The sequence below is a fragment of the Candoia aspera genome, chromosome 1, assembly GCF_035149785.1.
Source record: "Candoia aspera isolate rCanAsp1 chromosome 1, rCanAsp1.hap2, whole genome shotgun sequence".
In the NCBI taxonomy this organism is placed as follows: domain Eukaryota; kingdom Metazoa; phylum Chordata; class Lepidosauria; order Squamata; family Boidae; genus Candoia; species Candoia aspera.
The window spans coordinates 37,061,525-37,205,703 of record NC_086153.1 but is presented as its reverse complement, the minus strand read 5'-3'; the positions used below and the strand labels follow the sequence as shown (position 1 = coordinate 37,205,703).

The 144,179-nt window shown below is 37.8% G+C and overlaps 3 protein-coding genes across 9 annotated transcripts; 2 read left to right on the top strand and 1 right to left on the bottom strand.

Moving 5' to 3' along the window:
- The first annotated feature begins 34,749 nt into the window (after positions 1-34,749).
- On the top strand, positions 34,750-48,368 carry THUMPD2 (THUMP domain containing 2). Of its 2 annotated transcripts, none has more exons than XM_063302055.1 (10): positions 34,750-34,958; positions 36,873-37,005; positions 37,836-38,245; positions 39,386-39,463; positions 40,754-40,806; positions 41,840-41,927; positions 42,902-42,973; positions 44,056-44,170; positions 45,661-45,778; positions 47,785-48,368. In XM_063302055.1, exons 1-10 carry the CDS (start codon positions 34,824-34,826, stop codon positions 48,116-48,118), a joined length of 1,536 nt encoding a protein of 511 aa, XP_063158125.1. In that variant the 5' UTR covers positions 34,750-34,823; the 3' UTR covers positions 48,119-48,368. The 2 variants fall into 2 exon arrangements, with proteins under 2 accessions (XP_063158125.1, XP_063158131.1); XM_063302061.1 differs by having other exon boundaries at positions 34,843-34,958; positions 36,877-37,005.
- A 5,186-nt stretch (positions 48,369-53,554) lies between these two features.
- Positions 53,555-75,588, bottom strand: TMEM178A (transmembrane protein 178A). Its single transcript, XM_063302047.1, has 4 exons — positions 74,816-75,588; positions 57,494-57,610; positions 56,741-56,878; positions 53,555-54,706 (listed from the first exon to the last, which is right to left on the bottom strand). The coding sequence occupies exons 1-4, from the start codon at positions 75,234-75,236 to the stop codon at positions 54,465-54,467; spliced, it is 918 nt and encodes a 305-aa protein (XP_063158117.1). The 5' UTR covers positions 75,237-75,588; the 3' UTR covers positions 53,555-54,464.
- Positions 75,589-79,784: 4,196 nt separating this feature from the next.
- Positions 79,785-143,974, top strand: MAP4K3 (mitogen-activated protein kinase kinase kinase kinase 3). 6 transcript variants are annotated; one of them, XM_063302006.1, is made up of 34 exons: positions 79,785-80,112; positions 92,231-92,288; positions 94,644-94,734; positions 96,771-96,835; positions 98,839-98,894; positions 99,664-99,711; positions 101,621-101,663; positions 102,579-102,651; positions 103,709-103,840; positions 105,303-105,365; positions 105,451-105,532; positions 106,253-106,363; positions 108,598-108,670; positions 109,673-109,731; positions 113,524-113,586; positions 120,287-120,345; positions 121,346-121,384; positions 121,622-121,678; positions 124,171-124,213; positions 124,774-124,936; positions 125,601-125,710; positions 127,090-127,131; positions 129,025-129,109; positions 131,122-131,201; positions 132,533-132,593; positions 132,688-132,805; positions 134,630-134,688; positions 135,615-135,718; positions 136,849-137,020; positions 138,315-138,383; positions 138,471-138,563; positions 140,188-140,258; positions 141,321-141,376; positions 141,867-143,974. In XM_063302006.1, the coding sequence occupies exons 1-34, from the start codon at positions 80,005-80,007 to the stop codon at positions 141,952-141,954; spliced, it is 2,694 nt and encodes an 897-aa protein (XP_063158076.1). In that variant the 5' UTR covers positions 79,785-80,004; the 3' UTR covers positions 141,955-143,974. The 6 variants fall into 6 exon arrangements, with proteins under 6 accessions (XP_063158076.1, XP_063158092.1, XP_063158084.1 ...); XM_063302022.1 differs by lacking the exon at positions 113,524-113,586; XM_063302014.1 differs by lacking the exon at positions 121,346-121,384.
- The last annotated feature ends 205 nt before the right edge of the window (positions 143,975-144,179 follow it).

Genomic DNA, 144,179 nt, shown 5'->3' with positions numbered 1-144,179 from the left:
GTCCATCTGGTGAAGTCCATGTATAAAGCCGTCTCTTAGGTTGTTGGAAGAGAGTGTTTGTTATGCAGAGTGAGTTGTCTTGGCAAAATTCTATCAGCCTATGTCCTGCTTCATTTTGTTCTCCCAGGCCATGCTTACCTGTAATTCCAGGTGTCATTTGACTGCCCACCTTAGCATTCCAGTCTCCCGTGATGAAAATAACATCTCTTTAGGCGTGTTGTCCAGTAGGTGCTGCAGATCCTCATAGAACTGCTCTACTTCAGCTTCTTCAGCATCTGTGGTTGGGGCGTATATTTGGATCACTGTGATGTTAGATGGCTTGCCCTGAATTCGAATTGAGATCATTCTGTCATTTTTTGGATTGTATCCAAGCACTGCTTTAGCCACTTTACTATTAATTATGAAGGCTACTCCATTTCTTCTGTGGTCCTCTTGTCCACAGTAGTAGATCTGGTGGTCATTTGATGTGAAGTGGCCCATTCTAGTCCATTTCAGTTCACTGATGCCCAAAATGTCTATCTTTAATCTTGACATCTCACCAATAACCACATCCAATTTGCCCTGGCTCATAGATCTTACATTCCAGGTTCCAATGGTGTGTTGATCCTTAGAACATCGGATTCGCCATTCACCACCAGCAGCGTCGGCTGCTAGCCGTCCTTTCGGCTTTGAGCTAGCTGCATCATCACGTCTGGGGCTAGTTGAACTCATCCTCTGTTCCTCCCCAGTAGCATTTTGACCATCTTCCAACCTGGGGGTCTCATCTTCCAATGGTATTCTGACATATCTCTGGTTGTACTGATCCATTTAGTTTTCACGGCAAGAATACTGGGGTGGGTTGCCATTACCTTCCCCAGGGATCGCATTTAGTCTGACCTCTCTGTCATGACCTTCCCATCTTGGGTGGCCCTTCACGGTTTAGCTCATGGCATCATTGAGGTGCTCAAGCTCCAGCACCATGACAAGGTAATGATCCTTTGCTGAAGTCACAAAATGTACAGCTAACTTAATACTTAATCTTAGCATCTCTAAAATTCATGGACACTTCATAAAAAATCAAACTGTACAGTATTGGAGCTGTTTTTCCCCAGAGTCAAGAAAGCAACACTGCAGAATAATTATCTGATACTTACATACAGTATCTGAAACCATTGTCTAGAGAAGTGATTCTCCCTTGGAGAATGAATTGCTGTTCCACTGGAACGTGGAATAATGCTCTCCTGCCTTTTAGCTAAGCAAGGCATTATCTTTGTGTGTTTAATGTGGTATGGTGTATGTGTGTGGGCCAAGACAAAATGTTTGTTTCAGGTAACATAAAAAGTTCTAGATTTTCCTATTTGCTTGTTCAACCTTGATAAGTTCCCTTTCTGCTGAAGATTTAAAGTGTTTTGCTAAGGTAGCCACAGTTACATAACGTAGCACAAAAAAATTTGTGTCAGTTTAAAACAGACATGTTGATGTTTTTAACAGACACTGCCCTTTCACATTTTGCTTCTCCAAAGTATAATCACTGCAGATCTAATATAAACCTCATGCCATTTAAGAAGAAAGGAAAGATCTCCATTACAAGTGCTCCATTAATCCAATGCAGAAAAATATATAAGGCATATCGACACAATACCATAAATGTAAACTAATCTAACAGTCTTTTTTTCTTTGGGGGTATAGATATACAATACACACACAATTGGGTAAAAACCATTGGCTAATTAGAGAGGCCATCTGAGACAGATTAAATATTATTCCAATGTCAAAGGGAACTTTGGTTAAAAGGAATTAATATTGAAGCCGAGAGCCTTCCACATTACAGAAATGTTCCACCAGAGTTTGTTACAGAAATCACAAAACATGGAATACTTTTCTCTATCACCCCCAAGGGTAGGACAACATCAAATGGGTTTAACAGATAGAGAGTCTTTGGCTCACGTTAGGAGAACACTCAATGGTAAAAGAAATTCAATAATGGAAGTAATGCTCCAGTACTACAAAGGTGCTTAAGTAAATACTTGATGATTATGTGCCATCAAGTCTTTTTCAATTCCTAGTGTCCACATAGATAGATTCTCTCCATGATGAACTATTCCCTAATTTGTTCTTTCAAGTCTCCCAACAGTGCACTCATTGCCATGGTAACTGAGTCCATCCACCTTGCTGCTGGTCATCCTCTTCTCTTCTACCTTTCCCAGCATTAGCACCTTCTCCAGAGAACTGGGTCTTCATATAGCAGACACTAGATAGCCACCTATTATAGTATCCTCAGATTAAAATGAGAAGGGGGAAAGTAGGAAGGGATATGTTTAGGGGACTTGTCCCAGAAGTAGGTCAGATCAGCAGTATTGTGTGCATGCCACATTTAAAAGATATTTTTCATCTACCCAGTCCCAATTCAGCCTCTGACATACTTGGGATCCCCAGATTCTTGGGATCAATGGACACATTTGACCTTCTGAGAACAGGTTCTGGACACTCTAAGGAAATGGCTGCCATTGTAGGCTTTCTGATTCACAAAATGATTGCCAGAGTGGGTATATATATATATTGTGTACTCACAACAGATTTGTAAAACATTAAGAAAATTGATGAAGTTGTTCTTTTTTTAAACTAATTTTCTGAAATCTACAAAGCTACAAAGAACAAAAGATATAAACTCTATTTTACCCATTGGAATAAATACCAACATATTTTGGACTGTTGTTCAGGACTCTGAGTATAGTCTTCACTCTCAAAATATATCTATATTAATTGCAAGTCAAATCTCTCCAAAAGAGGCATACTGATAGGCTCTTAGATTGGGTCTTCTTCTATAAGGAAAGATAGGCAAGATTCAATAAATGTGCCCTCAGTCACTTGTCTTCTTACCTGTCTACTTTGTAAAGGCAGTTATTCTGGATAGTGGATCAGTTGTTCTGCAACCACCTTTGAGTAGACATCCCTTTTTCCATTTCTGAGCAATTTCTCAGCTTGTGGCTTAAAATATGAAGAAAGAAAGAACTACTCTTGATACCTACCCTATATTCCCTGGACACTCACTGCAAACCTTGTTTTTGTGGGGGCAGGTACTCACATCTGTAAACAAAGCACTTAGCTATACTCTCTCATCATTTAACAATAATTCTCAGGATGTGCAGAGGTTGATATGTGATCCGAAGGGATTCTTGAAAAATAAAGATAATTATGGAAGGTGGTGCTTTGCTAAACTCTTTCTAATTTTCTTTAAAGCCAAAATAAATATTAAGAGTTTTTGAAAGCAGGGAGTAAGGGAACTGTCTATACTACCTTGATCTCAGTACTTGATATGCTTCATTTATTTTGCAAAAATAATCCTAATCTGTATATTTTGCATAACTCATTCTGTTTTCTATAATTATAGCATAGCTGTCCCAACTGCTAGAAATATTATTCAGCTACTCCAGTGGTTTCGGCTTGCATTGCCCAGATACTTATCTTCACATCCAGAAGGAGTAAAAACATGTTGTATTTAAAAGAGGAGAGAAGAGGGATTCGGGAAATTAATTTCAGCAGCTGGTGCCATTTGTGGTCTTTCCTCTGAACTGAAAGCCTTCCATGATGTAAGGATGAACTATTGCTGAAATACAGGGCTTGTAAAATACCAGCTAGAAGTGCCACTGATTTAATGAGACATGTTGAAAGTGGTTTCTGGAAGCTGATAAATAGGAGTGCTTGCAAGAACAGCCAAAAATGAACAATTAAGAATACCAGTCTGTCACTGCTGTCACCTACTGCACTAACAGTCTAAAGTCTTCTGGTAAAAATGTTGATACTAATTTTACAACTATTGGCCTGGAGCCAAACATACTTTGTGCAAGTGCAAATGTATTTTGGATTGTGTAAATGCCTCTTTTCTACAAATTCCCTTGCTACTGCAGTCCCTCCCCCAGTACAATCCAAACTATTCCAGGCGGGATCTCTGGCCTTAGAACAGTTGGGTAGGGCACCAAAGGCAGCAGCACTGGAAAAAGGGACTTGTGCCACAGAGCAATTTAATAAGCCCATAAGGTACATCAGCACAAAAAAATGCACATGAGTGGATCAGGGCATTATGCACTTCATATTTTGCAAGGAAAAAAAATTAGGGTTGAAAAAGCCTAAGGTACCATATTCAGGACAGCTTTCCACAATACTGTTCTCCAGGTTAGGATCTATTGAGGTTCAGATCATGTGATACATCCATCCTTTGTACAAAATGGTTAAGACACAGTTTAATGTTTTCATTAATTAGAACCCAGAACCATATACAAGAAATACAAAGTTAAAAGTTATCAAATACAAGAATTATGGTTACAATTTTTCTAAGCCAAGTTCATCAGTAACAAAGCATGTGTTCTGAATCCTCATGAACATCTAAACCAAATCTTTTCTCAAAAATCGTATTTCCCAGTAACTCCCAAAAGAGGTCCTCCCAGAGGCTTCCCAAATTCCTTTCTCTAGGATGGACACCACCATTTATATTGTGCAGTTCAATTTTCAGGCTTTCTGTGCCTTAACCTCTCTTCTGGTTGTTAGCTATTAAACTGCATTAACATCTACTGACTCTTACTGAGACTACGCAGGTGTGAATGGCATCCAGTTTTCAGTAAATTCCCTGTAGTGGGATAATACCTAGCATAGGTTCTTTACTTTCTTGAGCTATAGGATTGATTTTTATCATATATTGCTTGATGTTCTTGATATCAGCCTGAGTCCAGGGGTAGGTTAGAACAAATGACCATTTTACACTTTTTTTTTTTTTGCTAACAAGCAGCTTTCTTACTGTGTCTTGGATTTCTGCAAAAGCCTTGCAAAGGTGCGTTAGCCAGCATGGTAAGCAAGGCTGCAAGCTTTCCTATACTGCTGATCTATCTAGCATATTTAGTTGAGTTATAACCTGATAGGGAGAAAGAAATGGATAGGTAGGTTTCTTATATATGCATAAGTATTAGCATTATTGGTAATTCTTCTCTCTTGTGAAGGTAAGAACTTTAGTGTCTTAGGCCTTCTATATAAACAAATTTGTATTGGTACCACTTTGTGTTATCTTGTGGGCATTATTTTGCACGTTATTGTCTTCCATCTTTCCCGTTTTCTTTTATGTGTAATTCTTGCAGATAGAAAGATTTCTAGTTAGTGGAATTCTTTCCCTGCTGCTTTCCCATGGTATTCTTATTTCTTTTGGGATTTCATTAGGTACATGTCTTGGCTATAAATGCTTCCTATAAACAAATTAGACTGTTTCAATTAGGCTGGAAGAAAAAGAACAGGAAAAAATGCCTGCCTGTGTTATTGTTACTTCTATTTTTAAATACTGAGGTGGCGCCTTCTGCAGTATAGATGCCTCTTCACATTCACATTTTCCGTACCTCTGATAATATCATAAAGTCTTGCCATGAACATAAGCCTGTTTCTTTCCTTAAAATCAACCTGACTACAAACTCCCCAAAGCTTTGGCTTCTGCACCTACAGTTTCTTCTGTATCATGCCATACTTCCTTAAAGATTACCTTAGTATACTGAGGGCACATTACGTCTCCTGAGCAGAAGCGTCAACTCCCATGCTGGCTAGGGAATTCTGGGAGTTGATGTCCACATATCTTAAAGTTGCTAAGGTTGAAAAACACTGCACTAAGGTCTTAGGAAGAAATGATCCCCAGCTCCATCCCTTTCTGTCCATATAAGAAACCAGGTACTGGTCACAAGGTCTTCTCTCTCTGAGTATCCAGTTTTTGCTATTGCAATTTCAGTAATTCCAGATTAGAGGGCAATGGCCAAACAACAGCAAAAATTATGGCAATCTGCCAGTTTTTGATTCAGTGCAGGGATTTATATATAAGCTTTCAAAATGACTGAATATGTCATATGCACATCAGTGTAAACTCAGTGCACAGCAAGTTTTAAAAAGTTAGTTTGTTCCAGTTTGAGTGTATGTGCTGTTGAAGCAAGCCCTAAAAAACTTAGTTTGGAGGGACACTGGCTTTGCCAATCCATAAACCCAGACCCCTCACCCTCGACAGAGATCGAAGGGGAGCATATTGCTCTGATTTTGTCTGTGTGTGTGTGTGTGTTGGCAAGGCAGTGCAGATCATGAGGGACTGGAGGTTTTTTTAGGATAAGATGGGAGTGATTTGCTTCCTGGTCTCATTTTCTGCCCTTAAACACACACACACAGAAAAAAACACCAACAATTTATGGAAAAATGGGTGCACCCCCTCTTGGGACATCTCTACCAGCCCCCCAGCTGACTGGGAGAAACCTTTGCAAGTTACAGTCCCTTTCTAGGCTGCCCTCCACTTCACAGAAGTATGGCAGGACTTCCAAAGTAAATAAATGAAAAGCAGTTGTAATCTAGATTCCTTTGAACCAGTTAAAAGAGTACGGGGTAATTTTTTAAGCTCTTATCCTAGGTATTACTTTGTTTTAATGGAGGCCCATAACTAGAAGGATGAGTAGTTTGTCAAATTCCCATGAAATCTGGCATTGCCAAGTGAGGAAAATGCTAGGAATTCCAATGCCATTCCCTTCCTCGCTTTACTTAGGAATGCCAATAGAACTAATGCTGCTATTACTCAGCTTTGCAATTTGTAATTACAAAGATAATTTAGTTCAATGTTCCAGGTGAATGGAGAACTCTGACTATTTAAAAAAATGGAGTAAATGTAGACAAATAGCCCCTAAATTTTCTTTTTATGCATTACGATCTTATTAAGAAAAAATGAGGGCATAGGGGAATAACATCCTTTTAGGGGAGAAAAAAGGGTTGAACACAGTGATGCTGATACAACAATATCCCATTCGGAATGCAAATTCTGCTGAAGATGGAGAGTGCTGGAGATTTTCTTTAAGATATTGAAAAATATCATAGTTTAATACTTTAGGTGAGAGCCTAAAATTAATTATCAGTGGGGATGAGCACATTAGTCTAAATGCCAGCTAGTAACCAGAACCCTTCATGCCGAAACTGTGAGTCTCTGAATATTACAATAGATGAAGGCTTTCAATTTGATCAACTCCCCCTAAATGAAGATTAATGACTGCCAGCTTCCCTGTCCTTAAGGCAAAGAAATGTGCTTAGGCCTAATGAAATCAAGCAAAGTACTTATTTTTGGCTCACTTTAAACTTATTGATTTCAACAGGATGTAAACCTAAGTAACTTTATTAGTTTAGGTCATGATCTCTCTGTCTCTGCAGCAACAGTCTAGGCCTTTAAGAAGAAATAAGATTCCCCAGACTACATATACAGATCTAGTTCCCTCCACTGAAATTAACAGAGGAGGTTCAGCATGAAGAGGAACGTGGTATGCCTATAGGCATTTTATTCCATTGGGAAATGGCTGGGCTGGAAATGCTGCATTTGACCAGTTTCTTTGCACCATGCAAAATCTTTTCTCTCACATTCAGAGGGTACATAGATGCCTTGTACCAATGTCACGCCCAGGGTCTGTGGCGTGATCTTGGGGTAAATCTTTACAAGAGCATGGCATGTTGAGCTTTTGCTCTTATTCCCAACCTTTCATGAGAATTTACACACATTATATCAAAATAAGATTTAAGTGCAAACATAGAGAGGTGGCTCGGATCCATCTTCACAACAGGTGTTTTCAGGAGCAGAGTCAATCAGACCAATCAATAGGCAGTATCATCTTGATGATCTCTTTCTTTCTAGAGCTAGATGGAAGGATGCTCACAACTGGTCAAGTTCTTTATTTGTTCCTGGGTTCTTCTTAAGTCACCATATTTGTTGGTCTGGGTGTAAATGGAAAATACTTTTTAAAAGCTATTTTTGCTACATTCCAAGCTTATAAAACTTCCACATGTCATTTCTTAATAGACTGGCCACTTGAGAAACAACTTCACAAAGATAAGATTACATGGTGCTGGTTGATTTGAAGCACAGTGTGGTGTTTGTGTTTTTCTACTGTGGCATGGCAGATTCCATTCCCTTTCAACAGCTGATAAGATAGGATTTGTCTCAGTATGTTCTCTCAAAAAGCTGACTCCAAGTTCTACACTCAAGCACTCTCTTCACTAGGACAAAAGTTTACAGAATATTATGCATGCTTTTGGGTTCTCCGTATTGCCTCATCAAAGCAAGAATGAGGAGAAAACAGAGAAGAGGTTCGCATATATAGCATTTTATATATAGGATTTCTGAGGCAGGGGCTGATTTGGGGGGTCTTTTTTGTAAATTCCTAATGTACATACTAGCTCCAAAGTTTGGAGATACTGCACTGACGAATGCTAACTATGCTTTGCTTTTTAAGTTGCCGCTTGTTAACAATCAGAAATGAACACCTGCTATGTCTTCAGTACCCAAAGAAGACAAGGCAAAACTGATAAAACCTTTTGGAAAACTCCTACAAATGGGCCTGGATTGTTTTTAACCTAGTTAACCTTACACTAGAATAACAAACCTTAAACCCTGTGGGACTGTTCTTCCCACTCCCATCATAACTCAAATATAGGAAAGCATAACAATGTCAACAACTTTAAATTTGGAGACCAGAGATTAAGGTGAACCTTGAAAAAGAAAAGGTTGTCAACAGTTAGAATATCTACTTGCTTCTAATGTGTCTGTGTAAAAAAAAAAAGGAACCATTACTAAAAGAAAGAAAGAACATCCTGTTTCACTGTCTCATGGATTTCTCATTGCTCAAAGAAAGAGGAAGCATGTCTCTACCTTCCTAATAGGTTTCTAAGGGAGAATAAAATCAGAAGAACATTATGGCAGATGAAGGATAGAAAATAGATGACTTTCCCAAACTGTTCCCCTTCAGATATGTTGGACCACTACTCCCAGCAGCCACAGTCATCATGGCTGATGGAACTCATGGTCTAACACATTTGGAAGACTCTAGGTTGGAAAAGGCTGCTTTATAGAGCTTAAGGAAGTGAAGAAATTTTAAGAACATCTAATCACAAATTGATAGGAATCACCCTGTGGTACATCCTTTCTAGATTGTACCACCTTGAAGTACTGATAATAGATCACAAGACTGAAGGTCATCTAGGTTATTTAAAACTACAAAAACCCTGCCTAGTGTAAGGATAACTAGGTTAAAAACAATCCAGGCCCATTTGTAGTTTTCCAAAAGGTTTATCAGTTTTACTTTTGTATAGAGGAGCACTGAAATAAGTGAATGTGCATAGTAAATGTAACAGGTCAGGACAGCTGAACCCCACTATATTTCTAATCGTACAACTCTAATTTCACTTACTGTCATGAAATGCAAAAGTGAGCAGCTTTTTAGAGGGAAAATTCTCCTGCCTTGTATGAGTGCAATGACTATAGAATACCATTCCTTTGTTAAATTACATGTCACTATTTAAAGCCTACTAAGTATAATTATATTTAAAGAGCCTTTATTAGATCTGCACACATGTTTAGGTTTATTTTTATTTTTTAGCTAAACTTAGGTCTGATTTGCTGACATGTATTAGTCTATTTAACACTGCTACATAATGAAGTGCCTTGGTAATCCTAAGCAGTCCTGTCAGTACCCTCCCTCAGTCCTTGTCCATTGATTCTTTATATCATTTCACTCATTCAGAGATCACAGGATTCTCCAATGTATTTGCCTTGTATTTAATTGTGAATTCCTGAATTGGATTCATAGAATTGAAATGAACTATTTAGGCCAATCAAATCTAACACTCAGTGCAGGAAACCAAATTAAAATATCCATAATAGATGGTTGTCTAAACTCTCCTTCAACATATCCAATAAAGGGGAGCCCACTGCCTCTTTAAGTGGTTTCCTTGTTGAACTATTCACACTACAAGGAAGTTTTCCTTGACATTCAAGCTGAATCTATCATTCTCTGCCCTTCCCTTTGGATTGACAGAGAACAGGTCTTGACACACCTTCAGTGTGACATTTCTATCATTTCCCCCTTCAGTCTTCTCGAAGTTAAACACAGCAAGCACCTTCAGTCTCTCTTCATAGGAGTTTTGTTTCTGGCCACCTCATTGCCCTGCCTAGTTTTCCAAGTCTTCCTTAAAGTGTTTCTCACAGAACTGGACACAATATTTGAGGTAAGTTTTCACCAGCACAGAATAAAGTATTAAATTATTTCCCATGATTTGGAAACTATCTTCAGTTGATACAGCCTCAAATTACATTTGCCTGTTTTGCAGCTGCCAGAGACTACTCAGAGTCAACAACTATTCCGAGGTTTTTTCATAAATACTATTACCAAAGCAGGTATCCATATCATACTGTTGCTTTTGATTTTTTTTATTCTGCATAGATAAGAGAAGATTGTATTAGTTAACCCACCAAGATGATTTTGAATTTTATTTCTGCATTCTAGGGAATTGTGTTACCAGCAGATTTGATAAGTATTCCCACCTCTTCATCCAAATTATTAATAAAAATATAGTGAGTCCAGGACTGAAACTTGTGGAAGCCCATTCAATATTTTTCTCCAGTTCAATTAATAATCACTGATGAGCAATTTCTGAGTACAATTTTAGACTCATCTATGTTTGAATTCAACTGTCAAGCCATCCAGCCTATATGTAACTAACTTGCTGATCAGAACATCATGAGGTACTTTGTCAAATGCTTTACAGATAATCCTCATTTAATGATCACAATTGGGACGCCAACTCAGTTGTTAAGCGAAGCAGTTGCTAAGTAAAACCACAACTGTGCCGATGATCTTACTTCAGCATTCCTTTGCTTTATAGACCTGCGAAGGTTGTAAATGCAAGGATTGGTCATAAAGTTACTTTTTCATCACCATTGTAACTGTGAATGATTGCTAAATGAGGCAGTTGCTAAACAAGGACTACTTGTACTAAAATCAAGATATATTGCATCTAGAGCATTTCCACCATCTTTTAAAGAAGTTATCCAGTAAAAAAAAAGATAAAATTCATCCAGCAAGTTTGCTAATTACTGCATCAAAGGTGCTTACAGATTATTTTAGCAGGTGGCAGTCCCTGGTTGACCACTAGGGAATTCCAGGGCTATAGATCAGACTGGAAAGTTAAAAAACATATTGGAAGAAGCTAATGGAAAATCACTGCATGGATGTGAAATTGAGCTTGACTGGAATAGTGCTTTACCTTTACTGATCAATTATCTTATGATCCACTCTAAAATCTTCCTAGGCAGGCTGACCGATTTGTAGTTCATGGGATCATTCTGTTTCACTTCCTGAAAGTAGGGACAATATTTACTCTCTTCCAATCATGTTATACTTGAGATCTTCAGGACTGCTCAAAGATAATGGACAGATGAGACTCAGTGTAGCTCATGGTTAATATGTTAGACTAGGACTAGAAAAACTGAGGTTCAATGCCATCATCAGTTATGGAAGTTCACTGGTGACTTTGGACCACTCTCTCTAACCTATATCATACACCCCCTTGAGCTCCTGGAGATATGATGGGATATAAATCTAACAAGCAAGCGTCCATCAGCTAGTTCTTTAAAACCTTTGGTATCCTAGGATGCAACATCTGGCCTGGAGATTTAACTTATTCAAAGTAAATAGTATTCCCATATCATTTTGCTATCAATCGCAAGCTTCATTCTACTCCTCGCAAATGGCTGATGAAAAACATTGCTTTTTGCTGACTAAAGCTGAGCCAAACTAAGGCTCTTTTTCTTTTGTTACCTGATTGCATATTGCTGTCTTCACTGAGCAGTTGATCTCCTGATTCTGTTCTCTTTCTCTGAACATCTTTAAAGAAGCCCTTTTCCTTGTTCTGAGCATCCTTCACCAACCACAGCTTGCCTGTAAATAGTAGAGGAAAGTCAAGCAAGTATTTACTGAATTCTTTAGGACAACCGTTATCTCTAGTTTCTTTATTGTTTTGTCAATTGCCGTTCTGATTTTCCAAATGATTGCACAGATGCACACACAGTTCTTAATAACAAAAAGCCTGTTCACAATTCAAGAATGAAAAACAAATTTAAGTATTTATTTCAATAGGATGAACATATAGTTAGCTCTAATCAATTGATATAAGATTGACTCATTTCCTATGCAGGCTGAAGATGCAAATGATTAATCAGACTTTAATCTGGTCCTCTATTAACATTGATGGAGAAGTTTTCAACTATTTATTATATCTCTTCCTTTAGTCCTTTTAAAAGGGGATTCTTAAAGGTAAATAAAGAAATATTTGCATTAATTAATATAGCAAACCACAAAATATATTGAATGTATACTTCATGAAACATTTGTGCTGATACTAAATAAACATCCAAAGCAGCCTTCCTCAGTCTGATGTCTGGATGTGTTGTGACAGAATCCCTTGCCAGACTGTTGTTGTCCTGTAGATCTAAAGGCACCAACTGGAAAAGGCACATCTAAAATCACGGATGGACAAGCATAATGTTTCAGCCCATGCACACAGTCCTCAAAAAGCACTTCAGCATAAATACCACACTGAAAAATAACAATTGAGAATTTTCCCAAGGACAGATGAACTAGCATAAAATGTGCCAGTTACTAGGAACATAACAATATGACCATTAGAAAACTTTTTAATTGGTTAATAAACATTAACTTACTATAGCAAGTTTTGCGAGAATCTGACTATTAAACCCAGGATTAGAATCAATTAAAGTACAACTAGTTTAATTCTGTGTGGCGGAGAAAGACAATTTGATTTGTTCTGTAAAGCGTGTTTTTTAAATTTGAAGGGTAAAACAGAGCTGCCTCTGAAGGCTGATGCTATCAAAGCAAAAGTAGTAAGTTCAGAGGAAGACAGCAACAGCAAGTACCTCCCCAGAGCTTATCCAAAAATGGCTCTGTTTCCATTCCCAAACCACAAATACTAGCAAACAAGTAAGGTTAATTATAAGGTAACCAGGAAAGATTAATGAAGGTTTCTTCTACAACAAACCAATATCAAAATGGCAAGTCAAAGACAAATAGAGACAGACATCCTCAAAGTACTTACAGAATGTGTTGGGTACTTCAGTGTATTTCAGATCTCCTCCTTTTCAATTTCACTCACTTTGCACATAGAGAAGTGGGACAATTCTTCAGAGGTGGAGAACACTTCTCAGGCACTTTGAGAATCACCATCCCAGTTGTCCTTGAGAATACCTAAACAACTAATGGAAGAAATAATAATTTTTTAAAAGAATTAAAGAAAAAAACTATCTTGCTCAATTTCTACTTTCCTATCCCAGCTAAAATGAAGTTTTCTTTCTGATCTTTTTCAACAGTATCTCTAAGACAGAGGATAATTCTGACCCATCTTTTGTTCCAGAAAATGTTATTTATAGATGTGTCTGTCAACCTGACGCATTCAGGGGACTGCAGGGTAGAGGGGGAATTGCGATATTTCTTGTTTTGCTTCTAGAAGAAATTCCATCTGTAGAAGAGAAATGTCATTTAATTTCACTGCATAAGATTTATATCCCTCTTAACACACACACACAAACACACAAATCTCAGGCTGCTTTTGCGGTACAAATGCAATATAAAAGTTAAAGTACAGCATTAATCATTAAAAATGAGCCCGAACTGTACAGTATATAGAAATAGAATCAACCAATTTCAGGAGTAAAAGTATTTTAAAAGTTTTGGCAATGGAAGAACAGCACATTATACATGGGTATAACTTGGAAGAGGCAGTTCAAACACTGTAGAAAAGCCTCTTAGCTTGCAACCTTTAGTTCTGGAAAAAAAAAACTTCAACAAAGGAGTTTACAGGATACAACACTGTTGTACCAATCAACAACTTAGACACAATGCTAGCAATTGCTATAAACCAGCATAAGAACAAAAAAGAGGTTTGCTGGATCAACCCACAGGCTCAACAAATCTAGCATCTTGTTCTCCACAATAATTAACCAGATATTTCTGGGAATCCCATATATAAGAAATGATCACAGTAGCAATTTTGTTCCACTTTTTAAGTATCTAGGAACCAAACCAGATGTTTCACTTAGTTGCTAAATTCATGGTGTGATTTTCGTTACTAAATGGAAGATGCTGACCACAGAATATGTATGAAACCTATCTGCCTCTTCCATGTTACTCCTCATCCCCTGCTCTGTGAAGACTTTTTCCAAATGGCCAGCCTCAATCAAAAGTTTTTTTTAAAAAAATACCTTCATTTTCAACTGCCTTCTACTATCAGCTGAGGCTGCTTGTTGCAAGTGCTGGTCTACTTTTCTTATGACAGATGGAAGAGTGAGGTATTGTCCCATTCAGACTAAAAGCAATCAGCAGGAAGCTGGAAGCATGATGGACATCAGTAATGTTCTCGCTGATCCACCTGCTGGAACTGTTCTTCCACTGTACTTCATGTAGCAAATATCTTCCACAAGCCTATATGCAAGCCCAAATTTACTTTCCTAATAATCCTAATTATAAAGCATTTGAGATACGTCTCTTGTCTCAAGAACTGGGGCTCCATCAGGAAGCTACCTTGAGCATCCCTACAATAAGAAATTCATAGGTGCATTGGGTACCTAATTCAGAATATCACACATCTCAGAAGGTGTCTAATAACTAAGTAGTCATCTGTAAAAGCAATCCCATTTCTGTACAAAAATGCTCTTATTTGTTTCTTCTACATCTTTCCATTCCATCTTAAAAGCATATTTAAAACATCTCTTATAACATGTTAGCACAATTAGTTAAAAAAAATGTTGAGTGGCTAATAAAAATTAAAGCAATCAGATTTCATATACTTCTTTAACATATCAACCAACCCATCACCCATTCGCTAATATTTTTACGTTTCCATATATGTATGAGAGAGAGAGAGCTCTTATGCACAGTTCCTATGTTCTGTTTCACTGTTCCTGTAATCTTATAAGTAGCTGGTACAAACAAGGGGCATTCAATTCATGTATTTCCTCAATTAAAAGAAAAGATGCAGCCACAGAAAAGCAAGACCAGGCAAGTATCTGAGGATTTATGGAAATCTCAAATGCTGAAGAGTGTATTTTCACATCTGTTTGCTTTTAAATGTGTTCGTATGGCTTGCCATAAGGCAAAATAGGGCAAGGGGAGGAGAAGGCAGACTCTTTTTTATAGAAAAAGCCTGTATATTTTATGATTGCCTTTCTTTTCACTTCCAGTTATTCAACTTTGCCAATGTCTTTGGTGATCGTTATCCTAAATTCAGTGGCACAATGCAACTATACTATCAAGAAAGCCATATTATTTGTTGGTAAAGATTATTCAGATGAGTGGGAAATTTCCCGTATATCAATTATAAATATTTGCTGATTAAAAGGTCACATATTTCATGTACTGGTAAATAACAGTGTCATGCTGTATATTCTGTACAATCATGTATAAAGTTCTCCATGTTTGATGTAATCAGTGGTGTATGCTGAATAGAAAATAATGGGAGGCAAATTTGCTGTGAACAATACACACACACCCAAATTATAGATTTGTACTTTGCTTCTTGGAAAGGACAATTATTTCGGAAGTAAAACATTTCCTGGGAAATTACTGTTAACTACACAACAATTTGTCAGTTTTATCACAATGGAGCTGGGCCAAGTTGATGAATTTCTTACAGGAGAGAGTTGTCTTTCCTGGTGGCCACAAATGGTGTATAACAGCTGTATATTCTAGTAGTGATGCATACAGGGGATTGGGTGACAAAAGGATCTGGTGAAACCATTGACCAAAGGCAATTCCCTTGGCAAAGACAGCAGTTGCAAACTGGAACCAGAAAACCAAAATTGCTTTCAGCTCTTCCTTATCCCTGACAAAAATTGTTACGCCTATCACCTTGGAACCACCATAATCTTGGAAACTTGAGAGTCAATGAAAAAGGCTGCTACCGTAGACTCAAAATAGAATTTATAGCCAACTGCAATAAGCCATTGTAAATACCTTGCTCATGCTGCCTATTTCAGTGGTAATCCCAGACTACGGGCACATTCACACTTCCATTCCTGAACAGCAGTGATTAACTCAAGCGATAACTCTTCAGTTGTAAAGCTACTTTTATGCCGTCCACACTGCCAACTCAGCAGGTGGTAAATTGCAGCTCCCTACTGTGTGCATTCGCACTTACTGGGTTTAAGTATTTTTATGCTGAAACTGCTACTCAAGTGTAAGTGTGAAGCAGGAATGTCTGCAGGGAAGGTCAAAAAAGTCAAAATGGCAGCCACCACCATGCAAAGTCACACTCCTTTTTACATACAAATCACATAAAAAGAATGGGCTTTGATTGAGTGGCCGCAGCTATCATCTTCACTTTTTTGACCCCCTTGCAGATGCCCATTGTATGAATGCATCCACAGAGGCAGGCGCATTCGAAATGAGTTATAATGGTAAAAAGAATTCTTATGATCTTCGCAAGTGATCCCACTGTTTAAGACAAATTGATTACTATGTATGTAGTGTTAATCTGCAAATTACAAAAACACTGAGCAAATTCTGTTCTCAGAAGAAAATGTGTTAACTCATGTATTTTTATATTTGTAGTGTGTGCCTATAATACACAAGTAAATAACTATCCATGTAGCTGACTCAGAAGAATATATTGTTCATAATCAATGTGAAGCAGGGAACCATTAGTTGTAATGTTAACAGTTCTGATGATTTATTGAAAATAGTCTGCCAAAGATCATTATCTGAGGATTTCTAATGTGCATGTTCTCTCTTTTGCTATGAATGGCATTGTGGAAGAATGGCAGCTCTCCTATCAGTTGCTACCTTGTTGGAAATTCATTCTTTTGTACTTTGAAGAATGAAGATCATTCATATACATTCAAGTAGAGGGAAGGTCAAAGGTCAGGCATTTAGTTTTATGGCAGAAGGTGGCTTTCTAGTGGCTAACAATAATTTATGAATACATTGTAAGTTTTATCAGCATCACAGATAGTAGGGATGGAAGAAACCTCAACAGTAATGTTTAGTGGGTAGATGTCTTGCCCTGCACCAATGAAGCAGGAACAAATAAACTAATGTTGCACAATTGCACACTCTAGCCCTGAAGCAGCAAATGTAAAGCATGAGAATAAAATCCATCCAATTCAGCAATCCAGTTTTCATATGCCAATAATCCTGATTAAGAGACCAACAAGCACAATGGCACATTACTCACCCAATGCTATGTGGAATTAAGCCTAGCTCTGCTTTTCCCCATTGGGTACATAAAAACAGTCCAGAGATCCTTTCCTGCCAAGTGGAGTAGATATAAGTGGAGATCTGTAAGTGCTACTACACTCTTACACCAAGGGACTGGGGGATTTGGCTGTAATCCAAATCAGGACTTTTCATTTACATTTTTGCTGCAGCAGCTCCCAGGGCTGAAGAGGCTAGCAGTTGCTCAGTTTAAGAAGTGGCATGCCCTTCTCTTTAACTATTAAAACACTTGAAGCAGAAGCATCAAAGAAATGTCTAGCAATGTGCAAGGTTCTTGACCATGCTAACATGATTCCTTCTCACTGTGGCCAGTTTATTTTTCAGTTTAAAGTTAGCCTACAAGGCTCTCTACCAACATCTTAAATGGTCAAGGAGACAACATTTTTATAGAGACCAGTTGTGATTTTGATCATATAGACACTTGCATATTTAACATATATATTTATGTAACAGTATGGTTTATATTAAATGGTTTTCAATGTAGACTTCAATTTTATTTTGAGTGCCTTCAAGTCAATCTTGATTCCTGGCGATTTCATGGACAGGTCCATCCCAAGGACTGGGAGAGTGTGACTGGTCCAAAGCTTTCAAGCTTGAGGGAGGACTAGAAGCTAGGTCTCCCTGTTCTTGGTGCAGCGCCTTAAACCATTACACCCCACCAACTCTCTAGATTTCAATTGATTATTTAAATAATAATTAAATATATACATTTCTGTTCAATTAAACTACTCATTTAAAAAAATGCTGGAACTATACAAAGCTGATAAAAAAAATATTTTTGTGGTATTACCTCCATATTATTAATTACATCCATTGTAAAGCTAATTGTTGTGGTCCTATATTAACGTCAAGAACTGGGTTTCTCTATTGGAACTAGCAACCAATAATGAAGTACTGTACAGTATTGGAGGAGCTAGCAAACTCTACACAAAAGGATTGACAATTCCCAAAATGCTGTCTAGGAAGCCACGACAGTCATCCTATTTTTCAGTTAGTTCAAGTTTCTGATGCAAATGCATTCAAATCTGGTTAAACTACAAGAGAATGAAACTTCTTTGTATTGGATCAGCCAGAGAAAACACTGATCTATGCATTCTTGACATTTGAACATAGTACATGGAGAAATTTACTTTAAATAATTAGTTAATTCCTTAAATCAGAACAGGAGAATCTCCAGCCCACCCCCATTTAGCCAACCAGGATCCAAGCAGAGCTCTTTTCCTCCAGAAACCTACCCTAATAAGGAATGGTCAACTTTTTTCAGATGGGGTACAACTGATTTTTTATTTTTGGTCTCTGAAGGCTGCACGGGGCAAGTCCAGTGACATGATGACATTACTGGAGGGGCAGGGCTGAAAACTTAAGCCCACCCTTTTATTTGTTTTGGGGGGATAGGAGGGGGTTTAATAGTTCAAAATAGGTACATGAAACTGTGCACAGGTTTTAAAACACCTTTTTGACCCTTTTTCTAGCATCCCATCCCAAAACTTACACACCAGATCTATTTGTGCTGGAAAATTTTAGTAGTGTAATCTGGGGATTCACTGGGAGCCAAAGTCTAGGTGCTGAATAGCTGCTTGTGTCCTAGGGTTGTCCGCCATTGTCCTAGTACATAGGTGAGCAACTTACAGCCTTTCACCTGATTTTAAAAAGTTGTCTGAAAAGCATCAGTTTAGATTTCTAGCAAGAGAAATATATTCCGGCCTGGGTGGGAAGAAAGAGAATGAGAGTGAAAATAGAAAGCAAGAAGAGAGAGAACAAGGAGAAAATAAGATGAAAGGGCAAACGTGGGGAGATTATCCTACCTACTTTTAACTTTGACCATCCTCCCTACTGGCTTCACCTCTGGCAGTTTACCCACAACAGAATGTGACCTTTACCTGAAAAAAAAATTCTCTACTACTGGTTAAAGAGAAGATAAGCTAGAGCAGAATTTCTCAACCTTAGCAACTTTAAGAAGTATGGACTTGCTGTCTGGCTGGGGAATTCTGGGAGTTGAAATCCATGCATCTTCAAGTTGCCAAGGTTGAGAAACTACTCTCAAAGAGTCTTTATGCCCCCGCTTCAGGGGTAATTGTTTGGACTGGGAACCTCTAAAGTTGGGGCTTTTCTTTATGGCAGCCATGAAGTTCCCCAGCACCACCATTTTCCCTCTGCAGATCCGCAGTTTCTCTCATGCTAAACTGGAATCCTCTTCACCACTGGGGAGATGATGAAGATAAGCTAATGCTCAAGGACAGTAAACTGAGTAGCACTACATGCTAGAAGGATGAGTGAGCAAAGATATGCACGTAGTAGTTTATTACAGTTACAAAGTAGGAAAAATAGCCTGAATTTAAACTACACCTTAATGGTTTTACAAAGTCAGGGGAACATAGAGAATTTGTTCACAGTATTAATTTCATTTTCTCATCCATTGTGGGGTTTTTTTTTTAATTTCTTTCCTTGAGTAAAGTAAACTCTGATGTAATCTGTTCAAAATGGGAATGTGCAACATTTTGGGCTCAGGTATTTTATTTCTGAGCAGAGCCATAATTTCTTATTTAATATATAATAAAAAGAACTTTATAAGAATTCATTGCTAGTAAAGGTGTTAGAGTACCTAATCCACCAAAGCATTATACTGTGTGCTTTGTTTTAAACTGGATTAAGGAACTACTAAATACTATAATGTATAAAGTGTATTTTCTAAGTTTTAATGTTTGTGTTTTGTGACTAAAAATGCCCAAGCTGGTTAGTCTTAAAAAAAAAAGTAAATCTATCATAATACTGTATATGTCAAGAAGCTGGACATTAAATGAACATGACGTTTGCATAGCATTGTTGTTATATCCTGTGATTTTAAAATGGTTAGCAATTTTTGTAGCCATGGGAACTACATGAAGATGAATTCCTAGTACTATGTACGATCATCTCTATGTGTCCACTAGAACCCAACTGCAGTGTGACAGATCAGTGAAAAAAAATGAAAGTTGGCTTAAAGAAAAAGGAAAAAAATGGGTTTATGATCACTGTGCATTTTGTTAACAAGTGAATTCAAATAATTTTATTTTTACCAAAACTGATAATCTTTATTCCAGTGTACATGCAATTGCCGATTTAAACAGAAACAAATCATATGTGTATTATTTAGATGGTTTATATCATCTTTGTCTAATACATTATAATGAAACATGTTGCAAGGTGTGTTATACCAATGTGCAAAAATAAATGACTTTTTCCTGCATGCTTGCCTGAAGTATGTTGTGATTTGAATTGCCTTTTGCAAAACAAACAGACCAACAAAAAGGTTGTATGTTACTCCATAACCCAGAAATGCTTGGACATTGTTTCATCACATTACATGTGTATCTGATGCTGTGTTATGTCAAGATTCAGACTAGTTGTCTGTCATTTTGTGTATGTTGTCAGAGACCTTTTATCTTGGTAAGCTGTATTATGTAAACTTCTCATTGCTTGAAACAGTCAGAGCTGTATAATTCAGTGTCTCCAACTTGTTTCCTAACCTGAACACCTTTCATAACACTAAAATATAGATATCTGTAAATTCTTTATTCATTCTGTCTCCTCTTATATGTTTCAAAAGCAGACATTTATATCACGAAGAAAGGGACAAACCTCCATTGCATTCAATGGATTTCTAAAACATTGTTGTGTCCTCACAAGATGTGTCAGCCTGACCTCCATTCACAAAGTGTGCACAGAATTACAAAAATGTTTGGCTTGCTACTATAATTCAACAGACTTTTGTGCAGTATCACTATTTCATTCCCAGCCTCTCTCGTTTCTCACCCTAAGCTTATTAAGAAACTAAACAATAGTTATCAAAGAATAATATAAAATCATCGATTCTGGCATCATTCATCAGGAAAGCTTGCCAATATTTCTAGACTATAGCTCCATCTATTTTAGTTCCAGCCAGAAAAGGCAAAAACATGGTCTTCAGAGCTTCACCTGGGAATAATATGTCTGTCAGTCTGGTAAGCGCAGGCTTCCATGTGGCCCCTCTATCTTTCGCCCTCGGTTTTAAAATCATAACTACAGTGCATGAAAACGTGTTAGTGCTACCAACTCAAATTCAGATTCTGCCCTCTTAATTAAATATATTTATGGTCCAGGTTGGACCAAGACATTTTTCCAACTGTCACACAACAGCAGTGGCATACCCTGTCCTCCCCTTGTCAAGCTGCTGCATTATACCTGTGACAAGGCAAGTTATTTTGGCCCCTCAGCAAAGAATTCAACCAGGATCTGTTAAAGAAGTAACACAAGAACACATTAACCTAGCAATCTATTGGTGAGTTTGAAGCCAAAGGCCTTGATAGCTGCTAGCTTAGTATGGAGGAAATGAAGATGGAGAAACATTTGTGTCTCTCACCATCCCTTTCACTCTCTCTCTCCCCTCCACTGAAAATAATGGGAAGAACATTATTTAGATCATCCATATCCCTAGTCTAAATGTTCCAAGACCACAGAAATCAGCCAAGGACTTAGGCTTCTTCAGATTTTGAGCTCTTCTCAAGATCTGAAGGACCCCCTACTAACCCCTTGCAAGCCCACCTTAGATAGTTTCTGAAGTCAGAATTTCCTAAGGACAGGAGGTACCAGCCACAGAGGCTGGCAGGGAAGTGGAAGAGAAGGATTCAAAGTAGACTTGTCCTTGCCCTGATTCTGACCTCAGAGTTGGAAATTGGCAAAATATGTACAGCCTCTGGCTCTTTATCTTTAAACAAAACTTAGACTGAACAGCTCTTGGATTAGAGAAAACCTTCAAGCAACTCTAGACTCTGTCTAGAAATATAAAGGCATGAGGGAAAAAAAGAACTAGAAGAAGAGGAGGAAATCTTCCCCCCACACACACACCTTTCCCACAGCCTTTTTGGGGATTTTTTCTGAAAATAAAGGCTGGAAAAATATTTCCTAATATTTTCTTTTTAAATGATTTATAAATATTATTATCCAACACTTGACCTCAATGCAAGATATAACATAAGCAGTGGCCTGCTGGATTGGACCCCTGGCCCATCTAGTCCAGCAATCTGTTCTCCCAAGATATCCATATGGGCAAACAAATGCAGGGGGCAATCTGCAATCATTTGTGCACTCATATGCTTCTGCAATCTGGTCAAACCTCTGCTCATAGATGGGGCTGGTTCATAAATAGTTACATTCCTCTGTTTTTGGGTACATGAGAAAAAGGGAGCATGAACTACTGTATGTTTATAGTCAGTAAACTTTCGGCTGCCTTGGCAATCATGGCTACAATTTCTCTATCATCGGGGTAAAGATAAAAAGGTGATGGGGCCACCACTGGATCAAATCAGTTGTGGCCCTTGATACACAATCATTTGGAAGGGCTCCATAGCGAGGGCTGACCCTTAGGTCAATATTGTGAGGAGGGGCATTTCAGCTGCAGACAGTCGAGTGTTCTCACAGATTCACTGTCCTATTATATGAAGTGGGGGTTATTAACTTCAGTCCCATGCTTCAATACACATACGATAAATGTTTCAGCAGCACAATAATCCCCATACCATAGAAGTTAAAATATATGACTTTATCTCTTTTCCCCTATTAGTTTAGTGACTGCCACTCCATTGGCTCTGTGGGATAAAAACGGTGACATTTTGTTGTAACCATGGAAACTGCTACACTGAAAAGCAATTCCTTAGGAAACCGTATGTATAGTTAACTGAAATGTAACCCCTCTTCATAGATGCATTCTGGATGCAGGAAATTCTCATTAAAAAGGCTTGTGCTTAAGGATTTCAGTGAGGCAATTTTAGAGGCCCTTTCGAATCAAAACTTTATTATGCTCTTAGACCAGAATAACTTATGTATCTTCAAATAAAATTAGTAAAATCATTCAGGATTACTACAGATCAAAAGCCTCATTGATCTATCACTCACCAGCGCTATATGGCTTCCGATTATATTGCTGGCAAATCCCACCCGTGCAAGCATACATACTCATACATTCACTGAAAGCATTCATCCTCTCTGTCACATACATACATGTACACACACAGCACTCTCTACATATTTACAGTATTTTCCCAACATGCTTCCCAAATCAAGTAAAGTCTTAGCAGCTCATGTGCGCCACATGTGAAGCTTGACAAACCTGAGCTAATTTTTTTGGTCATAACTGCTTGTGCCCACTTGGTTAGTTTATGGTACAGCGTGTTATGTGAATCTAGAAAATGAATTAATTCAGTGACCAGCGAAAGAAAGTAAGCCCTCATGTGTAATATGGTGAGCTGAGTCAATAGTGCCATAAGCTCACCATGTGAACACAATAACCCTATCCACAGTGGTGGACAGGAGCAGCCCTGTAATTGCTACTGTCCTCGGGTCAGCTGTCTTCTGCAAACACCATAGGCACTCAAAGATATAGCATTTCTGAAGCTGGCTGAATTAATCCTTCAAGAAAAATAATTCAGGATGGAGGATAACCAAACAAACCCCAAGGAGTTTTGTTACAGAAGTCACTGGCAGAATCCTGACAGCCACAGAGCAAGGACAAGAAGAATCACAGAGCACATCCCAGGGTTAAGAAACTGCTTGGGGGTGCCAGGCTTCTGTACTAGTGGACTTACACATCTTTCCTCTGTGCAGATAGTGATCCCTCATGCTCTCATTCTGCCAGAGAAATGGGGTGAGACTTGGAGAAGCCTCCAGACTCCTGTTACTGTGTTAAACCTGTTTAGATTTGAGTCTTTTTCATGGAAGCCACCTTATCAAGGCTTGACTAAAAATGTGAATAGAAACAAATATATCAATAAATCCATTTTAAACCGTCAGTATACATGCAGCCTCTCCGTCTTTTTTTTTTTTTTGGTAGCTCTAGAAGGCCCAATGTAGAAAATGCTGCTGAAAATTGGCAGCAAAACACCAACATTCATTGGGAGTGGGGACATGCATGGAGATAAGAAGCAGTGTTAACTATGCTGATCCTCCAACAGTATCTACTGCCTTGGATCAGCTTTAAGAATTGGATTGAGACTAGCAAAAGCGTAGTTATACAGTCAAAGGTCTAATTCCAAAAATACTTACTCATGACTAAAAATACGGAAGAGTTAACTTGGGCAGGAGATGCAAGTCAAACTAATCCAAGTCCTAGCCAAGGTTTCAGGGACAGGCAAAGACAGGCAAAGGTGAGGCTGTAGACAGCAGAGTCAGCACAACAGGAAGGTCTTGTAGGCAATCAGCATTCAAGGGACATGGATAATCAGTTGCACAAGTGCATAAAAGCAATAGGTACTCCCAATCTTATTTGGTCGGTGTGGATTTGCTGTCTGGTTGGGGAATTCTGGGAGTTGAAGTCGAAACACCTTAAGGTTGCTGAGGTTGAGAAACACTGCTCTAATGTACAATCTATGGAACAGTAACAGAAAAAAAAACTTAGGCTATAAATTACAATTAAAGGAAAATATTCATGTCTTCTTCTGTGCAGTGACAGGACTTTTTTACTAGCTTAAGTTGGAACAGCTAAAATAATAAAAGGCCAAGTAATAATTGTGTGAAAATAATTACACTTTTAAATGCCAGGTTGGTTTGTAATAAACCTGCTCTCATCCACAGCCTGATTATGGATGAAGCAGCTAACCTGGAGTGTATAACTGAAATATGCCCACCCAGGTTAGACACCAACCAAGATTCAGCCAGGGGGGGCAGGGGGTGCTACTGTCATCTGCATGTCGTTGCAGGCTCTTAGAGGCTCTGTCCCACAGATAACCCGGATATGAGACTCTTTAGTTGAAGCTATGTCTTGGGGGAACATATGGGATTGTTGCTGGTGTACCACCCGCCCTGCTGCAAAATGATAGTCCTGCCCTGCTGGATTCTGTTGCCAGGCTGGATTTGGAGACCTCAAAGTTGCTTTCCTTGGGGACTTCAGTTTACTGCCAGACGATATTGAGTCTGGGGCATCTTGTGAGTCCATGGCCTCCCTAGAAACTATGGACCTGTCTCAAGTTATTGAAGGCCTGATGCATACACCAGCAACAATTACACTTTAGATCTGGTTTTTACCTTGGGGAAGTTGAGACATGATCTGATTTTGCAGAACTTTACTATCAGTCCATTACCATCAGATCACTCTCTGATTGCTTTTTGGTTTCCTGGGACCACCCTCCAGTGCAGGGGGTAAGACCTGTTAGATTGGCCCACCCTTTTTTCTATTTTGTATTTTTGTTATTTTTCCCAGAGTCATTGGGAATCAGTGTTGGATATGTTTACAAATCAGCATGCCTCATTTGCATAAAGATGGGTTGATCCCATAATGCAATTCTCTATGTGCAAGGAAGCTGTTTGTTGTCGCTCCCACTTCCTCTTTCTCTCTTCCTCCTTCTTCCACTGACCAAGGAGGCAGCACGCATGCTGCTCTCTCTCCCTCCATTATGGACACATGCTTGGGCCTTGAAGAAGGCTTTTTCCCATTTTCTCCATGCAGCTCTTAGCAGCTATGAGGGCTAAGAGTGAGGGAACAGAAGAAACAAAGAATCTTCATTTTTCCACTGAAGATGGATGTAAATGAACCAACAATAAAATCAGTAAGACTTTTTTTACTTTTAAACCTACTTTGTCTAAGCGTGTGATTCTTTATGCTTGGGAGGGCTGAGTGTGTAAGATCAATAACCTGTATTTCTCTTATAAGCTATATAAGATAATATTCTTTTTCTGTGCACAGCTTCTCTGCTCTGTTAAGCTCTGCTCCATTCAGTGGTCCTAGCTGTCCACTAATGGCTTCAATCAGGAGGTTTCTTAACTGGATGGATGGATGCATGGATGTAGATAGAGAGCTCAACTTAGCCTACCCAACTTTACCATGAGGAAGCCATGTTCTGAGAGCCCACAACATTATCTCAAAAGTCAAATCTGCCATCAGCCAACAAAGTAGAAGTTCACCCTCCCGTTACAGCAAATTGATTCCTATCTGTTGCTGTGATGGACTACAGTAACATAGCTAGTTCTCAGGAAGGAGGGAGCACATTCCAAGGAGGGAAATGAGATAAAAGAAAACACAGCCCAGAGCTGGAATATGGGAAGACTAAGAGGTTCAGATTAGCCACACCCTAGAGCCTCCCAGGTTATTTCCCTTTAAACCTAAAGGGAAGCTTTAGTCTGGCAAGATTCTATACAGTGTGAGCAAATAAAGAACTGAAATTTGGCTGAATTGATTCCTTGTCATTCTTGGGCTAGGCCTGACAGTTGCTTCACTATGCTCAATGCAAATTCTTTGGCAGGAACCCTCTGAATCTCTGGAAGTTCCTCAGGTGATTTCCAGTCCTGATAGGTTGCATTGGAGAATACATGAGTTGGGGGATCCATAAAGGGGGGTCAAAAATATCAGGATGGTGGCCGCAACCATGTAGCTTTGAATTTAATGTTTTACATTTTTTGTTGTTTGGTCCAAAGGCAAACATGGTAACAGATGTATTGAGTCATATCTTATATTTTCTTATTTAAAAGATTACAAGACATTCCAGTTAAAGAAACCGTGTGAGCCTTTTTAACAAGACTCTGGGTTGGCTCTAAAAGTTAGGAGTCCTGTTGATGTGCAAGTATTAGCTACATATAATGGGCCCAGAGACCAAGCAGGGATACATTCAAATTCCTCTACAAAGATGAAAGCAAAGCTCTATCTTTGGTCTCTTCATCCCCATGGGCTGCATGCATCTGGGATGAGCATCATACTCATATCCCCATGATGCCCTCAATCTAAAGATGGGGAGGTCTTCAGCACCTGGGCCTTCCAACTCATCTGTACTTACTGCAGCATCTCCTTTGGGCCTGTAAGGCAGCCAGTTTCAAACTGATGGCTCCTCAGCTCTCTTCCTTCCTTCCTGAAGGCAAAGTACTTGTGGTCATTCCTCTACTAAGCCTGGTGGACTAGGGTGGAGGCACTTTGCCCCCAAAGAACACTTCCCTTTTTTTCCTCACTAAAAAACAAGTGCAGCAAAACAGCAACACAACTGGAGCTCTTCTTGGCCAGCAGAAAGGAGCACCAGTCAGTTTTTTAATAGCAGCAACAAGGGCATTAGTTGGGCAGCTATTTGCTGGGCAGGGTTGGGGAATAGCAAAAATGCTGGCTAGGTGAAAGCATTCTTTATATTTCCCATGCAGTGCTGTTTAAAGTGCATGGGCATACTTCATGTGATGTGCCTTTAAATGCTACTGCTTTCCTAATTTCTTGGCCAGCCTGCCCTGATGGGAAGTAATATTCTATATTTTTCCTTTGATTATATTCACATTTATTTGCAGGGGTGGGAATAAAATGCCATTTCTGGGTGAGTGATTTATTTAAAATAAATGCATGTACAATATATTTTCCTTTTTTTAGCAAAATTTGTCTAAGCTCTGGCCAAGTGTTTCTGATCTCCCATCACTGTGCCTTCTCAGAAGAAAACGCAGGAAAGCTTATATTGCTGAACCCCTTTGTTTGGAAATCAGATCAGGCAGCAGACTCAAATGGAGACAAGCAACATTTCATAGCTCAGAGAAAATAATGACATATGGCATAAACATTTTCCTTAACTATATTATTTATTGATGTTGTATTGACTCCAATCATTCTATTATATTATAGTGAGCTGTGAGAGAAGATGTTTAACAGCACTCAGCAGATTCCATGTATTCTGAAATCCCAGGATTTTGTTTAAACAAGAAAAAGAGGGAACAGAAATTGGCAGCAACCATTTGTAAGGAAACCCACCTTACCTGACAAGTATAGAGGCACTTAATGTACTACCCCAATCTTTCAAATGCTGCTTGAAAAAATGCAAGGAAAGAGAACCAATGTTCATCCAAAGCAAGTGAAAAACTTGTGATTTCAATTTTTTTCCCCTATCCAATTTTTTTTTCTTTCATACTTGCCAATGGTACTAGCTCCATTCCTTGTATTTGCAGAAAATATACATTCAGATATATAAAATAATGTCTAGTTTCATCAAAGAGTAGAGTAACCAAAAATCACCTACTAGATCTCATAATATGTAATAGTGTTTACCTGGTAATTTACTCTGGTTCATAAGATGGCAGATTCAAATTTCATCACTCTCTACTTTTATAATTAGGCAGGAAGTAAATTCCAAAACTCAAGAAGATCCATGAGTCTATGTACTTCTGTCTGGACATGAAGTGTTAAATTTTTTTACAAATCTCATCCCATCTGATAAATTTTGTAAATTTGTGTCAAAAGAATCCTTATAGCCAATGATGCTAGATTATTCTCTACAGGAGCCAAGATTCCGATAAAGAACTATTGAGCATTTTTGCTGATTATCAAACTATCAGCAAAAGCATGAACATGGAGATCCAACACTACCCTCTAGTGGTTATACAACTACAAAATTATTTATTAGTTTTTCATTTTCAAATCTCAATTCTTAGTCCCCTAGTTCATATGTCAACACAATCACATTGTCTCCCATCTTGGAAAGGCTTCCTCATTCATTTCAAAAGGGTAGCCAATAATTGCCTTCATTCCTTGGCTTGTATAGATAGGTCTGAGTAAAATAGGACACAAATATAAACAAACTCATAACCATGGGCACACACAGACTGAAGTCAATGCAAAGCAAATAGTCCTTTCTTTTTATTTTATTTATGTGGAAGATCAATAATTCTTCTTTTAGAAACAAAGAAAGCAGCATGCCACATAACTTTAAAACAATGGAATATAAAATCATAACAATCAAACACCCCATATTCACAGATACATCCAGTATAAGACTAATTCATGTATAATGCAATATAAATAGTAAAGCTCTTACTGCCTGCAGGAAGGACTCTAATGAGGAAATCTAGGAATGTTTGTAAAAATAAATATCACAAGCTGGGGCAGGGGGATGCTGTACTGAGAAGACCAATAACCTGATACCTACACACATATAGTACATACCCATCATACTATTCCATTTTGAAGTAAGCAACTATGTTGTGCAACATACGGAAAAGAAGCATGAAACAGGAATCCAAAGGAATTAAGACATAAGGCAAGAAAAAGAAGGAATTCCTGCTAAATGTAGCTTACACCAAGTCATTCACTACAGTATATCCCACTAGATAAAAATATCTTTTTATCCTTGCAAACCATGTTTGCTTCTACCACCTCCACAGATTCACAAATTTCCTTTTGTTCCTTAAATTTCTTACCTTTTTGAGGTTCTCAGCAATATCTAACCACAATTTTCTTAGTCTTTCCTCTCAGTTGTGACACAATCTGCATTCATTTTCTCCATATGACAAAACCATTTCAAAATACTTCTTTCAAATTGAGCATTCAGTTTTGTATTCAACCCAGATTCATTCAACATCCATTCATTCTTGACTCTATCTCTATCTCTTCTTGACCCACACTTAGGTAAGTATCCTATTTCTACTGCATTCAATATACTTTTATCTTTTTCTTCCTGATATAACCAACTGTCACTTCTATATAACAAAGTGGGCAGAAGCATGATCTTATACACAGGCATTTTTTCATCTTTCAAATGAGCATTCATTTTTCACAATAGACCACACACTAGCCATTATCTACCAATATTTGCATATTTAAAATTTTGCCATCTATTTCCCCATCTTTAGTATACATTCTAGCAAAAAACACAAATCCATCTACTTGGTCTAGCTTACAGTATTGCTATTTATATACAATTAGTAATTGTTTCTTCATTTTTCTTGCCAAAAACAATTACCTTGGTCTCTGATACATTAATTTTCCAGTCAATATCTTCCTGTTGCATTATACAATCTAACATTCATTGCAAGCTATTTCTGTTTCCACACAATTAAATGGCATTGTCTGCACACAAAAGTAAATGCTCATTCACGTTCCCCACCAATACATATCAATTACACTACAAGGAATCCTTCTCCATGTACCTACAAATATATAAATAGAACAAGGAGATATCACACATCTTTGTCTTATTCCCTACTTCATGTTGAACCATAGAACTGTGAAGTTAGAAGGCACCACAAGGAACATCTAGTCCAACCCACTGCAACGTGCAGGAAAGCCAGTGAAACTATCCTTGAGAGATGGATGTCCAGAGTCTTCTTAAAACTTCCAGAGGTGGTGAACCCATAACCACCATAAGTAGACTGTTCTACTGTTAAACTGATTTTACCACCAGGAGGTTTTTCCTTATATTTAGATGAAAGCAAGGTAGCTGCAACTTAGATCCATTATTTCTGATCCCAGTTTCTCTGGTCATGGGATTTCCATCTCTCCTATGGCACCTTTTTATATGATTTCATGACTCTCAGTTTTTTCTCCAAGCTGAACATACCAAATACCTTCAGCCTTTCCTCAAGTCCCTGTGTCATTGTCAGTCTTGTGAGGTAATCCAGACAGGAAGCACACCCAACTGAACTGATTCTACTTTATTGTAAAGTTACATTAGGGTTCAGTCAGATTCTGCTTCCTTCCCTTCTCAACAGTGAGAACAGGGAGAGATATACAGTTTATTTAAATAAAGTAGACCCATTCCAAAACTTAACAAATCTAATCACACCAAACTTATTGCGGTAGTATTAAGTAATTATTTATTTACTACTCAGATTTCAAAGTTGTATCATATTCCAACTCTAAGCAGAATACATTCCATTGCTGTAACTAGGATTAAACAATGCATAAAAATCACCAATACCACTAATGCCAGTTCTAATCATCAAATATCCTAACTCACTGTGAAAAGATTATTCCAATAGAAACACAACTTGCTGAAGGGCCATGTCCACTTCACTCCCCAAAGGCTTCCTGGAATAACCAGGTTTTGATGCCCTTTCTGAAATCCAAAAGGACCACACCCACTCTAATTCCTGGGGAAAATTGTTTGGGGGAGGGAGGCGACAAAAATCTACGAATTGCCCTATAAAGGTCTGTTCATTTGCACTCACTTCCATGAAAACCTCTATAGCAGTGTTTCTCAACCTGAGCAACTTTAAGATGTGTGGACTTTAACTCTACACAAGAGTTAAAGTCCATACATCTTAAAGTTGCTCCGGTTGAGAAACATGGCTCTATAGGATGGCAGATTTAAAGAGATAAAAGCAGAGCAAATTGGTAAAGCCCTGGTCTGGAAAGCACCCACCGTTGAGCTACTTTACTTCTTCCATCAATCATCATAGTAATGTTCATCAAAGAAAATTATTGGCAAAACTTCGAGATTGCCACATCTTAATGGCTCCTTGAGAGAAAAGATAATCTGTGCAGTTTTTATATCAACACAGCTAAGTTTCTTCATCCAGTCCACCACCCAAAACCAAAGTCAATAGAAATTGATTTGTATCAGTGATGTAATTAAAATGGTCCCTTACTAGTTGCAATCCTCATCCCCACACTTATATAGAACTTATATAGTTGGGTAATGAAACATTTGCAAGCAAGCAACCACGCTCAGAGAGCAACAAAAACTCCATATTCCATTTTGTCTAACCACGTCCATTAAAAATGTTTTCTGTAGTCACAGGAAGATGGACGTAACCGGGGTGTTTGAGGTTGTGAAGTCAAGGTCCACTGTTAGTGACCACCTAGAGGAACTTTCTCTAAGATGATCTGTTTCAGCTTGGATTTCTAGGTCTCTCAGTGGTGTATTTACACCTGTTGTGTGAGTGGAAACCTCCTTCTCCCAGTTTCTGGAGGCTCAGGAGCAAGCCCCGCATGTATTGTTAAATAAAGGAGTGAAGTTTCTTTTTATTTACTGTTCCACTTTTTCTTTCAAATTCAGAAGGTAGGAGCAGCCAGGGGTGTCTTGCATTGCCTATTTAAACCTTACCTACAGCACCACACAGATACATGGACCTCTCATTGTTGGTCTTTGACATTAATTTAATTAAAAGTTAAAAGGGAAGTTGGCATATCACAAAGCCAAGCCTATAGTTTATCATCATCTTTATTTATGAGAATGCTCTGGGCCTAACATAGGCACTTTTTAAAAAAAATAAACATAGGATTGTGGACTTGTTGCAGCCCAATGTGTTGCTTGGACTTTTACTCATCTGCCCAGGAAACAGAAAAAGGTAAGCTGGGAAGAGTATCCAAAATGGTTAAAAGGAACACAGGGAGCAACCTGACAAGTTTGCCTTCCAGGAAGTGAGGGCTTCCATAGATCCTAATGGAAGACATTATGTGAACAGACACGAGTCCCCCAATGACACCAGTCAGCCCCAAACAGCTCTCCAACTAGCAGGGTGACCTGGAGAAGGTGGTAGAGGGAAAGCAAGGGCTGGCAGATGATGTTATTAGGTCACTAAATCTCAGGAGGGGCCAGGACAACTGATGGGGATGTGAGGGGGGAATGAAGGGTATGAAGGACATTAAGGCAGGAAGTGACATTTCAGGGCAAGGCAGACAGAAAATTGGGTGCCTGTGGTCTCTCCTGCCCTACCTGCTTGTTCCAGGGGCCTCACTACCCATTTGTTCTAGTTCTGACATGTTGCTGCTGCCTATTATCAACAGCACCCCCTTATGACCAAGCCCTGGAACCTCTGTCCCTCCTCCAGCTCCACCTACATTTTCCAGCAAAAATACAAACACCCCCCTCTAGTGCAACTAAAATAAAACATAGGAACACAAACACACCCAAACCCAAAAACTTCCACAACCAAGAAAAAACATTTCCTTTCTCAGACTTAACATCACCCTCCCGTCCGCACCCCCCCCCCCCAATTTTCCCAATTGCTTCTGTCAAGTCTATCTTCTGGTGACTGGAAAACACAAATTTCCTCGGAGATCTTCTACAGGTCAAGCGACAACGTTTCACAACATGGTGGACCGCGGTCAAGGAAATGCGCATCCCATTTCTAAGCAGAAAAGCTTACAAAATATAGAGAGTTGTACCATTGCAAAGCTTCCAAAAGTGAAAATATCGCTGTGCTACCTTATCCTAGACCTAGTGTTCATTCGCGGTGCATCATGGGATACGCAAATGACCATTCGTGACGCAAAATTTGCCACTTCCTGCAGCTCATTTACCCGGAACTAAATTGTACCTCTTGTGGCGAACTTTCTAAAACAAAACTCACTGTTACCGGCGCTATTTTGGTCTTTGCAAAAAGGATTTTCTCCGCAGACAAAACAATTATTACTCTTGTTAATGTAGATGCCTGTTCGGTGCAGATTTTCATAGAAATAAGGTTCACCTCATGGATATGATTTAAGTAAACTGCGCACAAAGAGATTAGCAATAGTTCAAATGTCAGGTGGATCCTGATAGCCCCCTTTCCCATCAACAAATTCAATTAAAAGGCATAAGCTTTGGCGAGATTCAGCTCACTCAGATGTATATATGAGGTGGCTCAACTATTGTAGGATGTAAGTTGGGATGAGATGGGGAGGGAAAGGAGAGGAAGACAAGCTGGTTATGCAGATGTAGAGTTCATATGAAACAGATGTGTTAAAAAGCCACTGTGTTTGCATTGTAAGCACTGCAGGGTTCAAGGTTAATGTGCTATTCATTTGGAAATCTTGCACAATTATTTGGGAGTCATTGCAAGTACATGCAAAACATGCAAGAGACTGATAAGTATCAGATTTAAATGCTCATATTTTGTTTTAAAGTGACTAAAGATCAGGTAAAAAGGAAGCTAATGATGAAATCTGCTCTGACCAATCATAAGCCTAAGAACTTAAGTCTTTCCAGCTGACCAACTGCACTCTGTGTTATCCAACACTGTATAGGATGCTGCAGGGACATACATAGTCTGTGATTCACTGCATATAGAAAATGCTTCCTTGCAAGTGTTAAATTCTGAACATTTCTAAAGAGCAAGCTAAAGATAGTATTTTTCATGGTACAAGCTTACTGCTTAATTTGTTGAAGTAAAATGCAGTAAGGCACAAAGGGCATAAGTCTCAAAGCATCACCTTCATTGAGGTATGTTTTGTGTTTATGTTGTCTTAGAAGCCGGGCATTCTTTATCGGGGCAAGTGTCCATTCTTATTTTCAGCATCCAATAGCAGGCAACCTGCAGCTTCAGTACATTTAATTAATGTGTTTTGCTGGGTTAATGGTATTTAACTTTAGGACGATGCTATTTGGGTTTATTGAGCAAAAGGAAAACAAAGCTTTCTTAGCTCCAAAATAGTTAAATTCAACTATATGTCTTGCTGCTTTCAGCAGGTTTATTTTGGGAATAGGCTGAAAAGGATTGTAGTCGTTATTAACCCGGAAGAACACTTCCTGTAAAGCAGTTTTGTTTCCTCATCCTGAAATGGTGGGCATACATTTCCATTTCCTTGGGATGCATTTGATACAACATAGGTCGCAAAATCTTATCAGATCTTATCAGGAGGTGGGATGATTTTTCCAAAATGTTCCCCTTACATGTTAAGCTAAAAAGACCAGCCTAAGCTCACACTTCATCTCCCTCCTCCCCCGAATTTCTAGACTTGCCACGGGAATGGCCGCAGTTCGCCTTCAAGGTGGGGCTGCCACGCTATTGGAGTGAGTAGGGCTTACTGATTATAAAAAAGGTTTAGGTTTCGCACGGTAAAAGCGGGGAGATAGCAAAGCTAAACCTCTCAGGATACCCAAATGCAGTTTGCAGCCCTCCACTGGAGAGCGAAGATGGCCCAGCGCCAAAAGGACAAGGCGATCTGGGAAGTAGCGCTTCCGCCTGCAGGCGGCAAACTTCACAGTTGCGTCCCCTCCGCAGCCTGCGAGGAAAGCGGAGGAAGTGTCGCCGTAGCGGGGCTCCGTCGCTGGCTGTTCCCGCGACACGGCCGCAATGGCTGACGGAGGGAAGCGGGAGAGGCCGAATGAGGCTTGCCGCTGCAGCCGCGCCCGATATTTTTGCACGGCGGGACGCGGGATGGAGCCCTTTCTAGTTCAAGAGGTGCAGGCTCGGTTGGGCGCCACTCAGGTGAGCGGCTTCTCACTTCTTCGGTCGCGCCGGGCTCGTTCGATAAAATAACGGTAGTGAGAGCTCAGTTTCCTCGCCGCAACAACTAGATGGGGAGAACCGCCTTTATTACTTAAAAGGGCGATAGCGATCTCAGATTGAGGGGGAAGATTGGACCAGTTGCTCGTCATTATGGTCGCTATTTCGGAAGACCCGTTCCCCCATTTTGCCGTGTCCATGTTTATTCAAAAGTCCCACCGCGCAGTTTTGGTCTCGCAGTGTAATTCTTTATTCGCTTCACTCGACGCAACTACATTTGAACTCATCTACACTTCCCGTAGACTTGCATTACATCTTACTACGGCTCACTCCAGTCTGACCTTAGAAGTCCCATTCTTCATTGCACGTGACATTCACTTTGTGTTTACAATAACTTTGAGTCAGTGGTCCACATGATCAAAATCTGGGTGCTAAAATATGAGTTATTGAGCTTTTAATTAAATGGCAGGTGTCAGAAGGGAACTTAGATAATCCTTTGTATAGGCAGCCTGGAATACCTGGGTGTATTGTAGCTATTTAAAGGGCAAGTGGAATAAATGACAGCAAAACAAAGTGTTCTCTGTGCTGGTAAATTGGAACTTCTTGAATATTTCAGTGGGAGCCATTGCTGCTTGCAGGGATGAGGATTCTTCTCTTGCCCATGTAACAGTGTACATCTATGTGATTATTATAAATGCTGAACTTTTTTTGCCTGCACCCAAGAGATCATATCATCTTCATAGTGTAAAATCATCACTGCTTCTTGGTTTGTTGTCTTAGTCTTAAATGGAGATTAGAATAATCAGTGTTTTCTTATAAAATAGGAAAAACCATCTTTTAATTTCCCATGTTATGGGGCATACACAGGATGCTTGAAAAATAAGGACCCAATCTGTAGTGAGTGGTCATATAAAAACATGTTTTTGGGAAATCCAGTGATTTGCTGTGAGCCTGACTATATTTATTTGTTTGTTTCTTTAATTTCTATCCCGCCTTTATTATTTTTATAAATAACCAAGGCGGCAGACATACCTAATACTCTTTCTTCCTCCTATTTTCCCCACAACAACAACCCTGGGAGGTGAGTTGGGCTGAGAGAGAGTGACTGGCCCAAGGTCACCCAGCCGGCTTTCATGCCTAAGGCGGGACTAGAACTCACAGCCTCCTTACTCATTTTGTGAATGTGCAGTTCTGTGCATTTATATTCAGAACTAAGCTCCATTGTGTAATATTAGTTTTACTCGATAGAGAATCTTATACAGAATTTCAAAAAGTGCAGGGATTTCTTCTTCTTGAACATTCCATGATGTGAACCCTCATCTCATAGCAGGGCTGTTGCTTTGTTTTGTGCCAGCACACAATGTCAGAGAATTCAGCATGGTCATTACAAGTAACACCCATCATCACAGAGAAATGAATGTGCAACCTAATTAAATTCCATATTAAAATACAATTTACCTTTCCAAAATTGAAGCTTCTCAAGGCAAGGAACAACACTTTAAGAAAAGATACTTATAACATTGGTGATACAAGTATAACAATGCTACTCTTAATAAAATCAATAGTTGCTGCCAAATATTTAAAAAAGAATTATTAATTTATGTCAAGTAGATCTCTGTGCATTATCCTTTACTTAAATTTTAAATAGACAACATCAGACACTCCCATGTTATATTGTCCCTACCACTACTAAAGGGACATTGATCACCAGCTGCCTGTGGAAAGCATTCCAGAAGACAAATGGAATCAGGCAAAGACAAACACCAGTTTGCCTTTTTTCAAAGTACCCATTTCATTTTATACGCAATGTCAGCTGCTTGTATTAATTCATTAATAAGGATGATATAATTTTTAAAAAATCAACTCATTTATTATTGGTGTACATTCTCTTTCAAGGTAGAATACGTATCCGGAAAAGTTTTCTTCAGTACCCATGTTAAGTTGAGTATGTTGAAGAAACTAAAGTCAGCTGAAAGATTATTTTTGCTGCTGAAGAAATGTCCTCCGCTTTCCTTTTGTGGGAATAAAGGTAACAGTCTACTGTTATGTTCCTCCCTTTGTTAAAAGAATGCAGTTGGCTGCTTTGTTACCAAATTGCTTTTCAGGTATGAAGCTTGCTTATTGCTTTGCAGGCAAAATAACCATGTCTAGGCTTCATTTACCAAGTAGATGGTTATGAAATTCAAATCTTGCTTGGGATTCCTTGGGAGGAAGATATAGTACTATTTTGGATTTGTGAGCTCCAGTACAAAATCCACATCTTGGTACTGTAGATATTTTCTGAGGATTTTGAAAGCAGTTATCTGAAGTTTTGAAAAGAACAGAATGAAGACATTCTGTTTTCTTCTGAACAGATTAACACCAATTTCTTTCAACTTAAGCACCCACTAGTATTTTGGAATTGATAATTCTAATTCAGTGCGGACTTACTCCCATTTAATTTGCTCTGGATTATAGTTTGTTCGTTTATTAAATTTAGCCACCGCCCATCTCCCCCAAGGGGGGACTCTGGGCGGTTTACAACAAAGATAAAAATATTAAAATACTCTATACTATACTATAGTTTAAATTTGCTTGAAAGTTTTGTTACACAGGAGTTTTTTTATTTTAATTAGGAAGCAGACAGGCATCCCTGTGCTTTTTTCAGTTTTAGGTTAAGCTCTAGACATGCTGGTGAATTTACCAAGTCTGCACAGGAAGAAGTTGGCTTTTACATAACTAGAGGATTGAATATATGGAAATGTAGTATGGAAGTTGAAAGAAAATCTTTCGGTTTTTAGATGTTAAGTGATATGATAAAAAGTATGGACTCATGATTTAATATTAATGTTAGTAAAATAAATTGTGCTTTTATTTCAGGAAGAATAATCCAGGATGTTCAAAAACTTGTAAATGAGAATCCCAGGTGTTGGCTGGATACAGTTGCTCTCTGGAGAAGTCTTTATGGTCAGGAGGAAGAGCAACTCAGCTTATGTCAAGAATACCCAGATTCCAAAAAACAGAAGTTGGAAGAGGAAAAAAATATTGAAAATGAAAACCAAAAGACTCAAATAATATTAGAGACAGTCACTATTAACAATCAAGTAGAAGGCCAGCAAAAATGTGATACACCAAATGTTTGTAAAGACATTTTCTTGCCTCAGGGCAGACTTTTTCTAGAAAAGTCTCCTGAAATTATCCAAGACAACACTATTGCTTGCAACGCTTATTTTAGTTTCAGAGTATCATGTCGTTGTAGTGGAGTACTTGCAAAATTATTTACTGCACAGGTACGTAAAAAACTACTCATTTGAAAAATCAGGAGCTACTAAGTGAAAACTGAAGTGTAATATCTATGTAATATGTTGTATGTGTAATAGGTTGATGATAAAAACATATTTTATTTTGTAATGCAACCAAATTGTATGTAACTGCTTTAGTTGTAGTGCATACGTATATATGTAGTCCTCACTTGCTGACCACAATTGGGACTGGCAATGTCACCAAGCAACATGGTCATAGATTAAAACATATGGGACCACACCAACTTATGACATCAGTTCTGGCTGCAGTTGTTAAATGAATAACAGCTGTTAAGTGTGACATCACATCACCACGACTTCTGATTTCCTGCTAGTTTCCTCATTGACTTTACTTGTCGGAAGCCAGCTGTGAAACACGCAAATGACAAACATGACCACAGGATGCTGCAACTATTGTAAACGCACGCCAGTTACCAAGCACCTGAATCATGATCATGTGACCATGGGGACACTGCAGCGGATATAAATTTGAGGACCAGTCATAAATATCCTTGATAGTTGTACTTTCTGTCCAGATTATTCTGTAACTGTCAGAGAAGGAGATTTAATTTCTTCTTTACTGTATTCATAATTATATTTAGTGAATGGCAGCAACATTAGTGGAAAAAATAGCACTGCTTGAAGATGCCTGGAAGGGATTTGGACATTTTGTGTTCTGAATATCCTTAAAAGGAAAGCAGTTTTTACTGACTTCTATGCCATGTTTTGGAATTCCTCTTAATTTCCAAAAGGAGATGGAGGACAAATTAAATAGATACCCAAGTTAAATTTCAGTACTGTCATTTTGAAAGCTTACGTTTTCTTACCAACAATATATATATTGTAAAACAGAACTCTCTTGCTGGATGTAGCAGAGATCAGCAAAGAGCAGTTCTGTTCTTAGAACTTCTTAAAAAAACTGTTTCAAAACAGTATAGACTTTGAAATAAACTTAATTGAACTTGGATGGCTTCAGTAAACATGCATAAGGTGGGGTTGTAAAATATGTTTTGTGGCTTCTGTAATATTCAGCATAACTATTTTCTCTGCTTTTTCAAGTATAAGGATTCACATAGTATGCCACCTACCCAAATAATTCTCACAGCTGATTTGTGATTGCTTTTTCAGGAGTTGGGAAAAATAATTGGAATAGCTCTTATGAAGAATTTTGGATGGAAAGCAGATCTCAGAAATCCTGATTTAGAGGTAATGATCCAACTTAAATTGAATTGTTAGAAGCTTTGGGCTTTGCCTTCTTCAGATATCAAATAGTCCCTGAAATATACTGGAAGAGATTTTTATGTGGATTCTTGCTAATAAAAATAAAATGAAATCTTGTGTTACAGTTGTAGAATTGAGCTTCCTCATACTTCGAGTCTACAGGTTCTTGTGAAAACAACCAATATCCTATCTGTAGAGTTCCAGGTGGCTTAAGAGTCTGGGGTATTGTTTTGTTTCATTTTGAACAACATAAACATCATCTAGTTCAAGTGATTGAGAAGATATGCTGCCCTGTGTTCATAGAAGATGGCCATCCAGCTTTTTTTTTATTTATTTGTCTATCCAATTTTTATCACCGTCCATCTCCCCCCACAAGGAATTTCTTTAAAATTTACATTTTTCTGACGAAAAGAAAAGAAAGGATTATTCAATATTTCTTTAAAGCCGTATAAGGAAGAGGCAAGACAAAAATCAGAAGGGGGAGGAGTCCTAAACATAAAAACAGGTAAGGGAGTAGAGAAAATACATCATTGAGAAAAAGCATAAGGTGTGGACACTTCAGCAAATTTTAATATTAAACAGGAAAATTGGAGAAAGAGCAACAAAAATAAGAGTGCAAATCTATGAAGATGTTAGAAGAAATTTAAACTTACTAGATAGGAAAACCTTTGAAGGTAATCATGAGTGAAATCTGAAAAAAATTACATAAATCTAAAAATAGAGATAAAAGAGACAAAGTAAAACTAAATAGAACATTGTAGTAAGGGATAAAAGTAGAATTTGGAAAGTGGCAAACCTTAGAGATAAAATCTGGACAAAGCTTTTACGTTTCCTATTGGATCTACAATCTAATTCACTGAACTTACTTTCACTCTCCTGAATGAATATTCTGGTGGAGGGTGTGCTGCAAGGGCAGCAAGATGTAGCTTGTAGTTATCACTAGTAGAAAGTTTCTGTCGCTTACCACTCTTCAGACAAAATGGGCATCCAGTATTGAGTTGGGGTTTTGTACATTCTTTTCCTTAGATCTCTGTACCACTTGTGTTTGCACTGATGGAAAAGCAGAAGTTGTGATGTCAAATTTGTATTATGACTTGTACAGTATCCCTGTACTTAAGACATACATATTCGGTATAGATATAATACCTATATTCATTTAAGGATGAGATTGCTTTCTAGAATAAATAAATACATCCTTGCAAAGGTCACTGAGGTATCCTAGTACTTTTTCCAGTTGCAAGTGATTCTTTATTGTAAATTTTCATTCCTTTTCAGATCTTTGTGCATCTAAATGATGATTATTCTGTGATTGGGATCCCTCTTTTCAGGTAGATGGCATTATAACTCATTACTCCCCACTTCTCTATAAATATAGACTGTTCTAATAGAAAACATGCTCCTCCTAAAAATGGACTGGAATTACTTGTTCCTTATATTGTCGACTGAGGCCTTGCAATAAATTGATGAGAAATATTTAATTGCAATAATTAAAATGTTTAAAAATGGTAAAACTGTGGCATTCTATGTCACATAAAAGTATGAATAACTTGGAACATGACACTTGAACATTTGTACATTTATAGCTCCCTAAGGTATATGTTTTATTCATTGACATTTAAACATATAGATACCATATGTATAGTATGGTAGAGGTGTGGAGAATTGTGAACATGTGAACATAGTAATATAAAAGCAGTTGTTGTGAATGCTTGCTATTTTTATTTAGTATTATCAAAATGATAATTTTAAAATTATTTAGCATATCAAAATGAGGTCCTTGTGGGCTTTAATGAGAAAATTATGGCCAAATTCAATTTACTTTCCTCAAGTTGAATTTTTTTATTGAAATAGAATAAAAAAGCCCAGCTTCAGAGTGTCTTGGAAGGCTTGTATGTGACCAGTGGCTATTGTTTACCTGTCTGTTTTTTCCATTTGTTTATAAGGGTTTTCCCCCATGTGTATGTATAGTAACTATCTTGGTCAATCAAATTCTAACTATTTGGAATCTGAGGCAATTCCTACATATTTCTAGAGTTCAGGCTGTGAGTAAAATTGCTTGTGGAGCCAAAATAGAGGCAAAAGCAGTCTTGGGAGAATGTCAGAATTTGCAGAAATAATTTTAAAAAGAAGCCCCCCTCTAAAGGACTGTCCAAAACACTCCAAATAAAGATTGAGTGTGCTCATTATCCACATAGTGCTAAGGAAATTAGAGACATAGAATGTGGTATGCTGGGAGAGGGTGTGAAGGAAAGGAAACAAGCCCGAAGAGAAGCATGTCATTACTGACACATCTTGTTAGAATTCTATGCATGTATTGAATGCTGTTATTTTAATTTAACTAATTATGTTTATTATTTGCAGACTTCCCTTGGCAAGTCGAGTGTATATTAAAACTGCTGGGTTGCGATCTACTATTGCTTGGGCTATGACATCGCTCGCCGAAATCAAGGTAATGAGCAAAATAGCTGTTTTGGTTACTAAGCAACTATATGGGAAGTTTACATGAGCATTTGAAGCATTTAAAATAGGTGAGAGCTACATAGTTTGCAATAATATGTAAGGCTATAATCCTTATAACAATTTTCTTCAATTCAGTGGGATTTAATTTCTCCATATTTATTTATTTATTTATTTTTCAAATTTGTGCTACCGCCCATCTCCCCCCAGACAGGGACTCTGAGCAGTATGTAAAAAATGCATTAGCAGTTCAGATCAAATTAAGTTGTCTTAAAAGAGCCATTGCCTCTTGGTTTTAATCTCCATGGTGTATACAGGGATAATCATTACTATGGAGTTGCTGTAAGGATTATTGAGATGTATGAAAAGGAAGATAAATGTTCAGATGTGCTATATAGATGGAGAGAAGTATTAACTATCAAATATATTGTCAAATTCCTAACTTTATAAAATAAAACTTTTGCTTGCTTTATTTATAGTATATACTGTAGACTGTCATGTTCACTGTTTCCATGTGCACTGTACATCGTAACATTTCACATGCCATGGTGCTGACGCGCGTTTCTGTTTGGGAGGGAGCTGCTGCGAAACCTTGTGCCAAGCTCTGTATCTATGTTCATTTCAATGGAATGTGTTTGGGTTCTGTGCTCTGCTCAAGGACTTTTCCCGCGGACCATCAGAAGCCGTTAGGAGCACCTGGGATTGTGAGCTTGGGAAGATTCTACGGGGGGAGGGATCTCATTTGTACCGAGGGTTTTTAGTTTGCATTTGGCAAGCTTGTTTCATTCTCAGCTTTCTTTGTGATCCTGCATACTATTATTTAATAAATCAGATATCTTTGAATTCCTGCTCATGAGTCTGATGGTGTTCTAGAATAGGCAATCATTACATAGACTCTTTCAAACCAAGGAACAATTACCTGTGACTTACAGATGGTGTTAAGTTGGTTTCTCCCTCTCTTTTCAGGCTGGGGCATTTGTATTGGATCCTATGTGTGGTCTAGGTACAATCCTTTTGGAAGCTGCAACTGAATGGCCTGTAAGTTCTGTTCTATTGAAATACCATGTTTTGTCACATTGCATTGCAAGTCTTAGTGGCCATGTATCTGTTCAAAATTGTCTTCACAATTAAAAGCAATCTCTTAAATGGTTCTTAGAAATGTTATGGGATTTAGCTTAACATTCACTCAGGTACAAAATACCCCAGTAGTTCGTATTTATATAACTAATTGTGTTATAGAAAAACAAATATTCTATCAGCTATTGCTCTGTGTTCATAAATCTCCTAAAGAGATTCCAGGTTATCTTAATCATTAGCTTACCAGTTACCAGCAGACAAATTTAGAGTTTTTTTGAAGTAGAGTATCAAACTTTCTTGGAACTTACATCTCCTGAGGTCTTAGATATATGAGATTTATCTTTATTCTTTGAGGCAAAGAGTGTTTTCTGTTTTTTGTTCAAACACAAGCTTATTACAAATTTAAACAGTCTGAAAGGACATCAAAAGATTATAGTGATAAGTTAACAGATTTCTGCATGTGGGTTACAAAAATTGCTTACTAGATATATCTGGGACAGAAAGGATAAGCTTTTCTTTCAGGATAATTGGAATAGTTTATATTTAAGTTCCCTTTTATATTTTTACCAATCTAAATATCTAAAAATCCACAGATAGACATGGATAGATAACTTGAGTTAACATTATTTTCTTTCCCAAGTGTAAAATATTTGTGTCAAACTTTTTTATCAGTATATAATCATTTTGAGCTAGATTAATATGGGTAAAATCATTCTCCCAGATTCTGAGATCTTTCTCAGAAATACAGTGAATTAATGACTTTGACACCTTCCAATTTATGGTCCTTCCTATCCTGGTTTTATTGATATTATACCACCAAATGACAAGCAAACAAATGTAAGAAGCTTTCTGTCAAGTTTGTTATCACTCATTTGCTAAGAGCCTTTCTTTCATGCAGCCTGTGTGACAAAATTCTCTCTCCTTGGAGATTATGTGAATTTGATTCATAGTATTTTCTCCCAACTCACTTTTTCTGTCACTGACTGGCTATTTTAATAATATCTAAAATTTGTCCCTAATGTAAATGTTTGTTTCCTCTACAGAATGTGTATTATTTCGGGTCTGATATAAGTGATTCACAGTTACAAGGGGCTTACTCAAATATTAGAGGTGCAAGCCTGATAGATAAAATTGAGTTATTTAAATCTTCTGTGACAGGTAAATATCATACCTTGTGTAAATCAAAAGACATTTGATACATTTATTGCTTTGTTTTTTATTGGCTTGCAAACGTTTTCTTTATAGAACTAATTTAAGTAATAAACTCTCTTTTTCCCAGAATGGTTCTGTGCAGTTTACAGACTTGATTTAATATAAGTCTTTGGAATTAAGGTTGGAGACTGGTATTAGTGTTCTTTCAGATAATTAAAGAGGGTTTGAAATGGATAAATGGTGATCAAGATATGAGCACATCCTGTTTTTGCCTTGTTAACAACATCTCTTTGACTAGAGGCAACACTGGAATAGTATACAGTGCATGGGAGGTGAAGTGTTGCCCAAATTCACTTTATGAATTGTTATGTGTCTTCATTTTGCCCAGCTGTTATTAATGCTAATTGTGAAGATGTTAATTTGAAAAGAAGATAGTTTGGTTCCAGGAATGTTTCCTCTTACTCTGTTCTTGGAATTCTTGACAGTACTGATTGTTCTTCCCGTGAGATACTTCCAGCAGCAAAATGGGGAAATACTATATTTGTAGATTCCCACTGTAGCCCTATAGAAAGTTGGGGGACCCTGTGAGGCTGTATGCAAGGAGGAACTGGCAAAAATTGAGTCCCATGCAGGATACTGTTCCTGCCCCATCTATAAGTGGGAGTTGCCCTTCAATTAATAGAAGTCCAATTAGAATCCAGGACAATATTCCTTAATGTAAAATCCCTTCTTAATAAAACTCCATGTGTGGGCCAGCAAACTTAACTTTGGGGCTTTTGAAGGACCCATTGAAAGGAAATAGAATTGTGTAAATTTTCCATGTTTTCTTTTTACATTAAAAATACTAATGGTACCCAGACTAGGTACAGATTTTTAGGGGGTAATATAATTTTAATAATTATCAATCTGCTTTTCTGGATATGGATTTTCCTGAACTTGGTCTCAGTCGGTACCTTCAAGAAAATATTATATGAAGATACTTTATTTATATAGTTCCTTTAACTTCTATATTCATCAGCCTGCGCAATATATACAGTAAGCCGGATCATGAGCTAAAGGCTAAGTTCTCTGGTGCAGCCCACTTGGCCCTTGATCAAACCCTGCTGATGTGGTCTTGGAAGGAAGCATCTGGAATGGGCTACAATACATGGCCAAATTGGGCCTCATATGAACCAGGGATTCCTATTTTGCTGTTATTACTGTATTTTACTTAAAGCTTATCTATACCTCCCTTCACCAACCTTGTTTCTTCTAGCGTAATATCTTTTGTCTAGATTCGTTGTTTTACATTCCTGCCATATTATTGCAATTCTCCTAATAGCTGACAGTACATATTTGTAGTATTTTGGAATGGGCTGTTTCTTCCTGATTGGAATATTTTAGTTCCTTCTGAATTCAGAGGAGAGTAATGAATAAGAATGTAATTCCCAGGGGGATCTGTTAAGTTACAATTCTGTCTTAATTCAAGTGTTTTTAAGAGTGCTTTATTTCTTTAGGATTGCCTTTCCCCTCAGAAAGCATTGATGTCATTTTGACAGACATTCCATTTGGGAAGAAGTTCAAAATAACAGAAGACATGAAGTTCCTTCCCAGAGTTTTTCAAGAACTTGAAAGGTACATGAGTCAAATTACCTGGAATTCAAGAATTAATATTAGAGGGAGATCTGATTAATGATATTCAGGCAAATACGAATCATATAGTATGCTGAAGACCAGATAAAAACAATTTTACTTTATTGTAATTATATTAACTATGTCCTAATAAAAATAATAGTTTCAAATAGGGATGGAAAAATATGTTGCTGGTGGTTGCTAAAAAGCTCAGAAGGGCTAGATCTGATCAAATAGTATACAGTACTCCAGGGATGCTGGCAATGAATGCAAGGTCATAGGATACGTACTGAGAAATATATCCTAGAGCGAAAAAAGTGTTCCTGACAAAGCTAATTCAGCTGAGATGGGGAAAAGATGTTTTAAAAATATGTTTGTTACTTTCCCCAGGAGCTTGGACTACAGTCTTGAGCTCCCTGAGAACAGGACACTGTCATGATTATACATTCCTAAGAGTATTGCTGTGTTTAGAACAGATTCCAGATGGGTGATTCTTTCATTGTAAACTGTACCTGGGATTGCAATTGAATTTCTGCACTACAAAAAATACTGTATTTTATCTAAATGAATATCCTAATTTATTCCCTTCACACAAGTTCATATAGCTGTTATCAACAGGGCACTCTGAATGTTAGCAACATATTCACTGTAAACTTCTATGCCATTTTGTTGTTCTCAAAATCAAAAACTATTATTAAAGCACTTTGGATAGAATTTATAATTTTAAAAATGTATGTATTGATCAGGCTTATAAGCTACTTCAATTCTAACAAACTAAGCAGCACAAAATTCGTATCTGTAATGAGGATTAAACAGTCCATAAGAAGAGTACTTAACCATCAATCCTATTGGGGAATACGTTGGATTTATTTCTCTCGGTCTACAGTAGTCCTCACTTAATGACCCTAATTCAGACCGGCAACTCCACCACTAAGCAAAGTGGCCGCTAAGTAGGAAATCACATGACCTGGACTGCTTTCCAGCTGGAAAGAGACAAGACTACTCAGTTTCACACCTTTGGCTTTTGTTTGCCTCCTAACCACTCCCCTTGCCCTTTGGAACGCTTAAGTGCCTGCTTACTGTCTTGTACGTATTGAGAGCAATATCATTCCGTCAGCCCAGGGCTGGGAGCCACGGGCACGCTGCACCAACAGTTTACAGTGCTTTCTTGAAATCTCTTCCTCTCCAATCTCTCCGCTGTGCAAGGGGAGGGGGAAGGGTCAGGCAAAAGAGAGATTACTCGCTACAGAAATAGCTTGCTTTTTCTTCTCCCACCTTCCGCAGAACAAAGAGATTGGAGAGGAAGAGATTTCAAGAGAGTACTGTAAACTGTTTAGGTAATGCACCCACAGCTCCCAGCCCTGGGCTGCCGGTGCGATTGCATTGTTTTCAGTGTGTAGAACAGCAAACAGCTTCCTCTCCAATTCCTTCCTCTCCAATCTCTGCTCTGGGGGTGGGGGGGAGGCACAGGTCAGGCACAGGGTAATGTGTACTGACTGTTATGGTGATCACATGACTAAGGGATGCTGCAAAGGTGGTAAATGGTCATAAATTGGCCATAAAGTTGTTTTTTCAGCACTGTTGTAACTTCAGACAGTTGCTGAATAAGTGGTCAGTAAGCAAGGACTACTTGTAATGCAAATATCAACTTTTGCAATGCCAGATCCATCAAAAATTAGGGGGTTCTTGTATTGGGGTTGCAGTCGGCAGTCAAAGAGACCCTTGGTTACTGACATTTATATCAGCTGGATAATAATACAGTAATTAAGCATAATGAAATGCTGGCCTACATGGAAAAAAGCTGGAATTTTTATGAATAGTATGAATATTAAAAACCCATTTACCAAGGAGTTCACTGAGAGGCTTTCTCTTATCATATAGAAAAGTAGAGATGAAAGTAGAGACAGATTGCAAACTGCTAGTTACGCTGAAAGTTTCTTATAAGAATGATAAATATTATTGAAATTAAGCAAGATTATCTTAGTTAACTACTCTTTGTTGTTTTTCAGGGTGCTTTGTTTTGGAGGGACTGTTATACTATTACTTAATCAAGAACTGTATAAATGTATTTCTAACAGTAGTGCCCATGGTCCTCAGACTGAGAAGCACGTCTTTGCAGAATCTTCTACTGATTGCAGACAAAGTAATTTAATATCAGTTGAGCCAGATACCAAAAAAGAAAGTATTAGCTTTGGGACTGTTTCCCCCTCAACTCAAGATGCAAGGAAAGAACACCTCAGTTATGAAAAGACAGATCTTGGCTCTCTGGTGTTCATAGAATCCTTTGAAGTTAGCCTTGGCAAGACAAATGCATTCATATGCAAGTACAAGAAGGTAACTTGAAGGATCTGGAAGAAGGTAACATCAGGCAAGTATTTAAAAAACACTTAACATCTTGTGTTTCAAATCAGATGGACTCGGGGTAACTGAGCATTGATGAACTTGACAATCAGAATTTCATAGCTGCCATAGCACAAGATCCTAAAGAATTATATTAGGATCTGTAGCTGAAAACATTGGGCTAAATTTAGATTCTTGAGGTGAAAGAGGCATATGGTTACCCAGCCCTGATGGAAATAGAGATTAATGGTGGGATAGCACTGCAGTTGATACCAGTCTTGCATCACTTCCTGGCACTTAAATGTCACCATTTTGCAAGGTTAGGCAAGGATCATGTTTGGTGTGTTGTACACCAAGAGTCATTTTGATGGCAATGGAACAGAAACGCAGTCAGTCAATGTTATTGTACTATATTCTGCTTTCATGGGAATCATTGTGCAGGATAAAACTGGCCTTAGGGAAGATATTCTACAACTTCTGAAACAATTTTCCTGGATGCCAGTCTATTGCTGAGTGTTATTTGAGCATTGGTGATTGCTTTCCATAGTCTTAAGTAGCTTGTGTTATGGATCTGGGAGTGATAAAGACTCCCAACAAACAGAACTTTTTATATAAATTATTAGTAGACTGCACTATAAGCAGATTCTTGCCTGAAAATCGTAATGAATTCCACTTCAGCAATCTGAGCTTTGCAGTGTTTTTAGTATTCTTCCTTGAACTGTGTTGGAAGTCTCAGAAAATACAAAACTTCGAAAAACCACCTGAACCTAAAAGGATTAATTTTGCAACCATGCAGTTTTGCACACTGAAAACATTGGGGAGATAGATCATTTTTTAAACAAATCCACTATTTATCTACCAATAAAAGGTACATTTATTTGTATTGGGGAAGGAAGATAGAAGCAAAAAGAAAAAAAAATGTTTATTTGTTTGTTTGTTTATCAAGCTTCGCCACCACCCATCTCCCCCTGAGAGAGGGACTCTGGGCGGTTTACAATAAAGCTAAAAAATTAAAATATAATAAAACCTAAATACATAAAAATATATATACAAAATATAAACATAGAATAGAATCCAGATGGCAGATAAAAGTTCTAATTCAATTCATGTATATATGAGGACCACTTTAAGGCGCCAGCTATCCCCAAGAATACTCCCCTTCCCGCCCCAAGTGAGATGGCAGAGCCAGGTCTTTAACTTTTTCTGGAAGGTCAGGAGAGAGGGGGCTTGCCTCACTTCTGGGGGAAGAATGTTCCAAAGGGCAGAAGCCACTGCAGAGAAGGCCCACTTCCTGGACCCTGCCAAATGGCATTCTCTTATTGACGGGGTCCATAACGTGCTCTCTCTGCGTGACCGGGTGGGACAAGTCAATGTGATGGGGATGAGACGGTCCCTCAGGTAACCTGGACCTATGCCATGTGGGGCTTTAAAGGTCATAACCAACACCTTGAATTGGACCCGGAAGCAAACTGGTACCCAGTGCAGCTCTTGCAGCAAAGGTGTTACATGTGCCGATCTTGGGGCACCTAAATTTGCACAGTATCTTAGCTGTTCCTAGCACTGCACTCTTCTGGACAGAGAGCTCTGATGTTGTTCCTGGGATCTGTTGGAGCCACTCTCCCAGCTTGGGAGTCACAGCCCCAAGTGCCCCTACCACCACTGGGACCACCTTGGCCTTCACTTCCCACATCTTCTCTAGTTCCTCCCTCAGGCCCTGGTACTTCTTCAGCTTCTCATACTCCTTCCTGATGTTGCTGTCACTTGGCACCACTACATCTATCACCACCGCTGTCTTCTGGTCCTTGTTTACTACCACAATGTCTGGTTGATTGGCCAGTACCTGCCTGCCTGTCTGGATCTGGAAGTCCCACAGGATCTTAGCTCTGTCATTCTCCACAATCTTCTGTGGAATCTCCCATCTGGACTTGGGAGGGTCTAGCCCATACATTGTACAGATGTTCCTGTACTTGGTTGTGCTGTTCAGTGTATTCTATTCCTGCCTGAATCTTACACCCTGCCACTATGTTTTAGATTGTCTCTGAGGCCTCTCTGCACAGTCTGCACCTTGGGTCCTGCCTAGTGTGGTAGACCCCTGCTTCTGTAGATCTGGGGCTTAGTGCCTGTTCTTGTGCTGCTATGATCAGTCTTTCAGTCCAGCCACTGGTAGGATTTCCCAATGTCAGCCACCTCAGCTGTTGATGGTACATCCTGTGCAGAGTCTCGTCTTGCCATGGCGCTTCCTCTACTTGATCTTCCTTCCATGTCTGCTGCTGCCTCAGGCATTCTCTCAACAGCTCATCTTTAGGTGCCATCTTACTGATGTACTCCTGGATGCTCTGGGCAGTGGCTTTGACACTCAGCAGATCCCACCCGCCCTCCTCCTGGCTGGTGTACAGTCTCTGGATGTTGGACTTGGGGTGGAAGCCTCCGTACATTGTGAGGAGCTTCCGGGTCTTCACATCAGCAGCCTCCATGTCATCCTTTGGCCAGCTCACTATACCGGCAGGGTATCTGATGACTGGCAAGGCATACATGTTGATGGCGTGGATCTTGTTCTTCCCATTGAGCTGGCTCTTTAGGACCTGGCTTATCCTTTGGTGGTACTTGGATGTTGCTGTCTTCCTTGCCTCCTCATCACGGTTGCCGTGTGTGTGTGTGGGATACTAAGGTACTTGTAGGTGGTCTGTATGTCTGCTATGTGGCCTGCTGGTAATTCCACCCCATCAGTCTTAACTACCTTTCCTCTCTTTACTACCATCCAGCCACACTTCTCCAGTCTGAATGACATCCCAGTGTCCTCACTGTAGATCTGTGTCAGGTGGATCATTGAGTCAATTTCATGTTCACTCTTAGCATACAGCTTGATGTCATCCATGTAGAGGTGGCGGCTGATGGTAGTGCCGCCCTTGTATCCATATCCAGTCCTTGTGATTATCTGGCTGAGGGGGTTCAAGCCCATGCAGAACAGCAGCAGGGACAGTGCATCACCTTGGTATATGCCACACTTGGTGGCCACTTGTGCGAGCTGCCTTGAGTTGACTTCCAGTATTGTCTTCCACAGTCCCCTTGAGTTCTTGAGGAAGGTCCTGAGTGTCCTGTTAACTTTGTATAGTGCCAAGCATTCACAGGTCCATGTATGTGGCGTTGAGTCATAGGCTTTCCTGTAGTCAATCCAGGCTGTGCTCAGATTAGTCTGTTTAGACCTTGAGTCTCAGGCGACTCTTCTATCTATGAGCAACTGGTGTTTGGAGCCTCTGGTGTTCCCAATGCCCTTCTGAGCTGTGCTCATGTACTGGCCCATATGGTCCTGCAGCTTGGCGGCTATGATGCCTGATAGGACTTTCCATTTTGTGGGGAGGCAGATTACTGGCCGACGGTTGGGTGGTGTTGTTCCCTTGTTGGGGTCTTTCATGATCAGCACTGTCCTACCCTGTGTTAGCCAGTCTGGGTGGGAGCTTCTGCTAGCAGCTGATTCATCTGTGTTGCTAGGCATTCATGCACTGCTGTTAGTTTCTTTAGCCAGTAGGTGGGGATCATGTCTGGGCCAGGTGCTGTCCAGCTCTTCATGTTCTTAACCCACTATTGGATGTCTGCTGCTGTGATGGTGACTGGTTCCTGTTCTGGGAGATTTCTGTGATCTGCTCTCAGGTCCTGCAGCCACTTTGCACTGGTGTTATGTGTCTACTCTTTCTCCCATATGTTCTTCCAGTATTGTTCAGTTTCTGCTGAGATTAGTGAAAAATAGTCTCTTTGTGGAGACTAATCCAACAGTAATGACACCATCCGTTTCTTGTATCAGTGGCCTAACCAGAAAATTTCTGAGTCATCCTTAATGATCTTGCGTATAGAGACAATGAATTCCAAGTGAATATATTTTATGTAAAAGCTTAATTTCTAAGTGCATATTCAAAAATTAAAACACAAGGTCTGTGTTAATACATTCTCTCCAGCTGAGGCCCAACTTAACAGATGCAGCTGCTCTTGCTGGCACTATTGAACTATAGGAATTTTTCATTACAGGAAAGCAAGTACCTGCAAATGACCTATAAAAATGAGTAAATAAATAAAGAAATGAACATTTAAAATGTTTAATTTTTTATTTAAAACAGATATTTACTTTTTAAAAATATTACTAGTAAAATGACAAATACATTTTCCTTGGACTAAAAAAACAACACAAAATTTTATATAAAGGCTCTGTCAGAATCATATTCACATTTGCCTTCTAAACATAGCCATTTCAATTTTTCAATCACAAAGGATTTTGAGAAATGAATCCATTTAAAGAATACGTATTTATTGATGATGGTTCACTCCTCTGAATTGGTGGATCAAAAATAACCTAAGGAGCCTCTCAGCTGTTTTAGCAAGGAATAAGCTGTGTTATCCTTCCAATACTGCATTTTAATATACTTAAGTAGAGTACAGTAACCAATTGTACTATGTAAGCTGGCTTCAGATGTTTTAAAATCAGGGACCATTTTAAAACTAAATATATTTGCATTTCCTAATTTAGGGTGTGTGTGTGTGTTTTAAGAATGGTAATTAACATAAAAGATTGATTCAGCATAGATTCCCTTCACCTGTAAATTATAAGAATGCAATGGGGTTACTCCAGTTGTTTCTGGCACATAGTCATTGTCATGAGTACTGATGGCAAGCAGGAGGGGGCCTCTATCCAGGGGGGAAAACGCATGCGTAGTACTGAGGAATTAAGCAGCCATTCAAAGAGACAGAGGTCAGACCCGCCTTAACTTTTGGGGTTTATCTGTCTGGGTTTTCCCACGCTTCTTCAGTTTGTTAGGATTCTGTCTTATGTAGCAGTGATAAACACTAGAGACCTATTCCTTGTCTCAGCGTGATTCCTGACTGTTAGGACAGTCATAGTGGCAATCTTAGCTTTATTTGCAGGAAGCATATTAATTCTGTTATGTCAGTTATGAAGCAAAGTTTTTTGCTGGTAGTGAATATTTATTATTCTATTATATTTTTAGGCTGTAACTCAGGTTGACACGTTTTTATCATTATTTTATTGTAAACCGCCCAGAGTCCCCTGTTGGGGGAGATGGGTGGTGATATAAATTTAAATAAATACATACATACATACATACATAAAAAGCCTGTCTTTTTGAGGATGGCCAGTACCATTGACAATTACAAAGATAAATAGCTGGCATGCCCATAGGCTGAGCCTTATGGTGCTAGAAATTACTGAGAATAAATTTGATATGTAAAGACACTTTTTTTTTTTGGAGTGGCCCCATGGAATTGCTGCAAAGGTAGGCAAGAGCTGATGTAGGGCTTCTCTGCGTGGTCTACTTCATATAGACAGTTTTGCCCTTAAAAAGTCCAGGAATGCATACAGAAAGGTTGAAACAGGTATAACCAAAGACATAACAGTTGTAATTTGAGGCTATATTGTTCATAAGGAGAGCCATATCCAAGTCACTTGTTCAGAATTTTATTAACAGAGGAAGATATTATGCCATTAAATTATTTTTAGACAAAGAAACTGAGTTGTACAACAGACATTGTTGCCAATAATGCAAATGCCATAATCCATTTTATACATTTATATCTTTTTTATAGATGGCATTGGGTTGTATATGAAATATGAAGATGTTTCAGGGAAATACCTTACAAGCAGGAATCTTCCTATCTAAAGTGGCCCACTGCCTTCTGGAAGGCACTCCACTCCAGCTCCTGTTTCTATTTCTTTGAAAAACAAATGATTCATTCATTTCTAACACAGGAATTCTTTGAAGTCTCTCCCATACCACCATTTTGATAACTACTTAAGATAATTAAAAGAGAAGACTAAGTTTCACCTAACAAGACAAAAAACAAAAAGGATATAAAGTATAATTAAGACTAATAAGGAAATATTCTTAACTGGATAGAATGGCAGTAGTGCTTTTGTTGTTGTTTTTTAACCTTGCATACCAACTTCTAAAAAAGAGCCATTTTATTTATTCAATTTATTCCAATTTATATGGCCACCCATTTCAACTTTGTGACTCTGGACAGCAAACAGCAATTAAAACATTAACACAGTTTTCTTGTTCATGTAGAAATAGTTCCATCTCATTTGTGACATATGCATATATATTGTGCTAAATTACCATCAGTTCCACAACAGTTTTGCTGTCTGAACTTGATATATCAGCCACCATGGAAGCATAGATGTCCTTTGTGCTTCCTGGCTGGTAAGACACAATGTTTGGTATTTAAAGGATTGGGGTTTTATCTGTGCTTGGATTCTGAATTAAGCTCCCTTATATATCTCCTTCTAGATTACTCTTCCTATTGCCTTAAAAACAAAAAACAAAAAAAATTCCCCTATAAATAGTCATACAGAAGAGTCTCTGGTAGATTTTAGATGGCTAACCTTTGTCCTGCTAATAAATGGATAAGTGGTACAAAGGCATCCTGCTGCAACAATAAGTCCTAAACTGCACCATGCACAGAATATAGACCAGCTGTATCCATGTTCAACATCATCAGGCAGACCATAGATGAATTTGGGAAGGCGGTTTAGGTCATAGGATATACTTGATGCATATGTACAGAGAGAAATAGTGCAAAAGATGCCTACAAAGGAAACATATCACAGAGTTACAAGATTTATACAAGTAGGAATTTCCCAAAATAAATGAACTGGATACACATAAACTTTTAATTTTGTGTTAAGAATTTACACTTACAAAAATGGCATTGATACATTGTCATACAACTCATCTATCATCAGATTTAAAATAGGAAACACAACAATTCACATTTAAATTATTATTGTAGAACAAATATGTCTTATTCTAATAATAATTTACTATTTTAAAGTAGTCATGATCCAAATTTTTATTTCTGAGTTTCACAAAAGACATTCAGAGCAAACAGGCAGAGTTCAACTTCTCAATGACTTCAGAAGTTTCAATCCCAAAATCTGGGATTCAATCCTAAGGTCCTCCCTAGTTTCCAAAGGGAACTGGCACGTCTTAAGTGCCCAATTTTCTATCAATATTATCATATATTAATTTAAAAGATCTTTTTGTTGCCATCACCTTGGCTAGATAGGTATTGGGGTTGGAATTCCTTAGGGTTTTTTTTCCAATAAAAATTATTTATTTGGATATTTCTGTATTCTAGTGTTTCCTCCCCCAATTTAATTCCTCCTTAGTTCATAGGTTTGAGACCCAAACCAGATGCATCCTGTTTTTCAAAACTGGTACCTCAGATGCCAGTGAGCCATGCCCCATCACTAGCACTCAGAGGCCAGATGCAGGCTCTGTAACTGCTGACTCTGCTGCTGAGAATCTGGACCTGGAACTAGAGGCAATGGTTCCCAGCCCCTGAGAATGCAAGAGGCAACTGGTGAAAGGTCATGGACTAGCACGGCAAAGGAATCAATAACCTGTTAAGGAAGGTTTATGAAAAGAGCTGAAATTCTGCAGGATTGGATCCAGCAATATCCAGGCTGCATAGGCTCAATTGCCTGTTTCATTTATTTATATTTACAATATTTATAGCCTGCCCCAATCCTAATAGACTCTGGGCGAAGTAAAAATTCATAAAAAGATGTATAAATAATAAAAATTAACAATAAAAGCCTAGTATATTAAAGACACCAGGAGCATAGAGGACATGGATTTAAGGCTGCAGAAGGCCGATGCCTTGCCGGAACAACTTACTGATAGTTTGTCTTGCTATTAAGTATCTCTCACCTGCTCTTGTGTCTCTGGACTATCTCTTGGTTTCTGGACCATCATCTTATACTTGATGTTGGATTTCTTGCTACAACTCTGTATACTGTGACTATCTGGCCCTTGCAACATTGACGAAAGACTGCAGACTGATTTAGACTTTTTTTTAACTCAGTAGGATAGTAAATGAACTGATTTACAACTGTTCAGCTTAACTCTGTGCCAGAGTGTTTTAAAAAAAGGGAACTGTTTACCTTTTGTATTGCTTAACCTCAGAAAAATACAGCTTTGATGGTATATACATACAGAACATTTTGATTCTTCAGAAAGATCTGTAGAAATTACTTGCCTGAGGATTTGCTGTGTGTTGGGGGGGCAAGGATCTGTGGGTACTCAAATTCTGCATGTCCCAATATAATATAATTTATATCTACAGCTATTGTATATCCCATTTCTAAGTGGTTGAGACATACAGTAGTTCAAGTTCAGGCTTTCTTGATGATAGTTAAAGCACCACTTAGGCCTCAGTACACCCATATTTATTGACATTTCTAGCCTAGTAAAAGCTGGCTTTGGCTTAGGTTTTGCTAAGCGTAGAATGTAGGAATTTTTGATTATTGTCTTCTGGTACTACTGGTCCCCTGAAACTCATGTCAACTCTGAACCATTTAACAGGCGTATGTGACCTGGTAATCTCAAATCAGTTTTTATAGATTTAAGTGCAGTGTAAAATATCAGAAGTAAATAACTCAGATTGTCTTTCTCCCAACCCATGCAGAATTGTGAAAAGAAGGCATTTGCCCCACAAATTTCAAAGAGACAACAGCAAAATAAATGAATAAGTCCCCCAAATTACTCTTCCCATTTCTAGCAGTAAAAATAGAGTAACTGTACATTTAAAAATTAACAGGCCATAAAGAAAGTGTACCTGACATGAGGAAAAGAAGACCAGCAACATGTTGTGTGAGGCTTTTCTCCCAAAAGAAACCAACTGCAATTACAATGCACCCGCAGAGAAGAACAGCTGCTGCCATCCCAAGAAAACCTGCTGTAATTCTTCTTAGATCTATTCTCATAAGTGAAGGGGGTGATAAATTAATATTATCTGCGCACATTAAATTTACATTAAACCTATTCTCATGTGTGCACGTTCCTAGAAATAAACCATATTAAACCAATTGTGACTTTCTTATGATAAAGAATCATGGAGCTATTATTTCTTGCCCATTTTAATAAGAAAAAAATGATAGGCACATCTTCTGATTAGCTTTTCTTGTCTTAAAGAAGGTTTTAAAAAGCCTTACCCTAAAAAATTATCGCTGGCCACTTCTGCAACCATTTCTACCCCATTTCCTGCCCCTCAGTTACTGAAAAAAATAGTACTATTAAATAGGCAGTCTTTTGCCATCAAAAGGTTATTCCACCCTACTCTAGACGGAAAGTTTGCTGCACCTATGGTTGTTAAGAGGTTATTTAACAAACTGACAGGATGGTGGATTATACAAGATACTCTGACATTCCCAAAGCTGGTGTGCAATATTTTTTGTTCAGCTTACTGGAAGTTTTAACTGGTAGCATCATATGATTAATATTTATGTTCATATTTGTAACCTGCCCTATATCAATGGATCACATCATATTAGGAAGACCACACGCTCAACCTAAATGCACAAGTACTTACGTAACAAGTGCCATTCATCCTGCTGGATGATCTTAGTTAAATTGATAGGGATGTTCCATAAGCGTCGTATTGGTGTAGCAAAGTGATACTTGATTGCTGTACATCTCTGAGCAATACCTTTAGAAAATACAGAAATATTTAATGAATTATTTTGAACAGAATCTGGGGGATGGCTCTTTAGCATACAGAAATCGAGTAAATGAGGTAGTTCCAAAAGAGTCCTTTATTGTGCAGTTGAAATGTTTATAACATAATTACCTTGCCTTGTTCAAAGAACTGGGGTGAAGGGGTGGGGACTGCCATCATCTTTCTAATTGTAGTCCTCCTGCATTTTCCCACCACTGACTCTGATGCCTCCCTTGGGTTTTATCTTTGCTTTTCTTTTTTTGTTAATTTTTGGTTTTGTTATTGTTTTGAATTTAGCTATTTATTATATTTTTGTTTGATGTTGTACACTGCCTAGAGTTCTTTGAGATTGGACAGGTTATAAATACTAAGCAGATAAAGCCAGTACTGAGACCCACAAGACAAATCACAACTTTACGATTGCATTCATAAAACGTATGTAACTGGTTTAATAGGGGATACTACAGTATAAGCACCATAACTCAGCCAGCATTGAGGTTGGAAGGTGTTAGCTACTAACTACTAGCCTGTAGTTTCCTGCTAACCTAGCTTCCCCTGATATAAACACGCCTATTGTAGGAATGTCATCTCTCTCCATTTTATTTTTTAACCCTCCCCCCACCCCACTAAAGATGGGGAGGTGTAAAAGGGGGCAGAAATGACTGGCCTGGAGTATTCATAACAGCCCTTACAGGTTTGGTTTTTTACTTCTTCCTCAAACAGATTTTTAAAAATCCAGGAGGATCCCACCTTTGCAGTAGCTGAGAGACAAAGATGGGATCTTGAATCACCAGCTCCCAGCACACAGGGATGTATCCCCTGGGGTAGCAGCTAACTGGGTCCAGTGTATTGTCCAAACACGGTCCCTTAGTACCTTGAAGCAAAACCCATACTAGCAAGCAGGAGATAGAGCATGAAGCAGTCAGTTATGTGTTTCAATCTAGATATCAGCTGTAAGTCAAAGGGATGTAATTCTCTACTGTTTAGGATCACTGTTATAACTCCTGTATAACAGCTTTTCTTCTTACCTGCTTCTGGCCTATTGTCAAAGGACCATTGCAACATTGGTTGCATATTTAATGGATGAGAGGTTTCATAGATAGGTTTATAGTATGCTAATTTCCAGAACTTTTCTTACGCTGCTATCCTCAAATCCTTGATTTTGGAAATGTCATATTTACATACTATATTTGACCCTCAAAGGGATCTGCAAACTGGTTTACAATCCAAAACACGTAAAAACTGAGAGCACAGAATATCTTTTAAAAAGTACTTCAGGAAAAAGATTAAAAAATAGACGAAGTATCATTTAAAAAGCACTAAAAAGCTTGCCACAATAAAAATATCCACTTATCTAACACTGATTAGAAAAAAGAGCTCCACTTAAGAAGTACTGCCATTAAAAAAAAAAAAAAACTCTTGTTTCATGGTTAACCATGTTTCCTTTTTGGCAAAGAACAGGAGGAGGACAACTAAAGATTACTATAGCTGATAGGTAGGTTCCTGTGAAAGAATCCTTCAAATATCCTGGTCTAAAGTCATTTAATGCTTTATAAATAATATTTGTTTTATAACAGTAATAATTTGATAGGCATATTGAATTAGTACTATTATATTAATTGCCAAATACAGCAGCAAAAGTTGGTCAATAGTGCTTCAAATGCATATCTTGTTTATCAGATAGATGAGCTTACTCTGGAAATAGGTTGACTTACACCAAATGTTCGTTAGTTATCCTTTTCTGTCAAGAATCATTGCTACAGTATGCAAAACTATCTGAAATTTTATGAGATGCACAGAATAATCACAATTAGGATGAGACTGAGAAATCCCAGCTTCTATGGCAGTGGAGTAGGGTATTTTCTTTTGTTCTTTGGTTTGGCTGACTACAAATATTAAGTGGTCTCCCTAGAGAAACAAGCAGTGAAATGTTACACAATGATTCTGCCAATTATGACCATGAAAGCACTTAAATATCCATTTTTACATTTTTGCTGCTTACAAGAAAGCATATCCCCAATGGAGTGACAAACCTCACTGTTTCTGATTGAGCAGTACAATTAAAACAATTTATAGTCCAATTTTCAAGACAATCTAGAGCAAATATATGCAATTAAAACATCTCTTGGCTCTACAATTTAGGCCTGATGCATTAACTGAGTCTGAAATTCCTAAACCATTAATACAATTAGGAAATGGTTTTGAAGTTCCTAAACATACAGGTAATTTTTATTTACAATTTAAGAAATGTATTGAGATAGATACGGAAAATATTCTCTCTTAACAAATTAATAGGTTAGGGCAGTGTTTCTCGACCTTGGCCATTTTAAGACGTGTGGACTTCAACTCCCAGAATTCCCTAGCCACCCATGCTGGCTGAGGAATTCTGGGAGTTGAAGTCCACACATCTTAAAGTGGCCAAGGTTAAGAAACACTGGATTAGTGTCCTAACAGCCAGGAACCACGCTGAGACAAGGAACAGGTCTCTAGTGTTTTATTGCTGCTACATAACAGGAAAATCCTAACAAACTGAAGAAGCGTGGGAAAAACCCAGACATATAAACCCCAAAGGTTAAGGCAGGCCCGATCTGTGTCTCTTGGAATGGCTACCTAATTCCTCAGTGCTACGCATGCGCTTTACAGTCTGGATGGGAGCCCCCTGCTCACCATCCTTACTCATGACAGTTAGGGTCTTAATGTTATATTAATATTGTATGATTTTAAAATGAGATTAGGTCAACCAAAGATTATTTTTCAAATATATTGGACATTTCAGAGAACAATTAGGAAGGGTTGGGCTTCACCTTCTGCATGCTGGAAGTCCAATATGGAAGAAGGGACTATTACTTGTATGTTCTGGGCCTAATGTACATTGACACCATTTTAGTCTAATATTCATCAGGTTGTAAATGGAAGAGAAATTTCATGGATCAAAGACATGAGTGTGATGCTGAATTATATTCTGAAATTTGGGGACTTACCAAGCTACAAAGGACTTCGGATTAATTATGCATGGGCAGGAGCTAAATATATTACAATACTTCAGTGGCAAAACTCTATAATTATCTTGCTTTAAATCTACATTTACACAATTTGCACATGAATGGACTCTTCCAGCACTGAAAAATTTGATCACATAATTTTGTGTGGCCGTGTTGTGTACAAATTTTGTGTGGCCGTGTACAAAGACTCGAATACCATTGTATATTCAGCTGTGTTAATATATAGTAATGTGATTTTTTTAAACTTTCCTTTTTTGTCCTTTGGGGAGATTCCTATATTTTAATTATTTTCTGGTTTACTTTTCTGCATTTTTTGTATTATCATTTATTATTCTTGATTATTGTTCTTTTTTTCTTTTAGATTTAAAAGCCATAAAATTTAAGATTTAAGACAATCAAGAGAATGTTTGTGCCTACTTTCATCATATTGAAACATTAAGATTAACAATGTTTTCTTTGCCTAGCCTCTCTGATATGCCATTTATTTATTTATATTTCAGATAAGTCACCGCCCATATTATCTTAAGAAATACCTGCTTATATGATTTTCTTAGTTTTTAAAAACAGTAATAAAATTAAGTGACACATACATTTTAGAAACCTATCTACATGCTGATGTTGATTCAGAAGAATTAAAGTATGGAGTAAGAAATATAAGATGCAAGCTTTTCACTAAAAGGACCACAGAAACAATGATTTTGAAATGTGATTTGGCCTGTTTGTTCCTCAGGCAGTTTTTTCCCTCCAGCAACCTTGGATTAAACTATCCTTTAATGGGAATTACTGGAAGTCAGTCTGCATTGGGTAGTAATGGGAATCTTAGTTAGAACTAGTTTTATGGAAAAGCCAATTTGCAGAAGGAACAAAAGGAAAATGAGGCATCAGACTTCAGTCCCAAAATTCAAACAGACTGACAGCAATTCTTACTACAATGGCTTTTGCATACCCCTTTTAACATTAGGTTAATGACTAAGAAAAACAGTTTAATTTGGAGTGATAGACTCTGATGCAGAGTTAGTTGCAGAGATCCTAGATTTCAATCCTTATGAGGCAGGGAAACATATTAGTCTTAGGAAAATCTGCTCTGTAGTGCTCTTTGAAGGCACTATCTTTTTTTTTTATTTTAAAAAATCATAAATGCTTGCTTAATTACATCATTAACCATCTTGTCTTTTCCTCATTCCCTTATGATTCAGCAGTCAAGTCTTCTACCTTAGACCTTTAGTTCAGCCTTCTCCAACGGATGCCCTCCAAAGTGACGTGACTCCAAATTTTTCAACAGTGTACTTGTTAGTTGTGCTGACTGAGAATTATAGCAGCTTTGGTCCAGTGTCCAGCATATCTGGGAGCCATAAGGTTCATTCCTCAAACTTTACACTCCTTCAGGGACCTTATTTTCATAGAAATAGTTGAACTTACAAGGTCATTTCCCAGAGCATTCAGTTGGATGCTATTTATTTCTGGGAGAATGAGGAACAGAAAGCATTATTAATGGAAACCTATGCCTTTTTCTATAACAGGGATTATGATGATACAGGGATTGAAACTGCCATCCTGTTAGATTGATATTACCTGGGAAAGGATTAACATACGTTAGTAAGACTTTATAAAGTATGTTAATCCCTTGCCAGTTAATATCACTCTAACAGGATAGCTGTTTCAATCCCATACCATCATAATTCCCTTTTCAAAGGGAATTTCCAAATAGCCAATGTTTTCATGGAATATGGAATATTAATCTGATAGCATTTAACATGAATACATGAAAAGTTGCAAAAAAAGATAAGCAGAAATTTAAACTACTTGGTGAGTCTTGAATTAGTGTGTGCAGTCAAGCCAAAAAATGAGCAGAATTTTGGGTCAATATCTCTTTCCTTCCTCATTTACCACCCATAAAAGTTAATATCCAACCAAACATAGTAAACTTGTCTACATGTTATTTGGGAGATCGTAATGGCTTTCAGAAGCTCTGTCCTGCAGACACCCAGATGTGGGAAACCTTTGGTTGAAAGTTGGATGCTAGGAAGCAGGTGGGTTTGTTGCTGTTATACTGGCCTCTCTGCTGTGTAGCAACATCTCTGCCTGAGCTGCTAGACTTAACCATTGGGTTAGCAGTTGAGCCCCTGAGGCAATGGTTCTTGGGAATTTCAATTTGCCCCAGTATGGCGTAGAACCTGGAGGTGACTCACTAGTTCATGCCCATTATGGCAACCATAGACCTGAGCCAAGTGATTGAGGGCCAAACACATACTGGGTGTGTGTGTGTGTGTGTGTGTGTGTCACATGTTAGGTCTGTTTTTTGACTTGGGGCAACTGTGATGTGATACCATTTGCTATGGTCAGATAACTCTCACTGCTTTTCACTTTGCCACTGTTTCCCAACTTCTCCCACCCACAGGAAGGTAGAATCGATTAGATTGGACTACCCCAGATGACTACTGGACCCTGCTGGGTTTCAGAGGGAACTTGGGGGTTTTCCTGAAGAATGGATAGGCAGTTCAATTGAGACCCTATTGCAGCTTGAAATGGGCATGTGATTAGCACCTTGGATCAGACTGCTCCCATGTGGCCTCTCTCCAGGCATGGATTCTGTGGTACTCCTTGGTTTTCTGAGTTGCTCCAGAAGATCTATCTATCTATCTATCTATCTATCTATCTATCTATCTATCTATCTATCTCATTTGTCCCCACCCATCTCCTCCCGTCAGGGGACTCCCGATGGAGCACCAAAAGAGACAGGTAGGGTGAATCTAACCAAGCACAAGTAAGAACCCACATTACGGATTGCATCATGGCACTAAGAGCAGCAAAATATAGTTATTTTTCCTTATCACATCTGTGCATAGCCATCGAGCAACCCTGTTTTAGATGACTAGTCCTTGCTGGAGTGGAACCAGTCACAAGATATACCTGCAGGGCTGCTGTGAGGAACATTTTAACTATCTGGCAGATAAAGTCATTTGGATTCACTAAGAGTTGGACTCCAACTAAGCAAATGCTGTTGAGGTGACTGAGGCAAGATCTTGTGTGATTAGCTGGGATAAATTTGAACCTATCACTCCTGAGGAAGTGGATGGGGTCCTTGGGGCTGTGAACCCACCACCTCTTTATTAGATCCATACCCCTTCTGACATGAAGACCGCCTAGGAGGTGTCGTGGATGAGTTAACCTCCTTGAAGGGAGGGAGGTATACCGCCTCCACAAGAAGTTATCACCAGACCCAAAGTCCTGGACAATTTTTCTAGGGAAGGGTGATCAGAGGGCCCTGGAAGAAATGGATTATCTGGACTTTTTCAGCCAGGTTTCAGCCTGGAGCACAGTACAGAGACAGCGCTGATCGTGCTTATGGATGACCTGTGGCAGAGTTGAGATGGTGGTGCTGCAGTGAGAATATTGTATGCACAAAGATGGAAAGATTTGGTAATGGTAAAGTAGCTCCCGCCCTTTAGAACATCCTTCCCCCAGAGGTCAGACAGGCCCCCTCGCTCCTGGACTTCCGAAAAAGACTAAAGACCTGGTTTTGTCAGCAGGCTTGGAATGGGAGGGGGAATAGTTATACCTGGGGATGGCTAGCGCCCTAAGTGTCTGTGAGGGACCTGTTACTTTCACTGACTGATTAAAATCTCTTGCCACTTCGATTTTATTATATTCTTATTTTATTGTGTTGCTGTATTGAAATGGTTATAAATTTTAACTGCATTTTATTGTAAACCGCCCAGAGTCCCCCATGAGGTAGAGATGGGTGGTGAATAAATTTATAAATAAATAAAAAATATAAATAAATACCTACAATGGAGGACTGGTTGGTGAAGATGATAGATTGTCAAAACCATAGATCATAAGTTCATATTTTTTCTGTTTTATGCAAAAGTCCATAAGGAGTTTCCAGTCAGCAATATACGTAGATACTGTCTTTCTCTAACCAGACAGTTCAATTTGGCCATCTCAGCAAGTTCTATCATCTTCACCAACCATTCCTCCTTGTAGGTATTGCCAAAACTTTCCATCTTTGTGCATACAAAATCTTGCTGCAGTTCTCATATAAGAAAACAAAGTTCCATGACTTTTTTTTCCAACTGCTCATCCACCAGCTCCAAAAGGAAAAGTTCTGGTTTCAGTTATTTGTTAATCTTTAGAATCCTCTAAATCAGTGTATGCATTTGAACCCAAAATCTTCTAGCTTTTTTGCATGTCCACCAAGCATTAACCATTTGTGTTTGCCTATTATTTCTCATCTATAAAATGCTTCTTGTGCTGACAGCCACAAAGCTGTTTTCAGGCACAACCTGGATTTGTAACTATTCCATATTCTCAATATGCATGTCTAACATAATGATTTTTAAAATTCACATTAACCTTGACTTTATTGTACCACAAATATCCATGCCACCCAAATCTCAGGTCATGTCCTTCTAACTTTAAAAGTCTTCTATTTCTCAGCAATACCCACTGTTTCATCCAAACCAAACAGCAAGCTGAAAAATACAATTTCAAGTCAGGTAAACCCAATCCTCCTCTTTCCTTTGCATCTTGTAACACCTTATATTTAACTTGTAGTTTGTTTGGCAAGGTTTTTCCCTTGCCAAACAAACTTAGATATATCCTTTTACCACTTTTTAAATGGGGCATCAGTTGTCAAAACCAGTATTGTCTGAAACAAAACCATTATTCTAGGCAAAACATATCACAGAAATTCTCCCCAACAATGACAATTGTAATTTCTCCTATCTTAATATATCTTTTTTAACTTCATTTCATGTCTTAACATAATTATTTTGAAATAACATACAATTCATATTTGTCATGATGATACCCAGATGTTTTACTTTTTTCTCACTTAAAACCTGTTTTCTTCGTCAATTCTGTTTGATCCGTATTTTTGTTAACATCATCTTCTGATTATTAATCTTAAAACCTGCTAGTGTACCAAATTCTTTTCATTTTTCCATTAATGCTTCTTTTCCTTTTAGTGAATCCTCCAAAACCAACACTAAGTCATCATCAACAATCTATAACCTTAATTTAGTCATGCTTAGTAGTTCAGAAAGATTCTGCTTGTAAGGTTTCACCTCTCAAAACTATTCATTCACAGTTATTCATGCTAGATTTCAGAAAGCTCAAACTCAATGAACATAAGTAAAGGAAGGCTGAAGGAAAGTTGATAAACACCTTAGGAATTGTGGACATGGACAAACTGATAATTGCTGAAAGTTGACAAATATAAATAAACTACTAAAAGGACAAGCATAAATGAACTACTAAATAGATGAATTAATAAACAGAAGAAATTGGCTGTGTATCATTTTACAAAGATAATATTAATATATTAGAATAGCCTTCTCACATCTGGTGCCATATATATATCTTGAGACTGCACCTAGAGAGGGCCAGGTTAGGGAAGGTTACATTGAGGAGATACTAATTGTTTACTGTAATTATCAAGGTGATTTTATTATAAATCAAATATAAAAAGAATTCACTCATTTTCAGATATTCCTTTATGTTGCCAACACAGTAACTGCCTGGCTCAACCTAAACTTTCTTTCTAAAATGTAGATTTAAGTTACTGGTAGTAAATCATTTTTGTTTACTTCAGCACTTGAGCGAGCTTTTTGGAAATGCAGAACTGCTAACTTGCTAATTTCAAAGAATTGCTAAATTTCAGCTTCCAGAGTTTGAATCCAGTTCTTTTTCTTTCCCTCCTACTACACAAGAGCTCTGGAAAAAGTTAAACAATTCTATAGGCTGCTTTCATTAAATGTGAGTGCTAGAACTCTAGCTACACTTGTGATCCATAAGGTTCTGCTGCACTTTGGTAAGGAAATGTCTGTATTATGGCACTAAAGGCTGCAAGATATTGTGCCTTGCAAATCAAAGGCTATGGCCCAAACAAGACATAATATTCATCGGGGGGGGGGGTGTTAAATAAATTTTTATTTTAACAGCCAGTGCAATAGAACCTGACCTGAACTAGGAGTATGCTGGGGGGAAAGGGGGAATTTAGTCCTCTGTGCCTGACTTGAAACATCTCCTTTTGCTATTTGCAATGAATAAAAATTCTGAATGGAGTAAAAGTTTTTTCCCCATTCTGAATATCAAGTATGGAGAGGAAGAGCTTGCTAACATGGGTTGCTCACTGAGTTAACATGGGTTTCTTCAATGAGCTATATATCTCTGCAGCACTGAGCTATATGAATAAAGATGAGGTATTGTTTGGGCTTCAAGCTAATTCTTTTTCCATGAGAAATCTGCCTTTAATCCTGGTGCAACCAATGCTTACAAGGAGCCAGAGGCATAGACTAGCATCTTTATATTTTATTGGCTTCAAACCAATAATAGGATCTGAGAATGCAGGGCCCATTTAAAATGGTGTGTGTGTGTGAGGGCACAGTGGAAATAATTTTCTGTAAAACAATATTCATCCTTAAAAGGCCACAGAGTTATAGAAGTTACAATATGTGGCAACACTGTTTAGTAAAAGAAAAAAAAGGGAACAAGTTGTTGAGTAGTTATGGTACTATACTGTAAAAGGAAGACTATTAAGAGGAGAAGATTGGTTGGAAGATCCCACTGGGGTCTATGAACCAAGTGATTCAGGACCTAAGACAGGTCCTAGGACTGTCTGCTCAGTTTTCAGCCCCTGTGAATGACAGCACCACCAGCTTGCATATCACAATGTGGAGACACACCAAAATGCATGCTTGCATGGGAGAGCATATGGGCAGTAAACATATATATATGACAATAGCACAACATGTCTGGATAATCTTGAAGCCATATTAGGAATGACAAGGCATCAGCTTAGTAAGAAACATTTCACAGTAGCTAATTGCTGGAAGCAACATGTATTAGTAGTGAGCCTGTAAACCTGTTACCCTCTTGCCTTGAATCCTTACCGCCTGATGCACTGTCTCTGTACTGCCTGGATCCTGACATTTGCTCTTTTGTCTTTACCTTCTAGAACTTCAACTGGTTTGACTTCTGACTGCTGACAAACTTTCAGACTCTACCATTTGTCTCTTGCCATAAGTGACTCTTTTTTAAACAACTGGAACTCAGACAATATAACTGCTTTTCTCCAATCAATTTCTAAACTTGACTTAGGACACGATATAAGCTTATATGAAGCTTAATTTTCTTATTTTGTTGTTTTCAACTCAAAAGCCCTCAAGTAAGATGCTTTTTATACATTTATTTCTACCTATCTTTTAGGCTAAGCCTTGATAAGGCAGTTTTCAGTAAAAAAGTTAAAAACAAAACAACAAATAAAAGACCTACACAATTAAGTCCCTGTATGTTTCCCATGCATAATATAAGTGAATCATATGTACCTACGCTTAACATGGAAACATGACACTACCTAGCAATTTCTTTGTTCTGGGACTTGTTCTCGTCCTCATTGAATCACTTCTCAGGAAATACCTGTGCAAGTACTGTAGAGTTTCACTTAGCATATTTTGTATGTGAAAAAATAAATATCACTAATAAATATCACTAACCGGTTAAACAATTTGTTCAAGCAAAAACAATTTTTAGTATCTCTGGAAAAGAACATCAATTTCCAGAGCAATACCTACATTTTTATTTAACCCAGAAAATTAAACCAGACACTTTTTAAAAAGCATTTCAGTTTTGTGTAGTGATTAGGTTGCTTAATTATGGCAGAAAAAGCTATGGTTCAAATTCTCAATTAGCCAAGAAATTTTTACTAGGTGACACTGTCACTATACCTTCTAATCTATTTGACAGAGTTTAAAAGGCTAAAGTAGAGTGGGAAAGAGAACATTGTTTCTTTTTAGGAAGGATGATAAAATATCATGAAATAATGCTGATTTGGAAATATTCTCCAGTAGCTTGGGCAATTTGAAGAGAAGTCAGTGAGGTTGTACTTAATACTTCCCTTGCCCAATTCAACACTACCTCAAATTACCTTTCTCTGAAACCGCTTTTCTTTCCAAGTAATAGCTGAGAATAATATTGCATGTTTGAGGTCATCCCTCAAAGGGAGCTCAAGTACATAAGAAAAGTCCCAGGAATCCAGTATTCAGCACTTGTAGTGACAAAAAATATACTTCTAGGAAGCCCATAAGCAGGAATGAGCAAAGTACTACTCTTTTGTTGTACTCACTAAGCACTGCTTTAAGAAAGATTGGTGGAAGTAATACAGAGCCACTGATAACCCTAACCTCCATGGGTAATCCCCTTTCAAGCTATCAAAGCCAATGGCCATCACTACATCTTCAATATAAATTCTACAGCTACATTATCAGCTGCATGAACTTTGCTTACTCATTGATTACAAATGCTTCTACTGTATGCCAGTTTGGTCTGGGCTAGAAACCAGGACTCTGAGTTCTAGTCCCGCCTTAGGCATGAAAGCCAGCTGGGTGACTTTGGGCCAATCACTCTTTCTCAGCCCAACTCACCTCACAGGGTGGTGGTTGTGGGGAAAATAGGAGGAAGGAGTATTAGGTATGTTCCCCACCTTGAGTTATTTATAAAAATAATAAAGGCATGATAAAATTTAAATAAATAAAATTTCAATCACATACTCTAAGCTTGCAGCATAGAATGCAATACATATTACACATTTCAGTAAATCAATATTTATCAAAATTATTAAACGTCAATAATACTACTACCAATAGATTCAAAATAATAACAACATAAAATTATAACATCACATCAAGCAGCTCAAGTGCATCTCTCTTCCTCACCTCAGTCCCCAATTGCTCATTTAAAAAACCACATTTTTAACAGCTTCCAGTCCCCTCTTGTTACACTTCACATGGCATGGGGACTCTCACCAGGCCTTTTCCACAGGATTGCCCAGGGCAGGGAGATTTTATTTGGAGCAGGTGGCCTCACAGAAAGGCAGGCCTCAGGTCACGTAGGACTTTAAAGGTGATCACCAGCACCTTGAAGCTCCTTAACGGATAAGCCCAGGATCTAGTAGTATGGCAGAGGAATAAAAGCACATCCTTACTTACTTTTTCCATCTTGTCTATAATTTTCTACCTCACAATGTCCCTACGCAATTTCTAAGCTAAAATGTCTCAAGCACTGCAGCCTTTCCTCATAGCAGAGATGTTTCAGTGCTTTCTGAATTTTTTCCAAATGTACAGTATCTTCTTGAAATTAATTACTAGAATCATATACACTTTTTCAAGTGTTATTATGTAAGTTTCTTTTTTTTTTAATTCTCTTCCCAATAATCTATGCAGGAATATGGATTGGGAATATGCCTTTTAGTACAACAGGAGTTGCATTCTGAGTGAACACCTTAACTGAGCTATCAGCTATAAACTAAAAATCTTTTTGCTACTAAGTGACTGCAAGTTTAGAGCTCATTAGTGTAAAAGAATTTAAACTCCATTTGCCATTTGAAAGTCCATTTACCCTACCTGGAGACATCATTATGGAGCTAGTATGAATAGTTCCTTCAGCAAAGGATCGTTACCTTGTCGTGGTGCTGGAGCTTGAGCACCTCAATGATGCCATGAGCTAAACCGTGAAGGGCCACCCAAGACGGGAAGGTCATGACAGAGAGGTCAGACTAAATGCGATCCCTGGGGAAGGTAATGGCAACCCACCCCAGTATTCTTGCCGTGAAAACTAAATGGATCAGTACAACCAGAGATATGTCGGTATACCATCGGAAGATGAGACCCCCAGGTCGGAAGATGGTCAAAATGCTACTGGGGAGGAACAGAGGATGAGCTCAACTAGCCCCAGACGTGATGACGCAGCTAGCTCAAAGCCGAAAGGACGGCTAGCGGCCGACGGTGCTGGTGGTGAACGGCGAATCCGATGTTCTAAGGATCAACACACCATTGGAACCTGGAATGTAAGATCTATGAGCCAGGGCAAATTGGATGTGGTTATTAGTGAGATGTCAAGATTAAAGATAGACATCCTGGGCGTCAGTGAACTGAAATGGACTGGAATGGGCCACTTCACATCAAATGACCACCAGATCTACTCCTGTGGACAAGAGGACCACAGAAGAAATGGAGTAGCCTTCATAATTAATAGTAAAGTGGCTAAAGCAGTGCTTGGATACAACCCAAAAAACGACAGAATGATCTCAATTCGAATTCAGGGCAAGCCATCTAACATCACAGTGATCCAAATATACGCCCCAACCACAAATGCTGAAGAAGCTGAAGTAGAGCTGTTCTATGAGGATCTGCAGCACCTACTGGACAACACGCCTAAAAGAGATGTTATTTTCATCACGGGAGACTGGAATGCTAAGGTGGGCAGTCAAATGACACCTCGAATTACAGGTAAGTATGGCCTGGGAGAACAAAATGAAGCAGGACATAGGCTGATAGAATTTTGCCAAGACAATTCGCTCTGCATAACAAACAGTCTCTTCCAACAACCTAAGAGACGGCTTTATACATGGACTTCACCAGATGGACAACACCGAAATCAGATTGATTACATTCTTTGCAGCCAAAGGTGGCGGACATCTGTACAGTCGGTAAAAACAAGGCCTGGAGCTGACTGTAGTTCAGATCACGAACTTCTTCTTGCACAATTTAGGATCAGACTCAAGAGATTACGGAAGACCCACAGATCAGCTAGATTTGAGCTCACTAATATTCCTAAGGAATATGCAGTGGAGGTGAGGAATCGATTTAAGGGACTGGACTTAGTAGATAGGGTCCCGGAAGAATTATGGACAGAAGTTGGCAGCATTGTTCAGGAGGCGGCAACAAAATACATCCCAAAGAAAGAGAAAACCAAGAAGGCAAAATGGCTGTCTGCTGAGACACTAGAAGTAGCCCAAGAAAGAAGGAAAGCAAAAGGCAACAGTGATAGAGGGAGATATGCCCAATTAAATGCAAAATTCCAGAGGTTAGCCAGAAGAGATAAGGAATTATTTTTAAACAAGCAATGCGCGGAAGTGGAAGATGACAATAGAATAGGAAGGACAAGAGACCTCTTCCAGAAAATTAGAAACATTGGAGGTAAATTCCAGGCAAAAATGGGTATGATCAAAAACAAAGATGGCAAGGACCTAACAGAAGAAGAAGAGATCAAGAAAAGGTGGCAAGAATATACAGAAGACCTGTATAGGAAGGATAACAATATCGGGGATAGCTTTGACGGTGTGGTCAGTGAGCTAGAGCCAGACATCCTGAAGAGTGAGGTTGAGTGGGCCTTAAGAAGCATTGCTAATAACAAGGCAGCAGGAGACGACGGCATCCCAGCTGAACTGTTCAAAATCTTGCAAGATGATGCTGTCAAGGTAATGCATGCTATATGCCAGCAAATTTGGAAAACACAAGAATGGCCATCAGATTGGAAAAAATCAACTTATATCCCCATACCAAAAAAGGGAAACACTAAAGAATGTTCAAACTATCGAACAGTGGCACTCATTTCACATGCCAGTAAGGTAATGCTCAAGATCCTGCAAGGTAGACTTCAGCAATTCATGGAGCGAGAATTGCCAGATGTACAAGCTGGGTTTAGAAAAGGCAGAGGAACTAGAGACCATATTGCCAATATCCGCTGGATAATGGAAAAAGCCAGGGAGTTTCAGAAAAACATCTATTTCTGTTTTATTGACTATTCTAAAGCCTTTGACTGTGTGGACCATAACAAATTGTGGCAAGTTCTTAGCGGTATGGGGATACCAAGTCATCTTGTATGCCTCCTGAAGAATCTGTATAACGACCAAGTAGCAACAGTAAGAACAGACCACGGAACAACGGACTGGTTTAAGATTGGGAAAGGAGTACGGCAGGGCTGTATACTCTCACCCTACCTATTCAACTTGTATGCAGAACACATCATGCGACAAGCTGGGCTTGAGGAATCCAAGGCTGGAGTTAAAATCTCTGGAAGAAACATTAACAATCTCAGATATGCAGATGATACCACTTTGATGGCTGAAAGCGAAGAGGAACTGAGGAGCCTTATGATGAAGGTGAAAGAAGAAAGTGCAAAAGCTGGCTTGCAGCTAAACCTCAATAAAACCAAGATTATGGCAACCAGCTGGATTGATAACTGGCAAATAGAGGGAGAAAATGTAGAAGCAGTGAAAGACTTTGTATTCCTAGGTGCAAAGATTACTGCAGATGCTGATTGCAGTCAGGAAATCAGAAGACGCTTAATCCTTGGGAGAAGAGCAATGACAAATCTCGATAAAATAGTTAAGAGCAGAGACATCACACTGACAACAAAGGCCCGCATAGTTAAAGCAATGGTGTTCCCTGTAGTAACATATGGCTGTGAGAGCTGGACCATAAGGAAGGCTGAGAGAAGGAAGATCGATGCTTTTGAACTGTGGTGTTGGAGGAAAATTCTGAGAGTGCCCTGGACTGCAAGAAGATCCAACCAGTCCATCCTCCAGGAAATAAAGCCAGACTGCTCACTTGAGGGAATGATATTAAAGGCAAAACTGAAATACTTTGGCCACATAATGAGAAGACAGGACACCCTGGAGAAGATGCTGATGCTAGGGAGAGTGGAGGGCAAAAGGAAGAGGGGCCGACCAAGGGCAAGGTGGGTGGATGATATTCTAGAGGTGATGGACTCGTCCCTGGGGGAGCTGGGGGTGTTGACGACCGACAGGAAGCTCTGGCGTGGGCTGGTCCATGAAGTCACGAAGAGTCGGAAGCGACTAAACGAATAAACAACAACAACATGAATAGTTCAGGGGAATGCCTCATATAAAATGTTTATATATGGAATATAGAGGGCATGAGAGTTTGCCTCCTGGAAATATAAACAGAAAAGCAAAAGGTCAAAATGCTAGTTTCTGGGGAGTAGAAGACGTGTGTCATGTTATTTCAGAAACACGGTTGATGGTTTGTCAGCTGAAGGAAAAAAATGCCATCTCAACAAGGCAGGACACTGGACAGATCTTTATATATTGAAAAGAGAAGATCACCATGCTTTTGCATTATCAGGAGAGTGCAGTAGCTCCAGAGCATTTTCAGAATGAAAGGATACTCTTGAAGGCAGAGCCTGCATGTTGTGTAAATGCAATAAAAGAAATGGTACCAGTGGATGATCCTTGCATATTGAGGGGAAAAGATTCACTATTATAACAAATGTATTATATATACTATTACTATTATATTATGTATTATATATTACTCTGTTTTGGGAGCTTTGAAGCAGAATGGTAGCTATCCAAACCAGGTGCTATGGCATGCTGAATAATTGCTTAGTAAACTTAACATTACATACTGTACAGAGTACTGAAGATGCATAATGCATGGGAAAGTAAGAGAGATACCTTGCTAGCTACTGCAGTTAAGCAAGCAGGCTAAATACATGGGGTTCGACTACAAAGAGGTTGATGCAGACTGGATTCATTGTGTATTTGTGTGATTACTGTGGTCCATAAATTAACAGATGAGCATAAACCTTTTATTGTAAACTGCCCAGAGTCCCCTATTGGGGGAGATGGGCGGTGATATAAATTTAAAAAATAAATGCTTAGGGAACATAGTATGCATTCTCCTACTCCTTGGTCAGTAATAAAATGCATCCTATTGGTGATGTGCAGCATAAATGCCATATTGGGGAATTCACTTCTATATCCATGTAGTCATCAGGGTGTTTTTTTTTCCACCCATCTAGTATTACATTTGCTGAAAACTCCATGAGAAAAACAGAAGGGTAGAAAGCACAACTAGTATTCAAAAGAGTTATGGGCAGCATTGCAGTGCACAAGAGGACTATGAGGACAATGATCAGCACCGTGATGAACAACCAGAAAAATGTAAGAGAAAGAGGAGAAGGGATAACAAAGGGGCATTGCCATGATTAATGGTTTTGTGTGGAGGTGGCACTAGGTGTGTGTGCAAAAGGAGTATTTGTGTATATGCTCAGGAGTTCTGAACTGGAGATGACAAGTGCATATAGTAACAGCTCTGAGAGATTATACGTTCGAGATTCCAGGGGTCTCAGGATGGAATTCACATAATTGTGGGTGTGGAGTGACAGACTCTTGGGGAAAGAAAAGGGGGTGCAAATGCAAAAGAAAAACACACACATACACAAAGACACACACCATGTGACACCATGCATTGATACAGTGAAGAAATTATGGTGGGGCCCATTGTATTTCACAGTTGGCACGGGCCGTGAAGGAGAAGCACTTGTGGTGGTAACGGTGGGGAAAGGAAAATGCAAGCTGCAGCCCCGCCTGGGAGCGCCCCCTCACCTCTGTCCACCAGGCTGTCCAGGTCTCGGTCGACCCCCCAAAAGTAGCATTTCTTCCAGAGACCAGCGTAAGTGGCGAAGAGCGGCCGGCCACACCGGGATTGCAGCCACCGGAGCCCCAGGATTGCTCGCCAGTTCTCCAGCTGCAGCAGCAGGTCCCCGGTGGGGAGACCTGCCGCTGCAGTACCGCCGCGGAGGAATCGGTGCTTGGCGTCCCGCAGGGGCAGATGCGGCAGCGGCAGGAGTCGGCGGCGCGGCTCGGGCGAGTGGGCACTGCCGGCGCGGTCCCCGCAGCTCTCCCGGTGGCGCCGGGGGTCAGTCTCGTACCAGTGGTCGGTGAAAATGGCCGTGACGAGCAGCGCCAACGAGCAGAGGCTGAGGCACAAACTGAGGGCACCCACCCGTGCTCGCGCGCCGCCCATGGCTCCCCCCAGAGCTCCCCTCGTCTGGGACGCGGTGCCTTTCAACGGATGCCCCTCCTGCCTTCAGGGCTCCCGCGCATAGTGCCGCGAGGGACAGCAGGAGCCTCCAGGAGGAGCGTCCAGCTTCCGCTCGCTCGCATAGTCAAGCCGACGACTAGATAGACGGCGGCGCCTGTCCCGCGTTCATTGTTCACTCCCCACGGGTGGGCCGCGCCACACAAAAGACAGCTCAGGCGCTTGCAGCACCGCTGGAGAGGCGCCAGGGGGAGCAAAGCGGCCGCCCTAGCTTGAACTGGTCGACAGCGACGAGCGGAGCAAGAAAGCGCGCGAAGCGAATCTGCCCGCCGGGAGAAGGCTGCGCGACTCTGCGCGGGAGAGGTTCCCTTGACTTAATGTGCGAACACCTATCTGTGTTTATTCCGTAGTTAGTCCTGCTGACTGCAGGCGGGAATGTCATGCGGATAAGCGTCCTCTATTGCAGCCTTTCATTACTTAGGAATGGAGAACCTGGAATGCTCAAGACATCTCAAGGGTCATTGTGGTAAAACAGAGCTTATTGGAGCATGTGAAAATACCAGATCATCTCAGTTTAATTAGCATTACCTCACATTGTTACAGGGTTAGTATTTTGTAGGCAGGAGAAAGGAATAAATTCCAAAAACATTCTGTCCGTTATGTGTGAAGGGGGTGGATTCCAATTAATTAGGTGTGAAATAACCACCGAAGTATCTTGCACAGTAAAAGTAGACAACCTTTGGGGTCCTGTGGATATCTATTGAATATTGAGAGTATTTGCTGGAGACTCTCACAACATGACTGTCAATGGGGGTTATTCACATAGTCCAGAGGGTGCAGCCAATCACTGTCCATTTATCCAAATGCAAAAGATGCATGCAATCTGAAAAGCAGAACATACTAGACCAGCTTCTCTTCATTTATACAAAACAGGTTTGATATGGCACCCAAAGACCTGCCATACTCCCCCACTTCATTCAGAAAGGGGTGAAACAGCTGCATTTTAACCCCTATTGTTTTAAAGTTTTTCTTCATAAACTCTTTGGCACAAGCCACATCAGAGTTCATCCCCTTAGGTCGACCAACTGACCTGTTTCACTTTTGGTGTACAGGTAGTCCTTGAGTAACGATGGTAGTTGGGTCCAGGATTGCTGTCTTAAGCGATGCAGTTGAAAAGCGCATCAACTGACCGCATTGCTAAGCTATGAGAATTCAAGCAGTCCAAGTTGCCGTCGTAACCCCAAGACATGTGGGTCATTAAGTAGAAAGCAGTGGGAGTACCCAGTAAGGAGCATGGGGGTGCTGCAGAGGGATGGAGGAGGCCAAGTGCAGGCAACATGTGAGTTGGGGGAGGGGTTGCTATGGGCACAGGTGCATGCATGCAAGTGCAGGGAGACCCGGGAAAGGAGGGCCAGGGCAGTGCGTAGGAAGGCAGGGGGGACTTACCAAAGCGACTTGTGACCTTCCCTGGTTTCCCCATTGACTTTGTGGGAAGCTGGCAGGGAAGGTTGCAAATGGCATTCACAAGACTGTGGGATGTTGCAATAGCCGGAACTTCAAGGACCAGTTGTAAGTACCCCTTGTTCACCATTGCAGCTTCAAACGGTCGCTGAATTAGCGGTTGGTAAGCAAGGACTACCTGTTTACAGATAACACAGCCATCTGTCTACATTTGAAGTGGATTTGAGATACTTCCCCTACTGCAGTGAGAACAGCCTTGCTGTCAGTCATAACAGAACCAAGTAGTGGTTTTGTCAAGGGGTTCTCTTTTTTGATGCTCCTCTTGGGAAACTGATGGTATTTGTATCAATTGATCAGTCAAATACCTGCCTGTCTCTTTTAATATTTTTACATCCTGGAATAAACAGACAAGGAGCATTTCTCTGCGGACCCCAAGTCTTACAAATGCTATTTTGTGTTTTGCCAATCAGAATGGTAATAAGCATGTTCTATCAACTATTAAGGTGAGTGACGCAAAGGCCATGAGCTCTTTGATCTACGGCATAAATTCAGACACTTATTTAAGTGGCTTTTCTATCCAATTTCTAAGCTCAGCTGGCTTTGAAAAAGCTCTGTCCATAGGCTCTAACTTGCCTAATCCTGTTTCAAAGCATGTACTGAGAGATGTTTTCTTTTTGGAGGAGCCCTTGTTCAGTAGCAGAGCACCCATTTCCAGAAACAAGACTGGTCTCCTGTTTGCAATTTTGCAAGAGAGTGTCAAGATTTTACTGCAGGCATAATAAGCATATAAAAGCAATAAAAGATGGTGACAGAGAATATAAATAGTGCCTCTTTTATATGCCACAAATGTTCAGTGTATTTCCAAATATAATGCATGAGATAATTATGTGCGGAGATGACCGTGGCTATATACTTAACTATAAATAGAGGAAATTCTAAATAAGGCTGTGATGGAAGAGTTTAAAAAACATTTCCATTCATACGTTATGTTCAAAAACCTAGAAATATTGAAATATTTTCTGTATCTCTCCTCTAAGTGCAAAAGAATTGATAAAACAACTATATCATAAAAAGTAAGATGGAAAAGGTGGGTACTATCTTACATTTTTAAACCAGCCTATTGGCAATGAATGAGCTATCAAGATTGATTACCATTCTCAATCTAAATAATCCCATAGTATTTTTTTAGAAATGTGCTTTTGATCATGGGTACCTATCTTGGGTTTTAGTTTTATCTTTGCATTTCTTTGTGGTTATCTTCCATTCTTTTATTCATTTGTATTTTGTTATTTATTATTAGGTTGCTGTTGCTTCTTTCTGTTTTATGTTATTTGTGGCCCAGAGTCCCTTTGAATTGGGGCTGGTTATAAATTCTGTAAAATAAATGAGTAAATAAAATAATGGCAAGTGATATTGATGAGTAAATATACAATATAAAGCCACATAAAATAACATCTTGTACAAAGCATGAGTATATCCCACGTTTTCTACTGTACCGGTTAACTTCAAAATGAAAACTGCTAAGGAACAAAAACAGAAGACCCCTCTTATGGCCATTTTTCACCAGCCGGACAGTTCAAAACATATGGATGAGTTATTGAAATGATCCTATATCCCATGACATTTATCATCTAAGTATGTAGGATACTCAACCCTGGATAATGAAAGAGCTAATGTATGTTATAACAGCTGTGAGAGTCTTAGGACCCAAGGATGTGTAGCCAATGAGATTTTGCTTTTATTTTTTAGATTAAAAATGTATTATCATTTATGTATAACTTTATGAAGGTTGCAGTGTTGAGAAACACTGTTCTAGAAACTAATTAGTTAACACTAATTATATGGATATTATTTATCCAAGATAGGATTCATTCCTCCCTCCCCAACACAATATCTATAACTCCAAGTTTTATAGTAAAACTGTCTTGGAAAGAATATTGTCCGAAACCACTGTCAGCCGATGAATATGATGATAAAACAAATTATCTGATTCAGTATAAAGCAGCTTACTATGTTTCTTACAGCACAAGCCTACACATACAGGAATGACTCATAACATTTTGCTGCCAGAATCCAACTCCTGCCTTCCTAAATCAAGGTACAGAACAGTTGTGGCTGCCATTGTATTTTGGTGTCTAAGACAGAAAATCCCTCTTCCTACCTCTGGAAAAATAAAATAATAAGCATTTAATAAATAACAGCTTTCCATTTTATGCTCTTCATAGTTTAAGTGTCAGATTTACAGCATAATCCAAATGTTAGTAGAAACATTGGACTTCTAGAGATCATACAGCAAACTTCTTAAAAATGGAAAGGTAGGTTACCAAAGAGCAGTGTGACAAGAACAGGGTGGTCTTAACTTCTTTACTCAAATCTTATGATTTGCCACAACAGGATTTTGGTGCCTTCCTAAGATGGAATCGCCCTCTGCTCTCTTGCTCAGGCTAAGACAGTCAGAGCCTGCGTAAAAACCAGTCTCGTGTGCAGTCCAATTACAGAACCGGAGCCTTTCCTCTGCCACGCAACCGTCTTCCAAACAAACATCAAATTGCATGGCAGTGTCTCACCGGGGGTCCAAGTGATCTTCGGTCCTAGAGCGAAGGGTCAGGATAGCTGGGGAGTTGCACTCCTACCCCACCGAAAGGCGCCTGGTGGAAAAACGGCTTATATACAACGGCTTATATACACTTACGTGAAAGTCAAGCCGCTGAAACGAAGTGCGGCGTAAAGCGCAATGGACCGTACTGAAATCAAGTCTGAAGGTTTGCACGTCCTTCTATCCCACGAAGACTGAGAAGGGTCCGCCGATCTTCCAAGCCAGGAAGGTACTTGTGGTCCCAGATTCACCGTCGCCCGAGCACTGGAAGACCGAAGTCGCCAAGGCCACACCGCTGTTGCCGCTCTTGAGCCCGACTATTTGGCCTCAGAGTTCTCCAGGCCGCACCCCCTCGAGCATGCCCAGACGCTTGCCAGCCTCACCTTTCCCTCACGCCGCCTCTACCCCCCGCCCGTTCCGTCCTAACTCGTGCGAAAGAGAGCCGCCGGGCAGCTGAAGGTCGTGCGCGCGTGCGCAAACAGTAACTGCGGGCGCCATGTTGCTTGAGCAGAACGGGGGGAGGTAGCGTCAGTGGTGATCGCTCCGAGTCGTCTTCTCCCTCCTCCTCCTCCCCCCCTTTCCCCCTACCCACCTGCTCACCCTCTTTCCTTCCTTCCCTTCCCCCACCTCGTGCTCCCGGGGGCTGCGACGGAGCGGGGTGAGGGGGCAGCTGCGTGCTCCGGGAGGCGGCGCAGCATGAGTGTCGGCGGGGGGCGGGTGTGCGACCTGTCCCGCAGGAACCCCCAGGAGGACTTCGAGCTCATCCAGCGCATCGGCAGCGGCACCTACGGCGATGTCTACAAGGTGAGCTGTGAAGGAAGAGTGGGCTACTTCTCCTGCCTCCCTTCGCTCTTCAACCTGCAGAGGTCCGCCACCCCGACACCCGCCCGTCGTCGGGCAACCTCCCAACGCTTCTCCCGCCTTCCCTCTTGGGGAAGGTGCTTTGAGGTGGCCCTTCCTCCATCTACGAATTTTCTGGCCTGGGTGACTTATTTCAACAGCGTTTCCTCTCCCCCCGCTCCATACCTATAGCCCCTTTTTTCTTCACCAGCCCAGTTACACGGCGGGTTTGACACACACCCTCAAATCAGGCTCTCTCTCTCTCTCTTGAATGCAGCTGAGGTGTCACTCTCCGTGGTGCTCCCTTCTAACTTTCCTTTGTGGGGGAGTGGTCTCACAGATTTCTTCCTTCTGAGTTGACATCATGTCACTCGGAGCAGCAAAAAGCCCTTAAAAAGCTTTCTGCGTGACTAACCTGGCAATTTAAGTTAACTCTGTAAGGAACTTGTTCCCTCTAACTCCAACACATGAGGTCAGGCAGGGTGATGGTGGGAGACTGGCTTGTAACACAGACCATAATGGCCAAGGCCTTTGTCAGGGTGAGCCTTGGCTTCTAGTCTGCTTGCCAAGGTGAGCCAGCCTGCAGCCTTCCTTCATGTAGGCTGGTCTTTCATCAGTACCGAACAACCCTCTCTTCCCCAGTCTGTCAGTGGGGTTTCTCCTTCCCACAGGGTACATTCAGACTAGGCACAGCTTTCTGAGCCAGGTTTGTCAGTACAAACCTGCCTCTGAATAATCCATCTCAACTTACTTCTTCCTCAGGGCCCATCAGTCAGATTCTTCCTAAGATCTATGATCATACAGTATTAAGTTTCTTCCTAGTCATTTTCTTTCATGCTCTCTTCCTCTAAAATCAGTGCTGTAAAGTTTGCTTTTTTCCCCAAGAAATATGTCAACTGATTTTGACAGTCCCTGAAATAATTTGGTGCCTGACTGAGCTTTGAGCCTAAATGGTTTTTCCTGCTAGAAGCTGTCAGTATATTTTCAAAACCAGGGCACCATAGGGTATCTGTCTTTCCCCTTCTCCTTGACTCTCCCATTTCCAGAAAGGGAGATTAAGTTGTAGGGATATCTGTTTTGGATTCCTGTTAGAAGTATTGTAGCAAAGCCTAAGCCCAATCAAAAAATGCTCATAGAGCCCTTTAGCAAAGTAGGACAATTCTTAACAACACAGTGAGAAATGAAAGGGACAATTTAGAGTTATTTATATCTCCATGTGAATAGGTGAACTGCATTTTCTCTTTTCTTAATGTGAAGCAATTGGAGAGAAAACAGCATTTGCCCTCTCATCAGTATCTCGGTTTGATAGATCAGTGTTAAAGCATGCTTTTTATTCAAGTTATAGAAATAATACTCTAGGATGTGTAATTTAATGAAAATGTTACTGTATGTTACTTCCTTGAGCATCTGTTTTGTCTTACCATCCTTATCTGGTCTTTCCAAGCAATGAAAAAACTATTATGAGAAAGAGCAGCAACAGAGAGATTACTAAATATATTTTAAGGCTTTCATGTATAGATATATATCCCAGAGTTTTACATGTTTGCTTGCAGTATGGCAGAAGAATAGATGCTCAGGAGAACTTTGAAAAAAAATCATGAATGTATCTCTTGGCATTAAATGAGAGACTAAGACATGAGTCTGAAATATGAGTCAGAAGTAGTAGCCAGGGAAATTTGCAGTCTTCGTTTGCCATCTTTAAGGAAGATAAAGGCAGTGGTAAACTTTCAGAGTTACAATACTGTAGCTTATTAAGGTGGTTTTGAGGCTGAACTAAAAAAGTAACAAAGAATTTGGGAGGAGTCTCATCATTTTTAATTATACTTTTAGAGACTTTCATGATTTCAGGACTACACATTCACAGTTTCTTCAAACTAGCAGAGAGATTTTAACTCTACAATTTTAAAGCTGAAAGAAAAGTAAAGAAGTAAATATGCAACAATTGTTTAAATTTTCCTGTGTCTAACTTTCCATTTTCCTAAAACACAATTTCAGGCTTTTTAAAACAAAAATTGGGTAAATTATTGCTAGCTTAATTTCAAACTATTAAGCTAGTATTTACTAACTTTACTGATTTCTGCTGTTTTTCAATTAAGCACTTGAATTTCAAACTTCACTGGACAAAAGTATTTGCATCCTCTGATAAAGAAATTCTTTTCAAGGTGTTGAATAGTCACAAAAGTGCTCATATAAAATGTTGCATAATACATTAGATACAGCAATGAGTCAGAAGTACATGCTTAAGTAAATCACATTCAGATTATTTTAACATTGGTTTTCTTTACATGCCATAACAAAAAAGAAACAAGATTGTGCAACTGGAATTAGTCAAAAGGCCATCTAGAGTTGATTAACCTTTCTCTAATCAACACAGTCTATGGTTAATTAATAAAAACTAGTGCCACAAAATGCTTGCCAGTGACAAAGAGCAACTTAATTTTGGTAGCTAGCAAGGACCAGTTCCAATACATACACTTCAATATCAAAATCACAAACATTTAAAAACAATGTAGGGAGGCAGATAGAGAATGCTGCTGCTTAAAAAAAAGATGTCCATACAGTACTGTATCCTATGCTAAGATGTCATAAATGGAAAGAAAGGGTTGGTGTGCACCCCCATGTATAAAACTTTGCCTAGGCATCAAGTTTAAGTATAATTCTTTTATTTTACTTCTGTGGAGCAAGATGTTTGAAAGCAGAGTCTTAACAGGTTTCTGTAATCAATGTTTAGCTACTAAGTATAGTCAAAACGTGTCAATTAGGCAATTGACTAATATTAATGCTTCAAATTAAAATGTTTCTTTCTTTGGGCTATGGCACCCACAGTGCCCAAACAACGACTTTCCAATTAGGGTATAACCAGTTGTAGCTGTTTAACAAATCTGTACAATTGGTATAATGTTTTTTAAATACGTTGCATTTAAACTTTCCATTTTTAGCATGATTTTAAAATATATTGTATGATGTGACACTTTAGTTTGAGAATTTATTCCCAGAAGTTACTGCTAATAGTTAGTATTACATTAGCAGAACTGGTAATGTAATACCAGCTATGTCTTTGAAAAAGGCTATTTTTTTGAGACAAGTCTGTGTCTAGCAATAGTCACTCTTTTCATTCTACATTTATTTATTGAGCTTCTATGTTGCCGAGTCTATTCAGCCTCATAGTGGCTTACAAAAAATAATTGAAATATCCAAGTACTACATAACTGTGTAAATCAATAAAACATTCACAATATACAACATGAAACAATAAAATATCCAGGGTGAACAATATAAACACTAAAGCATCCACAGTAAACTTTATAACACCAAACATCCACAATTTATGGTACTATAGATAAATTAAACTGATACTGTAATAATCATGAACTATCAACTGTCCCACAGTGGACTTCAGTTGGGATCAGGGATACACCTCAGCCAGGCGTTCAGATGGAAAGGTATGCATTTTGAGCAGAATTAAAAAAATTTCAGCGTGTTTGTCTAAATATAACTGTATTTGGACTCGGGATGGGCAGCCTTAGCCTGATTTCAAAATCTCTTGGTAAGTTATCAGCTCAAATCTCTAATAAATGCTCTTTATTCCTTCACTGATAGCCTGCTGCTTGGAATCAAGTGAGAGGGGGAGGCAAAGAGAGAGAGAGATTTCAGAAAGAGAACTGAGAGCCTTACCAACTTTTGGCTCTGGTCCACTCACTGCTTATTTAAGTCATAAATTAATACTATTGATGTATGGTCCTTGACAGGTTACCTTTGAAGGAATAAGCCTTTGAAGAAAAAATGGTAGAATCCTAATCTTTATTGTCATCTAAAATATGTTTAAAAAATGTGGCCCTTTAGAAATTGTTGTACCCCAATTCCCATCAGTCTCAGATAGAATGGCAAATAGTCAAGGACTGATGAAATATGTAGTCCAGGATTATTAAAAGGAAAACAGTTTTCCAGTTTATGTTCTAAAAGTAAAAAAAATGTTTAAAAACACAGTATGTTAGTTTGGCTAATGAAATCTAGATTATTCTTTGCCTCTGCAACCTGATTTATGATTGCTGACTCACAATATATATGCATATGATGCTGCAACTTAACAAGTTTACTGTGAATGTTACACTTAGAGAAAACTATATAAGGGTTTTTTTGTTGGCATATTACTTCAGTGTTTTCTTCCAAAATGTATATTAAAGGACTGCTGGAAATGTGACAATCAAGTTGGATCAGTCTTCCATACCTGGTAGAAAGGTCACAAAGCTCAACAATTTTGGAAGATCGTTCATTTTAGGATTCCTTTACTAGAAGAATGGCAGATTAAGATTTGGAGGTGTACATTGATGTCAAAAATAATTTCATAGCAAAAAAAAAAAGTTTGATACTGACCTTAATTTAATTTGGAAACTGCACATAGCCTTCTGCCACATCCAAAGTTTGGATTTTTTTTCAGTAGGTTTAAGGTTTTAAAACAGTAGATTTTTGTCTGATTAACCATAAAGTTAAGGATGGATTGTTTCAGATTAATTTGAAATTCTTGTTAACTCTTATTATTTTAGTTGTTAATTCTTACCATTTTGGTTGCTTTTGTCAACCTCTCATCAGATTCTAATATCAGTTCTTAGTGCTAAACTATAATATGATATCTTTATAACTGTAATGTCAATTGTACAAAAAATAATAGAAGGTTTTTTTTCTTTTAATATTTTGTAAATTCTTCATGTAATGTTTATGTTTGGTAAATCTTTAATGTATTCCCTTGTTTTCCTCTTTCCTTTCTATTTCTTTTTTTCTGTTTTTATTCCTCAATGTATCTTTAAAAATTAAAAAAAATAAAAATAAAAAATGGTTAAGGTTCAATCCAAGCAGACAGACTCAACTTCTGAAATTTGAAAAAAACTAAGTTGATTTCTCATCCTATTATATGCTTAAACCTCCCACAGAATTCATTTCCATGTCATGAGTAGAGTATACCTGGAAACAGCCCAATTATATTAACTCTCAGAAGGGGGGGTTATTAGTCTTTTTCTAATGGGCAGAAGAAGACTGTGAATGAGTGGAAAAAGTTATATTGGGTCTAGTAATGACATGCTTCCTTAAACAATGTCATCTTTCTTTTTTTTCTTCTCTAAAACAAGAAAAATGAAAATTAATGTACTGTTCAGCACTGCAGGATTTTATAGCCTGCAGTCCTCCAGATGTTGTTGGACTCCAGTTCCCCATCATCTAGACTATTGGTCATGCTGGAAGATGTAGAGGGAAATGGAGTCTAAAAACATCTGGAGAGCTACCAGTCCCTGCCATGTACTTGTTTATATAAGATTTACTTTTTGTGCTACCTAACTTTTCTTGAGTAGCTTATATCAGGATAATTTAATTAAACTGATTAATTGTCCTAATCAATTTTCTATGGAGCATATTGTTCAGTACAGCTAGTCCTTGCTTAACAACCCTAATTGGGACCAGGATTTCCATTGCTAAGCGATGTGGTTGTTAGGCAAAATGTCACATAACCACACAATTTAGTGATGTCAGTTTCATAATCCCAGTTGCAGTTGACCTCACACTTCTCCTGCTCTGCCACGCTGGCCTTCACTTAAGCCCCACCCACCCACCTAGCTCCCACCCATCTCTGCCCTTTTGGCTGCCCCAGGCTCCACCGCCCCTGCCATCCCACATTCTGCCACCTATGCTGCCCCCCCAGCTGACTTTTGCCGTCTTCCTCCTGCTGCTGAAGAGGCACACTCCGCCTGGCCTTTCCTGAGGCAGCTGCTGGCCACACAAGGCCTTCCCAATGTTGCAAGTGGCCTTCTGAAATCCCATATGTCCCATATGTCCTTTTGGCTGCCCTGCGCTCCGCTACCCGCAGCTGAGCTTCACTGTCTTCTTCCTTCTGCTGCTGAGAAGGTGTGCCTGGCCTGGCCCTTCATGAGGCAGCTGCTGGCCGCACAAGGCCTTCCCGATGTTGCAAGCGGCCTTTTGAAATCTCGGCTTTGAAGTCTCACAAGGCCTCAGGAAGGCCATGCACAGCCTCAGGAAGAAGGCCTTGCGCGGCCAGCAGCTGCCTCATGAAGAGCCAGGCCAGGCACACCTTCTCAGCAGCAGAAGGAAGAAGACAGTGAAGATCAGCTGCGGGTAGCGGAGCGCAGGGCAGCCAAAAGGACGTATGGGAGGGAGATAGGCGGTTGGGTGGAGTTGAAGCTTACCCTGCAGTCATAAATGTGGGCAGGCTGCCAAGCACCTAAATTTGATCACATGACTGCAGGGGCACTGCAACAGCCATAACTTCAAGAACTGGGCATAAGTACCATTTGTTCAGCACTGTTGTAACTTTGAATGGTCACTGAATGAATGGTCATTAAGCAAGGACTACCTGTAAATGCTGAATACTATTCAACATTGAACTAAGATACTTAGTAATAAAATCTGGCAAAGAGAACCCCTCATTATGTACTGAAATCTCTTATATGGAGAGAGGAGAATTCAGAGAATAAGTTCTTGACAGAAGTAAAGATTATAGGTAATGCCACAGTTGACGTAAATCTGATGAAAATTTACTGGGAGTAAATGGTATTAAACCGCTACATTCTGAATAGGCATGTATGGAATTATGTTGTTGTCATGCTACCTATACCATCCAGTTGAACAGTACAGCTAGGGATTGGTGAAATTAATCAGACTTGTGCTTTTTAGACCATATTTGTTAAGCTTATAACTTAATTTCCCACCAGCATGCTTAAAGCAGCTAAGAAGAATATAATTCCACAAAACTATTACAATACAGAATAGTGTGAAAAATTATTCTTGAGGCAAAATTGAATTTTCTTTTTTCTTTTGGCTTTTGAAGGGTACTGTATGAGTCCGTAATTCTGTTGTTGACAATTGATAGGGGTTTTATTTATTTATTTATTTATTTAAAGGCAGAAACATTGATGGCAAATGGGACAGTATTTCTTCCAGCTTTGTTTATATATTTTCAGTAGTTTAATTTACATTGAGAATTTACAAATTCCTCTCATTGTACTGCAGTCCTCGGTAGAGTTTATTACAGTCACAGACCAGAGTTAAAAATAAAACTCCTTAAAAATAAGAATAACACAGAACAGGAGAAGAATATCACAGTTAGTGGTTGGTTCACTGGTGGGCAGTCAAGATGTGTCAGATTTTATAGGACATATGACACAATTCAGCAAAGGATCGTTACCTTGTCATGGTGCTGAAGCTTGAGCACCTCAGTGATGCCATGAGCTAAACCGTGAAGGGCCACCCAAGATGGGAAGGTCATGACAGAGAGGTCAGACTAAATGCGATCCCTGGAGAAGGTAATAGCAACCCACCCCAGCATTCTTGCCATGAAAACTAAATGGATCAGTACAACCAGAGATACGTTGGTATACCATCGGAAGATGAGACCTCCAGGTCAGAAGATGGTCAAAATGCTACTGGGGAGGAACAGAGGATGAGTTCAACTAGCCCCAGACGTGATGATGCAGCTAGCTCAAAGCCGAAAGGATGGCTGGCAGACGACGGTGCTGCTGGTGAACGACGAATCCGATGTTCTAAGGATCAACACACCATTGGAACCTGGAATGTAAGATCTATGAGCCAGGGCAAATTGGATGTGGTTATTGGTGAGATGTCAAGATTCAAGATAGACATTTTGGGCGTCAGTGAACTGAAATGGACTGGAATGGGCCACTTCACATCAAATGACCACCAGATCTACTACTGTGGACAAGAGGACGACAGAAGAAATGGAGTAGCCTTCATAATTAATAGTCAAGTGGCTAAAGCAGTGCTTGGATACAATCCAAAAAACGATAGAATGATCTCAATTCGACTTCAGGTCAAGCCATCTAACATCACAGTGATCCAAATATACGCCCCAACCACAGATGCTGAAGAAGCTGAAGTAGAGCAGTTCTACGAGGATCTGCAGCACCTACTGGACAACATGCCTAAAAGAGACGTTATTTTCATCACGGGAGACTGGAACGCTAAGGTGGGCAGTCAAATGACACCTGGAATTACAGGTAAGCATGGCTTGGGAGAACAAAACGAAGCAGGACATAGGCTGATAGAATTTTGCCAAGACAACTCACTCTGCATAACAAACACTCTCTTCCAACAACCCAAGAGACAGTTTTATACATGGACTTCACCAGATGGACAACACCGAAATCAGATTGACTACATCCTTTGCAGCCAAAAGTGGCAGACATCTATACAGTCAGTAAAAACAAGACCTGGAGCTGACTATAGTTCAGATCACAAACTTCTTATTGCACAATTTAGGATCAGACTAAAGAGATTAGGGAAGACCCACAGATCAGCTAGATATGAGCTCACTAATATTCCTAAGGAATATGCAGTGGAGGTGAAGAATAGATTTAAGGGACTGGACTTAGTAGATAGGGTCCCGGAAGAATTATGGACAGAAGTTCGCAACATTGTTCAGGAGGCGGCAACAAAATACATCCCAAAGAAAGAGAAAACCAAGAAGGCAAAATGGCTATCTGCTGAGACACTAGAAGTAGCCCAAGAAAGAAGGAAAGCAAAAGGCAACAGTGATAGGGGGAGATATGCCCAATTAAATGCAAAATTCCAGAGGTTAGCCAGAAGAGATAAGGAATTATTTTTAAACAGGCAATGCGTGGAAGTGGAAGAAGACAATAGAATAGGAAGGACAAGAGACCTCTTCCAGAAAATTAGAAACATTGGAGGTAAATTCTGAGACTGCAAGAAGATCAAACCAGTCCATCCTGCAGGAAATAAAGCCAGACTGCTCACTTGAGGGAATGATATTAAAGGCAAAACTGAAATACTTTGGCCACATAATGAGAAGACAGGACACCCTGGAGAAGATGCTGATGCTAGGGAGAGTGGAAGGCAAAAGGAAGAGGGGCCGACCAAGGGCAAGGTGGATGGATGATGTTCTAGAGGTGACAGACTCGTCCCTGGGGGAGCTGGGGGTGTTGACTGACAGGAAGCTCTGGCGTGGGCTGGTCCATGAAGTCATGAAGAGTCGGAAGCGACTAAACGAATAAACAACAACAACACAATTTGGCTATGTCTAAGGAACTAAATGATACTGCTCTGATAACAACTGTACATTTAAAAGATCAGAATTTCCTGGGTGTTTTATCAGGTTAAGAGTTACAAGGTGGGTCCTAGGATCCTTAGAGAGGATACAGTATAACAGGATATGACCTGAAGTTTCAATAGCCCTTTGTCTATAGGGGTCTTAGCTCATAGGAAAGTTTTTTTTATATCAGCTCTCCTAAAGGAAGATTTACCAGGTTTGTTAGATCAAAAGGTGCTCTAAAAACATTGCAGAAGTTTTGAAAGCAGAATTTGCAAAACTATATTTGGTGGAAGGCAAGTACCTCTAGTTTTGAAAAGTTTACTGTGCTAAAATACAGCATGACTGAAGCTTGTGGTCAGGAAATGATTATATGTTAAATCGTTCACATTCCTTGTATATAATTATGAACTAGTGCTTCCATTTGGAAAGTAATGTGTATGTTTAAAATAATACTGTAAAAATAATTTCCATGGTTTGGTGTTATATGGACTATTTTACTTTGGAAAAGAAGTATATCTTGATTTGTTTTATTCTTTTTAATAATTGAGTTTTATTTGTTATCTAGTATTAGATACCACAGATTATATTATCCTGGTTTGTAACTATATTTGCTGACTGGTAAAAGCATTCAGTGTTATCTTACATTTCTATTTCAGCTGTTTTGTGGATTGAAATGTAACTTAACAATTGTACCCAGATTTAAACTTTAAACTATAAAGGCAGGGATAGTTTGTACCCATAATCGTTAGATCTGTTTTCTGTTGACTCAGAGGGAGTTACAAATCTTAAACAAGGAAAGACATTGGGAAGGCAAATTATGATGGCAAAGTCCATTTATTACTTTTACCAAGGAGATAGACATAGCTTTCAACTACCACAAAACAAGCACATGATGAAACCTTTTTGGTATCTTTTTGGTCTTCTTAGAGTTCCTTTACTCGATAAAAACTTTGAATTAATAATTTATTGATACATTGAATGATTTTCTTTCATTTGGTTATTATATTTATTGTCTTACCATATAATTGTGATTTATATAAATATACTTAATAAAAACATGCATCACTTAAATTGTTTGAAGAGAAAGGGCAAGATTGCAAGAAAAAATGACGTTTGAATAACGTGATGCTGACTTAGTTTTACATGCAATTTTAGAGCTATATAAATAGACTAAAGCATTCCAAGTAGTGTCATATTTATTCATGATTTAATGTCCCTTTACATTTGCAAGTATCTTGTCTCAGTTACATTAGTAGCCAGGACTACGGTCTAAATCTAATTGAAATGGTAAATTTATATTTTATCTGCTGTCCTTTAGATCATAGATTGGTTCCATCAAGTTGGAGTATGAGTCCATTTGAAACAAAACCAATCCAAATCTCTCTGTATATAGAAAAAGAAAAGTAGGTCAGATATTCTTGTCTGACTGATCTCTTTGCAGAATTTGTTATTTTTTTTTATGGAAGTATATTCAATTGCTTACGATTCCAACGATGAGTGAGTTTCCTTCAATCCTTAGCGAAAGAATTTTTAAATAGAAGTTTAAGGACTTAAAAATTTTTCTTTTGGAATAAACAGCAAAAGGGTGATTAGAACTTTGATTTTGGAAAGTTACAAATGGACTAAGGGTCCAGATGGATTTGAAATAAGATTTTGGAATTAATTATAAGAATTCTTCCCATGGGAAAATATGATTGTTTTGAATTCTCTTTAAAAAAAAATGATAGGGTGAGACTTTGAAGGTTGGACACCAGAGGGAACCAAAAGGAACTAAAGATTACAGTTAAAAGAAAAGAACACTTAAATTTGACTTACTAATACAGAATGGAGCAAAATATTTTAACATTGGACATATTGGAGGATATTTTTGAACAATGGACCTGGGAGTCAGGCGGCATATACATTTAATGTATTATTATTATTATTATTATTATTATTATTATTATTATTATTATTTCTCTAAGCCATGTTGAAAGAAAGTGCCAGTTTCTAGCCACCCTGTCCCTTCCTTTGTTTCTGTAGGGCCCAGTGGTATCCTGGAGAAAAGAAGAAAACGAGGCAGAGTAGAGGACTGCATTTTCCAGGGTGGCTAAACACTGCAGAGCTAAACAAACTGTACCTTTTAAAAAAATTAGACACAATATGTCTCTTCAGACCCCAAGGATGTATTTGGGAGTGCTCACATGAACCGAGTTGGCAACCCTAGCTGGAGCAGAAAGCATTTCCCCACCCACCTCTTGCATCCTGTATTCCATACCCCATGTTGTTCCAGAAGATTTCCCAACCTTGGCAATGGCTTTTCAAGAAGTGTAAAAGGCTGCATTGAGTACTTGAGATGTCCTGTCTTATGAGAGCAGAAGCGTTTTACAGTATAGTAGTTCAGGTCATACCTGGATATAAGCCAATCACCTCACCCTGAAGTCAGTTAGATCTCTTTGATAATTTCACCACAGCAGTGGCAACATCCAGCTGAGCTTAGTTGATCTAGGAAGGCTTAGAACTGCTTAGTGGGAGACCACCAGGAAATTCCAGGCTAGACTGGAAAGTCAAAAAACACCCTGGAAATAGATAAAATGGCAAACTCCTCCTTGTTGTTAAAGAAAATCAAGAAGTGAGATTGATCTGAGGGGCTCTCTTATTTTATAATTTGTACCATATCACTGCTGGGATACAATTAATTATGGTGTCTTGATATTTCATAGCCAGTCTTTCCCCAGAGTTCTCTATTGTGCATGCTTGGTGATCTCTCTCTCTCTCTCTCTCTCTCTCTCTATATATATATATATATATATATGAACAGGAAGTCCTTGTCACTAAGACTTGAGCTCAGTTTGAGGGTGTCTTTATCCTTTAAACAGAAATATATATGACCAGGCAATTACTGTACTTACTTTTAATTTCTTCCTACCAGAATTTTGAAAATGACTCAGTTGAAGACTACGTCTCTGGATGTGTACATTTAAAGTGTTTTTAAAACAGTTTAATTTACCTAATTTTCTTTTTAAAAAATAGGCTCGGAATGTTAACACCAGTGAACTGGCAGCAATTAAAGTAATAAAATTAGAACCAGGTAAGCATTGTTTTTCTTATCTCAAAATTTCTCTTTCCTTTTTTTGCTTTATCACTGTCTTATGTTTTCCTTTCTTTTTAAATGATAGAATGACCCATTTAGATAATTATTTTAGCTATACATTTTCCTAAATAATCAAAAGCTGCAGTTCTATCAGAGTGTTTAAGCAATATCTAACTAGCCTCCATATCATGAAAGGGTATCACATAGGAAGGCAAGATAGGGTAGATGCATAAATGGGCCTCAGTTTAAAAAATAGAATTAAAGTTGTTAATTCTCCCTGAATTTGCATATTGTAACAAAAGTTGCCATTAAAATGTTAATTCTATTGTATATATATTGACTATTAATAATTGCAGTTTTCTTTTGCATATATTCTAATTTACAGCGTTTAATCTGGGGTTTAAACATTTTAATCTTATTTTTAATAAGTTTTGTCAGACGCTTTGAGTGCTGTTTAGTAGCAAAGCAGGATAACATTATCTAAATAAAAATGGAAACTTTTCGAAGAATTTACTATTCGGTTTATCTAGATACATACTCTATGAGGAATGTTTGAGAGTATTTACTTTTAAAAAGGCAGCTGGGGAAAGGTGAAATGAAAAATTTGTATACTATAACTTTTACATGATGTGGAGAAAGTTAACAGGAATGTCTTACTGCATATAAGAATAATTAATAAAGATTAAGATAATCAGTGGTTACTAGTCACAGTGATTAAACAGCACCACATTTCTGCACCAGGAAGATGTTGCATTCATGGTCAGCTTATGGACATCCCGTAGGCATCCAGTTAGCTAGCAGAAGAACAAAATATTGAGCTACAGTAGATACTTTTGGATTATATTTGGATGATATTTAATCATCCAAAAGTTTAGAATGTTTTGTTCTGGGTTTTCAAATTAAAACTAGAAAAAAAAAAGAAAAGGTAATAAGATTGGCATAATTTAACCATCGGCTGTCAAACCAGGCAGGCAATTGCAGAGTCCCATCTAGTAGCGTTTGCTCTGTGTAGTATGTTCAAGGCTTGAAGTAAGATTGCACTATAATGTAATTGTGTGTTAATTTAAGAAGATGATCTAAGCAAAGAAATAGATGTAGGTAAAGCTTTGGCTGTATTTCAAAGTCCTTTATAAGTTAACAGAATACCTAGAGACTAGCACAGTAGGATACAGAGGAAAGAGCAAACGGATAAACTTCCTTCTGTAGTGATGTCACTGCTAAGGTAAACATACGGGGAAGCTGCAGACTTTTGAACTGAATTAGGAAGTGGTGTATTGCTGATTGCATGAACTACATATCTGCAAACTTAGTCACATGTTACATATACTACTCTGCAGACTAATGTACAGTAGGTGTTACCAGGATAATAGGTTTTTATTTAAAACTACAGATATTTTTCTTGCTTATTGTTTTACAGAAAAGCTTGAAAAGCAATCAGAAATGTTGGTTAAAAATGAGAAAACAAATGACTATTTAAAGGATTTTCAGTAATCACAGTTATAATATTTATCAGAGCTGCCGGTTCCTAGCTTCTGTTCCTGTTGTTTCACTCCTAGTGTATGTGTAAATAGTGTACTACATACCCCCAAGTTCCATATCCTTGAAAGCAATATGAACAATGCCATAGTAATCTGTTTCTGATAGATGTGAAGGCTATTGATTGCAGTTTCCCAACCCGTAGCAAAATAGGCATATACTGTAATTAATCCTTGATGGTAGGTGTATTTGTTTTTACTGCATACAGATAGCAAAAAAATAAATTCCATGCATATATTGTTCTTTCTATCGCTGGAAGTTTAGGCAAGGGTTACCTATGGTATTCTACTATCAACAACACTTAGAGTCATGAAGGACCATATCCCATGTTTTAAATTTTAAGGGGTGGTGGTAGAAGAAGAATTTAGTATAGATCAGCTATTTCCAAAAGTCTAATGAATTTAAATGATCAAATCCTATTGATGACACTATATTTAAATATCTAATAGTGTTCTATTTAACAGGATAATATCAACAGTTAATCCATGTTTTTTCAGTGAGATATTGTTAACCCGTTTTTGTAGTGAGATTTTGATAACCTGACTGCTGGCACATATCGGGTGATCATACTTTGTTGTTGTTTTCTACTAATGTTAACTTTATTGTGTGGTATCATATAACTTCAGAAATGGAGTAACATATAAGTTGAAGTAATAAATAACATGGGGAAATAATATATACATTTAAATAATTTTAAGAAATTGAAGTGCTTCTTACACGTAGAACTGATTATCTCTGCAGCAGTCTTATCAGATAAATCAGTAATGGAGCACTCTTTCTATAAATGTGTCGCTAAACTGGTGCTTTTCTTCATAGGTGAAGATTTTGCAGTTGTGCAGCAGGAAATCATTATGATGAAAGATTGTAAGCATCCAAACATTGTTGCTTATTTTGGCAGCTATCTCAGGTATACTTTTTATGATGTACATAAAATAAGAATGTAAAAATTGTTCAGTGTTTGCAAAAATAAGGCCTAATGTGACCCTGGATTTCTAACTATCTGTGGCATTCTATACTCCCTAGGAAGTTTATATTGTCTGCTGTCTCATTTCAGTTAATAAATCACTTCAGACTTCCTGGTTGTTCTAGGTCCATATAAGACATTTTAATCTTTTTCCAGAAAATAGCTTTGTAAGCTCTGTTCCCATCTTCAGAAACTCTCACACATGTAGACAAATGAAGAAAGCCTTGGAAGCAGTTTGCAGACTCAGTCTCTATGTGTATTAGTCCTTTGGGGCTGTTGACAGCACATCATCGGTGCCTAAATATATTATTCTGAAATTTGTCAAGATCTATAACTATATTTGTTCTGGAACTTCAGCTAAGGATATTGTTGTTTTGAGCATCGTATATAAATCTTTACATCACTGTAAGCCAGTGCTTCCTAAACTTTTTCCTTCGTTACCCAAAACCGCTTATCAGAAAGTCCTTTTTACCCAATGTAGGTAAAACACTTTAAGTCAATTTAAATGTCCCTGTTGTGGCAATAGGTTTGTGTGTCGTTACTCAAAGAAAAACCACTTTTACTCAATTTTGGGTAATTTATCCAGATTTGGGAAGCACTGTTTTGTTGCTTCCCAAATCAAATAAATGAAGCTTATTTGATTTTGACTTAGTAAAGTATATGAATCCAGCCAGCCTAGCTTCTAAACCATGGTTTATAACTCATTATAATTATGAGTAATAATTAATTATGAATAGGCCATTATTACATGTCCAATAAACAATAGCTTGTTGTGGTTTGTGAGCCCATTAGATTAAGATTTTTTCCAACAAAGACTTTGGCAGTATTAACTTTCAGGTTTCCTTAAACACGTATACTTGCTATATAGGAACTGATGGTAGAGATAGATAACTCATAGATTACAAGCCTATTTCAGAAAATTACAATTTCAAGTTGGCTTGTTTTGAAACTGCCCAGGATTTGTTACAAGTCAAAACCTACAGTTTGCTGCAGCAAGAAACAAGGTTAAGGAAAACTGACAGTAAATAGTCTGCCAACTTTTTTTCTTGGCCACAGGGAAGAGGTCAAGACAATGTGTGTGAGACCAAGTCTTGTTTGGGCTTATTTCAGATTGTGTCTATTTGGTTTCAGTTATTAAATTTCTTATTAATTTAAAATATTCAGTTGAAAAAAAAAATATCTGTGTTGTCTCACACTCAACCTCAGGAAATAAAATGCAGTTTTGAAAAAACTTTCATGTAATGTTAACATTCTAATTCCATACCTGATGCTTAACATTATCAACTTTTAATATAAACTTATGCTTAATTATGAGGTAGAAAAGGCTTTCTGTATATGAGTTTTTATGATCTGGAAGCATATTCCTAAAATAGCAGAACTCTTAGGTATTTATTTTATCATTTTGAATAAAAAAAGGCTAGTAATAGTTAACCAAAAACCCAAGATACAGCAACACTTTTTGAAAGACTATTAACATTTTTGAGGGGTGCTTTTTATCCTTTTATTTATACACATTGTTTTAAAAATTATTGTGATGACAGCTTTTGCATTTTGGCAGTATATTGAATGATGTAATTTTCCATTTAATTTATATTATTTTAAAATTTAAAAACTGTTATCAAAACACTGACAAACTTTAATCAAAATTTCTAACATCTAGCCACCAAATTAAACAAAACAAAACAAATTAAACAAAATGAATTGCCGTACTTTTCAGCAAGACGTCTGAATACAAAATTCAATAGTGACTCAGAACATTTTGTAAGTGTCTGCTTCAAATAGTTACGATTAAGGGTTTGTTGGTACTGGAATTTCCTGAAGAGGTGAGAGGAAGGTGGAACAGCCTTCTGTTTTGGAAAGATGAAAATATTCAAGCATTAGTTTTTCTCCAAACATATTTGAAAATTATGAGGTTTCATAGTTAAGATTGCATGAAGTGTTTATAAGTATGCAAAACTGATTAGATCTGTGATTTTTAGACGTGATAAATTGTGGATTTGCATGGAGTTCTGTGGAGGCGGTTCATTACAGGACATTTACCACGGTAAGTTAACAAATGATGTAGGAGTTTTTTTGGAACTATATAATTCAAATGTAATGGTTCTATTTCTTTCATTAGTTTGATCCTGAATACATGCAAAAAAGAATCTTCACAATGTATTAACTCTTGCCGATAGGCACCACAAAATAATAAGCTAAGCTTGTAAACACTAATATGAAACTTTACTGGTTCTAATTATTCTTTTGAAGTCTATATTATTTTGTTACTGTCTTGTTAATTGAGAATTTAGAAACTAGTTGAATAAAGCGGGTTAGCAAATAAAGGAAGCAAATATGGGGTATTGCAAGATAGCAAGTAGCTATATTATCCCCCTCCCCTTTCTTTTCCTGTAGTCAGAACCATAGTGGATGTCATCTCAGAGCCCCTTTCTATAATCTTTCAGAAATCTTGGAGGTGAAATATTGCACCAGAGAACTGGAGCAGGGCAAATAGTGTTCCATTCTTCAAACAGGAAAGATCTGGGTAGTTACAGACTAATCAGCTTGATGTTGATAGTGGTCAAAAATTTGGAGCAGATTATTAAGCTTGTGAGGATTTAGAAAGGAATGCATTGTTCATCAGAAACCAGCCTGGAACTAAAAAAAATAAATCATGCCAAACCAACCAGTTCCCTTTTTTATTATTACTATTATTTTGATAAAGTGACTAGTTTAGTTGACCGAGGGATTGTAGCAGACATAGCATAGCTTGGCTTCAGCAAAGCATTCATCAAAGTCTGCCATGAGGTTCTAGTAGAAAAGATATCAGAAAGTGAGCTGGAACAGGCTAGCATTAGATGGCTGTAGCAATGGTTGAACAATCGTACCCATTAAACTGGAAGGAAGAGTTGAGAGTGTAGCACAGATTCTAGGCCCTGTGCTGTTCAACGTATTTATAAAACACTTGGATGAAGGATTAGAAACTGTTATAAAATTTGTAGACAATGCAAAGGAGGAATATCAGGCATCTTATAAGACAGTATTATGATTCATGAAGATCTTAACAAACCTTGGCCAAAAAAACAGCAAGATAAATTTCAACAAGGACAAGTGCAAAGTCTTACATATGGGTAGGAAAAAATCAAAGGCATGAATACAGGATGGGAGACTATACTAGGGAGTAGTACATGCAAAAAGAGTCTTGGTGGATCATAAGTTGAACATAAGCCAATTGTGTGATGCAGCTGCCAAAATCAGCATATGCGATCTTTAGATTACAACAACAGAAATACATCAAGGCAAGGCATAGTTCCTCTCTATTGTGTTGGTCGGACCATATCCAGAATATTGTATCCAATTCTTGTGACTCAGGCCTCTCTCAACAAGCAGCACTAGAAACAAACAAACAAGCATTAAAGAATGTCTGCTTTTTTTTTTCTTCCTAGTGTTTTTCCCACAGGCGCAGGGTCTACTTTTTTCGGATCAACCAAGTGTTGCTCTGTTGGTTGTGACAGGAATTAACCAACCAGCTTGTCGCCCGAGCCTGACGTTGTGGGCTGAGAGAGAGTGACTGGCCCAAAAGGAAAGGGAAACAGAATAGAGGGCCTTGTTTGGAGGGAATGGCTAGTTAGAGCTATACCAAAATATTCTGCAGGTTCCATTTGTGAAGTCCATTTGTAAAGTCACAAAATTAAAAGACCTAAACATAAAAGAAAATAGATGGCAGTTCAAACAGTTGCACATGATTTATCCTAGAAATATCATTTTTTAAAATTAAATTATCTATGCTAGTCAGACCTTATAGCAGAGTTGGGATAATTTATATCATTTATTGAATAGTGCAGTAGAAAGTTATTTAATCCTTGAAGCATCATTGAGTCACAGCTGAATTTTTTTACTCTATATTTTTCTTCTGGCAAAATTTGAAGATAAAAGTTTTCCTCTGTGATGTTTATGTGAACTGTGGATATATATACATAAAAGCAAGCAGAAGATTTTGAGTTTTTCAAAGTTAGCAATGAAAAATATAGTAGATGTTTGACTTAATTTGGGTGGATTCTCTTTTAGTGACTGGACCACTTTCAGAACAGCAGATTGCTTATGTAAGCAGAGAGACACTACAGGTAAACAAAATTGTTAACACTATTAGCTTTTGTGATAGAAAAAACTTAAGATACCAAATAGTTCTGTTGAATGAAGGGGGAGGGGGAGTGTAGAATTGCACAACTGTAAGATGTGTATTTCCCTGAAAATAATGCTTGTTAGCTGATCTTTAACTACTGTCCCCATCCCACCCCCTCAAAAAAAATTGCTGCAACTTCTACATTTTGTGTGTGTGTGTTGGCTTACGATGCTGCAGAGAGCTAAGCCTGTCTTTTTCAGAGGCTTTGCCTTTGAGTCTTAGGCAGAAAGTGAGCTGCTGTGTTGGTCACAAAGATTTTGTGTTTTACTTCTTACTCATATGGCAGGTTACATAAGAAAGAAGTAATGCCTGGCACCCAGATCCTGAACAGTTCAATCAGAAGAAGGGACCAGTAATTGATTACAGTAGTGCTTCTTTTTTGACACCAGTATGCTTCAGATGACAGGCTTCAGTGCAGCTGTGTGCTTATTGCTTATGCTTACCTTTTAGTAATCAAAAATATATTAACCATTTCTGAAGGATGATGTTTTTTGATGAAAGTCAGTTGTTTTGTACCTGTTCCCTCTTTCCTTCTGTTATCTCTTCATTCATGGATTGGTCATGCAGTGATGTTTATGTCAAAACATGAGAGAGCTACAGATGTCACCTTTGCTGTTTTTATAAAAATATAGTTGATTTTTATAGTATAGAACATGTACTCACAGAAAAGTTCTCTTTCTCTAAAAACTTTATTCCTTTTTTAATTACAGGGATTATATTATCTGCACAGTAAAGGAAAAATGCACAGAGATATAAAGGTAGGGCTATTGTTGAAATAATTTTTGAGGGGCATAAAATTCCCAGTTCTGAGCTTTATAAAATAAAATAAGACTGTGGCCATGAGATTTTTATTGCAATAATATGAAATGACTTATCTGAAGGAATATTTTTTACAAACAAGAAAGGTTTATTAATAATTATAATAGAGCTTTTGTCCCTTTAGAACTACCTAAGTTAAAGTTATTTCACATTGTTAGTTGAACCAACAACACTTGTATGTTGAGGAAAATACAAGGTTTGGTTCTGTAACATCCATATTCAAGAAGACATGCATGGAACAGGTTATGCAAAATATAGATTCCCCCCCCCCAAGCTTTCACCAGTTCTATTCCTTTGGAGGAATAGTCTTCATTTTCTGTATTTGGGATATTAGGGCAAACAATAGCATCTAGGTTCCATTTTCTGCAGTACCTTTTGTTAATTTTACACTCATCTTTTTATTCTGAAATTAGTATTTCACTGTCTTGTTTTGATTTATTTATTTATTTCTCATATTTCTACACCGCCCATCTTGCAAGTGACTCTGAGCAGTTAATCTCTGTTCTGTCCCTGCTGGCAGAGTTTTTGTTAAGTGTCTACCTTAGTTTTTTACAGTTTACTTTTGAATAAGATAACCTAATAAATTTCATGCAGGAACTGCTTATTCTTCCCATGTATCGTTTCCTGCAAATAGTTCTGATTTTTAGATTTCAATTGCATTTGCATTTAATATGGTTTAATGTTCTTGACTTGAGTGAGTTTTCTATTACTTTTTTTTGAGGGGGGGGCTTGAGCTCTTTTTGGCTTTGTTAATAGATAATCTTACATATCTAGTGTTATTTCATATGCTTGGAGGGGCTTTTGAGTTATCTTCAAAGATAGCCCTGCATAGGGCACATTGCAGCTGAGCTACATGATATTTAGGGTGTGGGTCAGCATCACCAGGGCTTCCTGGTTTAGATAGAGCTGCAATTAGTAACACCAGCTTAAGCTGGACAAAGGCTTAAGGGTCATCCACAATGACCAGTGCTGTTTCCATCACATACTCAGGTCTGAAAACTGACTGGAAGGGATCTTCACCTACGATTCTCTGCAGATGATTCCCCAGAATCTTCCTCCAAAATGGAAGATAGGAGCCTTTGTAAAACATGTTTAATATGGCTGGATTGAGAGAGAGGCTGTTCAAGAGAAGTTGCACCACCAACTCAAGGCTGTTGTTACCTCTCAAATCCAATTGCACATGGGTCTATTCCCCAGGTGGTAAAGCTTGTACTATAGAGGACCCTATCCATTTCCTTGGGTTCTGCAATATCAAAATAATGCCCTTGCATAACTCTGGCCAAATGGCATTCAATCTCAAGTGAAGATGAATGGTTTTATCTGCAGAAAATTTGCAGTAGCCTGCAAGCATATTATCCTGCCTGTTCTTCCCTAAACAAGGTCTGGACCACCCTGAATTGAGCCACTGGGTGAGAATACACAGATGTAGTAAGTGCACAGAAGTACACATACTTTGTCACTCTTATTGCCACTGTGTAGGTCTGAACACGGCCTCATACCTATTGTATGAGTATATTCTTTTGTTCCAGTTTTATCTTCTAAAGTAGAAGGTTCTTCATATCTCTCAGTGACTTAATACATTCTTATTTTACTGTCATTTTTCAGTAATTTGTTCTTGTTTGTCTTGATAGATGGTTAAGCAGTTTAGTTGCTATTGTCTTGAGAGTGTCTTGCCTATTTTCTACATAAGTTTGGGGTTGTAGTCAAGATCCATTTCTAAAATTTACATTTTACAGATTTACACAGTTTATAGCATGTAGTATAAGTTTATACCTGAAACCTGCACTAATATAAGAATTTAAAAAAACATTAATTCTAAAAAGGTGGGTTTTGCCATTTTTCCCTAAGGGAGCAAATATTCTTTTAACTGATAATGGCCATGTGAAGTTGGGTAAGTACCTCTATATATGTTCATTTTTATACATGCTAACATTTAATATACCTTATGACTCCTGTCCAGATAGTTTGCCTATGAGAACGTCAGGTGGCAGTTTTGAATCCCAACTGTATATTTCAGATTGGATTTCTTTGTTCAGTTATGTAATTACCTAAAAATTCTCCCCAACCTGCCATTCTCAACCTTCCCTTTTGGCTTTCTCAGAAAATCAATGGGGAAGCTGGCAGGGAAGGTCACAAGTTGCTGGGATAAGTCTCCCCCACCTGTGCACCCTCCCCCAGCCCCTCTGCACTCACACTGCACCAGCCACTCATGCACCACCACACACCCTCCCCAACCCATGCCACACCCTCCCCAACCCACGCTGCGCCTCTCACACACACCCTCATGCACCCAACCTGTGCCGCATCTCTTGCACACCTCCTGCTCCCTTCCCCCACCCGGCAGCAGCCACCTACATGCCTGCTGACCAGGGACTTGCAACTTCCTGCTGGCTTCCCCACTGACTTTGGTTGTGGGAAGCCAGCAGGAAGTTGCCTCACCTAACCACCATGGGATTCAGTTAATGACGGCAACTGGGGCTGCAGGGGTTGCCGTTCCTAAGTGATGTGGTTGCGCTTTATGACTGCATTGTTTAGCGATGGAAATTCCAGTCCCAATTGCCATCATAACTCGAGGACTACCTGTATAAGCTGCTGTGAGACTGGGATAAACAATGTTTAAATAAATAAATACTTGTACATTGTTGAATAAAATGATGCTGTGATGGAAGCATGAAACAAGTGGTGCAAACGTTTTCAAAAGTTGTTTTGGCAATTTAATAAAGATCTTAACTATACAAAGAAGACTTTCACTTTCTAAATATCCTTTTTATTATGTGTATTTATTATCTTCCATATTCTCTTGTAGCCGATTTTGGAGTAGCAGCCCAGATAACAGCTACAATTGCCAAAAGGAAATCTTTCATTGGAACTCCATACTGGTAATTTACTTTTATTCCAGGGATTCCCTACCATTTTTGAACTAATGAACATTTAATATTTTGAGAGAAAATGAAGATGACTGCTGAGGGAGGCTTATAATTAATAGAATGATTACCAATTCCAAATGCCACATTATTAGAAATTGGACAGTCACAAAACACCAGTTTTCTAGAAGCAAACTTGGAGAGTTACACTTTGTCATTATCTCTACCTGCCCAGGATATTCATTATCTTTCACCATTTTTTGTGGTGGAAGGCAGGTTGGCCAATATATAAAGCACTTGGCTGCAGCCACTTACTGCATTTTGATTTTTCATTTTATTTTCATTCTATATTATTTTTTATTTTATTTTTATTTTTTAGGAATGCCTATGGAATGAATGAAAATACACACACACACACACACATGGAATCCTAGAATGTTATTGGAAACAAATATATAGTAATTCTGGAGAGTGATGTTTTGCTTTGCAACTAGCCAGCTTCTTTTTAAATTTCGTTTACAATTAAGTAATCTTTAAAACATTTTACAAGTAAAAGGACTAAGAGCATAGTGGGTGCCAAGAGAGGTTTCCATGGAATCTAATACTAAAATTCCCGTTCATTTTCCATTTGTGTGGTAGAGGTTCAGAATGTCTTTTGCCTGTGTTGTTGACTGACTTGTATGTAATACTGTAGGCATCCAGTCATGTGGATGCCTTTAGTATATTGAGCAAAGCTGAGGTTGCCAGTTGCTCAGGAGCAAAACAGTCTTACACCATTAACAGTAATGTGATGTGCTTTCACAACATCAAGTATTAGTCTGGCCTATTCTTATACCTTAACAAGAATTATATAACAAAGGGAAAGTTTTTTTCTAAGATGGAGAGGAACATAGGCAGCTATATTTGGGATTCATGGAGGTAGAACAGTTGAAGTGTATGTTAGCCTCTTCATCAGTCATTACACTTTTAACTATCACAAAAATATGTTTAAAAGTGTTTGGATGGAATTATATTTTGAAATCTAGGAACAAGAATGCATTTTCCAAGCCATTTTTCTGGTTTTTTTTTTTAGGATGGCCCCTGAAGTTGCTGCTGTTGAAAGGAAAGGTGGATATAATCAACTTTGTGACCTTTGGGCTGTTGGAATTACTGCTATAGAACTAGCAGAACTTCAGCCTCCTATGTTTGACTTGCATCCCATGAGGTTAGTAAGTAGTTGCAGGGACTGAACATATGGTCTGCCCAAGCAGCTTCAACAACTGATTGTGATGGACAAATAAAGAAGGATTTTTCTTTTCTTGCTTTTGGCTGTAGAAACCGTATCTGGAACTACTGTAATTTTAAAGAATAGAATAATAAGTATATTACTTGCCTCTTCCCATAGTTTCTCAGTCTCTTTTGCATGGTAAGTGTATTGAATATGTTCCTTACATTGATCTTTGACTTCGATAAATCTTGCTGGCACAACTGGCTAATTAAGTGCCATCAAATTAGTGTTGACTCTTAGACATACAGTATATCGGCCTTCTCCAGAATGATCTTTCCCAACCTGGCCTCCAATCTCCCAGTACTGTACCTATTACTGTTGTAATTGTATTCATAAAATCCTGTTTGACTAGAAATGGTAGTGGAACAGATAATCAGTACTAGACTATGGGTTGCAGTAGTTCTATTAGAGCAACTGGATAGACACTTGAAAATATATTTTTGGATTGGGAGGCCCTGCACATGGTCTCTCAGGCCTTAGTCACCTCCTGATTCAATTTCTATAGTGCACTCTACATAGGACTGCCCTTTAAGAACATCCAGAAGCTACAGCTGGTCCAGATTCCAGTGGCACTGGTAGTAATTGGTGCACCTCAATATGCCCATGTAACACTACTACTCAGCAAACTGCACTGGCTCCTAGTAGGCTCTGGGTACAATTCCAGTTCCTGGTAATCACTATAAAGCCCTGTATTATACAGGGCCAAATTATTTGTGGGACCACCCATCTGCTGTTAACTCCTACTTGTCCCACAAGGCTACACAGGGTGACCATGTTCCTAGTCCTTTCTTTGAAGCATCATCTAATAGTAACTTGGATATGTGCCTATTCTGTTGCTGCTCTTTGGAATGAGCTCCCTAGTGAGGTTTGAGTGACCCTGTTAGCCTTTTGTAGATCGGTGAAGACCAGAGTTTTCTCCTGTTTGTTGGACTAAGATGATAGATGAGTCTATTCTGTTGTGAGAGTGTTTGTTCTACCCACCCTCAGCTACATGTTGATCTTTATAAGATGGTCAGTGTTACACTGGTTTTGGTTTGTATTTATCTTTTACTTTGATTGTTTTTGATTTTTATAGACATACTCCACCCAGAGTCACAAATTGTGAATGGGGCAATCTTATAAATTCATGAAATGAAACAAAATAATACTACATGCAAAGCTGGTCATAAAGTTTCAAGGAAGCCTAAACATTCTAGTTATCAAAGGTTTCTCAGCTTTATTTTTTTTTAAAAAGAAAGATTGGCTGCTGGCTTAGTTTTTGCTGAAAATAAGCCTCATTTCCGTCTTCTGAAGATGCAGCAGTCCATTGAGAATTGTCTTTTCCTTGCTAAAGGCAAATATGACGTTGCTTCTCTGCAGGCAATTCAGTCAATTAATTCCTTCTTTTCTTCTTTTTCAGAGCACTCTTTTTGATGACAAAAAGCAACTTTCAGCCTCCCAAACTAAAGGACAAAACGAAATGGTAAATATTATAGCAAGATTGTTGCATTGTATTAGTTATTGTGGTCATTGAATACCTTTCTGAAGACTGTAATTTTATGTTAAAGGTCAAATAGTTTTCATCATTTTGTCAAAATGGCACTTACAAAGAATCCTAAGAAAAGGCCTACAGCTGAAAAACTATTACAGGTATAACTGACTTTTCTATCCTTTTTCAAACTGTTTTAAAATTATCTGTATCCATTTTTGTTGTGCGAAGAAAGCTTCCATTAGGAGGTGCTGGAGAAATTCAACGTCTAACTTAGACACATGTTAGTTGGGGCTGCTTGTTTTGCTTGTTAGCTGGTTTGACATAGTATTGAGGGTTTAGGTCAATGCAGAGACTTCTAGGCAGTGCAATCGATGATACACCAGCAGAAACCCTTTGTCCAAAATCAGCTCTCTGTGATACATGCCAGGTCCTAGATGATACTTGTTTAACCAGCAACCAAACAGGCATTAAAAAACAGGATCTTTAGGCTAGGGAGCCATGTTCACTGTCATTTGGACTTGGTTTGACTACAACCACTCCTCCACTTGGATAGTAGCAACCTACTATCCTTTCCCTACAGTGTTTGTGTTGTAGTCTCCCCTGTCATTAATCACTTCAATAGTTTTCCTGATTTAACCATCATAAAATGTTGCAAGGTACCCTAACCCTAATCCTTATCCTCCACATTCTTTGAGAGCTAGGAGAAGAGGGGAAACCTGGCTGGCTTACATTGCAAAGCATGGAGAGTTTTGAAATTTCTCTGTTGGGCCTTCCAAGTTCATCCAGAATGTTTTGAGAAGTCTTTATTTGTATTAAAATATTCAAACTATAGTGCAAGCGTCTTTCATATACTTACCTATTGCACTTTGTATTTTAAGCACCCTTTTATTACCCAGCCTTTAAGCCGGACCCTCGCTATTGAACTGTTGGATAAAATGAATAATCCTGATCATTCTACCTATCATGATTTTGATGATGATGATCCTGAGGTAAGAATATCATTTAAGTATAGCTTGGGTAGATAACATTTGGATATCTAACCAATCCTGATATTAGTATTTAAAACATACTATTTTACAGGAGGCACACAAGGAAGGCCAATATTCTTTAGATTAGATCACCTGGCATATTTCTACTGCTTTGGGCAGTAGAACAGGAAATCTGGTGTCCTTCAGATATTTTGTACTATAATTCCCACTACTAGCAATGCAAGTTGAGGCATATGAGTTTATGAATTCATATGCCTCAACTTGCATTGCTAGTAGTGGAAATTATAGTACAAAACATCTGAAGGACACCAGATTTCCTGTCCTCATACTTGCATCCATGTGATGTTTTAACATAAATTTTCCAAACCTAGTGCAGTCCACTTGGGCTGGACTACAGTCCCATCATCCCCAGCCAGTAAGACCATTTTAAAAATATGTGCATATTTCTGTTTGATGCTATGTATCCTTCTTTAGTGGAGAATTTCATCATAAGTACAGTGAATTAATAATGAAGCTGAATTCCTGACAAGAAAAGAGGCTTAGGTTAAAAGAATGCTATGCTACCTCAATCAGTGTTTTACAGCACTGAATTCAAGAATAAAATCTGCAAGAAAAAAACTAGTAATTAGGATAGTCTCTTTTGTCATTATCCCACAGACCCAGTGGGGTTCTTTGGTAGCGTACAGCCAAGTCATCACTGCTGAGAGAACACAACACCTGTTCTAATCCAGCATAGCAGGCACAACATTTATAGTTCTTTTCAGTATTTCAAAAGTTGTTGCTTTGATGCATGTCCTGCATATGTCTACACTGTGTTATGTTTGACGAAGTATGGATAATTCTTAAAAATGCTTGTCCCGATTTTTGGCAAATGTTGGCTTAAAACATCATGGCTAATACTCCTGACATATGCAATGTCAATTTATATTATTTTTAGCTTTTTTAAAAAGAAAAATAATCTAAGACCAATCTCCACAGGATAGCAACAAAAATTCAGTCCCTTAAATAGCTATGAATATACTGAGGTGAATTAATATTGCTTATAACAACTGCTTAATATCACTTATTGTAGTTATGCAGAATGTAATGCAAGGTTGCATCAGTGAAGCAGCTCTCTGTTAAAGCCACTGCCTCTTGTGCAAGACATGTGCAGGGAGCAAAATAGCCACATGAGCCTTGCAAAAGGTGCAGCTGCTTTAATAATCCAAAAAGAATTTGAGTATTCTTAATCATATTCTCAAGCATTTCAAAGCCCTTCATTCAGGTGTTTTGTACAACCTTAATGTTTAGAATCATAATATTACTTATTTTCATGTGTTTGGGGATGATGCACACAGCCTTGCTGGGCACTATTGGAGTTGTCGCTCCAAAATAGCTAGAGTGCTACTATATCACAGCTTCTAGACTGTTTACTACAATCAGGCTTTCTGATTTATACATATTTGGAGGTGAATCTTGGTAGTTTATGACAGTTGAGTTAGTTTTATGAAGTACCTTCATCTTTCAAATTTGAGAAGTATCTAACATCAGTTAAAGCAGATATTATTACTTTTAAAAATTGTCTTTGATTCTGTAGCTTAATGTCTAAAATAGTATTTACTTGTAATTTTTCACTAATTTAGAATGAACCTATTTAAAGGACCAATGACTAGAAGTAGAATGAACAAATAGTTGTGAAGAGAGGGAGAGAACTTCCCCTGTTGCCCACCTGCTTGTTTGCATCTCTTCATGTATCTAATTTAATTAACTAACTTGTCCAGAGAGTTCTGATGGTTTATTAACAATTACAATGGAACAGATGGCTTTCCTAATAAAGGATGGTTCTTCCGAAAGCCAAAGATAAAGTCTCCCCCTTTTCCCCTTGAAAAGTCTTGCCTAAGAATCTTCCTTAAATTAATAATTTGTCCTTAGCGGGCAGCACTTTACTCATGGATAGAGATATAGGAAGAAATAATTACTTTGCCAAATACATCCCAGTGGATAAATGTTTGTTATATAAGGTAGTAGACTTTTTAAACTAAGTGTGGATTTCCACGTGGAATTAATACAAATTTTGGAGCAGCAGTCTTAATCTGAAAATCAAAGTTCTCTCTTCCTTCCCAGGAAATGTTGTTGCTTGAAACTGATTTTAATTCAAGTCTCAGTGGATCATAAAAATCTCTTGTAGTGTGGTTTATAAAGGGGGGAGCATTTTGTTCATTTTTAATGAATCTTTAATGCCATATTTTTCCCAGCCTCTTGTACCTCATAGAATTCACTCAACAAGTAGAAATGTGAGAGAAGAAAAAACACGCTCTGAAATAAACTGTAAGTAGAATCACACATTGTAAACTAACCTGAATAAACTTTTCATTTCTTCAGTACATGCATGGTTCATATTGGGTGATTGCCATCTCTTTTAGATTAGTTATCCTAGCCCAGTTGCATATTAGGTATATTATTGAAATGCAGACAGTAAGCATGAATTTCATAAATGAAAGTTTACTGAGTGTCAGCCTTGCGAGGTAGTCCAGATAAGAAGCACACCCAGAAGTACTTCTTCCATCTTTACTGTAAGGCTACATTAACAGAAACTTGCAAGCTGAAAGCACATCTCTCCCCCGCTTGCCTTTACAGTCCAGGAAACTAGGGAGAGTCCCTTCTGAGATGTTATCCACACCACGTTCCTTCTGCAGACTCAGCTGCAGCTTGTCCAACCATTGTCTAGTCTGCGGCTCTTCCACCTGTCTCCCAAGGCTATTCCCACATAGCACACTGAACAAGAAAGAAGAGGCAGAAAAATAGGGTTAATGGTATTTTGAAGATGTACTTGGACAACCTTTAAACTACAATCAGATATATATTTATTATTCAGAAGTAAATCCTGCTAAATTGTGTGATTTACTGTCTCGTAAATATACTAAAGCTTGCTTCCCTTGTTGAGAGTTATGGGAATGTGTTCTTTCTCTGTCCCATTCCCCCAATCACCTTCTTAGGAGAAAAGGCAATATTCAGCTCCTACTGGGTTTGTCCAGTCTGAAGTAGTGGAGCTGACTAAGGAGACACTTTTCTTCTCTGTCTGTGTACATGCTGATGGGGAAGAAAGGATGTGAGTCTCACTATTTTATTTTCGCAGCCAGGCTTCATTAATTATCTTTGTAGCTTTGGGTCTTTTTTGTTATTTATAGTCAAGCTAGTTTCTCTGGGCTTCTATTCCGTTTGTTTATAATGTGTTTCTTAGTATTCCCAAGAATAATAATACAATAAGTTTGGAAAACCAGTGGGAGAATATATAATAATTTCTTATCATTTATTTGTTCTTTTTAATAGTTGGTCAAGTAAAATTTGATCCTCCTTTAAGAAAGGAGACAGAGCCGTATCATGAGTTCGTAAGTAATGTAACCATATTAGACTTCTTATCTAAAATATGTAAATGGTGAAATAGTGCAGATCTATGAACTATGTATTTTGTTCAGCATAGGATACATTTGTATAAGACCTCAAAATTATTAAGGAATTATATGAGGAATTTCGGTATATTTTGAGGATTTTAAAATTAAATCAGCAATGGCTGTAAGTATTGTCAGCTGAAGGGGGAATTTCCTCAGCTTTCCCATTCTTGTCTCAACTTTCTTCAACTGCTTTAGCATAGGATGCAGTGAAAACAGGAGATTCCCATTATCATAATTACCTCTGTGTCTTAAATTATTTAGTTGATAGCATCTACAAGGGCTGCTAGAGCACAATATAAATACTCTGCTCACTTTATAAGTTTTGAGTTTGTAGAGAGGAATTCACTGTTATGTCTTGTATCTTGTTGTTCCATTATTGAACATTCTTCCTTTGCCATCTGTAAAGTTGAAGCTTTACTTTTTATAGGAGGTAGGAAAGCAGTGTGGATGGAGGATGGGATTTTGTGGATGGCAGTTGCATCCTCTAACAATTGGAAAATGCAAAATTTTAGAAAAATAAAATAGTTCTGAAAAAGGTATACAGGCTTTTCATATTGTAAACTGTATCTTGTAAACTACCTAGAGTCATTTCTGACTGTGGTAGGAGGGAGGGAGGGAGAAAGCTATGTGATCAGCGTATAAGGAGTTGCTACGCTAACTTAAATCCTCATCCCATGATACTCAGATATATATGTATATCCCTTTCAAAATTACCCCTTGTGATTATCTCTCATGACAAAAGACTTCTTGTATCAGAAGATAGGGAACTCTTATTTTACCTTGAATTTATTTTTTATTTCCTTTGAAGGACATTTTAGCTTGCTATATTGCAAAAATGAGCCAGACTGACATAAGCATATGAACAAACTCGCTAAAACTGCTTTTTTGTGAAGCACTATATTCATCTAGCCCTTCATCTTCCCCTGAGTTATCAGGATCTCTTTGGTTATTATACAGATACTCTTATGTATGATTTACTAAAAGAGAAGCTAGTAAATAGCTGTCAGATTTAACTTACTAAATTTGCATTTGCTTAATTGAATGTCATGTTAACGGAGAGTTGAGAGCGTATAAAGCTAGTGATGTGTTCATTCTTCTTTGACAATTAATACCTGGTCTAACTTTTCATTTTGTACATTGTCTTATAGTGATAGGGTGTTCCCTTAAGCTGACAGCTGGTCCACATGATTCGTATGTGATCAAGCAACCCTGCAGCCCTTCAAAGGCTCTGGTACATGGTTGCAAGGAGGATAATGGCCTGTGGAAAGGGAGATCTTTGCACATTTTCCTCCCCATTTAAATTGCAAAAAGCTGCCAGCTGGGAATGGGCAGAGTAAAATAATTTTAGGGAGAAATGAGAGGCAAAGCTGAGCATGCAGGGCCAATCACTCATCAACTCATTTGGCTCTTAAATGGCATGACTGCTCAGGATTTCATTCAAGAGTATTTCCCAGTCCACTCAGAGATTCTAAGGATTTAGTTATATATTCTCCAATGAATAAGTGGATAGATTGGGGAGAATAAAGATGGTGGAAAGAACCCTTGTTAGGGGCTCCTTATTTGATAAGACCTGTGCCTAGAACTTTGACAAAAAGGGAAATGGATGTATGAGAAAGAAATGAGGATTTGCCCTAAATAAGTGACAAACTCCTGGTTTGCTGACTTCACAATTTCAAGCATTAATACCAGTTGGTGTGTGCTAAGTTAAGCAATTCACTCCATCCAGTGTATTATTACCAGTGGACTTCAATTCATGCAAGGTGCTTCCCATTCTTGTTCTGCAACCCAGTGTAGTTCAGAGGCTTTCCCATCCCTCTAAGACAGAGGAAGTAGGGACTGAAGGGAATAGGTAGAATTCATTCACCAATAGTGTCCATTCTGGCCTTGTTTTATATCCTTCCTAGATATTTTATTCCATGCAGTTTTACTGATTTTAAATTAAAATTTATTGAGAAATATTTCTCATTACCTTAGAGATACTTGTTCATATCTCATCTTGCATCAGCTAATGTTTTGTTTTAGTCTCTGATAAGCAATATCAGTCACGAGTCCTATGTTATAATATAGTGTTCTTGTACATATAATTATTGCTATGAATATAGATCAGCATGCTGGCTAGGGAATTCTGGGAGTTCAAGTCCACACATCTTAAAGTTGCCAAGGTTAAGAAACACTGGTATAGATATATAGATGTTTTTTAAACTGGATTGTACACTTGGTCTGTACTTATATGCACCAAGAAATCAAAATTTATCTAATTTCAAAAGAATTTACTGGGCAATCACTACATATACATTTCATATTTGTACAAACAGTAGTCTTCATTGTATTAGTAGCCCTTAGCTAAGCCAGTTTATCCATTGTTTTGCTTTTCTTTCAAGAGTCCTCTCATTTGATTGGCATAGATTGGCATCATTTTTTACATGTCAGCATTTCATTATTCTTTTCCAAGCAACTGATTTCAAATAGTGTATTCTGATTTGGAATCTCCATTAATTTCTATTCTCTTGAGGAATGTGAAAGCTGATACTTTTTTGAAGAAAAGTCAGTGTAAAAAACACCAAAATATGCTGCTTATTTGTTTGCCTAATGCAATATATATTTCTTGCTTCTAAGTAAGTGTGACAATGGTCACAATCTCAACATAGGTTTTGTTGTTATTCTATGAACTGAGGCATGAAGATATTCTGAGTTATTTACAATCTCACTTTTGTTGACATTTAATCAGAACTCTAATAAAATAGCTCTTCTCTGCATCTTTTTAGTATACAGTCCAGTTATAACACTTTCAGTAAACTGGTTATAAATTGGATACCTTCAGCAATTGGATACCTTATACCTTCATAAGTGGTATGAACCTAAATGGAAACTATTTTCCTTTCTATAACTGTTTATAGTGTTTGATAGGTTCCCTCTGTATTAGGAAAATATTGTTTAAGGAAAAACAAGCTACTCCTCCCTGCTCCTGGAACTAAAGGTATAATTCTTCAAAAAAACAGATCTGATTTTAATATGATCCTTTCTCCCTTTGAAAGGAAGATTAGATATTAAAAAATTTACCAAGTTCTCAACAAATCTAAGATAACCCTCCAATTTAAATGTAAATTATTTGGGGGGACGAGTTAACTTCAGGTAGAGTATATGGAATCAGCTTCCAATAAAGGACACAGGTTTATAGTTGTAGAATTGAACTAGGTCATTAAATCAATAGTTGGCCATTTAACAAGTTTAATATTTTTATTTTACTTATTTTAAACTCCAAGAAACTCTAGCTTCAAGCTTGGTCTTCAAGGAAGTTTCTTATTTTCATTCAGTAGCCTTTTAGTCATAGATATTTGGATAATTAAGGGTGAAAATCGTATTTCAATATTGTATGTGATACTAAACCAAATCATATGATAGGATAAAAATAATGGAATGTCCTTAATCTGCTGTATTCAGTGAAGAATATCTGAACTTCTTTTAAATTTTTTGGTGGGGGAGGAAGGAGGGACGGAGGGAGGGAAGAGATAAAAATTAAATGAGATGCCTTTCATCTGCTGTTACATTTTGTTTTAATCCATAACTACGCATATGATATACTAATCTAACTGTTATTTGTGTAGGCTTCTAAAAACTCTACTAATAAATAAAAGAGTCAGCTATTGTTCAAAAATATCCCTTTGTACTTGGAATTCTTTCAATCTAGAAATAATTAACTTGAGTTTCTGGTCTTTATCTGATAAACAGCCTGACAGTAACGATTTTTTGGACAGTTCAGAAGAAATATACTACACTGCAAGATCTAATCTGGTATTTTCATCTCTTGCCTTTTCTTTGTCAGTGTATGCGTGTGTTGTTTTTAAAAATGAAATGTTTTGCCCAGTTCTTGTGCTGCTTTGGCCATTTGTAGAATAGTTTAAAGTCTATCAAATTCAGTAAACAGTACAACAATAAATTATCATTTTCAGTGTTATATTATAACGTATTAATTTTCATATAATGAGCTATATAATCTCATGTATTAAGATAAACCAATTTGCAAGAATAATAAATTATTATAAATATTTTAGCACTTAACTAAGTGGCAAATGTTTAGGTAAGAAGGAATTAGAGAACATGACATGTATATACCATTTCAGCTTCATGATATTTGCAGAAAATAAATTCCTGTTTAAAAGAAGTTAGTGTAAGAAATTACATATATTCTCCTCTCTTAACTTTTCCAGCATCAAAGTTCAAACATGTCAATACTCTTTCTATCCTGCTGCTTCAAAGTCCAACGCTTCCATAGAGAGTCACAGGGAATATCACTGCTTGCACTATTCTAATCTTTGTCAGTATAGAGACTTCCTGGCATCTTTTCTGGGGCCTTCATGGTTGTTCTATCTAATGTTAGTCTGCAACATGTTTCTGAAGTGCTTGTCCCTTTACTGTTGATGGTTGATCCTAAAAGGCAGACTATATTTTCTACTTCAATATTTTCATTCTCAAATCTAGGAGTAGTGGTTGTACCTGTTGGCATTTGTTTTTTTGTTTATTTGATTGATTGATTATGTGTCATCAAGTCATTGTCAACTCTTAGCGGGCACATACGTAAATTTTCTCCATGATGATCTGTCTGTAACCTGATCCTTCAAGTCTTCCAATGGTGCACTGATTATGACTGTAACTGAATCCATCTACCTTACTGCTGGTCATCCTCTTCTCTTTCCTTCCACATTTCCCAACATTAAAGCCTACTCCAGAGAGCTAGATCTTCACATAATATGTCCAAAGTAGGATAATTTGAGCCTGGTCATTTGTGCCTCAGGTGAGAACTCTGGGTTGATTTGTTCAATGATCCGTTGGTTCATTTTCTTGGCTGTCCATGGTATTCCCGGGTGTCTTGTCAAACACTAAAGTTCAAAAATGTCAATACTTTTCCTAACTTGTTTCTTCAAAGTCCAATTTTTGCTTCCATAGAGTGTCACAGGGAATACCATGGCTTGCATGATTCTGGTCTTTGTAGGTATACATCAAGGCATTTGAACATCTTTTCCAAGGCCTTCATGGCTGCTTTATCAAATGCTAGTTTGTGGCATATTTCTTGGCCACTTACTCCTTTACTGCTGATGGTTGGTCCTAAAAGGCAGTAGCTATCCAGCACTTTGATATCTTCATTGTCAAGTCTAAGGCTTTGTCTACCTGTTACCATTAGTTTGGTCTTCTTTATATTCAATCTTTGTCCCATTTTTTCACTATGCTCCTTAACTTTTATTACTAGAGCATGCAGATCCTTTGCATTTTCAGCTGTCAGAGTAGTGTCATCAGCGTAGCACAGGTTATTAATGTTTCTTCCTCCAGTTTTAAAACCACTCTCATCTTCTTCTAATCCATCTTCCCTTAATATATATTCAGCACATAGATTGAATAAATAAGAGGAGAGTATGCAGCCTTGTTGCACTCTTTGCCAACCTGGAGCCAGACTGTTCTGCCATGTTCTGCCCATACTGTGACTTTCTGACTTGTATATAAGTTTCTCATGAGGACAGTGAGATATTCTGGGATTTCCATTTTTCTGAGCACATTCCACAGTTTGACATGTTAAATACAATCAAAGGCCTTTCTTTAATCAATCAAAGGCCTTTCTTCCTCTTGGTATTCTTTGGCTTTCTAAATTATCCAGCATGCATCAGCAATAGTGTCTTGTGTTACTCGGCCTTTTCTAAAGCCAGCTTGAATATCTGTCATCTCTTTTTCTATATAGGGTTCTAATCTGTGTTGGATGATCCTAAGCATTATTTTGCTAGAATGTGAAATTAAGCAAATTAACCTTAAATCTGCTTTTTTGGTATTGGAACATAGATTGACTTCTTCCAGTCTCTTGGCTACTGTATTGTTCTCCAGATTGGCTGGCAGAGCTTGGTTAGATCCTTTACTGATTCTTCTGTTGCTTGCCATATATCTGAGCGTATTCCACCAGTACCTGTACCCTCTGACTTGGTAATAACTTGAGTGCTTATCTAACTTCATCTTCTAGTACTAGAAGATCTTCTAAGGTATTTGGGTGTTGACATCTCTACTGTACAGTATGTCAGTATACTTCTTCCATCTTTCTGTGATCTTCTTTGAATCAGTTACTATCTGTCCATTGGCATCCTTTAAGACAGTAATTTGAGGTTAGAACTGCCTTCGGAGTTTTAAATAAAGAGATTTTTATTATTTATTTATTTTATGAATCCTGAATCCTAATAACTCTGAGTGGTTTTGGAAGACTTTTTCTTGTTTTTTTAATGTCTCTTTCCATCTTCAATATCTTTACAGATGTTGTTATAATACTGCTTTTTGTCTCTTCTAACAGCTCTCTGAAACCCTTTGTTAAGTTCCTTTCTGAGATTTTTTTTTCTTCACTTTGGCTTCTCTTCTCTGCAATTTCCACAGTTTGTTCTGACATCCAAGTCACTTTCTGTTGCTCTTGATGTCAAGATCATATTGTGGTTTTCTTCTTCATCTTTAGTTTAAGGGAAATGGTTGGATTAAATGATTTTCAAGGTCCTTTCCAATCCTTATACACTATGATTCAAAAAAGACAACCCTAAATACTTCGGTCTGTGCAGATTTGTTATAAATACCTTAGCCTAGAGATTTGTAACATATTTTTGCAGAATATTGGAATATAGTATAGTATTATTCACTTAGATATGAAATGCTTAACTATCCCCTAGTATTATTTGAAAAGATCAAGAATTTGGTCATTCTGGTTAGGCACAAGAGCTATGGTTGCTTAGCCATATAATTTAATAGATGTCAGTCTTGTTACAAATTGCTTTTCAGCAAAAATTACTAAATTACTTGCAAGTGTGCATCTGTACAGTTATTTATATATCTGTGTATCTTTTGTCTTTATAATTCTAGAACTCATGCATTTCAAACTGAATTTTCTAAATCTCGTGTTAACAAAAAAAATCGATGGAAGCTAAGTTGATAGCTATTTCATTTCTCTTGCCTAGTTTTAAATCCTTTACTTTTTCAACCAAAATTATCTAGGATGAAATGTGGATCATTTTTAAAGCAAATAGCAATAAATAGTTAAAAAGAGATTAAAAATTATACAATCCAGAAATTTGTCTGTTGATGCTAACAGACACTTGGATTATAAACTGTCTGTAAACAACAGGTTGGCCTTTTAAAGAAGGCAAACATAAATTACACTGACATACGTCACTTTTCATTAAAACAAACTTATAAAATTTCTAATGTATGGTGACAGATGACGGTATTCTATGTTCCATAGAGATTTGCTTATTTTATCTTATTAACTTCTCTGTCATTGTTGAGATCTCATATTGATAAGGATTTGTACTTACAAATCAATAGAGACATGTTGCCTTTGCCCAGCCGAAAGATTTTCCATTTCCATTTTTAAGCACATTTACAGTTAGTAAAACAACTGCCAAAACACTCTCTCAGGTAGCATCCAGTGTAGCACAAGCAGACTTTTGCTAGTCCAGTGGAACTGCTATTTCCTAACTGTCCCCTAATATTTGTTTCAGAGAATATCCCTTTCTTTCCAAACAGATTTTGTAGGATACAGAGGCTATGGGAGGAGAGGTGTTGGTAGGTGGGATCTTTTCTGTTGACAGAAGCCATTTCATTGACAGATAAGTCATGATGATGATGATGATGATTTTCCAGTAAGCCTATTTTGCAAAACTTGTGATCCCTGAGTCTTCTTAGTGCAGCAGCCAGAATATTAAGTACTCCAACATCTGCACTTTTAAGATCCTTACAGTCACCACGTCTTGCAGAAAAGATTTTTAAAACTTGGCAGCAGTGGCTACATTGGGAATGTTTTTAACAATGAAAATATGAATGCCAATTTTATTAATAATAAAATGTATTTTCACATTCTTTTCTGTGCTTTTTAAATAGATTCTACTGTTTACTATTGTTTTATTGCTTCTGATATTTTAAACCTAGAAAACTCTGTTTTGAGCAGATTAAAAATATGATAATAAAGTAGTAAATTGGCAACAAGGGTGTGGTTTGTTACTCATGTTCTCTATATCTTTGGTCCTTTGGTCAATATCTGATTGGTTTAAATTATTAAAATAAGAATTTAAAGCACATTTAATTTTTTTGAAAATTCCTTCTGACACATTACTCTAGCAATTAGCCATTCTAAAGTCCATCATGTAAAGATATATAGATATTTAATTTAATGCAACTTAAAGAGTTTTATAGAATTGCTAAGACTGCATAGATTATTGTGTAATGATTACAGTTGAGCAGGGACAACAGGGACTTAACTCAAACACATTTTTTCCATTTTGTCTAGATGCAAAAACATTTCTGAAATTCTCAAGTGGAACTTCAAGAAGAGAAAATCAGATTCTTCATAGTTTAGCCAGACAGTCTTATTTATATTACTGTCTTTTTATGCCTGAACTCAGGCCAAGCAATTATGCTGTACCACCAAGTTGTTCATGAAAAAAATGAACACACTGACTTTTCATTTAGGAAAAGGGCTCCAATTTTTTTCCTATTAAAATTTGATTACTAAGTTTGATGAGTACAGGAAAATTTAAGACAAGCATTTTGCATTCAACTGTGATGTTCTACAAACATTCCAGGTAAATGTTAGGAAAATGCTCCTAACAGTAAAGGAAGGTGATGAATTCCCCTTCACTCCAGAGGCTAGAGTTCAAGCAGAGGCTAGAGACATCATCAAGAATATTTTAATTTAGATTCCTGCATAAGATAGGGGGTGAATTCAGTGGTCTAATGGACTATTCCAACTCTTGATTCTATGATTCTAAGATGCAAGTGGTTTTCTTTTAGTTGCAGTATAGTTAAGACTCATTAGGCTGGAATGGACCAAAAAATTCATTCAGTTAAATCTGATACTGTGAGGTAGGACTGCTTTATTCAGCTGGTGTCCTCTGAATAGAGAAGCCATGTCTAAATACTTTGATGCAGTCTGTGGAGGATCAATCTGAAAGGGACATACAGTAATAGTACATAAGAAAGGGCAGGGTGTACTTATAGGCAAGACAAATGTCTTTCATAGGAAGGGCAGTAACTCTGAAAGTTAATCATTAAATGTTCTTTCCAGATCCTCTAATCTGGCTGAGATAACTTATATATTTAGTGTTTAGTGTTCTCCAAAACTTATGATGTCTATAGGTTTTCTTTTCTTTCTCTCTCTCTTTCTCTTTTTCTCTTTCTCTTTCTTTCTTTTAACACAAATTAGGCTTTCAGGATTCTGAAGCTCTGTGTACAACAGAGCTCTGATTTCCAGTTCATATTTAGTTAATTACTGAAGATATCTAAGCCATTTCATAATTTTTTGTTAACTGATAAAATAAAATGATCTGAATATGCTACAAATTATAAGTGGGCTGTGTATAATAGTAGTTAATCAATGTGTATTATGGTCTATGACCAGTAACATCCAAAAAAATGCAAAGAAAAAAAAAATCAAAACCACTATAATTTGCACCACGTGAGGCATGTGTTTAAATATAAGAAAATATCAGTCAAAGGGAAGGAGAAAGAGAGGGGAAAAAATCCATTCTCGCTAATATACATAATTATATAGTACTCAGACATTACAATTTCATGTCCTGTTTTCCCTGATGGCTAGTTGTCTACATTTTATTTAGGCCATGGTCAGTATGAGGCTGGTTCAAGATCAATAGATGTTGTGAGGTCAGTGGTCCTTTTCAGAATTGGGTTGCTTGGGAATGCAGCCCAAAGTGGATGGTACATACCATGTCAAACTAAATATTAGTACAACAGTAGTCATTTTTCAGAAAAAGTACAAGCATATGATAAAGCTATTGCTTTCTACAACATAGACATTCATGTTTCCTATAGAACTCTCATCCAAATGGTTTGGGGTGTTTCTATGGAATGATTCAAAACAAAAGATGTGGGCAATAGTGAGCCAATCATAGTGTCCTCAGTTTTTTAAACAGCTGCTTCATGGAAAAAATCTACCTGTTTGGTTGGTAGGAGTCGAAAACGACTTGATGGCAAATCAATTAATCAATTGATCCTTGCTATATCTTCTGTACTTCTGTAAAAAAAATTTCTAGTGATTGGAAATCATTCTAAGCCAGTGTTTCTCAACCTAAAGTTGAGAAACCCTGCTCTAGGCAATGATGGGATAATGGTATAAGAACCACAATAGAAAGGAGGAATCAGCAAAAACAAAAGATTACCTCTCTGCTCACTCAGGGAACTGTTAAATTCATTGACTGTCTCTATGTAACCATACAACCGAATATCACACCTAGGCTGTCCTGAAATTGCATGTATTGTTCCTATCAACATTTTTCCTTTATGTGTGCAAACATTTCACATAACAATGCAATTTTCCTGTAGAAAAATGGGTGGGCAGTAGTTACTTGAGTTGAATATAAGAAAAGCAGTAGCAGAGCCTATGTTGTAATTCAGAAAAAGGGAAGGCCACAAGATAACACGAATCTATTGATCTATTTTGTAACTATTTGTTTTCTCTTAATAGGATTTGCAGCTAGAATATGGTCATGGTCCTCAAGGCAGTTACTTCTTGGGTGCAAATAAGTGAGTACTCTTTAGAAACAACGTTTTTGTTTCTTCTTTTGGGTAATTTTTTTAATATAGTGATTTATTTTTTATTTAATACTTTTTGTTTAATACTTTTTGTCCAACATTGAAGGCAGATTATAAAAATAAAAATGCCAAATATAAAACAATAAAATTAATAAAGATAAAATCAAAAATAGAATCAGACATTAAAATAATTAATGATAGTAATTATTAATTGACTCACTTCTTCAGGAATGTAGCATTTATATACTGACACCAGTGAAATTTAAGTGAATTCAGCAGATATTTTATAACCATTAACTTTTCCCCCAAACTTAATCCTTCAGAGTGATTGGAAACACAAACACTATTATCTACAGCTTGCATGTCCAATGGGTCTTCATGTCTAATACATCTAGAGGGCACTATTTGTTGTGCTTATTTATATGACTAAGGAATTTTTCCTTTTCCATATAGAAATGTAGCTTCCTTGTGTGCATCTGTATCCTAAAATATTCCTGTGTGTATATACGTGTATACTATATGTTAATCAACTTGTGAAACTATCTTTGAATATTTGTTGCTTCCAGAATAAGAAGAAGGAGCCATTGTGACATACTATTTTGTAATGCGCTTACATTTCTTTCTTGATCATCCAAGATATTATCAAACTTTTTTCTTATGGCATCTTATTACCTTATCTATGGCTTTTTCTCTGCTTTTTAAAAAAATATTTTAAAATAATTATATCTATATATAAGAATAAGCTACACTCCTCCTGACCTATATAGAGTTGATTGTCAGGTGCAATAATTAGCTCACCGATACACACTTGAATACACTTTATTAGCTGAAAAATTATTTGCTTCAGATTGAAATTCAGTTTTCATGTATTATCTCTAATAATATAGCTAATTGCATGACTTTTATATGTCAAATTATTTACAGATATGTCTGATTTTATGTGCTTCTGCTAAATGTGTCCAGTCCTTGAATTTTACTTCTATTTTTAAAGGAGCCTTCTAAAATCAGTTGAAGAAGAACTGCATCAGCGGTAATTGTTAAATTTCTTTTTTTCTTGATTGCAAATTTCTTTTTCTTGTGCAAAGAGGTGTATGTCTCTCCTATCTGTCAAGTGCGTCTTATGAGCTTCAGCCTTGTCAAGTGCTTGTAGAGGTCCTTTGCTTGTCTGAGTTGCAACTGTGATTTATTCTTTAAAAAATTAGGATTGGAGAGAATACATTGATAGTTGACTATTGTATTTAGCTGTGCTATATGTTTAATTTTTTAGGGGACATGTAGCACATCTAGAAGATGAAGATGAGGTGGACAGTGATGATTCCAAACAGTAAGTTATGTTAATGTCAAATGTTTATGGACTTGATAGACAATTCTTTAGTATTTAGAAAAATACTGCTTTCATTATTGCTGTTTCCCCTCCAAAAGACCATTGTAGAATACTGTGTCAATGGGCTTTCTTCTTGTAGCAGATTCTAGAAAGCAGGCAAAGCTGATCAAATCCAGTATGAGAGGTGGGCTGCCTGGCGTGCCTTGCTGTCTTCCCAGAATTTAGAAGTTGATGCTAAAGGTCAAATTAGCACCTTCAACCTATTGCCTTCAAAATTGTTTGAGCTACAACTCCTTCTATCCCCTAAGCATGTCAAGTTGAGAAAGACTTTCACAGGCTTTTCCTCAGAAAATGTAGATAAGACTCCTAAAAATTGTTAGGATTGCATATTTCCTGAGGCCACAGTGAATAAAAGTAATATTTCACACCAGAGGCCATTCTGATACAAACATGGAATGCTTACCTCCTCCTTGAAACAGGAATTCTGCTGTAAGAAGGTGCAGGGTAGTAGTTACTTCTATTCATACTATACTATAATAAAAACAAAAGTTGTATGTTCCTCATCACAGTTTTTTGAGAATAGGAATATGAAGTGTCAATTCATTAGAGAAATTGAATTCTGATTGTTTATTTCTGTTGATTCCCTTCATGAGAAGGGACATGTTTGGCATTGCTGTGCGATATGGATTCACATAAAAAGCCTTGAAGACCTTACAGCTATATAGTAGTTGATCTCATATTTAAGACTGAATCAGCCTCTGTCTTCATCTCTCTCATGTCTTGAGCAGTATAATATTAGTAAAACAAACCTCAATTTTATATATCTGACTACAATAGGGTTTGGTTTGGTTTGGTTCGGTTTGGTTTGGTTCGGTTCGGTTCGGTTCCAAGTGTTCTAAACATGCCACTGTTTAAAGGGCAACATTATCATTTGGGGAATAAAAACTCAAGGAGACAAAATAGGATTCCTTAACTGTATGTAGGGAGTCAAGTCTTTACTTTAAATCCAAAGCCTTGATAAGTAAAGGTACTTTCTGCTGTTGATGCTTTAAGCCTAGGCTTTTCTTGAATAGAGACATGAGCCTATTTGGAAGTATCCCTCTAGGTATCTGTCTGTATGTACACACCCAGACAGACATCATGTCTTGCTATGTATTTTAAAAAGACATCATAGTGCAAAATAATAAAAAACTAGGAATCTGTTAAATAATCTGTTCAAATTTTATAGCACATTATTTTGAAAAGCCTGATTTTATTCAGCTTGTACCTATTTGTCCCTTTGATTTTCAAAGGAATTATAAATATAACTTTAGAAAACCCTTATTCTTGAAGTAATTAGAATAATTGTTGATTACTCTTCTTGAGTTTTCATATTTTATCTTTTTTTGTGGCCAGTCCTTGCTGGCTATGGATGGTGAGTTTGTAGCCTGGGACATCTGCAGGGCGTCAAGTTGAGAACGTTGTCTTAGAGTGTCATAAACTTCACTTTTGTATTCTGCCACCAGTGAAAACTCAGCCCCTCTTTCCTTCAGATAATTAATGTTTAATCATGATGTGATAAATTTTCTCCAAGAGGTGGTGGCTGCTAAGTTGAAAACGTCCAGAACACCAGTATACTTTTTGTTACCTGTGATGTGATTTGAATGCTATTTTTCTTAATAAAATAGATGCTATACAGGAAGGGAGGCATATTTTATTTAATGTCTTATTCTGAAAACCTCAGTTTAGAGAAAAATGTGGATATAATGTACTAGCTAATTTGACTCAGTGTAACCGAAAGATTGGCAGTGTTTAAGCAGTTGGGGGCTGCAACTCAGTCTGAAAGGAGTAGGGCAAAATATTCCCCCCTTAATGGGACAATGGGAGCCAAAAGCCACTGGAAGGTAAACTGTTCCCATTCCTGTTGTTAGCCCCCCCTCTCCTAGGCCCAAACAGCAGCATTTTTCTGGCCCATTTCAAATTGTTTTTGAGATTTGAGGAGACTGTAAGGGTAAAATTGGGAGCCTGACACCTGGGGGCAGGCATGGAAAATCCCGTAATTGAAATTCTGCTCTCTTACTGCCAAATTTCAACAGTGTAATCTCAGGGTGTCCTAGAGAATCTCTGTGTGGTTGTTAAGTGTCAACACCAACTGGATGGCACATAGTCAGTCTCAGGGTTCCTGGAAGCTGCATATAGCCTGTGGGTTGTCCCACTCCTAGCATAGTTTCTCCTTGTTTCTGAACCTTAATTATAATTGTCATTGTGTTTTCACTCATGCCATGGGGATGATTATTTTTGTATATATGTAGTGTGCATGATCTGTAGGACTCTGCACAAACAAATGAATGCTAAGATGTTCTCAAAAATCTTTGGTAGTTTGAAGGCTGTAATAAAGTGAACCACAGTTTTTGTATTACATGTCATTGTTTAGATTAGAATTGCATAGAACCATACTTTTAAAACACTGACCTCTTAATATTTATAAGTAATACTTAGTTTTCCTCTCACAGTTCAACTATAAAAGCAAAGGTGCCACCTCCTTTACCACCAAAGGTAAGAAGGGCTCTCACTTCCTACAGGAAGGGAATATATTGGCCTAATCCAGTTGTAATAATGCTGGACTGGTTATTGGATCAGGAAGAAATTCTTTGCTTCCTTTTTTTTCTCCTATCATATTTGTAGGCTTTCCTTGAGTTCCAAACTGGGGGTTTAATTGATTTCAGCAACTCAGACAGCTTCACTGAGGGCAGGAGGGATATAAATTCCTATAATAAGGAATCTGTGGTTTGCCATATCTGAATTCAACACTGACTAGAATTGGATATGAGGCTAAGCCATAGTGTTTTACTCTCTGATTTTATTATCAACTCAGTAATTGTACTAAATTATATCATCAAGTAAAAGAACAAAACTTACTGTCCTTATTTTAGATACAAAGACAATGTGCTTTAAAGTACTGAGTTCCTTCCTTTCATAACCAATAAGTGCAGCTGATCTTTACAGATTTAGTTTTAAAGAATAGGGGTGTAACGGCTTAAGATGAAGGTAGTATGATAGACATTTTAATAAATAACTGCATAGATACCTTAGAGTAATAATTTATCCTTTTTTAGCCTAAATCCATCTACATACCACAGGAAATTCATACTTCTGAGGATGATAATCAAGGAACTATAAAAAGATGTCCTATCGCTGAGAGTCCTGCAAAATCAAACACTCAAGTCCCTCCTAGACCACCACCTCCTCGGTTACCTCCACAGAAATCAAACATTTTAGGTAATGAATCATATTGGGAAAAATTGAGATTTCTCAAAAATATTTTTAAGTATTATACTTCAATCTTGCAATCCCCAGCCTATTCTAGAGTGAACATATAGAAGAAAAGTAGTTAGAATAAGCCCTCAGTTTGGTGGCTTTCGTTATAACTTGCTTAAAGCTCAAACTGCAAATAAATTACAATTACAGTTGTTGGATTCATATTTGAAGTATGTCAATTTCATATTTCTTCCAAAAAACTCAATGCAAACAAGCATGCCATCTAAGGAGTTTTGTTTCAGGAGACCTGCAAATTTGTTTTGTAAGCCTAGTCTACACTGAAGGTTCAGGGCAGGTAACAAAAACAGCTCTCAGTGGAACAGAGTATTTTTATCAGTTTGTTGGGATGTCTCACTATTTTCAAACTTATCCCTTGGACAGCACAGAAAACCAGCCCTTATAGTGCTTCTGAAATGTTCTCCAGCTTGGATTTAGTTGAGACTAAAATAGGATGAAATTCTGTAAATGGGAGTTAATCTCAACAATGCTTCTTAGTTTTCTGGCTATCTGAAAATGGCATCATTGAGCAGATGCCTTCAGTAGACTTTGCAGATCTTAATGATGCATGTGAGTCAAAGTGTTCTTGTGATACATTCTTTAATTGCCTTTAACATTTTCTGTAAAGGTAATGGATTGAATGCTGTGCAATTAAATGGTGACAAAGAGAGTTCTCCTCATCAAGAACCAAGTGAGAATAGGCACACTAATCCTAGGAAAGAAAGAAAGGAAATATTGGTAGGTAATGCTATATTTCTTCTTTGTTTTTTTAGTTTGTTGGAAAAACTCAATGCAAATTCCTCTAGGTTATCGCACCTTATGGTTTGCTTGTATTTTTTGTAGTTTTGGTATCTGAATCTACAATATTTTTATGCTAGTGAATTTAAGCATTTGTATTGCAAAGAAAAGCAAGATAATAAATCCATTATTAAAGTTATTGCACATGCTTGGGACATATATCTCACTGAATGTCTGAAATGTATTTTTCCATGTACCAGAAATAGCCTTTCAGGAGCCCATAGGCGTGGAGGGAATTATAGGGTTGGCAATCTTAAAGGATATAGTAGGTGCCTTTTGCAAACATGCAAAAAGGAGGCACTTTGTGTGGCCTTGTACCAATGTGCATATGTATATATCAGTAAAACATTCCACACAAAAAAAAATGGAAGTAGGATTGCTGCCAGCCAGATCACACTCCAAACGCTGCTAAATAAGACGATGCCTAAAGGGGAGGAAAATAATTTATGTGCAGTGTTGGGATCAATAGGGACTCTTACTTGAACATGCTTTTCTGAACAAAAGGTACTTGTCTGAGCACCAACGACTCCACAGTTCAACCCTGAGCTACATATATTGGTACTTGAGATCATTCAGCATAGAATGGTCATGATTCTCATAATCAATTACAAGTGGTAAAGTGTTGTTCTATTTACAAAATAATATCATGGATATCTAGCTCTTGCATATTCAAGACCACCTTAGACTGCAGTAGGAAGGCAAAGAAATTATTTGTCCTCTAAATCCAGTGGCAATGCTTCCAACCATGGTTTAGCTGCAGATATTCTGTGATGATTCCTCCTGAGTGATACAGGTGCAAAACTCCCTCTACTTTCTTTCATTTACTGTGTAAATGCATTGCAATGGATATTTCTGATTAAAATAAACTAGAGAGAAATCCTAAGATTTTAAATCAGTGTTGACAGCACTAGGCTAGATGGTCAAAAATACCTAACCTAAATAATACCCTATCTTCTTTTTCACTCCAGATTTTTCACTCCAGATTTATGCCTCTGTCTACTCTGAGAATCACAATTACAGGGAAGCAGCCTATCCTTCTGGACTAAGTTTCTGGTTCTCCAACTTGAACCTAGAAAAGAACACTGAGAACTTCCCCATAGTTTTGCCATACTCTAGAGCATAGAAGTGTAATTAATAGGCCCCATCTGCAAGCCTTGAGAAGAAAGCTAGGTCTCCCCATCATACTTAAAGCTTACCGTTGGCTTTTACGAACACCATTTTGCCTCCTTGAGCAAATATATTTCCACTTCAACAGATATTTTAGTTGTTTTAGCTCAGATTAGAAGTCAGTGTTTAAATGTACTTTTTTTGTTTCCTAGAAGCCAATTAGTAATGGTCTTCCTCCTACTCCAAAAGTACATGTAAGTATTCCATTCTGAACCTGACAAGCTCCTTTTATCAGAATTGAAATATTGTCCAACAGCATTGTTGAATACAATTTATGTTTAGAGATTAAACTTATGTACTGCATTAACAGTGCTATGCCTGTTATAACAAATAGTTACAGAATAGCTGTAACCTTCTCTGAGGATCCAGATATATTGTTGTTTCAAATCGAAAATAAAAACAAAAAAGTTTCAGCACTTCCAGGCCTTCAGATATCTGTAATCCACCTATTTTTTCTGACCGTGTATCAATTTTTATCCTCTAATTTGCTTCAGTGTTCAGTAGATAAGTGTAACTGCTATTACTAAAGCTATCAAAAGGATTTGAATGTGACTTTGTACAGGAGAGAGAAATACTTGACTGCTTGACTTCCAGTATTTTTGCTACTGTGGTCTAACAGAAATGCATCTGGTGAAATCTCACATGGTAACTTCTAAATTAAATGTCACTTTGAATATATTTGTATGCCACAATTCCTTCTTTTACGAAAAAAATAAAGTCTTCAGTTTGAACATACTATCTAACTTAGCATATTTTGATCATTAAAATAGAAAACTCATATTTTTAATACCATTTCGGTTTTCACCCTTTTAAGACAATGTGGCCTATTTATTTTTCTGCATTACTTACATTATTAAAGTTTGGGTATATAGGAGAAGAAATAGTATCTGTCGTTCTGTATGACTTTCAGATTCCTTCTAGATAATTTTTAAAAACCCTGCTGACATGGAGATCTTGAGAAGTGCAAATTATTTAGAGGAGTAAAATAATAAGATGTAAAGCTTTCTGTCAAATATTGTTCTGAAAGTAATGTGGAAAGGTTTTCATTTTTTGCACTTACTATGGCTGCTGCAGGTATGCATGAATAAATGGAGCAAAGCATCTCATAGCTATTAGGATGTAGGGTTGTTGTTCTGTGCAGCTAAGCTCCCGTGAAAGATCATGTCTGAATAAAAAAAATGTTTAATACTTATGCCTTTTTAATTCCACATTATACTGCTACTACGGTTCATTCAATGTCTTTCAACAAAATAGTGTTGGCTGCCATAGCTAATCAATGTAGGCAAATGAAATCAAACACAGGAAGAAGGAACAGGAAAATGATACAAAGCTTTAACAACAGCCAGGGAAATAAAAGGATACTTTTTAGTATTGAAAGAATAATTACTGTAAGTCATAGTTACGGTAAATAAACTATAATTTCTATTATTGCCCTAGAATAAACTGTTTTTCTTACTAAGCTGCAGTTGTACATCACAGATCAGAAGGCGTGTGATAGCACCTTTTCAGACTGACACATTTTATTAAATAGCATAAGCTTTTGTGAGCTACAGCTCACTTACCAGATGCATGGAATGGCTAAACTGAAGTAGGACTTAAGATTTATTTATTTAAACATTTATATGGCCACCCAACTCAGACCATGTGACTCTGGATGGCATACAAGGAAAAAAGAAAAAGAAAAATACAGTCATATACAAATACCATTAAAACTAAGTACTAAAACAATAAAGTGGCACTCAGAACTGAAATCTTCTGTAGTTCATCAGTTGGAATGATCTGGGGGAAGGGAGGGGAAGACAGGGTGATTTTGCTGATGCAGGTTATATGTGAGACAAAATTTGTTAGTCTGAAAAAGGGTTACCAGACTCCTTTGAATTATGCTACTGTAGACTAACACGACTCTCCTCCTACAATTTGTAATCACACTAAGGCAAAACCATATTATGGCATTGTGTGATATGTGTTAGTGTTATTTGCAGATATTTGGCTTCATTGAAAGTGCTCATTTTTAGGTGAAAGTTGAAAGTACTCAAGGCAGTCATAAATGCATTGTTCTAAATTATGTGTGGTTTTATTTTAAACAGATGGGTGCTTGCTTTTCAAAGGTTTTCAATGGATGCCCCTTGAAAATTCACTGTGCAACTTCATGGATAAATCCTGATACAAGAGGTAATAGTCTCATCAAGCTTTCCTAAAGTTATGTGTTTACACTGAGCCAGGATGAAATAATACATTTAAAAATCATTTTATTATGAGATTGAGTTCTGGCTGCCACTTGACTACTCACACACAGATTTCCATTTGCCCAGGCAGTATCACCCAAAAGATGGGATACTTCTCAGTGATCTCTTTTGAAGCTGTTAGCAAGATTCTCTTCTAAGGTCTTTATTAATCAATGTTTTCTGGTTGTTTCAGTAATTATCACCAGACTTATGAAATAATTCCGATGCAGTGTGGATTTGATTTATTGAACTAGTATGGATACTTGGAATAACTAAAATTCTGTTAAACATTTTACAGGATGAAAATCATCTACCAGATTATATGTTTTCTCTTTAAGCCTAATATCACACTAGAGATCTATTTGAGGCTTTTCATATGGTTTGACATTTTATTGTCTATGCTAATGATCCTCTGTGAACCTTTTATCATTCTGCTTAATCCTGATTAGGCAGATAAGGCCTAGTCTTACACAGGTAGTGGAACAAAATGGCTAAACCTTGAAGGCCATAGTGTCATTGTATCATAGACTGCAGATCAAGAGGAGGAGGATTCATTCATTCATTCATTTATGCCTTCGGCGCTGAGAGGGAGTGACTGGCCCAAGGTCACCCACCTGCCTTTGTGTCTAAGGCAGGAATAGAACTCACATTCTTCTGGTTTCTAGCTAATGCCTTAACCACTACACCAAACTGCTCTTACCTTTTTAAAATGCTGTCTCAGATATTAGTTCTAGCCTAGCTCATGTGCTGTCCTGCTCTACTGTTTTACTTGCAGCAAGTTTCCCCCTCCCCTCCCCTCCCCCACACTTAGGATAGCATTAAAAAGTGATGTACTGCTGGTCTGAAAATAGTACAGGCCATTCTGTCCCATTGCCATCTTGTTCTTCTGCATACGTAGTTTATTCTTCCTTCTGAGGAAGGAAGACTGCAGGGTAAGCTAACTGTAATGAGGCTGACACACCAGTCTTCATCCTTCATGAGAATGCTGTTTCACAGGATGAAACAGTGTGGTGTTTAGCATCACCAAGTCTACCAACAAAAAAGCCTTCCTGGGCAATAGGGGAAACTAACCCATTGCTAGATGTTTCACATAAAATCAAAAAGAATCTTAATGCTAAGTATCCAGTGTTCTGTTCCACTTAGAGTTGGAAGTGAGAACATAGTGAGAGCTCAAGATTGCACAGAGTCCATCCCACCTTTGCATATGTCAGCTCTTAACAGAAAAATGATTCTGGTTTAGATGTTGAAGATCAACCACGGAATGGCTACCATATGATAAGAAATGAAACATGGATCAGCTTGAGCTTTCTTCATTTATGCAGAGAGTAGTTGATGTTGGAGCCATTGAAAAGAGAGCTGTTCCTTACTAACTTATAATTATTTTAAATGCTAAGTTGGCATTGAGATGAAAAGTTTACAAAGATGTTAAATCTGTCTCTGATAAAGTCTCAGAAATGCCAAATTAGCACTGAACTAAAAAAAACGTTTGTAACCTCTGTTCAACTTGCAGTTGAATAGGCCTAGGACAAAATATAGACTTATGGCCCTTTTCCAATTAATATTTAAAACTAGATAGACTTTAGAATTGAGTCAAAGTGGGCTGTTTCAGATCTCCAAAGCATTTGGTTCCCATGTGCATCCAAAAATTAAAAGATAAGGATGGTTTATTTATAAGACTTCCATTGGGCAATGCAAGGCGTTCAGGCACTAACCAGAATTAAATCTTCTTTGTTTCATCATGGATTTTATGACCATGAATGGAATTATCTGTAATTCCTTACTATGTAATTCAAGATACTGAGAATCACTTGTTATTTTAAAAAGGGATTGATTAATATATCTGCCCTATGTTAAACTACTATATTTTAATGTATGTTATTTTAAATTTATGGTATTGCTTTGAGAGGCTTTTGGGTGATAAAACGAAACCTTTTATTAAGTACCTTCATTTCTTTGTAGATCAGTACTTGATATTTGGTGCTGAGGAGGGTATTTATACCTTAAATCTTAATGAGCTTCATGAAACGTCAATGGAACAGGTTTGTATTCGGACTCTGGTTTCTAAATGTAGTAGTGAATACTTTTCTCAATATAGCCTAAAATGTTTTTCTGTTAGTTACCAAGATACCAGACCTTTATTTTTATAACTGAAAATTGTCAAGTTTGGGGGCAGATATTTGGCAGCTACAATTACCACTAGATGGAGTGCACTGACCTCCAAAACATTATTTAAAAGAATTAAAGATTAAATTACTCAAATTTTTCAAGATAGCCGTATCTCACCAAATGTCTGTATTTTTGCATGTGATCACATGAGATGTTAGATATTAATTTATATAACTCATTTTTAAAAATTAAAATAGGTTTTTTTATTTTTATGCCCATGGCAGAAAAAGACCCATGTGTGTAAGCAAAGCATTGGATTTCACCAAAACAGATAAATGAAACTTCAAGCAATTTTATAGCATATCTATATCAAAAAATTATTAATGCCAAACCAATAAACTATAGTTCAGTATATACTACTTGCTAATTTTACTTTCATTATATTTAATTCCTGCATATTCACTTCAAAATGATGAGAAAATATAAATCAACAGTGTGAAAATATGAATAATTTACATACAAGTGTCCAGAATGTACACTAGTTTCAGATCATAGTTAAGGGAATTGTTTTGAAGAGAAAATGCTAAAATCCCACCCATGTCCCTATTCAGAATTTGTTGTCTCACCAGAAACACCATATTCATTGGTTTGCATAACGTCTCAGTCCTGGTCATGGGAAAATGATATAGCAAGTATTTTTGAAGACAAAACATGATGCCGTATCTCCACCTTGAATTGGTGACTCAAAGCATTAGGCCCTTGGGTGATCCACCATAGCAGGATTAAGAACTTCATCAACTTGGGCATGACTGCTAAGCAGCAGATGAGTGACAGCTCACAATGCCTTACTGGAGGAGCCTTACCTCATGCAAATTGGTGGGGCTGTCCTTGACATGAACTGTTAGGAAGGAAAGACTTCCTTGGTCTGGGCTGCCCTCACCTTTGTTCAAAACAAATAGGGTGCAATTACATGTTACATCAAGCTGTGCTTAATTTTAAACGAGGTTCACATCTTAAGCATGTGGTTATCTTGCAGTCCTTATATAGGCTAACTAGCAACAAATCAACCACAACTATTTAACTTTACATTTTTGCATTTATTTTTTATTGGAACCTTGTATTGAAAGGTGGATTGTAGATTTAATAAACTACAAAGAAAATATGTGTGTTAAGCAAGTTTAGGCCAGGATATCTAATAACAACAGTTTACTATGTCAGGTTTATCATCTATCTCATTCAAAATTATTTCCCTTCCTTTTATCAGCTATTTCCCCGACGATGCACATGGCTATATGTAATGAACAATTGCTTGCTATCAATATCAGGTAGGACATTTCATTAAAAAAATTTTTACCATGTACATATTAGTACTTTTGTCTGTGAAATTTTTAAAAGTTGTATTTACTCCTTTATTTACAGGTAAAGCTTCTCAGCTTTATTCTCATAATTTGCCAGGATTGTTTGACTATGCACGGCAGATGCAGAAGTTACCGGTTGCTATACCAGCACACAAACTACCTGACAGAATACTTCCCAGGTAAATATATTGCTTGTTTTAGATAGTATTTTAGTTTTTTTTTTTAATTGAATCCTCAGAGTGGCTTACAAGTGTTTATAGATGATAACAATTTATTGTTTTTAAAAAAGTTCATTTAAAGAGCCAGTGAAAGAAGACTGAGAAAAGTTGGCATTTCCTCTTCCTTATCCCTCTGAAAAAGTTCCAAATTTAAGATAATTTCCTGACTGGATTGGGCTGTGACTTAGGGAGCAGAGTAGATGACAGGAAAACAAGCAGAGTTTGTCTTCCATTAGCATGGCACTCTGAGTTTGAAAAGGAATGTCTTAAAAGGCATTGAGACAGATCATATAAACCAGGGATTGGCAGTGTGTGACATTCACGGGTACTACAGCAGCTGCAATACTCCTAACAGCATATGTGCAAGCCCCGAGTTAAATTCAAGCTAATCTTCAAAAACAAAATAGCTAAATGTTTTCAGGATAGCCAAATCATGTGAGAGTTCAATGTTTTTGCAGGAGATCCCGGTGCGGGAGAGTTCATTGAATGAGATTTTGTGAGATTTTGACAATTACACGCTTGCATATGCAGAGAAGGGAGAAAGGCATTTGCCCCTGCAAACATTGCTAATGCATCATTAGAATTGTCTGCAAAGTTGGGACCCCACAAGTGTGAAGAAAAATACTAATTAATTAGTTAACAAACAACAATAAAAACTCTTCTATTGAGGGTTGTGCATGTGCCAAAACTATCACACAGGAAAGAGAACATTATTAAAACACAATGCCATAAAGTTTAAAACATTCTTGAACCAATTTTTCTAGTATGGTAAAAAGTGATCATTGTATTCAGTATAGAAAGAGGGAGGGATTCAAACCTGGTAAGTTCAAATGTTCAGTGGTGTTACTGAGTTAAAGCAGCTGCACAGTTTGCAAGACTAGTGCACTTGTTTCCGAAGCTGCTCCCTGCTATCTTCATGTGTGTGCATGTAGTCATTTCGCCTACAAACAATTTGACTGCTTTAATGATTTTTTAAAAGATGCTTTTTAAAGCACCTTTCTCTGGAGTGTTTGCACAGCCCTTGAATCTGAGAGAACAATAACATTATAAAGCATTATAACATATTTTAAAAATGCCAAAAATGTTTTTTAGAAAAATTGAGGGAGGATTAAGCCCTGTTTCCCAACCTCATCATCTTTCAGATGTGTGGACTTCTACTCCCAGAATTCCCCAGCCAGCAGGTTGGGGAACACAACTCTTATTAAGGACTGCACAGGAAGGAGGCTAGATCAATCATAGCATAAGGAGTGGTATTTAGATTGCTTTTTCACATTGAGTTTGATTGAGATTTTAGGTTCATTCAGCAGCCTCTCAAGCTTCTCTATAGCATTACTGTCATGAGTAAGGATGGCGAGCAGGGGGCTCCCACCCAGACTGTCAAGCGCATGCGTAGCACTGAGGAACTGTTCAGCCATTCAAAGAGACACAGATCGGGACCGCCTTAACCTTTGGGGGTTATATGGCTGGGTTTTCCCATGCTTCCTCAGTTTGTTAGGATTCTTGTTAAGTACTACTAATAAATATTAGAGACCAAGTCATTGTCTCAGTGTGTTTCCTGGTAATCAGGACAATTACAGTCTTTAAGATTGAGGCTGGTGATTCAGTATTTTGCAGAGTAGATTAAACCTGCTTTATTTGTGTACTATACTGTTACAATCAGCTGCACCTCCCTACCACTCAATTTCCAGGAGTTGATTTGGAACAAAAGCAAGGCTCAGGTAATAGGATCATAATATCAGGAGGAAGAGTATTAGATTAATTTCCATTGTTCTTTTTGCATTCTAGGAAGTTTGCAGTTTCTACAAAAATCCCAGATACCAAATGGTGTCAAAAATGTTGTGTGGGTAAGTAAGGATACTTTCTCACCTCAGTGTGTGTCTCTCTTTTTATAATTTGCACCTGTATAATGGTTGGCTTGGAATTTTACATTTAATAACTATTTTAATGCCTCTGTTGTAATTAGACGATGCACATGCAGTGAAGGAATGTTTTTCAGAACAGAGTGCAAAAGAAAATTTTCTGGGGCTGGTAGAGTTTGTGGGAATGGGATCTCTTGGTTCAGAGCTTTCCTGGGGAAATTAGAATTGTGCAGTAGGGTTTTTTTTTCCTATCCATAACATACACTGCTATAGCACACCTGTACATTTTTCTATATATTTTTCTATATGTGCCATATAGAATATCTTAGGATATGCACATATGAAGTTGTGATGTTGATGTCATCTTTCCCTTGTTTCTCACAGGTAGTTGTTTTAGCAGACCATGAAGGAAAATATTCATTCCTACCTAGGATGTTTTTTTTTTTTTTGTAAAAGTATGATCTTCACAATAGAAATAGAAAAGAGATTGTGACAGTTTCATGGCCATTCTACACCACTTTCATGTCTAATAAGGCCACAGCTAGAAAACAACAGAAGAGCTTCACTTTAGCTTTCTATGCAGATATTCAGTTCTCTAGCATTGCATACTATATAATTTCAACATTGTCCATGCTCTACTCTAAGGCAGGGTTTCCCAAACTGTGAAGTGTACTTCCTTTGGGGAGGTACAGTTAGAGTCCAGGGGAGGTATGAAGAACCTTTTAGTTGTACATTGTTACAATAAATCCACCTTCCCCAAAATTTCATTGTATTGTTTTCATTGTTCATTTGTGTTCATTTTGGTGTTTGGATTTTTAGGGGAGGTATGTAGATTAAGATTACACTAAAGGGATGGCAAAAGGTTTAGGAATCCCTGCTCTAAGGAGACCTGTCATTTTGTTTCTTTTCAGTGAGGAATCCTTACACAGGACACAAATACCTTTGTGGGGCACTACAGTCTAGCATTGTTCTCTTAGAGTGGGTTGAACCAATGCAGAAATTCATGTTAATCAAGGTAGGCTCCCTTAAAAAAACTTTATTCTAAGAATAAAATAGGATCAGAGAGAGAGAGAGATTAGTACTAGTAGTAGTAACAGCAGCAGCAGCTGTTGTTGCAGTATTATTAACAGAGATTAGGTAAAACAACTTCACAGACAACTCAGCCTGAATAAAGATCCTGGAGCAGTGTTTATCGGTGTTCATGAGGGAATATTGTACCAATAGTGGTACGCAGCCCTGGGGGTGGTTGGTGGCTTGAGGATGCTCTCTCTGTCCTTTTAACTTTGTATATTTTGTAAGGATTTTTATGGTCTTCTCTTTTACTTGTAAGCCACTCAGAGTCACTTATATAGTGAGATGGGTGACATATAAATTTGATCAATCAGTCAATAAAATTTGAAGCAGGAAGTAGTTTTAAAAAGCAGAGAGGCTCTTGTATATTTGATTGCATTGTGGAAAAAAAAATCTTGATCTGCAGTGGTAGCCCATTAATTGGCTTCTGAGAGGCTTTGGGATATTGAGAAAGTACTATTCCATAAGCAAGCCAAGACATACTCTCCGTTTCTTGGAGGAATTCTTGTCCATTGACAGAATTTGCCAGTGCTGGGGATACATGGCTAGCAAAGTGGAGAGATAATTTTCTGGGGAATGATCGGAAAATACCTTTGATATAAAACTGACTTTTTCCAATATGTTGTCCAAAAGAGAGAAACGCTCTTCCAATGTTATCACTGGCACAGGAAAATTCTCAAAGTAGAATGTATGGGAAAGACTGTTGCTCTTCCACCTTCTCCCTGGCTGGCAGGAACCCGCTGCATTTAGGAAGTGGTGGCTTTTTCAACATGGATTCAACCTTATTTCCAGGTTTGCACTGCCCATAGACTTGAGGTAGAGTTAAAGGTTCAAAATTACCACTCAGATACCTCACAGGATCCTAGCTGGCATTTTGTTTTAACAGCAAAGGCACAGTCTCCATGAAGACCTTATTTTGAGAAAGTCATCTAATAATCTACAGTATTCCATAAAGGAGGATTGAAATTACTAAAAACATTACAGAATAAAAGCCTATCATAATATATTGCTGAAATAATTTAATAATATTATGCTTCCATGATTGCTTTGTGACTAATACATTTCTTGATTTAGCACATAGACTTTCCTGTACCATGTCCACTGAGGTTGTTTGAAATGCTTGTAGTGCCTGAACAGGAATTCCCCTTGGTTTGTGTTGGTGTAAGTAAAGGGAAAGATTTCAACCAAGTGGTGAAGTTTGAAACTGTGAACCCAAATTCTACCTCTTCATGGTTTACAGAAACAGGTTTGTTATTTCCTGTGATCAATTTGTAACTAGAGTTGTCTGCTCTTAGAGCACAATCCCATTTATAATAAGAAAAGTAATTCCATAGATTCCACAGTAATGAAGTCTGTGCCATATCCTAGATTGCTTTTTTATTTTAGTACTTTCAGATTCTAGATTTATAATGCTTCCACTCCAGGATGGCTTAATAGTTAAACTACATACATTTTGGAGTCATTAGTGCTCTTTGGCTTGACCCTTTATCTGGCTCATTCAATGTCTTACCACAGGACAAATAGTATTTTGCTGTTTTTTTTTTCTCCAGCTACTGTGAATATTTATTTGTTTGTTTATTAATTATTCAAATTTTGCTACCACCCATCTCCCCCAAAAGGGGGACTCTGGGCGGTTTACAATAAAATTAAGTCTATCATAATAACAATTAAAATCTATAAAAACAATTACAAATATAAAATGCAATATAAATAAGTATACAATCCAAGAGGTTAAAAATCCTGATCAGGTGGGAGGGGCTCTAAGGTGCGAGCCAACCCCATGGATAGTTGCCCACCTGCCCGCCCCGCGCAAGATGGCAAAACCAGGTTTTCAGGGCCCTCCTGAAGGTCGGAAGTAAAGGCGCCTTCATTGTGAGAGAATGGTTCTGATTAGAGTTGTATACAGTGGGGGAGTTTAATTGTTCTTATCTGCTGTTTGCCTTTGTGGAAGACTTATGGGGAGCTTAAACAGGAATAGAGAATTTCTAATCGGTGGGTCAGAGGGAGCCCATCAGGCTTTCCCTCCCATTATCTTTAACTTTGTCCTCTTTACACTTCAACGTATCTTCATATTAAGGATATCACTTCTTGCTTGCTCCTTCATGCTTCATGGTGGAATGGACTATCTTTCTCCATGAGCAAGAAAAAATGGGAAATAGAAAATGATCCCTCTCAGCCTGTATTCAATTGGAGATGACTAGCAGTATGAGACAGAGTAGAAAGCAAAAGCATGGGGCTTCCTGATTGGAGCTGGTGTTATCTAGGCCTCCTGGAGGAAAACATGATTCTTGTTCTGGTTTCTGTTCTTCTGCTTTAAAAGATCACTCACATCTCACCAACCCCCTTTTTTACTGTTTTTTTTAAATATATCATATTTATAAACCAACCAGCAGGTAGCATGAGTGTAGTTTCTATAAGGAGAAAATTGACCTGTAAAACTAATGTATATACAGTTAGGATATTTAATATACTTCAACTACATAATACCTGTCTTGATATTTGTATAAAAATGTTAACTCATTTTAGTTCTTTTGTTGTAGATACTACACAGACAAATGTTGTGCATGTAACACAACTGGAGAGAGATACCATTTTAGTCTGCTTGGATTGTAAGTGACAAGTATGATCCATACATAAATATTTGGATAAGATGCACTGAAATGTTGCTGAATAACAAATGGTGTTTGCTTTTTCAGGCTGTATAAAAATAGTAAATTTGCAAGGCAGATTAAAATCTAGCCGAAAACTCTCCTCCGAACTCACCTTTGATTTCCAGATTGAATCAATAGGTAAGTAAAAGTGAACCTTACATTTAGTTAGCTAACCACTACAATATTTCATTGCATTATATAATGAAAATTTGCATTATGTAAATGAAAATTTGAAGGTAGAAAGATGCTTGGTATGCACATTTCTAATGTCTCTAACAGCAAGCCAAGTCATTTCACACATTGCTAAAAACAAATACAGTTTAAAAAGTATTTAGGATAAACCATATCCTTCCAAAATAAACATAGTCAAGGGAAAACAAAAAATATTTGACTAAACACTTTTTTTTTTTGATAAAGCCCTCATTGGACTATTCTTTATGAAGCTCAAAGTTTTACTATCCCTGGAAGTCAGAATTAAAAGATATGTTATGAATATAAATGGTCTATTGTGTTAACTCTTACGTGTACTGATACATAATAATTTTTTTTTCCAGTTCAAAATTTCTGGGAATTATGTTTTTTTTTTAAATCTAATCATTTAACTCATCCTATTCATTACTGCATTCACATAAATTAGTCCTATTGTTGGAGTTATTTAGACTACTTCCTGTCCCTCAAATCTGTTGAATATGTAAGCCTGTTTCACATATTATGCTAAATCATACTACTATGATTTGTTGATTTTGGCTTACTGCTAAAGGAATAATTTAGACCAAGGGTCCAATCCTTTGCTCAGTAAAGGAATCCAGATTAAAACATCCCCACAGATTATCAATTAGCTTCTGCTTGAACATATCCAATGAAGGGAAATCTACCAACTTTCTGGGCAACTGGTTCTGCTTTTAAATTGCTTTTACTGTTAGCACATTTTTGCAAACATTCAGTCAGAATCTTATTCCTGTAACTTAATGCACTATTTCACGCCCTGCATTCTGGAACAATAGAGGACAGGTCATAGAAAGGGATCTCAGAGGTTAACTAATCCAAGCCCTCTACCCAGTGCAGGATCTGCTAAACATTACAGACATATTTCTGGCCAGCCTTTTTTTGAAGACTTCCAGTGAAAGGGGGATGATACCACTTCATGAGGCGGCCTATTCCACTAGTTGGCAGATCTTACTATCAGGAAATTCCTCATAATATCTTACCCAAATCTTATTTCCCCATAATTTCAATTCATTGGTTCTGGTCCTTCCCTCCAGAGTTACAGAGAAGAAATCCACTCTCTCCTCCGTATGATATCTGAAGACTGCTGTTGCATCCCCCCTCAGTCTTCTCTTTTGCCAATTAAACTTACCTAGACCCTATAACTACTCCTTAGAGAACTTGGTTTCCCATCCCCAGGCCAACTTGGTAGTCCTCCTCTGAACTGGCTCCAGGGACACAGTACTCCAAGTAGCACCTGACCAAAATGGAGTACAGTGAGACAATTACTCCCCATGATCTGCACTCTGTGTTTCTGTTAATACAATCCCAAATAGCATTTGCTTTATAGCAGCCTGCCCACCCAGCATCAGATAATAAATTGAAGGTTCAGAATACTGAAAGGAAAGAAGTTTGTCACATACAACAAAAGCTTCTTGCACCCTAAACTTCAGCCCTTCATTCATTAAAATATATGTGAAATCAATACAATTTAAGTAGGAAAGCGTCTTAGGACACAGTCCCAAAGAATCTAATTTGTGTTTTCTTTTCCTGCCAGTTTGCTTACAAGATAGTGTTTTGGCTTTCTGGAAACATGGGATGCAAGGCAGGAGTTTTCGATCAAATGAGGTAAATATTGCAAGTTGAAAAAAATCAGAATTATTTAATTGAATTCTTGAAAAATAAGCTGAAAACAAAATGGATGTTTTTAGTATTCTTGATAGCGTAAACTGAACCGCCCAGAGTCCCCCGTATGAGGGAGATGGGTGGTAATAAAAATATGATAGATAAATATAAATAAATAAACTGCAGGATTTTTTGCAAAATGCAGCAGCTGTAAATACATTTTCCCTCAATGGCCGAGAAGTGTAGCAATCCAAGAAATTAAGTAGAACATCTCAATAGAAAAGTTGGCTTTTCTATGAACTCACTCTATAGCAGCCTTTCTCAACCTTTTGACCCTGGAGGAACCCTTGAAATATTTTTCAGGCCTCAGGGAACCTGTGCACATTCAGGCTTAAATATAGGCCAGAAGTTACAAAATTATTATATTCGTTTCATGAGTAGACCTGTATATATGCATTAACAGTATTCTTAAACTAAAAACTAAAAATAAAGAATAAAACTTACCTCTTTAATGTGAAGTTGCCCGATTTTTTAAAATAAATAGCAATCTCCCGGGGAACCCCTAGTGACCTCTCACAAAACTCTAGGGTTCCACGGAACCCTGGTTGAGAAACTCTGCTCTATAGCCTTAACCACTCCCATAACCTTAGTCACCTTATCTGGAAAGGGGATAAATAATAATAGCACGTACCATAGATTTTACTGTACAGTTTGAGTCAGTTAGCACTTTGGATGGATATTGTATAATTCATTTCAGTTGCCCTGAAATACTGTAGTAATATTTAAAATTAGGGCTACCAGATCTAGTCAACCAGCAGCAAGGAGTAGAGTTTTCTGTATTCCTTTGTTCCTATCTAGTGGTTGACCAGAAGTTGCCACCAGATCTGGTAGCCGTAGCTAGCTAGCTAGCTGCTGTTTGTAATGTATCTCATTCAATTTTAGATAACTACTACAATTAATTTTATTCAATACTGTAAAGTAAAATGCTTGCAAGGTTTGATTCATTGAGCATTTGTTACAAGCACTTTCACTCAGTTAAAAATGTTTATTTGGCTTCTCAAATAGATCACCCAGGAAATTTCTGACAATACAAGAATATTTAGACTCCTTGGATCTGACAGGTATGATCAATCACAATCACAACATCTAGGGAAGGAGTTGTCTTGCAATAAATTATCTATTGGGCTTTGGGCCCAGTACATCAGCAGCTGCCAAACTCATTCCTCTGCTGAGGAAAAGTAGGAACCACTAGGCATACTATGTACAACTCACTTGCCTGTCCTTTTCTTCTGGGCAGCTTCAAGGATTAGACCTTAGGGACTCAAGTCCTTCCATCATTTATGGGGAGGGGAACTTGGCCAGTTCTGACATTGCCTTTCACTCACTTCATTGGGCAAGTGATCATCCCTGGCAGCTGCTCTCTCATTTTAACATGCAGTTGGATAAAGGAGAACGAGCATACTCAATTGGACCAAGAAAAAAGACTCTCAATTGGCTTATGTTGTGTCACACACCCCACCCCAATCTGAAAGTCAGACCCAATTAAGGGCTTTCATAAAGGTTTTGTCTATTTGCCAACATTATTATTTTTGGGATATTCTTTTTCGCCAGAGTTGTGGTACTGGAGAGTAGACCAACAGATAACCCTACTGCCAATAGCAACCTGTACATCTTGGCAGGTCATGAGAACAGTTACTGAGAGGTAACATAACCAAGATAAGAAAACACTACTGCTTCAGCTCGTATGACAGCAATTGCACAAAAGCAACAGGATCCCAGCTACAGTTAGTTTGTAATTTATTGTAGTGTATGAGAATGAGTGAGAGCAAGAATGCTTGCCCAAATGATATGCATATGATTAGCACATTTATTCTACAGAACTCTTGATTCACTATTATGTAATGTTTGTACATATATGCAGTATTTTTTGTTGAAATGTATTACTGGAGGCCTCTCTTGATTTTTCTGTAGATAATGGTCAAAATGTCTTACCTGTACAGATATGTAAAGTTTGCTGAGGACAGAAAATTGCATTTGGGGTACTATTTAAAGGACTCTTCAAAATGGGATGCTATTGATAAACACAGTGCATTTAAATAACACTATTGTATTTTATTATGTAATTCACTAATATAAATAAATCTTACCTTTTAGACATTGTAATCAAGGCTATAATCCCATTACAATCTTGTTTTTAGTTCTATGCAAGTACACTGGTGTTTTGGTTGCACAAAGTGTTAATATGTAATGTATTCAGTCACAAAAGTACATTTGTGGAAATAATTTAGGCATTATAATGTTAGCTTATTTAGGTAGTTCTCTTTGTGAAACCAGCCAACTGAACACCTGTATTTTTATATTTAAGGAAAATTCTCCTAATTATTTTCTATGCTTGGAGAAAAAAATACCTATTTTGAAATGGGAATAAATCCAATAGTGGTACCTTGGTGTAATTATAAGTGTGTACAATGATAATATAAGCTTTATTGTGATGAGACTTGCCAATTCCAATATATCATGCAAAAAGTTACACACTCCACACTCTGGAAGTGTATAAACATTTGGAGTTAGATCCAAATAGCCATGTGCAAAAGGCCTTAGTACTGTATGCAGTACTTTGCAGATATTAAAATAAAGGTATGCATTTTCCCCCATTAAGGAGAGATTGACTGTCCCTAATGAATTGCCATTGTGCCCTTTTGGATCTGCAGAGGAGATCCTCTCTGACTCATATAGGATAATAGTGTGCCACGGGCCTCCCGCTGGATACCTTGTGGAGGAAGAAGAGCAGCCTGCCTGCCCTTGCTTTTTTTATGCAGAAGATGAATATGAACCAATGGTTTTAAAGCTACGTTCAGGGATCCTTGCTGTTCCTCAGACATAGCAACAGAGTTTTCAAGCAGAAGATCAGTAACAGAGGAAAGCATTTCTGAACAACAGAAGTGCTTACTGCTGCTGGTTTTCCCAACCTCACAAGAAATGTAGGCTGGCCTCTCAGTTCAGACTGGTTGGGTAGTAAGGCAGAAGGATAGCCAGCAGACCATACGTACCCTAACAACAGGAGTGGGTGAAATTGTGACCTTCCAAGTGATGCTGAACTACAGCTTCTAAAGGCCAGTTGTGAGGGAAGCTGGAGTACCTTAGTAATCAGTAGAGGATCATAGAATCATAGGCTTGGAAGGGACCTTGGAGGTCTTCTAGTCTACCTCCCAAACAACAGGTTCTAGGCGTTAATATATAACATGCAACATGCATATATATTATAAATTTACATTTTGAAGGATGTTTCAAACCCACTGCCATGGAGAGTATCATATACAGACCACCTCTTCTGGAAAAGAAGTGATACTAGATGGGGCAACTATTTTAAGGAATTTTGCTTTTGTTTAAAAAAAAAAGTTTTGCCTTACTACTGTTGTCACATTTTTTCCTCTTAATGTCTTAACACCTAGCCAGAATTATTTAGTTACTACCTCACACAATTAAATGATTATAACACATCACAGGAATTTCAGTTTTGAGCAAAACTATTCTGATTCTTTTCAGTGCTATAGGTAAATTCCATGTTTTAGGGAAAAATAAGTTTTTTTTTGTATATGTTCTTTATACTGTGATATAAACTAAGAACAAAGTACATTAAAAGTGATTTATGGTCTGTATTGTTGTTGGTAATGAATATTTCCAAATGTATATAATGTAAAATAAAGTTTTTTAACATGTTTGTTGTTCATGTGGATTAGCATCTGCAGTAATTTTCCACTGAAATTAAGCACTTGCTAATTGAGGAAAAGTACCTTTACTGAAATCAGCATTGATTGCAATGAAAATTCAGAAAGCCTTATAACTAAATTAACTTCCTTTAATTTAAATTACACTGCATAACACAAAGTAGCTATTGCAGTATAAGTACATTTATGATATCAT

What these genes read in the sequence shown, in the direction of transcription:
- MAP4K3 (XM_063302006.1), top strand. Translation starts at nt 80,005, where the DNA reads ATGAGTGTCGGCGGGGGGCGGGTGTGCGACCTGTCCCGCAGGAACCCC. An exon ending in TACTTCTTGGGTGCAAATAA is followed by an intron (nt 120,346 to 121,345) that starts GTGAGTACTCTT and finishes CTATTTTTAAAG; the next exon opens with GAGCCTTCTAAAATCAGTTG. An exon ending in CATTTTAGTCTGCTTGGATT is followed by an intron (nt 138,384 to 138,470) that starts GTAAGTGACAAG and finishes TTGCTTTTTCAG; the next exon opens with GCTGTATAAAAATAGTAAAT.
- TMEM178A (XM_063302047.1), bottom strand. Translation starts at nt 75,236, where the DNA reads ATGGGCGGCGCGCGAGCACGGGTGGGTGCCCTCAGTTTGTGCCTCAGC. An exon ending in GGACAGCCTGGTGGACAGAG is followed by an intron (nt 57,611 to 74,815) that starts GTGAGGGGGCGC and finishes TATTTTCTAAAG; the next exon opens with GTATTGCTCAGAGATGTACA. An exon ending in GGATGAATGGCACTTGTTAC is followed by an intron (nt 56,879 to 57,493) that starts GTAAGTACTTGT and finishes TTATGAGAATAG; the next exon opens with ATCTAAGAAGAATTACAGCA.
- THUMPD2 (XM_063302055.1), top strand. Translation starts at nt 34,824, where the DNA reads ATGGCTGACGGAGGGAAGCGGGAGAGGCCGAATGAGGCTTGCCGCTGC. An exon ending in ATTTAAATCTTCTGTGACAG is followed by an intron (nt 44,171 to 45,660) that starts GTAAATATCATA and finishes TTATTTCTTTAG; the next exon opens with GATTGCCTTTCCCCTCAGAA. An exon ending in GTTTTTCAAGAACTTGAAAG is followed by an intron (nt 45,779 to 47,784) that starts GTACATGAGTCA and finishes GTTGTTTTTCAG; the next exon opens with GGTGCTTTGTTTTGGAGGGA.